This window comes from Dreissena polymorpha, chromosome 10 (genome assembly GCF_020536995.1).
Source record: "Dreissena polymorpha isolate Duluth1 chromosome 10, UMN_Dpol_1.0, whole genome shotgun sequence".
Taxonomy (NCBI): Eukaryota; Metazoa; Mollusca; class Bivalvia; order Myida; family Dreissenidae; genus Dreissena; species Dreissena polymorpha.
In genome coordinates, this window is record NC_068364.1 from 3,678,296 (window position 1) to 3,800,191 (window position 121,896).

Here is a 121,896-nt window from a genome sequence, read left to right on the forward strand (position 1 = left end):
CCTTTAATTGTCTACAATGGTGAGATTTAAAAAAAAAACATCAAAGAGGAAAATGCCATTGATTAACAATCTCTCATAATTGTATACAGTATTCACACAAACTCTATTTATGATTACAAAGATGAAAAAGTCAACGTATATCTAAGTTAGCGCCAAAGAAAAGTCAGTGAGTATAACAAAGAATGAATTACAACATAATTATTACAATAAATGTATCGGTATCAACGACCATTGTATTAAATTCTCAATCAAACTGCATTAAAAATATTTAATATTTTTCGCCTGAAATTAAATGCTTCATTTAACGTATTTTCATTTAATTGTTTATTCATTTTCATGTACTAACATTAACGTGTAGCTCCTCTACTCTCCCACCCATCACAAATATTTTTATGACCGTACCATCTACTGCAATGTTTAAGTTGTAAATCAACATATGTTTTCTATAGTTTAAATGGGTCAATACTTTCTCATTGTGTGCATTAATTTCGATTTACATTTTTCATCATAAAATACAACAAACTGAAATGCACGTCTATATTTAATTATAGCACCTGGTCTGTTGCATCACGCACGCTTTTCATGCGCGGAAGATGACAGACGATAGTAACAATGTCGCACTCTTATAAAAACACGGGATTTTTTAGATGCGTACGAAGGGACTTGACTCAGCAAATAACAATACATGACTATAGGAAATCGAAATATACATGTACTGACATTAAATTGCAACCACGTAGATTCTTTATTTTAAAGGTTGTACGTAGATTCTTCAAAGGTTGTTGTTTTCAAAACTTACTCGCCAAAAGGATTCAATTGCTCACCATTTGCTTTAAGCTATTCATAAGTAACTTCAGTTAAAACGTGTGAGGATGATGCCCGACAATATCTTAAATGTGCTGTGTTAATTACCTTTTTATATTACGTAAATGGTAAAACTGCAATTATTTGTTAAACAATCTCCTGTAAACGCTGATTTTAATGACCGTCAATCTATAATAATAGTCGCCAGATAACCCCGCCCTCATAAGCATTCTCGGAACCGATTGGACGGCGAAAATTATAGTTTTGCGACCAGAAAATAACCTGAGAACATCACAACAACGAACACCACCGACAACAGCAGCACAATCATCATAACCGTCACCAAACAAACTCCACCACGACCAACACAACCATCACCACCATCATCACGACTACCATCCCCACCACCATTACCACCAACATCATCATCACCATCATCACCGCCACCATCACAAGGACCATCACCACCAATGCCACAACCAACATAACCCATATCACCACAAACATCACAAATACCACCACCACCATCACCTTCAACACCATCACCACCACCATCTCCACAACACCATTATCACCACCTTCAACACCAACACCACCATCACCACCACCACGACTTCTATCACCTTCCCCACCACCATCAACACCACCCAAACATCACCAACATCATCATCACCACCTCCACAGCCACCATCACGACCACTATCACCACCACCGCTCCCATCAAAACGACCACAATTGGCACCACCACCATAACCACCATCTACGTCACCAATACCATCACCACCACCAAAACCGCCACCATCACCACCACCATCACTACAGCAACCACCATAACAATCACCATCATCACCACAAAAACAACCACCACCACCACTACCATCAAAACGACCACAATCATCACCAAGATCACCACGACCATCACCACCACCATCACCGCCACCATCACTATTACGATAACCATCATCAACATCACTATAACTAACACCACCATCATCAGCATCACAATCATCACAACCGTCACCAAATCATCAACATCACAATCACCACCACCGTCACCAATTAATCACCAGCACGACCACGACCACCACCATCAACACAAATATCACCATCATCATCGCCACTACAATCACCACCATCATATTCACCATCATCACCACCACCACCACCATCACAATGACCATCTCAACCAATACCACCACCACCATCACCAATACCACCATCACCATAACCATCATCACAACCATCAACAAACTCACTATCATCACCACCATCACCACCACTATTACCATCACCATCATCACCGCCACTATCACCACCACCATCAACAGCATAATCTCCATCAATCACAATCACCAACAACACCATCACAACCATCACTCTCATAACCATCCCCACCAACATCCCCACCAACACCGCCACCCCAACCATTTCCATCACCATTACCATCCACACCACCATCACCATCACAATTAACACCAACACCACCATAACAACCATCATTTATATCACCATCATCGTCGTCATCGCCCACAACACCACCATCACCACTCCAACCACCATCACCACCATCACAACCACCATCACCCCAAAAACTTCCATCACCATCAGCACCATCACCACCACCATCACCACTACCACCATCACAATCACCACCTATATCTCCATCAACACCACCATCACCACCACCAATTCCACCACAATCACCATTACCATCACCACCAGAGCCACACCAACAATCAGCAACAACATGACCGATTGCCTCCATCATCACCAGCATAACCATTTCTACCACCACCATCACCACCACCATCACAAGCACAACCACCACCAACATTACCTTCATCACTACCACTATCACCTCTCACCACTTCCATCACCATCACCACCATCACCACCACCATCGCCCCCTTCAACACCATCACCACCATTACCATCAATATCACGACTACAATCCCTTTAACAATCTCTACCATCATCAACACCATCATCATCACCACCATCATCATCATCTTCCCCATTATCATCACCATCACCACCACCACCACCACCATGACATTCACCACCGCCATCACCTTCACCACCAACAGCACCACCTCCATCACAATCACTACCAACACCACCACCGTCATCACAAACACCATCATAACCATCACCACTATCGCCTTCACCATCACCACCATCCTCACGAACATCACCACTACCACCATCAACACCATCACCAACACCACCACCATTACCACCACCGTAACCACTATCACAACTAACGTCACAACCATCACCACCACCGTCACAACTATTACCTTTACCATCACCACCACCACCACCACAAACACCATCAACAACAGCATCGCCACCACTATAACATTCACCACCATCATCACCGCCATCATCACCATCGCCAACACCATCATCACAACCATCACCACCACCACAATAACCACAATCACCAGCACTATCACCATTTCCACAACCACCATCACCATCATCATCATCTTGCAAATCATTATTATTTTCCTTGTTTATCTCATAGTCATTTGATAAAGTGGCTGGCAAAATGTATTTCTCATAAATAGCAATTATACATGGACAAATCAGGCATATGCATTTTACGGGTTTTTTACACATAAATATAAACAAGAAATATCTTTTAAACTAGAAATGGCGCGGCAGAGGCCGAACCGTATCACCACGCCGCATGTTTGACCCAGGGGCGCCCCAGGGTTGTTAATTGGGCCATGCATAATTGAGATTGACCGTATTGTCAAATTGTCATTATAGAAGTTCAGTATCAGTTAGAAGTGAGTCGGTGTAGAAAGGAAGAAATTATAGTAAAATGCAATTTTGGGTGGGTGTGGTCTACGCGGTATGTGGGCGGGGCGCCCCAGGGTTGGTAATGGGGCCATGCATAGTTGAGATTGACCGTAGTGTCATAAGAGAGGTTCAGTATCAATTTGAAGTAAATCGGTATAGAAATGAATAAGTTAATGTAAAATAACCTAAAAAAAATAGTGAAAATCTCTGACCCGGCCCCACCCCAACCCCCAAAACTTTTGACTCAGGGGTCAGATCAAATTTCCAAATAGTTCAGGGTCGCACATATGCTCATAGCTACCATGTGTGTAAGTTTCAAGGTTCTAGTGCTAATAGTGTAGGAGGAGATAGTGGCCAGGACGGACGGACGGACGGACAGACGGACAACCGGACAGACGGCGGAGATAACCACAATGTCCCCGAGCTTTTCAAAAAGCGTGGGGATAAAGATATACGGCGTTGATGTTGTAATGTTTGCGACCAGTGAAAGGAGATGGAATGAAGCAACCATATATTTTAATGAAGGTAGTGAGTGATAATAAGATAATATATTTTACTGTATTAACAAATAAGAAATGAAGAACAAGAGGTGAAATTGTATGTTTTATTGTCAATAAGTATTGTAATGACTAGGTTTTTATAATTGAACGAGTAATACATTAAATTCAATAGGAAAAGAAAACAAATTCGCCACTGAAGTACTATGAACACAATGTTGGAATGAAATAAAAGATAATGTGTTATAATGTGTAAAGATGTTAATAGAATGTAAACATAAAAGACTCAATATTGCAAGCATCATAGTGATATGAATATTTTGCAGAAACACAGAACTTTATATAAAAAATGAACAAAACTAAGTACAAAGAAACAAATTAACACTAATAAACGCACTAATATTGATTAGAATAAATCAAAGACAGACATATTTTTAGCACCTATATATTTCCTAAGTTTCGGGGGCTACCGCCCCGAAACCCCCGCTTTGTCAATAGTGGTAAACAACTGCGTACCCGTAAAGCGCAATCTAGCCTGTTTTTGCAGTGTTTAGTGTGACCGCTACGGCATATAAACAATAGCTACTTTTAATGTAATTTTACAATATATTCATATTTCAATTCAAATGATATGCATCCAATGTGTTTACGGTGATTTATGTATTATTAGCCAATGCACAATTCGGATTTATTCATTTGGGACCTATCATGAATGAAGGTCATCTAAGGTCAAAAGTGACGTTAAACAGCTACGCCGAAAAATATTATTCAGTCACTCCAATTTCTTTAATATGCAACGATGTTCAGCCTTCACGGAACGTCTAAATTGAGGAATCTTCATGGCATCCGTAAACGTTGCGCCATACTTCTTCAGCAGTGGAACCGGATCGTGTTTGTGTCCCATCTGACACGAACTGGAAACTGACCTAAAAATAAATTAAACGCTACTAAATTGAAAATCAACAATTAGCTCTTTTTCTCCTCCAGATCTTACCCCCCGCCGAATACACATTAAAAAGCAGATCAATGTATTTACACTGCATATAAATGCAAAAAAATAAGCATAAATCAAGTCGAATGGACAGTGTTGTCTGTCTGCATACCAACAGCAGAAATGCTTACCAACGGAAGTCAACAACAATCGCATAGTTGTATCACAATTATCTCTTTAAGCATACCTGTCTAACATCATTTTTTACCTTTAAAAATGATATCGCATATCTTTGTATTCACAGCAATGGCAGAGATGATGGTTTATACTTCAGTCTGGTATATGTGACATGCAGCTGTTGACCAGGGTGTATCGGAACCCATGTAGAGTTCCTGCCCTTATCTCAATGCAAGGACAGCTGTTGAACAAAAATATGTTTATACCACCACGACGTTTATTGGATACGGACAAAGAATACGTCGCCATTTTTTTTCGTCCAAATATATTGATTAAATTGTAAAGTGTTCCAAATTACCATTTGCTATATTTTAACCAAATTAGTTGCAGACAAATAACATAAACACGTATTAGCCAATATAGGTAAATTAGAATACGTCCATTTGTAACAAAAGGTCAGAGTTAGTTATACTGCAGCTCTGAAAAAAAGAGATGAGATGGTGTAAGACCTTGCTTACTGCCTTTGGTAAACAGTATTGCTGTTGGAAAACAGAACGAAAACGCTATCGATTAAACTTGATTTTCAGAGCTATTGCGTTTTAACAATGTTTACGCTGACTCGGACTCGCTTTCGCACCATCGACCCACGTCAGTGTGTTTACGCTTGCGGGCAAAAAAGTGTGTCCCTCGCTGTAAACTGAGGAGCATTGCCCGAGTTTGAGCTTCAACGATGTTAAAACGTCCTAGCTCTATAAATCAAGTCGAATGGAAAGAGTTGTATGTCTGCATACCAACAGCAGTAATGCTTACCAAAAGAAGTAAACAACAATCGCACATCACAATTATCACTTTAAGCATACCTGTCTAACGTCATCTTTGACATTTAAAAATGATATCACTTATCTTTTTATTCACAACTAGAAATGGCGCGGCAGAGGCCGAACCGTATCCCCACGCCGCATGTTTGACCCAGGGGGCGCCCCAGGGTTGGTAATGGGGCCCTGCATAGTTGAGATTGACCGAATTGTCATAAGAGATGTTCAGAATCAATTTGAAGTAAATCGGTGTAGAAATGAAGAAGTTGTGGTAAAAGGCAATTTGGGTGAGCGTGGTCTATGTGGGCGGGAATGCCCCAGGGTTGGTAATGGGACCATGCACAGTTGAGATTGACCGTATTGTCATAAGAGATGTTCAGTATCAATTTGAAGTAAATCGGTGAAGAAATGAAGAAGTTAATGTAAAATAACATTTAAAAAAATGAGTGAAAATCTCTGACGCGGCCCCACCCCAACCCCCATAACTTTTGACCCAGGGGTCAGATCAAAATTCCAAATAGTGCAGGGTCGCACATATGCTCATAGCTTCCATGTGTGTAAGTTTCAAGGTTCTAGTGCTTATAGTGTAGGAGGAGATAGTAGCCAGGACAGACGGACAGACAGACACATAGACGGCGGTGATAACCACAATATCCACACGCTTTTCAAAAAGCGTGGGGATATCAATGGCAGAGATGACGGTCCATACTTCAGTATGGTATAGGTGACCTTAAGCGGTTGGTCATGGTTTCTCGGAGCCCATGTAGAGTTCCTTCCCTTATCCCAATGCACGGACAGCTGTTGAACAAACATATGTAAGAGATACCACCACGACATATATTGGATATACAGACAAAGAATACATCGCCAATATTTTGTGTCCAAATATATTGATTAAATTGTAAAGTGTCCCAAATGACCATGTGCTTTTTTTCCAAATTAGTTGCAGATAAATAGCGTAAACACGTATTAGCATATATAGATAAATAAGAATACGTCCATATGCAACAAAATGTCAGAGTTTACGTTATATTGCAGCACTGAAAAAAGAGACAAGATGATGCAAAACCTTACTTTCTGCCTTTGGTAAGTAAACAGCACTGTTGTTGGAAAACAGAACGAACCCGCTATCGATTAAACTTGATTTTCAGAGCTTAGGCGTTTTAACACTGTTAACGCTAATTCGGACTCGCTTTCGCACCATCGACCCACGTCAGTGTGTTTACGCTTGCGGGCAAAAATGTGTGTCCCTCGCTGTAAACTGAGGAGCCTTGCCCAAGTTTTAGCGCCAACAATGTTTAAACGACTTAGCTCTATAAATCAAGTCGAATAGACAGTGTTATCTGTCTGCATGCTTACCAAAGGAAGTCAACAACAATCGCACATCACAATTATCTCTTTAAGCAAAACTGTCTTACGTCATCTTTGAGCTTTAAAAATGATACCTCTTATCTTTTTATTAACAGCAATGGCAGAGATGAGGATCCACAATTCAGACGGGTATATGTGACCTTCAGCGGTTGGCCATGGTGTATCAGCTGTTCAACAAAAATATGTTAAGAGATACCACCCACGACGTATATTGGATTCAGACAAAGAATTTGTCCCCGATATTTTTTGTCCAAATCTATTGATTTAAGTTTGAAAATGTTCCAACTTACAATGTGCTGTATTTATTCCAAATTAGTTGCAGCGTGAAAACTTTCCATTTACGATAATTGACAGTGTTGACAGTTCAAAACGATCCGTTAAAGTACACATACACATTTAGGCGCACGTGTGAATTGTTTAATACCTATATTTTTCATGGGGAATATAAAACACATATAAATTTGTTTTTAGGTTATGCTCCTTTTCATTAATATCAGCATGTTTTTTTAATACTTCGAGCGGTAAAAATAGTCACCTAAAACAATTTTGTTTTAATAAGTTTTACATCTCTATTATGAATTATTTTTAATTAACTAAACACGGACACAAAACGTATCTTTCTCACAAGCACCGTCTCAATTGCAAAGCACACACCGATACAGCATGCGAAACACAACTTCATATTTACCTAATCAGGTGAACTACACATCAATCCGATTCAATTTCCCGACAACCAATCGTCTAAACAATCAAGTTTCACACCTTACCATATCACCTGAACACATCTCAGAAAGGTGCAATACGCCATTAGAACAATTCAACAGATGAAGTGGTGGTACATATTTAACCCTTTAAATTTGATATTTCTGGGAAACGTTCTTTTGTTCTCAACAGATAGCAGCGATCTTTTGTATTTACGGGTGCTAACAACGGAATAGAAGAAGCTTGTTTATATTCACAGTTCTCAATTTATGAAACGTTTAACATGAGTTAACCAATTACTACAGGTATACTATAGACAACCTCAAAAAATGCTTTATAATCGCTAAAATCGAATATTAAAAAAAAACAAACTAAATATAACAAGAAATATCTTTTAATTAAAAAGGTAGTCGGCGTAAATGCTGACTTTGAAATAAAGTTTGCAATTTACGTATCTAAATAAATTTATTGAAACCAAAAGTTTAACTATTGTTGTTTTTTTCACTTGTAAGTCGCATATTCACCGCATGAAAAGTGTGTTACAATTGTCAAACCACCCATTAGTGTAAGTAGATAAAAAATATACAACGGGAGTGCACATCATATGTGTCCTCGCATGCCTTATAAAGAGTATATTTCTTCACTATCGAAATATATGGTATGTTAATATTTGATTTAAACGCAGTTTTCTTTCGATACATTTAAATCACACTTTCATAGCCGCGTCATGCGGAAATGGGTTTTATGCGTTTCGGCCAGCGTATATTAAACCCAACATGTGCATTTGCAAAGTCTGGTCAGAGCCTATGCTGTTCGCTATAAAATCACTCAATGTGTTATGGTCTCCTTATGTATATCCAGACCAGACTTAGAGATGCGCAGGCTTAGCGGGCTATATATATATGATGGGCGCATATGGATAAGACCTATTTTCGCATTACAAATCCAATTGCGAATTGTACAATTGTAAAATGGCACATTTTAGCACAATGCTTTCGATACAAAATTGAATTCAAAGTAGCAAACGTGTACATAAGGGCAGCCTATCCAAGCGTTCAGGAACGATTTCCAGACGTGCTAACCGAGTACGGCAAACATTGTGGTTGGATAATTGAACGAGTTTCCTCTTATCGTGACACTATACTATATCGGTAATGTTTGTTTTCTCATCTTGAAAGCAACACTGTGTTTATCGATAGTTAATTATATATTCCCCGGACGATTTAGTAAACGAGTACTGACCCTTAAATTCTGCGAGATGGATTTTAATGCGTAATTGTAACTGGGCCACAATTTGTGTCATTGGAACATACCGAGAGTAGTCTGGGATTCCTTACACCAAAGTTCAGAGGTTTTATCTCGAATCAGCCTCCGAAATATTCGAAAATATTCATGCGTGTCTGCAGGCGTTATGTAAAAGTCATTTAAGGGGAAAAGCTGGGTTCAACAGCTACGCCGAAAAAGCACATTATTGCTCTATACCTATGTTTAGGTCTGAGTTGTTGACACCGTGCGAACTGCTAGGATAACAAGTAATGAATAAGCAACAAAGTACGGGTCAATAGGGCTGTCTTTATGACTATATAATTCGTGATTAAAAAGTATTGCACGCACATTTGTTTTTTAATTTATTTTCATCAATTATCTTCTTGTATATTTTGAATTTGTATATGGTGTCAAAATTCAAGTTTTGCACAGGGAATTTTCATCATGAAATTATATTCTTATTGAGATGGGTATTCGATATTACAACAATATTAATTTAATATGAAGGTGACTGCAAATTGTCTTAATATTCAGTTCTCATTACAATCTTTATCATACTTTCTATGCTTTCACAACGTCCAAAAAGGGCGGTGTTGTTGTTATTTTGTCTAAGTTATCTCTTTATCTCTATGAAATAAATAGGATGCTAAAAAGTGCACACATATCTCAACCCGTGCGTGATGACACACTCTTTATAAATTTGAATGGCGTGTGTTCATTTCAAACTTGCGATTAATTTTGAAAAATTAGTTTCGTCTTATCGTGTAAGTACCTGTTATCGAACAGCACCAAATATCGGACGTTTTGTTTTGGTTCTGTATGCACATGCGCAAAAGTGCGCATGACGTCACATTGATAAACAAATGGTCACACATGAAGTCCATGACCTACTTGCCTACTTAGCTTGAAACAAATGCGCCAAAAACAGGTTAAAGGAATGCATTTATTGTTATTTACACCGTTTTGTGTGTTTTTTGCTATTACTTTTTTAATGCATTTATCAAAACGTGCATTTACACACCAAAAATCATATTTCCGTTTGCAATTTTTATTTCAGCAGACGCAGATTTGTTCGCCGAGTCCGGGTCACGTGATAGTCATGTGACTTTGTATATACTGGAGTAGTATTTATGAAGTGTCGGGTAATAGGTCATGTATACATCGGCCGCCATTTTGTTTTGTCTGCTAGAGGTGACAATAATCAGGGAATCATTGTTATGAATTCTTGAAGGTAGTTTGCTGGAAAACTTTACAGATAAATCATTCAATGATTGAACTGTTAGTCATTAGTTAAAACAAAATGTTTTTGTCATTTTAAGTGTTGCAATTTTAAGGTAATTGAACGTAATTTCTTAGGTGTTCGATAACTGGTTCGTCCACCATAAATTATGCAATAGAGAACAACTTTAATGGCTTTAGCGCTTTGATTCTGATCATGTCGCTGCGACGCTTGAACATTTCACAAGCGCTTGCAAGATATAGTCCGAATGCAAACGTGATACATCCATTGTGTCACACCGGTCTTACTAACGTAGTGACGTCACCATTTATGTATAGAATGTGATACATCGGCTATCTTGGATTCCTCCGTAAGATAGGATTTAGGTTACGCATGCGCAATTAATTTCCTTCTATATTACATATAAAATTGTTGATGTTCGATATCAATTTTTACCATGACCAAGCGTTTCAACACTATATCATCATACATCATTGGAAAGATAAATGCATAATCTTTTGAAAAAAATGCATGCCATCAAATTCTATGTGTTGTAACTCAAAATATTTACCTTAGAATAGGCACACCAGTTTTGACACATGTGGAGGCGACCATTTTTACTCAAATAGTATGACCTACATTCAAAGCCGGGAACCATCAACAGAAAAGGTAGAGCACAAAAATGGCTTTTTTTCTTATTGCTTACAAACATACCTTCAAATTAATACCAAAAACAACCATTTGCATTCTATTTTACAAATCCTAGGCAGCATTCCGTGAACAATGTGTGCTATATATCAAATTGACTGCATGTAACCCTGTAAACAGGAGTTCCGGTTTGGGGTTATGTGACCTTTATGAAATAAATCGTCTGCTGATCCAGAGTGGTCCGAATGTTGTCTGCATTCGGCTAACATCCATCCAAACAAGTACGCGCCAATCATCTTTGTTGGCATAATATGCCTAGATAACAGGTGTACAGATATACAGTTAATTTATGGGGGTCCATAATGTTGCGTGTCCCCTAATAATGGTCAATATCGATCTATTACAACATTACACGTTGCGTTATAACATTTAAACGTTTGCTAAATGTAGTTCTTTGTTTTATTTTAACTATTTCAGTGGTGTTTTACCAATACACAGTTACCGTGTTTGTTGAGGTAGTGGGATTTTGATTTTATATTTACAATTAAATGGCATAATGCGTCTCGTTTGATTGCTCCCTCCTTTTAACAAGATGGCCCTAGTTCGCTTACCTGAGAGGAGTCGGTTCATTCAATCTTTACCAAATGTCAAACTTGACCTAGATATTGTCAAGACAAACATCCTGGTCAAGTTTCATCATTATTTCATCTGCAAGTCATGATCAATGTACCTATGAAGTTTCTTGATCCTAGGCGTAAGCATTCTTGAGCTATCATCCGGAAACCATTTTTCTAAGTTGAGTCACCATGACCTTGACAGCCATTGTGTGAATACGTTTTTTGGCACTGTGACCTTGACCTAGTGACCTGAAATCAATAGGGGTCATCTGCGAGTTATGATCAATATACCTATGAAGTTTCATGATCCTAGGCATAAGCGTTCTTGAGTTATCATCCTGAAACCATTTTACTATTTCAGGTCACCTTGACCTTTGACCTAGTGACCTGAAAATCAATAGGGGTCATCTGCGAGTCATGATCATTGTACCTATGAAGTTTCATGATCCTAGGCATAAGCGTTCTTGAGTTATCATCCAGAAACCATTTTACTATTTCAGGTCACTGTGACCTTGACCTTTGACCTAGTGCCCTGAAAATCAATAGGGATCATCTTCCAGTCATGATCAATGTACCTATGAAGTTTCATGATCCTAGGCATAAGCGTTCTTGAGTTATCATCTGAAAACCATTTTACTATTTCGGGTCACCATGACCTTGACCTTTGACCTTGTGATCTGAATATCAATAGGGGTCATCTGCGAGTCATGATCAATGTACCTATGAACTTTCATGATCCTAGTCCTAAGTGTTCTTGGGTTATCACTCGGAAACCATTTTACTATTTCGGGTCATCGTGACCTTGACCTTTGACCTAGTGACCTGAAAATCAATAGGGGTTATCTGAGTGTCATGATCAATGTATCTATGAAGTTTCATGAACCTAGGCATAAGCGTTCTTGAGTTATTACCCGGAAACCATTTAACTGCTTTGGGTCACCGTGACCTTTGACCTAGTGACCTGAAAATCAATAGGGGTCATCTGAGTGTCATGATCAATGTATCTATGAAGTTTCATGATCCTAGGCATAAGTGTTCTTGAGTCATCATCCGGAAACTATTTTACTATTTCGGGCCAACATGACCTTGACCTTTGACCTAAAAATCAATAGGGGTCATCTGCGAGTCATGATCAATGAACCTATGAAGTTTAATTATCCTAGGCATAAGCGTTCTTGAGTTATCATCCTGAAACCATTTTACTATTTCAGGTCACCTTGACCTTTGACCTAGTGACCTGAAAATCAATAGGGGTCATCTGCGAGTCATGATCATTGTACCTATGAAGTTTCATGATCCTAGGCATAAGCGTTCTTGAGTTATCATCCAGAAACCACTTACTATTTCAGGTCACTGTGACCTTGACCTTTGACCTAGTGCCCTGAAAATCAATAGGGATCATCTTCCAGTCATGATCAATGTACCTATGAAGTTTCATGATCCTAGGCATAAGTGTTCTTGAGTTATCATCTGAAAACCATTTTACTATTTCGGGTCACCGTGACCTTGACCTTTGACCTTGTGATCTGAATATCAATAGGGGTCATCTGCAAGTCATGATCAATGTACCTATGAACTTTCATGATCCTAGGCCTAAGTGTTCTTGGGTTATCACTCGGAAACCATTTTACTATTTCGGGTCATTGTGACCTTGACCTTTGACCTAGTGACCTGAAAATCAATAGGGGTTATCTGAGTGTCATGATCAATGTATCTATGAAGTTTCATGAACCTAGGCATAAGCGTTCTTGAGTTATTACCCGGAAACCATTTAACTGCTTTGGGTCACCGTGACCTTTGACCTAGTGACCTGAAAATCAATAGGGGTCATCTGAGTGTCATGATCAATGTATCTATGAAGTTTCATGATCCTAGGCATAAGTGTTCTTGAGTCATCATCCGGAAACCATTTTACTATATCGGGCCAACATGACCTTGACCTTTGACCTAGTGACCTGAAAATCAATAGGGGTCATCTGTGAGTAATGATCAATGAACCTATGAAGTTTCATGATCCTAGGCATAAGCGTTCTTGAGTTATCATCTGGAAACCATTTTACTATTTCGAGTCATCGTGACCTTGACCTAGTGACCTGAAAATCAATAGGGGTCATCTGCGAGTCATGATCAATGTACCTATGAAATTTCATGATCCTTGGCATAAGCGCTCTTGAGTTATCATCCGGAAACCATCTGGTGGACGGATGGACCGACATGAGCAAAACAATATAACCCCTCTTCTTCGAAAGGGGGGGGGGGGGGGGGGGGGGAATAATGTGAAAACTGCCCCCCTCCCAGCAGCCATGTTATTCAACTGACGGGAACCATTTTTGAACTCAACTCTCGTATCAAGAAAACAAATTTTCTGAGCAAATTTCATGAAAATTGGGCCAAAAATGTGACTTCTACTGTGTTCACATGATTTCACTATAAACATATAGAGAAAAATGCCCCGCCCACTGGCATTCAAATGCCTACTGTTATTTTGCTTATTTAATTTTATTTGACTTGAATGAAATAAAGAAAGACAACATAAATAAGTGTAGATTTTGATGCAAAACGGGTCCTGCCCCCTTCCACACCAACCCCCTTTCGTGTTTTAATTGCTTTAAAGTAGTGTAGATTTTGATTAAGATCATTTACGATATATATAAAAATCGACATGCAAAATGGGTCCTGCCCCCTTTCACACCAACCCACTTTCGCGCTGTCTCGCCGCTGTTCCTGACCAAAATCCTTTGGAAATGCAGGATTTGTTATGCACTTTGACCTAGTAAAGTTAACTTGACCTTTCAATGAGGAGCATGTCACTTGTATGTGACACATTGTTTGGTACTGGGGAATACTTATCCATAATGTTATTCAAATATCAACAGTAATGTTTCAATTATAGAAATGAAATTGATTATCCAGCTATGAGCTTTAATTGTGACCTTCACCTTTGACAAAGGAGGATTGGAAATCATCAAAACCTTTCGCCTAGTCATGAGCATCTTAACCCTTTGCATGCTGGGAAATCTGTCGTCTGCTAAAATGTCGTCTGCTGAATTCTAAAATTAGCATTTTCTTCGATTTTTTTTCAAAGAATACTATCAGAATAGAAAACAGTTTGGATCCAGATGAGACGCCACGTTCTGTGGCTTCTCATCTGGATCCAAACTGTTTGCAAAGGCCTTCAAAATTCAGTTCACTGAAAGAGTTAAGCTCAGTTATTCCAATATTTAATGACATTGATGTTGAATCGAAATTTGATATAAAAAATATCAAACAGTCTGTCAGCAATATGTGTAATATTAATAAAACTATCTCACATAAACAATGTTATTACTCAAGCATTTATTAACCAATTATTGGGAAAAAATCACAAGTTTTATTATAACAGTGTCTTTAACACGGAATTGAAATATGTAATAAGCAAACATGATATATTACCATTGTAAAAAGTTTTGAAATACAGCTGTCTTTTGATAACCTTTATGTGACCTGCAAGAGCTATTGGAAGGCAAACACAATACAAGATAAATGGTAAATAATGGAGACCGCTAATGCTGCATACATTCCATCAAGAACTATTGCAGAAGTTTTTTTGTTTTGTTTTTTTAAATATTTTGTTAAATAGCCTGTGCTTAGTTTTGCTTGCAGGAACATTTTGAAAATAATAAGCTGACGCAAAAAAAACATTAATTAGATTATAAACCACTTCTGCATGTATTGACTGATGCAAGGCAGTGATCACAGCTATAGCTTCATGTTCAGTATTGCCTTGTTTATATTGATCTGAATTGATCACTTTCATCTTTATTCAAAGACTACAAGATGAAGACAAGAATTTCTCTCCTGATAAGATTTATGGAGTTTTATTATTCCTATATATCCCTATCACAACTGTTGATAAGTTGAGTTGTTTTGGTTTAAATACATAATCATTTATTATGGTGATTAACAAACAGAACATTAACAATATTCTAATTTCATATTAATAGAATCAACCACTGCTCTTTGATGTTCACTGTGTAAAAAATAATACCAACATTAAATTATATGAATACAGTATTACTTTAGAAATAGATATAAAAAAGTTGTTCACAAAGTTGCTGAAAAAATAACAAGTCCATGTAAAGCAAGAAAAGCATTTGTTCTTCACAGTTTAATGGAGACTATTTTAGTTATCAGAACATTATGTTATAATTTATTCAATTATTTTTTTACAAAGAAATAAAGCAGAGACATAGATAAAAAAGAAAAGATAGTATACTGTGTAAGAAAGAACATGCTGGGATAAAAAAGAATGTTGTTACAGCATAGTTTATAACATCAAGTCATTTGAAGAAAGGAAAACCAGCATAATATGTAACTGTATTAAAAAGTACTTAACTGTACTACAAAGTACATGTTTCAAATAGTATATAAAGAGTCACCTTTTTTAAAATTGTATAATAAACAACAAGTGCTACAAAATAGAGGCAATAAAATACACACGTTCATACATGTAGATATTAAAAGCAGATTTGGGTCCTACATGTAGATATGTATAAAACCATCTGGTTAACAAAAATTGACACGCTAACAAAACATAAAACAAGAGCACCGCCTTGCGGGTGCAGACCGCTCATCTATTTTCTTTTTAAAGGTGAAGGGACTCTCATTTTCAATCACAAAGGAGGGAGGGGTGGAGTGAAGAGCGGTGCATTGTGTGGGGGTGTGGACATTTATTACATTTTCTTCCAAAAATGCGAAAAAAAGGGAAAAAAAAATCGGGGGGGGGGGGGGGGGGTGGGGGGGGGTTGGGGGGGGGGGGGGGGGATTCTTGGGTGCGATGGTTGGACGGTATTTCAAACATAAATAATAAAAATAAATATTTGTGTTTTTTAACCGTTTCATAAAAAAAAATGGGGGGGGGGGGGGGGGGGTGAGGTGGGGGGGTATAGTGTGAGGGTGTGGTGGTAATTTGTGAGATGATCTTAAAAAAAAAAAAAAAAAAAAAAAATAGGGGGGGGGGGGGGATTCGGGTGGGGGGGATTCTTGGGTGCGATGGTTGGACGGTATTTCAAACATAAAATAATCAAAATAAATAGTTTTGTTTTTTAACCGTTTTAAAAAAAATTGGGGAGGGGGTGGGGTGGGGGGGGGGGTATAGTGTGAGGGTGTGGTGGTCATTTGTGAGATGATCTTAACAAAAAAAAAAAAAAAAAAAAAAAAAAAAAAAAAAAAAAATAGGGGGGGGGGGGGCACGGGCGATGGTTTGGGTGGAGTCTATTGTGGTATGTCAGGTAAGAGTAGTTTTGTCAAAGTATCAATCAAATCTAATCATAAATAAAGAAGTTATGGCAATTTTAGAGAAATTTAATAATTTGACCTTGAGAGTCAAGGTCATTCAAAGGTCAAGGTAAAATTCAACTCGCCAGGTACAGTAACCTCATTATAGCATGAAAGTTTTTGAAGTTTGAAAGCAATAGCCTTGATACTTAAGAAGTAAAGTGGATCGAAACACAAAATTTAACCATATATTCAAAGTTACTATGTCAAAAAAGGGCCATAATTCCGTAAAAATGACATCCAGAGTTATGCAACTTGTCCGTTTACTGTACCCTTATGATAGTTTGCGAGTGTTCCAAGTATGATAGCAATATCTATGATACTTTAGGGGTAAAGTGGACCAAAACACAAAACTTAACCAAACTTTCAATTTTCTAAGTATAAAGGGCCCATAATTCCGTCCAAATGCCAGTCAGAGTTACATAACTTTGCCTGCACAGTCCCCTTACGGTAGTTAGTAAGTGTTGCAAGTATGAAAGCAATAGCTTTGATACTTAAGGAATAAAATGGACCTTAACACAAAACTTAACCAAAATTTTCAATTTTCTAAGTATAAAAAGGGCACATAATTCTGTCAAAATGCACGCCAGAGTTATCTAACTTTGCGTGCCCAGTCCTCTCATGATAGTAAGTAAGTGTACCAAGTTTGAATGCAATAGCATTGATACTTTTTGAGAAAAGTGGACCTAAACGCAAAACTTAACCGGACGCCGACGCAGACGCCGACGCCAAGGTGATGACAATAGCTCATAATTTTTTTTCAAAAAATAGATGAGCTAATAAAAGAGTGTATGGGGCCATCTTCCAACAGATTAATTGACCGAAAAAAAAGTAACAATGATGTTAATAACTGTGAGCCTCTTGTATTAAACTTTATAACACAAACCATTACAATTAACTTTTATCTGAGGTTAAAAAAACACAAATAAGGCAAAACCAACAATCAACCATGTGCTGATCAATTAAAAAAAAAAAGCTTGCATTCTCTTTTATGTGCCTTCTTCCAAAATATTGCAAAGTCATTTTCATCTCTTTGTTCCTCAGAAATTGTATGAAAGATTATACATACATATGAATCACTCAAAAGGAACTACAGCTCTCATATAATCTGCCTTAATATAATACTGTATGCCTCATAATCATAATATATATATACATAGATTTTCTCACACCAACAGAACATTTATCAAAAATCACACACCAACAAAATATTTGTAAAAAAATCTATCAAATCTCACAAATAGCGCCCAGCCCCAAAGAAACACTGAGCATAAGGATACCAACAGTCTCAAGATGATTATGCTTTTCAATCAACTCGAAACACATTTCCCTCAACAGAGAAATCATTTATACAAATATTCTAATAAAGTTTCATAACAATTATGCCCAAAAAGTACAACTACTAGTGTGTTCTGAAGCTTTTTCTTTAATTTGACCTAGGGTTTGATCCTACCTGACGCAAGTTTCAAACTCAGCCGAGATATTATTGGGAAAAATGTTCTGACGAAGTTTCGTAAAGTTTGGGCAATCAAAATTTGGCCTAATCTGTTTTAAAGCTTTTTCTTCAATTTTACCTCATGACCTAAGCTTTGAACTATGCTTGACAATAACCCCAAAACGGCTCATTTCAAGCAGGTGCAAAACTGAAAAATTAATAATATCAGTCCCACAATTTGGTGCCTATTCCACTCTGAACACGCATAAAAACTAAACATTGATAAATTTACACAACATAACCACTTCCTGTCCCTATGTTGAGGCTTTGTACTATCCCAGATATGAACAAAAATCCCTACTCCACCCACCCCATAATGTTATTGTTAAATACAATAAATAACCTTAATTATAGCAGCTCCTTCCACCGAAAGCTTCTAACAAACCAACATCCCTCCCCTTAAAAAAACAACATTTTTTTGCTCCCTCTTTCTAGGGACACTTAAACTAAAATGTATATACAGGCAACAACGACGACAACAAAGTTATTTTCTCTGTTGTTGGTTTCTTTAATTTGCCGTCTAAAAGAACTTAATCCTATCGCCCATTCCTTGTGCCAGACTGTCAATGCTGGGATCGGAGCCCTCGCCCTCCTCGATGCGGCTGAAGCTGGGCACACTCGAGATGCCTGTGATTGGTGCCAGAAGGCCATGGGCATTGGGATTGACGGCATACACAACCCGCATCGTGTTGGTGGAACCGCTACCGGGCTTCCAGCCTGTCGGGTAAGAAAATTAGTCTTTAAAAGGGACTTGTTCACATATTGATTTATGAAATTCATATCAGGAAACCAATGCATGAATATTTTTAAATGTCATCAAATGCATTAACTATCGCAACTAATATTAACAGTATTCAAAATTAATTATAATGTAAAGAAAAACGTGGAAGGGGAAAGTTTGGCCTCTGCCTTGATTCAAGCCCAAACGATTTAGGAGCAAAACCTTATGAGTTACGACCAACCCATTCAGGTTTTCAAAAGAATATTTCAGAATTTCATGTACACAAACTTTCCAAATCATCACTATCTATTTCAATTGATGATCACCCATAAATGAAAGATTATTTTAAATAAATTTTTTGGTTTCTTTCTCCCTTAAAAAAAAGTGTACACTTTTGTTAATGCTTTATAATTTGGTAATGCACTTTTTGCTCTTTTATTAGTGAACTGTGTGATAGTTTGCAAGTGAATTTCTTGCTCTTTTGTTAGTTAATGTTTAGGGCCTAAAGTTTAAGGTCCATTGGTTCATGAGCCCCTCCTTAATACTACCTCTTGTTATTTTCTGGCTAATGAGGCAAAGACAACAAATCAATCGATACTTGCCCCTTTTCAGTCGCATTGGCACCTCACCTGATACAATTACAACTGGGTCTCCGACCTTAATGAAGCCTCTATCCATGCCAATCCCTATGCCCTTGTAGATACGCCTATCCACGTCCACTGTCCATTCGTTCATAACTCCGTCTGAAAACAGTAACAAATGGCGTAAAACTGCCGTTTCAGAGGAGATTTGTGTACAGTTTCACTCTACAGTTTATACTTTGTTAAGTAGCCAGTCAATGTAAGTGGCTAAAGTTCCCGCTTAAGGAAGGTGACCACTTTTTAGATGGTTGGTCAGCTGAACGTATCATCTTCATTCAAAGAGACTGTCGCCATCAGAAAAACACTTTCTCAAACATGCCATAAGTTTGTGACAAAAGTTTAAAGTCATTAGCTCCAGTTGCAAAACGCAGATCCTCACTTGTCCTTTTATTGCCTACTAATGAACACACTCACTAGCTAAGTGTGTGTGTAATGACACAAGTAAGGCATGGGTTACCTTTATTGCATGCTGATGTTAAGGCATACATATCTATATTCCCAGCAAATTTAATGCATTTATAAATATATTTCATGAAAATGTGGGACATGCATATTATATAATTATATTCTACATCACACAACATTAAAACAATCTAAACAATAGCTGTCTCCATAGGATGACATATGCCCCCAATAAACGCTTTGATAGAAGTTATGAGCATTTTTCGAAACCTAAACGCAGATTTCAAAACCTAAACGCGGACCCTAAGATCAAGGTCAAGGGGGTCAAAATTTGTGAGCTTATAGAAAGGCCTTGTCCATTCACATGCATACCAAATATGAAGGTTACATCTGAAGCAACATAGAACTTATTAGCATTTTTCAAAACCTAAACCCAAAGTGTGACAGACTGACAGATGGACCGACAGACAGTGCGATCACTATATGCCCTCCTTCGGCATAAGACCAATACATATCTTATATTGTTGATTGAAGACTTGCCTTTTATAGTACAACATTTATACATTCTCATAGCCTGCAATCAACATATCTAACTCTTTCAGTGCTGGAACCGAATTTTGAAGGCCTTTGCAAACAGTTTGGATCCAGATGAGACGCAACAGAACATGGCGTCTCATCTGGATCCAAACTGTTTGCTATTCTGATAGTATTCTTTGAAAATAATCGAAGAAAATGCTTATTTTAGAAATTCGGCAGATGACATTTTAGCAGACGACAAATTTCCCAGCATGTAAAGGGCTAATTTTCCTAACTTTTCACTAGCTGAAAATTAAAATTCCTTAAATGCCAATAGTCTACAAGTGACATATCCAATTTGGAAAATACTACACTTCATTGTTGTATAAAATCTATATATGCCTATACACTTAAAGATCTCACATGAATTCACAAACATAAAATATTGAAAACTTGACAAGTTGATATAGTTTTCACCTCCAACTCAGACCTAGACTCAAACATATCCTTCATATTGTAAAAATATTCATCCTGATGTATCATCAAGACTGAGTCGTTAATCTTGACCTCTAGAGTAGGAATAGGTCGTTTTAAGAATTGACCTGTTGACCTAGTTTTTGGACAGAACTGCAAACTCCTGAGATTCAAACGCAGCCTGACCAGGTTTCAAGCTTACACTATAACTGTTGCCCATTGAAAGGTAAGAATTGTTTAAATATTTGACCTAGGGACCAAGTTGCTTATCTAGAAGCATGTGACCCGGGTTTGAACTTTGTCTAGATATAAAGATAAACAGTCTGACCAAGTTTCATAAGATGGAGTAATAAATGTGGCCTCAAGAATGTTTTTATAAGATTTAAACTGGTGACCAGTTTTTTTGTTTCAACCAGATTTGAAAACCGCCCCAGAATATGTCAAGCTAAAAATTTCTGAAAACTTTCATCAAGATTGGAAGAAAAATGTGGCCTCTTTAGTGGCAACCAGATAAATTTGGTGATGCAACTAACACACTGCAAGCCACACGAAGACAAACATGGGGTGATCACAATAGCTCACCTGGACCAATCCATGTTTATGTGAGCTAAAATGCCTAATCTTTGAACAAGTCTCTTAAAGATGCTTGTACATAATGTAAGCATGATAACATTTAGACAAAGAGTCCAAAACCTTGAAGATTACATTTAAAAAGCATTAAGGCGTACAATTTGATGTTACTCATTTACTTAATAAGCAAGTGCAGAAAAATTTATATTTGGAATGATATACAATTTGCAAACTAAAAATTGAACAGTAAAATTGATAAAACACTGAACAGTATAAAAATTCAAACTTTAAATGTTAACGAAAAACAACAACAACAACAGCAAATTAATGTTAATCCTTGAATTAACAAAAATATAACTGGTATCAACTAGGGCTTGTCACAGTAGTAATGGATATCCCCAAAGGCAGCATGTCATTTTGTCTAGCAAGTTGGAATACTAAAGTAATAGACATTCTAAAGTTTGAATTGGGGCATAACCTCAGACATTTTTAATTAAGGATGAAAACTAGACACCTGTAGGCAACATGTTGAGCCTTAAAGTCCCCGTTCGCGGAGATATATATGGGCAGAATCATAAGAAAACGTGTTTTTATTGAAAATATCACTGTAAATTCGGTTGAAAACAAACAATATGGCAATTTTTATTTTGGGGTCGAGTACAGTAAATTTTGAAAACGACCTAATTAATATTCATAATTTGACACGTTTATTCAAACCTAAACAAACAAAATTGTGGATAGGGGCGAATTTAGCGGAGAGAAGGTAAGAACAAATGCATATACATCTGTTACAGACAGAAAATGAATTGTAACGCTAAGTTTTTCTAAATCTATGTATTTATCTTCCATATGCTAATAATGTTTAGCGAAAGCTAAATATAGATATAATTTGCATAACTCTCGACGCTGCAATGATTTTCGCCAATTGCATGTATTTATGATCATTTAAATATTATTGTATCAATTCAAAGCTGATTTTGACCAAGTTTTCGATGTCAACCTCATTAAAAAATTTATTTCAATGAATTTATGTACTTTATTTCTCGCTATACGATTTATATGCAAAACAACGATCTATTCCGTGAATGGGGACTTTAAGTCAATAATGTTTGCAATTATTTATTAAGCTGAACCATTCACATGTATGATCTTTGGCATTTAGTGTAACCTTGACCTTTTATAAACATGTGACACACCTTCTCTACATGGTTAACAGTTTTGGTAAAATTATTCGAAAATTACAGGATGAATGATATAGTTACAGCCTGAACAAGCTTTTTATTGCAAAATGTAACTTTTTACCATTATATGTGTCTAGACCTTTGAGGTAAGATGGTTGTTGTTACACATTACACACAGTCTCCACATGATAAATATTTGTGGTAGATAATTTTAAAATTGCATTATGAATGATGAAGTTTCAGTCTGGACAAGCTGTTTGTATGCAACATTCAATCTTTGATCTTTAAGATTGACCATGACCTTGACGGTAAGAATAATTTTTACATGCATGACACATTTTCTCATGGTGGACTTTTGTGGTTAATTATTTTGAATTGCATGATGATTGACACTATTTTTAGAGTCCCATTAAGCTCTTTTTTTACATTTGACAAATGTATAACCTCAAGTAAAAGACCGTGACCTATGAGATTGGGAGACAGGTTTACACATGACATCCTTCATTGTAGTCATTTGTGGTTAGTTATTAAACAAGAGCACTGCATAACAGGTGCCAACGCTCGGCTGCCGGTGCATTTTTTAATAAATAAAAGTTTGTCTAATTTTTTGTTTTTGTTAAGAGGTCACAGTGACCTTGACCTTTGACCTAGTGACCCACAAATGGTTGTGGCGTGTAGAACTCATCAAGGTGCATCTACATATCAAGTTTCTAAGTTGTAGGTAGAAGCACTTTGACTTTACAGCAAACTGTCAAAGTTTTAGCACGATGCAGGCGGACGTCAGGCGGCGAACTTCAGACAGCGGATGACACGACGAGCTGGCTATGACAATACCTCGAGTTTTCTCCGAAAACAGCCGAGCTAAAAATTGCATGATTCACCACAAAGGTACAGTCAGGATAAGCTTTATAATTGCCAAATTTGACCTTTGACCTCTATGTGGGATCTTTACCATTTAAGTAAGGCAATGGAAGTAACACTTGATTTATCGTCTCATGATGGTAAAAATTTGCAGAAAGTTTGTTTTTAAAAGTTTTTTTTTTAAATTGACCAATTAATTACAAAGTTACAGTCCCGTCAAGCTGGAAGGGACACACACACATGACTGCTATATCAAGCTTTCCACTAGCGTCTCCACATGCACAACTTCGGACACCATGCTCAATGTTTAAAACACACTAAGTGACCCTGTGACCTAGTTTTCAAACTTGGCCTAGACATCATCTAGATACAACTTCTGACCAAGTTTGGTGAAGCTGGGATGAAAACTACTTGAAATAGAGAGTGGACACCATGCTAAATGTTTAATATGCACCCGTGACCTTGTTTTTGACCAGGCATGACCCATATTCGAACCTGAACTACACATCATCTAGATACAACATCTGACCAAGTTTGGTGAAGATCGGATGAAAACAACTTGAATTAGAGAGTGGACACTTAATACGGACCGACCAACAGACAGACAAACAAGTTCACTCCTATAAACCTCCCAATACTTGTTTGTTGGGGTATAATGCAGCCAAGTCTATATGTTACATGGTTAGAAGTGAAGCAGTTGTACAAGGTTGAGGCTATAGACAGACAAACGGCCATGGTGAATCCAGTAAACCATCCTTTACTTCGTAGTGGAATCAAAGCAAATATACCACTGATTACCCCTAATAAACTTAAAAAATGTCAGACACTTTGTGGGGAATTAATAACATTTCAAACTTGTTATAAACTTGCAACAAATAGTTACATGTAACTATAGTAACAATCTATACTTACAACACTATACTGCCATACATTTATTGTAGAAAGACGCCAAGAGTTCATTGATGTCAGTGATTCTCGGGATATCAATCCATTTTTTCTTCTTTTTTTCAATCTCAATTTTCTAAGTAAGGTCTGAATATTTCCCCCAAAATGTGCACATTATTTTAACATGCAAATATACCCACCCCTAAATTGATTGATCAAAATTCCATCTAACTTGCAGTTTTTGGTTTTAGCATGATCACTCCATTTCATGTCCATTCATGCAGAAGAAAGGGGTGACTTGAAGAATAAGAAATTAATAAAGGGATCATATGAAAATAGTATTTGCTCTGGTATAGGTAGACATACGCCAAATATGATGTGAGTGGTATATAAGATTCATATGAATGGGCTAAACAGCTGGGAGAACAATTTGTTTCTAAACATTCTCAAGTATTGATAGTTCAAAAGATGAATAAAATGATGCGAGGATAATGATGAGTTGAATGTTTAAAAAGACTGCTACACTGTAATATGATATTTAAGAGTTGATGGTTAAAAAGACTGCTACACTGTTATATAAACATTGAAGAGTTGATGGTTAAAAAGACTGCTACATTGTTACATGAACAATGATGAGTTGATGGTAAAAAATACTGCTACATTTTTACATGAACATTGATGAGTTGATTGTCAAAAGGACTGCTAAATTGATGCACAAATATTGATGAGTTGATGGTTAAGACAATGTTACGTGTTAATTGATCAATTGATGATGGAATAGACTGCTAAACCAAAGAGTTGATATTGATATGTTGATTTTTAAAAAGACTGCTTCACTGATGATGAAAATGTGAAATTTACGAATGGAAGGGATTGATAATATTCTTATTTAAATTAATTTAGTTATTAAAGGGACGCGTTCACAGATTTTAGTTCTTTTGAAAACACTGTATTATGTTTATTTGGAATAAGACATTAATTGGGTACTTAACTGTTTTTCAACAATGCTTTATGTGCAGTTTTACTTGATGTTTTTTTATTTTGACAATTGTTTTAGTAATATGCTATAAGTTATTTAACCTAACTACTTAAATAATTGCATCATTTAAATTGATTTTAGCACAAACTGTATACCTGTTCGGATTTGTTCAAAATCCTCTAAAAATGAGTCTGTGGGAGCATTAACACAGTTTAATTACACGTGAAAAAGAAAGAACAATCACTTTTAATCAGAAAGTAAAGGAGCTAATTATACTACAAGCTTAGCCAAAATATTACAATTGCACGCACAGAACACAAAATGAACAGATTTGTGCAAAAAAATCACCAAAATTATTACCTTAATGTCTTACTCCAGAAACGAATAATACCGTTTTAAAATATATTATGTCTTGAATAGTCATATATATCTATAATACAAAGAGCTATCTCAATACAGTGCACTCCATGACTTGTCTTGTTCTGCCTCAAGTTTCAGGCATTTTTCTGAATTGAACTGTTTTGATAGTAGCTTAGATATATAAGCAATCGAAATATTAAGTATTTGTCTAATTAAAAAAACACTTAGCCTGAGCCTTGATTTTAAGAGGAAGTTATTCTTCTTTATCCTTTATGATCTTTATCCAATATGCAAACATGAAGTTGTTTACATATGCATTTATCATCATAGCTTATTTTAAAGCATTTTTCTATAATAAGTATCATATTCATTGACCTTGATAACACATCCCCCATTAAGTCCCTGGACATAATGATTGACCTTGATAACACATCCCCCATGAAGTCCCTGGACATAAAGATTGACCTTGATAACACATCCCCCATGAAGTCCCTGGACATAAAGATTGACCTTGATAACACATCCCCCATGAAGTCCCTGGACATAAAGAATGTATACATGTAACATGTTTCATTACCATTTCTCAATTTGTTATCAAATTAATAAGTATAAAGATTTTTTTTCCACTATCAGTGCCTTTTACCTTCATTCCACATACACTTTATGCAATCCCATGCTTGATATTTTATCATTTATGTATGAGGTTTCAATGTTATAGCTTAATTGTTAGTAAGTGACTAAGCAGAATCGATTTTTCTATGTTTAGTAACAGTGACCTTGATAGTGATGCATGCATGTCAAATGCAACACAAGAGATACAAAACTCAGCCAATGGGGTCATTTCAATATGGGGAATAAATGTTAAACGTTTGAGCGACATTCGTCTAGGTGTTCCTGAGAAACTAGCTCCCCCCCAAAAATATCTTCTTTTTTTGTCCATATGCAAAATACTTAGTATCTGTGACACTAGTTAAGTGAAAAACTTTTACCTGCTTAAGTGCACATGTAAACTTCTGTGCATATATTGGACCCATATTTTGATACATTTCAAACAAGAAACACCAAACTTGGCCTGTAGGCTTATTTTAAAATGGAGAATACATGCTTTACCTTTGAATGTAGTCCCTAAAGACATTTCTAAGAAACCAGCATAACAAACAAGAGCTGTCAAAAGACAGTACGCTCGACTTTTCGAGTGCTTGAAAGTATAAAGGGGAAATTGTTCATATTCAATAATGTCAAGGTAATATAGTCATATTATAACTGGAAGAGGACCATAATTGAAACATATTAATCGCTTATGTTTAAAGAAGTGGTACATTATAGACGATTCTGAGTTCAAGTATATTTTCCAAAATCTATTGAACATTTGTAAAGACATAAAACAAACTAATAAGATTATATTTTAAGTTTGATAGCAATAGCTTGGGTGTGATGGTTGGATGGTCTTTCAATAATAAAATCATAAAAATAAATATTTGCATTTTTTTACCATTTTTCAAAAAAAAAATTCTTTGTGTGTGTGTGTGTGGGGGGGGGGGGGGGATTGGAGAGGGGGAATCATGTGGGTGTGTGGTCATTTATTACATGATATTTCAAAAATAAGAAGAAACAAGAGATGTGTTTGTCAAAAACACTATGTCCCCTACTGCGCCGCTTTGAAGCCATATATTTGACCTTTGACCTTGAAGGATAATCTTGACCTTGACTTTTCACCACTGAAAATGTGCAGCTCCATGAGATACACATGCATGCCAAATATCTAGTTGCTGTCTTCAATATTGCAAAAGTTATGGCAAATGTTAAAGTTTGACACAAACAAACACACAAACCAACAGACAGGGCAAAAACAATATGTCCCACACTAAAGTGGTGGGGGACATAAAAAAAAGGATTTTTTATTTATTTTTTTTTGGAGGGGGGGGATTCTGGGTTGGGGGCTGGGGGATGGTTTGGGTGGAGTCCATTGTGGTATGTCAGGTAAGGGTTGTAGGAAAGTGTTGTAAGAGCTGTGTTCGTGACACACAATTCCCCCTACTGCACCGCTTTGAAGCCAAATCTTTGACCTTTGACCTTCAAGGATGACTTTGACCTTTCACCACTCAAAATGTGCAGCTCCATGAGATACGCATGCATGCCAAATATCGAGTTGCTATCTTCAATATTGCAAAATTTGACCTTTGACCTTGAAGGATGACTTTGACCTTTCACCACTCAAAATGTGCAGCTCCATGAGATACACATGCATGCCAAATATCGAGTTGCTATCTCCAATATCACAAAATTTGACCTTAAGGGATGACCTTGACCTTTCACCACTCAAAATGTGCAGCTACATGAGATATGCATGCATGCCAAATAACGAGTTGATATTTAATATTGCAAAATTTGACCTTGACCTTTGATCTTGAAGGATGACCTTGACTTTTCACTACTCAAAATGTGAAGCTCCAAGAGATATGCATGCATGCCAAATATTGAGTTGCTATCTTCAATATTGCAAATTAAGACCTTTGACCTTGCCCTTTGACCTTTCACCACTCAAAATTTGCAGCTCCATGAGATACGCATGCATGCCAAATATCAAGTTGCTATCTTAAATATTGAAAAATTGGACCTTTGACCTTGAAGGTTGACCTTGACCTTTCACCACTCAAAAAAGGCAGCTCCATGAGATACGCATGCATGCCAAATATTGAGTTGCTATCTTCAATAGCACAAAATTCGACCTTGAAGGATGACCTTGACCTTTCACCACTCAAAATGTGCAGCTACATGAGATATGCATGCTTGCCAAATATCGAGTTGATAATAAATATTGCAAAATTTAACCTTGACCTTGAAGGATGACCTTGACCTTTCACCACTCAAAATGTGCTGCTCCAAGAAATATGCATGCATGCCAAATATTGAGTTGCTATCTTCAAAATTGCAAATTTTGACCTTGATCTTTGACCTTGATGGATGACCTTGACCTATCACCACTCAAAATGTGCAGCTCCATGAGATACGCATGCATGCCAAATATCGAGTTGCTATCTTCAATATTGCAAAATTTAACCTTTGACCTGGACGGATGACCTTGACCTTTCACCACTCAAAATGTACAGCTCCACAAGATACACATGCATGCCAAATATCAAGTTGCTATCTTCAATATTGCAAAATTGATGACCAATGTTAAAGTTTTTGGACGGATGGACGGACGCCATATATTTGACCTTGAAGGACAACCTTGACCTTTCACCACTTAAAATGTGCAGCTCCATGAGATACACATGCATGCCAAATATCAAGTTGCTATCTTCAATATTGCAAAATTTGACCTTTGACCTTGACCTTTCCCCACTCAAAATGTGCAGCTCCATGAAATACACATGCATGCCAAATATCAAGTTGCTATCTTCAATATTGCAAAATTTATCCTTTGACCTTGAAGGTTGATCTTGACTTTTACCACTCAAAATGTGCAGCACCATGAGATCCGCATGCATGCCAAATATTGAGTTGCTATCTTCAATGTTAAAGTTTTTGGACGGATGGTAAGACGCCATATATTTGACCTTTGACCTTGAAGGACGACCTTGACCTTGACCTTCCACCACTCAAAATGTGCAGCTCCATGAGATACACGTCCATGCCAAATATCAAGTTGCTATCTTCAATATTGCAAAAGCGATGGCCAATGTTAAAGTTATCGAATGAATGCACAGATTGACTGACAGTTCAACTGCTACTGGGGGCATAAAAAAGGGGGAAAAAAATAAAAAATTTGGGGGGGGGGGGGTGGGGGGATTCTGGGGTGGAGCCTGGGGGAGCCATGGTTTGGGTGGGGTCAATTGTGGTATGTCAGGTAAGCCTTGTTTTGTCAAAGTATGAATCAAATCTGATCCTAAATAAAGTTATGGCAATTTAAGCAAAATTTATTTATTTGACCTTGAGATTCAAGGTCATTCAAAGGTCAAGGTCAAATTCAACTTGCCAGGTACAGTACCCTCATGAAAGTAATAAAGTATTTGAAGTTTGAAAGCAATAGCCTTGATACTTAAGAAGTAAAGTGCATCTAAACACAAATTTAACAAAATATTCAAAGTTACTAAGTCAAACAAGAAACTGTCAGAAACGGGTGATGCTCCCCAAAGTTTTTTTTGTCACAATATTGCACTATATATTCAGATAAAAGGAAACGTCTTTAGGGCACAGTAGTTGGGGGGACAATAATTTTTTGATAGAAAATGTCAAAGGGCCATAACTCTGTGAAAAATCATCCGACCAGAACCCGCTGATAATATGCACATCTCCTCTTGGTAGTGAAGCTTCACATAAAGTTTCATTGAATTCCTGTCATTAGTTGCTGAGAAATAGCCCGGACAAGAATTGCAACATATGTACAGTTAATGGAAAATTTCAAAGGGCCATAACTCTGTGAAAAATCATCCCACCAGAACCCGCTGATAATATGCACATCTCCTCTTAGTAGTGAAGCTTCCCATTAAGTTTCATTGAATTCCGGTCATTAGTTGCCGAGAAATAGCCCGGACAAGAATTGCACTATATGTACAGTTAATGGAAAAATTTTAAGGGCCATAACTATGTGAAAAATCATCCGACCAGAACCTGCTTATAATATGCATATCTCCTCTTGGTAGTGAAGCTTCCCATAAAGTTTCATGGAATTCCGGTCATTAGTTGCTGAGAAATAGCCCGGACAAGAATTGCACTATATGTATAGTTAATGGAAAATTTCAAAGGGCCGTAACTCTGTGAAAAATCATCCGACCAGAACCGGATGATAATATGCCCATCTCCTCTTGGTAGCGAAGCTTCCCAAAAAGTTTCATTAAATTCCGGTCATTAGTTGCTGAGAAATAGCCCGGACAAAAATTGTGCACGGACATACACACGGACGGACAGACGAAGCGGCGACTAAATGCTCCCCCCAAAATAAATTTTGGGGGAGCATAAAAAGGACCAAAATTCCACCAAATGCCAACCAGAGTTATGCAACTTTTCCTTTACAGTCTCCTTATGATAGTTAGCGAGTGTTCCAAGTCTGAAAGCAATAGCTATGATACTTTAAGAGAAAAATGGACCAAAACACAAAACTTAACCAAATGGTAAATTTTCTAAGTATAAAAGGGGCCATAATTCTGTCAAAATGCCAGTCAGAGTTACATAACTTTGCCTGCACAGTCCCCTTGTGATAGTTAGTTAGTGTTGCAAGTATAAAAGCAATAGCTTTGATACTTCAGGAATAAAGTGGACCTAAACACAAAACTTAACCAATTTTTTAATTTACTAAGTATAAAAAAGGGGGCATAACTCTCAAAAATAATGCTGACAGAGTTATGCAACTTGACATTATCAATTGTCTTGTTGCCATAAAGAAGTATTTTAAGTTTGAGTTAATTATCTTTGATAGTGTTAAAGTCATTTGACTTAATAACAAATTTCAACCAACGGTGATGCCGACGCCAGGGCGAGTAGTATAGCTCTCATTTTTATTCGAAAAGTCGAGCAAAAAACTTGAACTTTCTATGGTGCATATCTGCATTCCTAAATATAATCAAAGCGCTGACGGCACTGAATTTGTTCGCTGTTGTATAATCTTAGACGCAACTTAGTTTTCAAAATTATGTTATAGCTTTTTATATGGCAAGTTTGAAATGACCACAACCCATTCAAATTTATAAAGAGTGTCTTAAAACACAGGTTGAGATGTGTTGTTTTTTTCCAAATTATTGATACAGCTAAACAGTGTGCACAGGCTAATCTTATTTGACATGCATTAAGCCCCGTTTTCCCTGAAAGCAGCCAATATGTACAGATTTCAATGATAAACACTAGACTGGCCAACGTTGTCTTACAAGCTGTTAAATACACACTATGTAGTGTACCAGTGAGAACAGGCAGATGCGGTGGTTAGAGCAGATGCTTTAAGCATTCGTCATCTGCTTAATTCTACTGCAGTTATCCACACAGGCAGTCACAGATTACGGTTCCGAGCGTAGCTAAGCCCATACTGATTTGCAAACTTGAGTCTGCATTATTTGTGAGCTAACGCTCACAAATAAAAATGGTCCTGAATTTGACAATTTCCAAAACAGATTTACCAAATTTGACTTCAGGGTCAAAAAAAGATATGAGGATTACATGTTTAAAGTTTGAATGAAAGGGCTAAAGCTATTCCAGAAAAATTATCTCATAGAACAAGATGTGTTTGTGAAACACAATGTCCCCCTATATGACGTTTGACCTTGACGGATGACCTTGACCGTGACTCTTCACCACTCAAAATATGCAGCTCCATGAGATACACATGCATGTCAAATATAAAATTGCTAGCTTCAATATTGCAGAAGTTACATTACATGAGCAATTTTGACCCATATATTTGACCTAGAAGGATGACCTTGACCTTTCACCACTCAAAATGTGCAGCTCCATGAGATACACATGCATGCCAAATATCAAGTTGCTATCTTCAATATTGCAAAAGTATTCATAAAATAAGCGACTTGGGCCACATATATTTGACCTCTGACCTTGAAGGATGACCTTGACCTTGACCTTTCACCACTCAAAATGTGCAGCTCCATAAGTTACACATGCATGCCAAATATCAAGTTGCTATCTTCAATATTGCATAAGTATTCATAAAATAAGCGATTTGGGCCACATATATTTGACCTCTGACCTTGAAGGATGACCTTGACCTTGACCTTTCATCACTCAAAATGTGCAGCTCCATGAGATACACATGCATGCCAAATATCAAGTTGCTATCTTCAATATTGCAAAAGTATTCATAAAATGAGCGATTTTGGCCACATATATTTGACCTGTGACCTTGAAAGATGACCTTGACCTTTCACCACTCAAAATGTGCAGCTCCATGAGATACACATGCATGCCAAATATCAAGTTGCTATATTCAATATAGCAAAAGTTATTGCAAAATGTTAAAGTTGGTGCAAACCAACCAACCAACCAACCAACAGACCAACCAACCAACAGACCAACAGACAGGGCAAAAACAATATGTCCCCCACTTCTATAGTGGGGGACATAAAAACTTATACCTAGCTTGGACACCCATACTGTATACTGGGCTGAGAATAATGGCTTGCATTTTCTTTGAAGTTTATATTAACAACAAAAAGCAGGGGAAAAATGCCTGTCACTGGAATCTATTACACGCTCTCTGGAGGAAAAATCTTATGTGCTAAATCAGCCCCAAACATGCCTTTATATTTGTAAGCCAAGTAGAAAAATTTGTTTGTTTGTAATACAGTTACATGCATTTCCCAAATTACCATAGCATAACATACTCTTTATAATTTTAACGATTCAAAATGATAAATATCCATTAATGAATCAATTTTTTAAACATTTTTCTTAGTTCAATATTCATTAAGAATCAAAATTGTTAACATTGTTCTGATAGTTAGGAGTGTTATTTATACTATATTGAACACCATAAATTTTTGAAACTATGATAAAAATGATGTCATTTTGCCAAAGTGTGAACAATTCCCTTTAAGCAAACATAGAGTATAGAAAGAATACAATACATTAAAATTTTGACCTGAAACCCTGATTTAAAACTCGCTACTATGTGAAGCAAGAGGGTATAGCTTAAGCATTTTTTTAAATAGGATAATAACAATTACCAATGCAGAACTAAATATCATATGGAACAATGCATGTCAGTTTTGAGGGAAAAAGTAATTACATAATTGCAATATTCAATTATGCAAATATTACAAAAACTATGCCTTTAATATAAATTCCACTTATTTCAAACTTAATCTTATGTCTGTTCTTTGGTTTATTCTTTAGTTCTAACTTCACATGACAGCGTGTTTTGTATGTATGAAAATATTTAGTAGAATATAGTGGAGAGTTACCTAAGACATTACCTTCTTCAGAATCTGTCAGAATTCAAAAACATTCATAGTTCAGATAAAATATAATAAAAAAATTTGTGACAAATTATCTCATTGAAGACTGAATAATTTAAGTGCACACAATGAAAACCAACAATTAATGGAAACTGCTCTCGGGGTAGACACATTTCAGCAACTCTTAAATATATATGGTGACATTATGTGAAAAAACCAATATGTGAACCAAATATATGATTACATCGAAGCCAAATAGCCCTATTGGTAATAGAAAACATGTCTTAAAGTGTATTGATTGTAAAGCAGCTATGTGAACATAAGAACATCTATATAATGAGTAGCTACAAAGTGAGAAGAGTTTTAATAAATTTATTAGTTCTAAAGCTTAGCATGCAACAATAATGCTTTTGAAATAAACAAATGAAAATTAAAACAATTTCAATCAATAAAACACATCTCTACTCTAAAAACAGTATATCATTAGGTCAAAAATAACAAAGAATGAAAAAGACTTGATAGTTCGAAAAAAATGTTAGCTCATTTCAGTGTAATTTCCCCAATTTCAACCCAAATGGTCCGAATGCCAAAATGTTCTACTAATCATTGAACCCCTCAATCACAGGTGTCCCCAAGATTGGACCACTGTCATTTTCCGGGACATTAATCAGACGCATTGTGTTTGTGTAACCAGATCCGGTCTTCCATCCGGTTACAATGACAAGAGGGTCACCGTTTTTAATGAACTCTCGGCCCCGTCCCACGGAGATACACTTGTAGATCCTTCTATCCATGTCCTCCGCCCACGTATCTAATTTTGGTTCTATTTATGTACAAAAGCAAGTCCCATTAGTGTAATCCTTGTTTAGACAAGGAAAAGTTTATAGTGTCTTTATTATTCTAAAACTTAGGATTTTACTTTCTATTTTTTTATAGGCACAGGGAATTCCCAGCACAATCAGATTAGGAGACAGTTCTATTTATAGGCACAAGGAATTCCAAGCACAAACAGATTACGGGGACATGCACAAAATGAAATGATTCATGAAAAAAATCATTCAGATATTAACCATTATTTAAAATAATATATTTATGCTTTTTGGACATTTATTTAACTTATTCTCCCATATTTCATGTAATTGTAATTCTGATACAGGAGATAAATTGAAAACAAAAAACCAGGCTTTCAATGTTTAAAACTTTGATCAAAACATGGTCAAAAATCAAAATTCAGTAAAGCATTTAAGGACTCAGACAAAATTATTAAGAACTTAACATACATTATAACAATGTTTAGCTACTTTCTATAAAAGCATACAAAAAACATCAATCATTGGCCAAAAGTCACTGTAAAATAACCATCTATGTAGAAGTTACACACAAATCGCACAACAAATGCAAAACAATCAAACAAAGGTCTAAGAAAAATTACCATGTGCTGCTAATACAGTCTACTGATAATACTTTTCTATAAATTGACCCCAAAAATAATATTAAAACTGGTTAGGACATGCAAATAAATGCAACAGATATTTGTTGGATTGTGTAGATAATCGAATCTTTTCTCTTTTACCATCTGCTTACATATAAATTAGCTTAACTGCACGTGTTTCATTTTTGGAGAAATAATTACCTTATGAGAAATTGTGAGGCTGGCAGCTGGAGTAAAACATTAAATTTCTTATTTTTAATCAGTGATATTTTTCTATAAACAACAGTAAAGAATAACCAGGTGATGTTTGTGTATAGATAGCGTTCAATGATATAATCCATTAAAGTATAAAAGCTTTTTGGGAAGCATTTTTGACGTTATACAAAACATTTCATTTCAGATAAATCTTATATGGACGGAAGAAAGAACAAACAAAGGGAAAGGCTGATTGCTATATGTTTTCTCGCAACTAAAAATGCTCGGGGCATTGTGTAGTTTGATTGAATTTTCATTTAACTTGCAGTTATAGAAAAAGTGTGCCTTCACTTATGAGTACAATTTTATCATAACCCCAAATCAACAAATATCCTCCATATAATGTATAGGGATAATGGGTTCCAGATTACCTATATAATGTATATGATATATGAATTTTTAAGTCAGAAGATTTATATAGTGGACCACTTAACTATGTTATGGATAGGGACAGATGATAAACAATTCAGCTTGCCTATATAACAGACAACTTTTCTATAAAATGTATGGAAACTTTGGAATTCTGAATCAGATCACCAATCATGGACAACTTAACTATATAACCTTAGGGACTCTGGCTTTTAAAAATTGGCTCACCTATATAGTGGACACCTTACCTATATAATGTTAAGGTACTCGGGATTTAAGCCTACCAATATTATGTATCCGAACTGGGGATCTTTAAATCAGGTGACCAATAGAATGAACAACTTACATATTATACATTGAATCCGCACCTGTATAATGGGACCCTTTGCTACATAATCAACACCTAACCTATACAATATAATGGATACCTCATCTACATAATGAACATTTTTCTTATTTAATTGAGACCTGATATATATTGTGTATAGGGACGCTAAATTTTAATATTAGCTAACCGATAAAATGGAAACCTTACCGTTAAAATACATACCTTAACTACATAATGGACTTTCCTTATATAATTGACATCTTATCAATCTTTCGTACAAAGACTAATATCGGCAAACCAATATTATGGTAACCTCACCTATATAATGGATAGGGAAGACGCCTCTGTACAGGTGGGCCTGACGTGCTGTCTGTGCATTACGGGTGATCGCCATCACTGGACAGCGTGGGCGATATGCAGAGATGAGGAATGCAGACCTGAAACCAGATTGCCACTTGGTTACAACATTCACCTGTTTATGAGTCTGGATTACATTGAGAAAATTTGAAGTTTATAACAATCGAAATATTTGTGTTAATGAGAGGAGACCCTTAATGTTGCCTAATTTGTTCATAATGCAAGGGTTATAATTTAATTTAGAAAGCAGACAAGGTTCATTTGTCAGTTTTTAAACTAATTTTGCAGGTCATAATTGAGAAGCACTTCAGGCTGGGATTTGGGACTGATTTTCTGAGATAAAGACAGCTGGTCATCTGGACAGGCTTTGTTTTATATTGAAAGTCCAAAGAAAAATAGCCAGACTAATGTAACAAGTAAATATTTCATCTGTTGCCCAGACCAACAATTTTAGAATGTGAACATAATTTGACATAAAAGCCAACCTTCCAGTGGTGGTGATTACGATGATGGCAGTTGCCATGCTCTTAAACGAGGCTTCGACGGCAGCCACAGCAACGGTGTGGGTTGGGTCTGTGGGCACTGGTGTCTCCTTGCGAAGTTCCTCAAACAGTTGGTGGTGGAACATGGCTGACTCTGCCTCTCTGCAGATCTGAGGGAATGAAAACAAAAAAGGAATAATGGAAAGATTAACCCATTTATGCCTAGTGGACTGTCCCATCCTTCTAAATTGGATCAATTTATTTCCATAATTAGGGATGTCTATTATATTTATTTCTATATTTAGAACATTTCTCACAAAAATTCCTTTAAACAAACAGCACAGACCCTGATGAGACGCCTCATCATGCGGCATCTCATTTGGGTCTACGCTATTTACCAAGGCCTTTTTTCTAGACGCTAGGCATAAATGGGTTAATAGAGATATTAATTGGATGACAGTGTTTAAAAAGTGTGTTTGAAGAAGAGGGGGGGGGGGGGGGGGAAGCTAAGAAAATAAATAAACTGATCATGACCTTTTCTTTTAGAAAGTTTTTTTTTAGAAAGTTGAGAAATTTTTAGAAATGGAGCCCTTATTCACCAACCCTTTTTTTTTACTAAAGGATAGACTTCGAACCAAGAACAAATGGTTCAACATTTCATATAAGCAAACTGTAAAATATTTATACTAAACATAAATATTTCTGAATAAAGTATTGAGCAGATAGCAGAATTAAATTCCATGCCATATATTTAACTGCATATAACTTATTATCACATCAAGCATGTTCACATATCGCCTTTCCGGTTTCCGTCTCCAGTTTCCCACTAAGACAACAATTGCTCATTCAGAAAACACAGATGCAAAATACCTTCTTGAATAATTTGTTTAACCAAACCTTATATCATTAGGAAAATTGTAAAGAGATGTGTTTGTCAGAAACACAATGACCCCTAATGCGCCGCTTTGAAATTATTATTTTTTTACCTTTGACCTCGAAGGATGACCTTTACCTTTCACCACTCAAAATGTGCAGCTCCATGAAATACACATGCATGCCAAATATCAAGTTGCTATCATCAATATTGCAAAAGTTATGACCAAGGTTAAAGTTTTGTGACACATACAAGGACAGACACATACAATGACAGACAGACAGGCCAAAAACAATATACCCCTGATTATTTGATGCCGGGGCATAACAAGTTTCTTTTTTCAACTACATGGAATTTGGGGAAAAATAACTCCAAAATTGGATGGACCCAAAATAGCATTCAGTCAAACATCACAACTTTTTATTGAACAAAGAGAGGCAACTCACATTGTGCATGACCCTAAGACATTCCAGTGGGTAGTCTCCCTTGGCAGTTTCTCCAGACAGCATCACGCAATCTGCTCCATCCAGAACAGCGTTGGCAACGTCACTTGTCTCCGCACGAGTTGGGCGAGGCTTCGTGATCATGCTTTCCAGCATCTGTTGAAATTGTATTTAATTGTACTTTATCTTCTAGATACAAACCGTATAATTATTCTCTAAATAACGCCCCTCCCATTTTTGCAACAATAATTAAAAAAAAAAATCCATGAAACAATTAATGCTTTTGTTTGCTTAAACAGTCAATGCCAATACATGTTTACGGCATATTTTTGACTGATGTGTTTGAAAAATGATCTTCACAGTAAAGTTGTTAAAATGTTCTTATGGTGGTAAATATAGAATGAGGCCATTATTTTTACCTCTGATATACCCATCTCCTTTGGAAAAAGTATGGCCTTCGATAGCATTTAGAGAATTTACTGTATCAGTCATTGACATACCGGTAAGCAGTATTACCAAACAAGACCCCATTTTATATGTAATCCCATCTTCAAAACAGCATTAATGACAAAACACCCAATCTGATATATGTTAATGTTTTTTAACCTTGTTCTTAAGTTTATTTTCCAAGTGTAATTTTTTATCTTTTACTGCAGTGTAGACCTTGAACTAGACTCACCATGCCCCATATACAATCCAAAGTTAGGTGTCCATGCTTGCTTTATCCCAAGTAAGCAATCAACCAGAACCCACCTGTTTGACACGGCCTCACCCACACCTGCCCACCATACCACAATCTAGAAACTAGGAATTTTCAACTTCATTGAAAACCCGGTTTAAAATAAACTTGAATGTTTACAATGTGGATTTTGTTTTACCTGGGTAGCGCAAATAACTGCCTTTCCGGCACGGTTACATCGACCAATCATCATCTTCTGGGCCAGGAAGACTTTTTCCGCCGGAATTTCAATACCCAGGTCGCCACGGGCAACCATGATTCCATCAGCTACCGCAAGAATCTCGTCAAACCTGAAAATTGGACAGTTTGTTGGTTGGCAACTTTTAAAAATTGTATTAACAAATAAAATTTGTTAGGAAAGTTGGAAAAAAGACAAAGAAATTACTTATAAAGACATTGTATCTGGCAGTGCCCTTATGTTCATAAGACATTTTATTATTTGGTCTAATTTGTCCCACCTGACAGGTAATGCATTATATGAATTTAACCTATTTAAGCCTAGTGGACTCTCCCATCCTTCTTGATTGGATCTATTTATTTCCAAAATTAGGAATGTCTGGTATATTTATTTCTATATTTAGAATAATTCATACAGAAATTCCTTTAAGCAAACAGCACAGACCCTGATCTGGGTCTACGCTGTTTGCTTAGGCCTTTTATAAAGACGCTAGGCATAAATGGGTTAATGTCACACTACCTATTCAGCCCTTGTAACATTCTTGCAATAAAAGGTAAGACTTTTCATATTTTCAAGCATCAGAAAGGCCTTACAGTGAAAACCTGAGGAAACAAACAACACTTTAAGAAAACTTCAAACTGTAATAAAATACTTTGATTTACATGAACCTTAAAAGTTTGTTGTATACTTCTTAAGTTAACATTATGGAGCATCCTATATTCAAATATGTTGACTATATGGCAGTTATGTGTTAATATAAAACTATGTATTATAACAAAATAAACAATAGATTGCAAAGCAATATGGTTCCCTACCGGTGAAACTCCACCATTGCCAGTAGGGTTTTTTTAATGTTTTTTTTTACATTTGTTGCCATAGCAACCACAATTTTTGACGTAGAAACAAAATGAATTGACATGCATAATCTCCATATTGCCATCTGTCCATGTTTCAAGTTTCATGAAAAAATATGAAGAACTTTTTTAAGTTATCACAGGATCCAGAAAAGTGTGACGGACTGACAGACTGACACACAGAGCGCAATCCATAAATCCCCTCCTGTTTCACCAGTAGGGAACAATTACACTTGATTTTAGTAAATGCCAGCTTATTGGATGTTTTTTTTGCTTAAATACGTCATTATATAATTGAAACAAATTTTCTTAAAATAAAATTCATTTTAATTATTAAATACTTCTCTGCTATCCCTAGCTATACCTTTCTAGGTGGGTTAGCTTCTCCAGAAATCTTCAAGTAGATACCCTCGGTGCAGACAAAACAGCCGTTGTGGTGAGATTAACACCAGAATTTAAGGGCTGTGAAATCGGATCAGTCAATGCAACATGTGTTGACATCACACTGGGAACTGGTGCATAGGGTAATGAGACATTACAATCAGAAATAGGATAGTAATGTGACCGGTCATAAGTTGAAACGACAATGCTTCAGTGAAGCTTGTCTTCGACCTTTATTCCTGTGATGCCGAGATCTAGAACAACTACGACGCCTAGAGCTAGAAAGGCTATGAATAACGTATCCTCTAGCATCGTTTCCCTGATAATCGAGATGATCAATATTGATCATTACAATGACGGGAATGAGGACTGCTTGATAAATAAGAGCGTGTCCGACGTCTACCTCTATAATCAGAACTAGTCGAAGACGAATGTGCATTCGACGACGAAGAAGTGGAATAATCTGATGAAGAAAAACGTCTGTTTCTGATCGTTGACCGGTGACTAGCAACTGTTGACCGGTTAATGCTCGGTGCATGTTGACCGGTGTCCGGTGACCAGTTGGTAGTATTGACCGGTGACCAGTAGTACTGACCGGTGACCGGACCGGCCATCAGTAACAGATGACCGGTGACCAGTGAGTCGGATCGGTAATCAGTAACAGATGACCGATGACCGGTGGGTCGGACTGGTCATCAGAACCAGATGATCGGTGACCGGTCAGTCGGATCGGTGACCAGTCCGGTCCCCGTTGACCGGTGGGTCAGACCGGTGACGGGACCAGTCTCCGTTGACCGGACCAGTCTCGGTTGACCGGTGGGTCGCACCAGTGACCAGACGGGTCTCCGTTGACCGGTTGGTCGGACGGTGACCGGTCCCCAATGACCGGTTGTTGCCTGGACCGTTCCCCGATGACCGGTCCGGTACCCAAAACGTACTGGTCATGAAATGACCAGCGTTGTCACCGGATAATGACCGTAGGGCGGGTGCCAATTGGTCTGGCAGTGGTCGATGTCCTTGACCAATGCCATCAGGCAAAGACCGGCTGACGGTTGTCGCCATATGGTCTGATGTTGATCGACTTTCCGATGGTAAAGTACGATCGCCATCTTGCCTGATAACCGGTGACTGATGCTGCAATATGTCATCTGTGGTCTTCAAAGTCACCGGGTATTAATCCACTCTTGTATCAGCGACCATCATGTAGTCGATTATATGAAAGACAAGAGCAAAACATATTCAACAATAAACTGGTCACAGACTAGATTATCATACGGTACATAAAATCATTATTTGCCCATTATGAAAATTATTAACATTCTCTTATTATTATTATAAGAGAAAGTCATTAGTACCTATAACCTATAGCAGACTGCCGAAGATCGTAAATTAAGCAAAGTTTAGTTCAAAACAGATGAAAATTCAAATGACCATAATTTAGATTGTCATATGGAAAGTGAAATCATTATTGCACACAATGGCAAATGGTAAACATTCTATCAAAGTATTAGAAACACACCCTATGCACAATCTTGTAACACATGTGAAGAAAATTTACACAGTACAAATCTTCTCAATTACCTATTGATGAAGATCACGATATGTACGTGCTCATGAACATGAGCAGGTACAAAATACCCATCAAAGCTGAAAACAATTTAAGTTCTAAGCTATGACTGATGCTGCAATTGATCATCTCATGTCAGCTGTTAAGTCACCGGGAATTTCTCATGTGATGAAGGTTCATCTGCACGTTTTCTGCTTAGAAAACGTTCTGCGACGGATTGCTTTCTGCCATGTCGCATCGTCTCATGCACTAAAAACAGAGCATTTATGTTCAAAGGAACAATTAGTGCATGACAAACAAGTCTTGTGGGAATCCCACGAAGCCTTAATGTGCCCACAGGGATCGCTAGTTTGTAAACTCATTCTTATTCTGAATGTAGAACAAGAAGATAATCCGCGTAAGAAAACAATGTAAAAAGAACAAAATAACTGAAATAATCAGTTAAACAAAGTATTAACAATGTACAAAATTGTCAATAACTTGACAAAAATCACGAAATCCTCGTGCTCAAATCATGAGCACATGGAAAATCCCGGCAAAATGTGTCTTAAAAACAATGAATTATCAACAAAATAAAACAAGAAAAGATTTCTGAGTGAAGCAGAAACAATTAATTATACAATTCATCAATTTTAAACCCAATTCCACCACGCAGAATTGAACTAAAAGTCCAAATTAAAAGCCGATAGAAAATGGCGATCTGCACAGTGTGTCTCCAGAAAAGTAAGATGAGTTACATTGTACTATGTTTAACCTGAATCTGTTTTCAGTAGGAGAGGTGGCCGAATTCCGGCACTTGAAGATTTCTGGAGAAGCTAACCCACCTAGAAAGGTATAGCTAATGATAGCAGGTATGTATTTATGACATTAAAATCAACTGTCAACAAGATATGTGTTTGTCAGAAACACTATGTCCCCTTCAGCGCCGCTTTGAAGCTATATATTTGACCTTTGACCTTGAAGGATTACCTTGACCTTTCACCACTCAAAATGTGCAGCTCCATGAGATACACATGCATGCCAAATATGAAGTTGCTATCTTCAATATTGCAAAAGGTATGGCAAAATGTTAAAGTTTGAGCAATTAAACACACAAACCAACCAACCAACAGACAAGGCAAAAACAATATGTCCCCCACTATAGTGGTGGGAGACATAAAAATAGGACTAGGCAAGTAAAAAAGCTTGCCTTAAAATGTTAATTTTTTGCTAATAGCTACTGAAAACAACACCAATTAATGGAGAAACCCAACAAATGTAAAATTCCAAAATCGGAATGCATTAAGTGTTTCTTGTGCGTCTTGATGGCTTTCATATTGTTCAAATCTCCTGTTATGCAAATTCATAAGGTTTAATATGGTTTCATTGGGGTTTTCATGGGTCATGAGTAGATTTTTTAATGTTTCTGTTTGTTTTTGCAGACGAGCACTGTGTTAACTTTGGCCTTCAAAAGTTTTCATTTTTCAGAAGGTTTTCAAGTGTTTTGCAGGTTTTTGGTGTTAAGACATTGACCCAACTATATTTTACATGAATTTAAGAGAGATTAATGGTGTATCTGTGAGAGGGCAATTTAAAGGGGCATTCATTTAATTTGTTTGTATGTAATATCACATTGAAAAAATACTAGAATTAAGAGGTAACACAATCTGCCAAATTAAAACAAAATAATTTAAAAAAAAATTTTTTTACAAGGGCGAATTTTCAACAGTATTTGAGTCAAAATATACTACTTGGCTTGATTGATAGGTCCTATTACACTCAATCCCAGTACAGTCTCTGAAATAGGCAGTAAGGACTTATATTATTATTGAACTATTACCAGTGTAGATGAACGTCTCGAGGCCTAGGGTCCCATATTTACTAAGTCACAAAAAACATAAAGTGCATGGACCCCATCTTATCCCTAGAACAAATTCAAACTGTAATGTGTACATGTGTCTCATGAATATTATAGAACAACTTTTGCCTCAAAATGTTTTTTCAATTTTACAGACTTTGTTCATATTTTTTACTTATCAATTACCTAAAAATAATGATGATCCCCCACACACCCTAAAAAAAATAATCTGAGGGCATAGTGGCCGCATCATCCTCAAGTAGTGAACCAAGGCCCTAGAAAAGGCTTATTCTAATTGATAAATACTCACCTCTTCACCCCCTCATGGTTCTCAATCTTGGCAATGATCTTGATATGCTTTCCCTTCTCACCGAGTATCTGTCTTATCTCACGGACCCCTTCAGCAGATCGGATGAACGAAGCAAAAATCATGTCCACCTGTTAAGTACCGTAAATCCACAAATATAATACGCCCTCATGCATAATACGCATCCCCGAGTTTGGTCTTAATTTATCGGTAAAAATTGAAAATCTGAGTAAAATACGCACACAAAAAATCAGTGTCCGAAATCGGCCATTTCCAAAAAAATGTGTCAATATATTTTTGTGCTGTGAAAATAGAAAAACAATTTGGAGTTGTCAACTATCTGTTACCCCGGTATATTGATCGGGATGTGTTATAGTGCTGTTGTTATGACAGTTGCATAATAAATATCTCTGTCTATTGTTTATATTACCATTGATTGTTACCGATGCACAAAGGCCCCTTGCTGACATCCGGGTCAAGCAGTCATAATTACAAAAGGAAGAAGCAGATACGCTGTTTTTTGTTTTCACATTTAATTCAATTTGACAATATTCGGGACGATAATAATTATAATAATAATAAAGTAATAAGAAGACAAATTGGTTACTTCCGTTTTTATAGTTGTCTAGATGAATTACTTTTTCTTTTTTCGAGTTACAAACTCTATACTTTAATATAACTTAAAATACAATTAAACCACTCGTGTTTTTTCATGATCTAGTTAATTGAAATATGCTGCTGTCATTAAGGCTAGTTTGGGAGTAAAAAACAAATTAATTAATTATCACCTTTCAATTTAATGCGGCAATCGGCAGACAGGTGTAATAGACTCTATTAGCATCATAAAACTAATTATTTAATTACCACTCTTTACTTCAGATATGGTAAATATGTGATAGAAAGATAAATAGTGGTCAGCTAAGAAATATTTATTTACGGGTATTGTCAGTTGTTTTTTTTCATTTGCTAATCTCTTTCTACGACTTAGCGTCCAGTTGCTATTTTGTAGGCAGACGACAATATTAACTGTGTATTCAAAGTATACAGTGTCTGCGCATGGATGACCCAATATTATCCGATAGCTCCTCCCATTCTCACGTTTCATTCAACAACGTCATTTCATGTGTAAGCGAGCTCAATGTTGATTGGCCAGCTACCATGCGCACTTCAATAACAATAAGGTCAAGCGATGTCTCATAATCGGGTACAGACCGGGTTTTCGTTTACTGTTCGAATTGCAAACACTTTCATTAAAACAAAGAGACAAATATAGAATACCAGTCCGATATAAATGGCAGATGTTTTCAATAAAATTTTACTAGATTTTCGCATTTTAACAAATAAGATTTTTATTGAGCCAAATTCTCAATATTTTCGCAAATGACTCAAATGGCGAACGACAGCGCTAGCCCTGTTGCACCCCTTTGATGTAATGGTGTAGTTCAAAATGGCTGCCGCGAAGCGAATAACAGCGATTAAGTTGAAAATTTGCACAGGAAAAATTTTGTTCTGCTCTAAACTCGTATATTATACGCACCCCCTACTTGAAGAAAAAATCGGCAGGTAAAAAAGTGCGTATTATATTCTTAGAATTACGGTACAACCTTCTAAGAAACCTGGGCTTAATACATGTGCCTTAAGTGTCATCCCAGATTAGCCTGTGAAGGCTACACAAACTAATCAGGTACGACACTTTCCCCCTAGACTGCCTGTGAAGGCTACACAAACTAATCAGGTACGACACTTTCCCCCTAGACTGCCTGTGAAGGCTACACAAACTAATCAGGTACGACACTTTCCCCCTAGACTGCCTGTGAAGGCTACACAAACTAATCAGGTACGACACTTTCCCCCTAGACTGCCTGTGAAGGCTACACAAACTAATCAGGTACGACACTTTCCCCCTAGACTGCCTGTGAAGGCTACACAAACTAATCAGGTACGACACTTTCCCCCTAGACTGCCTGTGAAGGCTACACAAACTAATCAGGTACGACACTTTCCCCCTAGACTGCCTGTGAAGGCTACACAAACTAATCAGGTACGACACTTTCCCCCTAGACTGCCTGTGAAGGCTACACAAACTAATCAGGTACGACACTTTCCCCCTAGACTGCCTGTGAAGGCTACACAAACTAATCAGGTACGACACTTTCCCCCTAGACTGCCTGTGAAGGCTACACAAACTAATCAGGTACGACACTTTCCCCCTAGACTGCCTGTGAAGGCTACACAAACTAATCAGGTACGACACTTTCCCCCTAGACTGCCTGTGAAGGCTACACAAACTAATCAGGTACGACACTTTCCCCCTAGACTGCCTGTGAAGGCTACACAAACTAATCAGGTACGACACTTTCCCCCTAGACTGCCTGTGAAGGCTACACAAACTAATCAGGTACGACACTTTCCCCCTAGACTGCCTGTGAAGGCTACACAAACTAATCAGGTACGACACTTTCCCCTAGACTGCCTGTGAAGGCTACACAAACTAATCAGGTACGACACTTTCCCCCTAGACTGCCTGTGAAGGCTACACAAACTAATCAGGTACGACACTTTCCCCCTAGACTGCCTGTGAAGGCTACACAAACTAATCAGGTACGACACTTTCCCCCTAGACTGCCTGTGAAGGCTACACAAACTAATCAGGTACGACACTTTCCCCCTAGACTGCCTGTGAAGGCTACACAAACTAATCAGGTACGACACTTTCCCCTAGACTGCCTGTGAAGGCTACACAAACTAATCAGGTACGACACTTTCCCCCCTAGACTGCCTGTGAAGGCTACACAAACTAATCAGGTACGACACTTTCCCCCTAGACTGCCTGTGAAGGCTACACAAACTAATCAGGTACGACACTTTCCCCCTAGACTGCCTGTGAAGGCTACACAAACTAATCAGGTACGACACTTTCCCCCTAGACTGCCTGTGAAGGCTACACAAACTAATCAGGTACGACACTTTCCCCCTAGACTGCCTGTGAAGGCTACACAAACTAATCAGGTACGACACTTTCCCCCTAGACTGCCTGTGAAGGCTACACAAACTAATCAGGTACGACACTTTCCCCCTAGACTGCCTGTGAAGGCTACACAAACTAATCAGGTACGACACTTTCCCCCTAGACTGCCTGTGAAGGCTACACAAACTAATCAGGTACGACACTTTCCCCCTAGACTGCCTGTGAAGGCTACACAAACTAATCAGGTACGACACTTTCCCCCTAGACTGCCTGTGAAGGCTACACAAACTAATCAGGTACGACACTTTCCCCCTAGACTGCCTGTGAAGGCTACACAAACTAATCAGGTACGACACTTTCCCCCTAGACTGCCTGTGAAGGCTACACAAACTAATCAGGTACGACACTTTCCCCCTAGACTGCCTGTGAAGGCTACACAAACTAATCAGGTACGACACTTTCCCCCTAGACTGCCTGTGAAGGCTACACAAACTAATCAGGTACGACACTTTCCCCCTAGACTGCCTGTGAAGGCTACACAAACTAATCAGGTACGACACTTTCCCCCTAGACTGCCTGTGAAGGCTACACAAACTAATCAGGTACGGACACTTTCCCCCTAGACTGCCTGTGAAGGCTACACAAACTAATCAGGTACGACACTTTCCCCCTAGACTGCCTGTGAAGGCTACACAAACTAATCAGGTACGACACTTTCCCCCTAGACTGCCTGTGAAGGCTACACAAACTAATCAGGTACGACACTTTCCCCCTAGACTGCCTGTGAAGGCTACACAAACTAATCAGGTACGACACTTTCCCCCTAGACTGCCTGTGAAGGCTACACAAACTAATCAGGTACGACACTTTCCCCCTAGACTGCCTGTGAAGGCTACACAAACTAATCAGGTACGACACTTTCCCCCTAGACTGCCTGTGAAGGCTACACAAACTAATCAGGTACGACACTTTCCCCCTAGACTGGCTGTGAAGGCTACACAAACTAATCAGGTACGACACTTTCCCCCTAGACTGCCTGTGAAGGCTACACAAACTAATCAGGTACGACACTTTCCCCCTAGACTGCCTGTGAAGGCTACACAAACTAATCAGGTACGACACTTTCCCCCTAGACTGCCTGTGAAGGCTACACAAACTAATCAGGTACGACACTTTCCCCCTAGACTGGCCTGTGAAGGCTACACAAACTAATCAGGTACGACACTTTCCCCCTAGACTGCCTGTGAAGGCTACACAAACTAATCAGGTACGACACTTTCCCCCTAGACTGCCTGTGAAGGCTACACAAACTAATCAGGTACGACACTTTTCCCCCTAGACTGCCTGTGAAGGCTACACAAACTAATCAGGTACGACACTTTCCCCCTAGACTGCCTGTGAAGGCTACACAAACTAATCAGGTACGACACTTTCCCCCTAGACTGCCTGTGAAGGCTACACAAACTAATCAGGTACGACACTTTCCCCCTAGACTGCCTGTGAAGGCTACACAACTAATCAGGTACGACACTTTCCCCCCTAGACTGCCTGTGAAGGCTACACAAACTAATCAGGTACGACACTTTCCCCCTAGACTGCCTGTGAAGGCTACACAAACTAATCAGGTACGACACTTTCCCCCTAGACTGCCTGTGAAGGCTACACAAACTAATCAGGTACGACACTTTCCCCCTAGACTGCCTGTGAAGGCTACACAAACTAATCAGGTACGACACTTTCCCCCTAGACTGCCTGTGAAGGCTACACAAACTAATCAGGTACGACACTTTCCCCCTAGACTGCCTGTGAAGGCTACACAAACTAATCAGGTACGACACTTTCCCCCTAGACTGCCTGTGAAGGCTACACAAACTAATCAGGTACGACACTTTCCCCCTAGACTGCCTGTGAAGGCTACACAAACTAATCAGGTACGACACTTTCCCCCTAGACTGCCTGTGAAGGCTACACAAACTAATCAGGTACGACACTTTCCCCCTAGACTGCCTGTGAAGGCTACACAAACTAATCAGGTACGACACTTTCCCCCTAGACTGCCTGTGAAGGCTACACAAACTAATCAGGTACGACACTTTCCCCCTAGACTGCCTGTGAAGGCTACACAAACTAATCAGGTACGACACTTTCCCCTAGACTGCCTGTGAAGGCTACACAAACTAATCAGGTACGACACTTTCCCCCTAGACTGCCTGTGAAGGCTACACAAACTAATCAGGTACGACACTTTCCCCCTAGACTGCCTGTGAAGGCTACACAAACTAATCAGGTACGACACTTTCCCCCTAGACTGCCTGTGAAGGCTACACAAACTAATCAGGTACGACACTTTCCCCCTAGACTGCCTGTGAAGGCTACACAAACTAATCAGGTACGACACTTTCCCCCTAGACTGCCTGTGAAGGCTACACAAACTAATCAGGTACGACACTTTCCCCCCTAGACTGCCTGTGAAGGCTACACAAACTAATCAGGTACGACACTTTCCCCCTAGACTGCCTGTGAAGGCTACACAAACTAATCAGGTACGACACTTTCCCCCTAGACTGCCTGTGAAGGCTACACAAACTAATCAGGTACGACACTTTCCCCCTAGACTGCCTGTGAAGGCTACACAAACTAATCAGGTACGACACTTTCCCCCTAGACTGCCTGTGAAGGCTACACAAACTAATCAGGTACGACACTTTCCCCCTAGACTGCCTGTGAAGGCTACACAAACTAATCAGGTACGACACTTTCCCCCTAGACTGCCTGTGAAGGCTACACAAACTAATCAGGTACGACACTTTCCCCCTAGACTGCCTGTGAAGGCTACACAAACTAATCAGGTACGACACTTTCCCCCTAGACTGCCTGTGAAGGCTACACAAACTAATCAGGTACGACACTTTCCCCCTAGACTGCCTGTGAAGGCTACACAAACTAATCAGGTACGACACTTTCCCCCTAGACTGCCTGTGAAGGCTACACAAACTAATCAGGTACGACACTTTCCCCCTAGACTGCCTGTGAAGGCTACACAAACTAATCAGGTACGACACTTTCCCCCCTAGACTGCCTGTGAAGGCTACACAAACTAATCAGGTACGACACTTTCCCCCTAGACTGCCTGTGAAGGCTACACAAACTAATCAGGTACGACACTTTCCCCCTAGACTGCCTGTGAAGGCTACACAAACTAATCAGGGACGACACTTTCCCCCTAGACTGCCTGTGAAGGCTACACAAACTAATCAGGTACGACACTTTCCCCCTAGACTGGATTTTTGTTTAGAAGAGACCTCTTTAAACAGAAAAATTCCATAAAAGCGGACAAAATGTAGTCTCCGATTGAAAGGTGCAGACTGCAAAGTCTAATCTGGGATTGTACTTAATACACAGGAATTCAGTGTAGTTTTACCAGAACACAGCTAAATTGGTAATGGTTTACTCGTCCACAAATCATGCCCGATTGGTCAGTTTTTTTTAAGGATAACTGTCAAGTGTCTTGTTTTATCGTTCACTACTGCAATTTTTAAATAAGACTTTATGAATTGATGTCGATTGGGGCCACATGAACAAGGAATATCGAGTACACCTTAAACAAACATTTTAACAGGTGAAGAAACAGGTGACAAAAATTCTGATCTGTTAACATATTGCTAAATTAAGCAATTAATCAATTAGATAAATATTTGTTTAATCAGTCATGTTGCACAAACATGTACTCCCTTCAAAAAATAAAATAATTCATAACAACTAACAATAGTAACATAAGCTGCCATCTCATATTAGTAACACTAAACTTATAATATATATATATTTCAATGTTCATTTGTATTCTCTTATTCATAGTATACTGATAAGCAATAAACAACATAAAAATGTTCAAGCATCATTGGGTCATTTCATTTTTTTGCAGGGACGCAAAGGGAAAAGATGTGTTGACATACAACCATATTGAGAATTATTGTTTCATTGTTCATTCGCTTTTTTTTGCATAATTGTACAGGGATGTGTGTCACCTTACCCCATTTTCAACACCGAACCTCAAATCTCTCTTATCAATATCAGACACTGCTGGCAAGTCCACTTTAATTCCAGGGAGGTTACATCCTTTCTTGCTGCCCAGCTCTCCTCCGTTCTCAATCTGGCACAAGAGGAAATTCTCCCCTGAAGTTGAAATGGTCTCATCCAATTGTATTATATTTTTCATCTCACCCCACCATCATATATTTATGTTCTGAGTAAGTTCCATTGTGATTGGGCAAGAAATCTGACATTTAGAGTGTTCACATGGTTTCACTATACCCAAAATGTAACTGCCCAAGCCCATGGTGACCAACTGGCCATGATTATCAACAGACTGATACCATTCAAGAAATGGCTGAGGTATTTTAAGAACAAATGTTTGAGCTAATTTTATGATGATGAGCAACAAAATGACTTCAAGAGTGTTCACGAGCTTTTACTTTAATTTTCCCTAGAAAAGTAGTTTGTGACCACACCTGTTTTGAACTCAGCTGAGATATCATTGGAACAAATGTTCTTACCAAGTTTCATATTAACTGAACAATAAAAGTGGCCACTAGTGTTTAAAAGATAATATTTCACAAATGACTACTCAAGATGGACAAAAAGTGATCACAAAAGCTGAGGGTTTTTACAACATAGTTTCCTTGACAACACCTACCAATTTCCTTGACAATGACAGAAATCAGTCCATCATCGATGTAGCATTTATCGCCAACTTTGAGTACTTTCACGATGTTCTTGTAGTCAATCCAGATGCAGTCTTTGGTTCCCTTCTCGTACCATGCATCATCGATGGTCAGCTTGATCATCTTGCCCGTCTCCAGGATAACCACCGCCGAGCCTCCCTAAAGAACAAGCAAATTCGTTAAATTAATATCCCCTGCCAATATGCTTCTGGACACAAGTGTTATATTTGACTCTAAAAACCATTTTTTCAAGATACAAAGGGCCATAACTCCGTTATTTACAGCTGGTGTACAATGCCATTTGGCGTGCATCATCCTAGTATCCATATATATACTCATACAAAGTTTCAATGAAATCCATCAAAGCACTTCCAAGATATGGCTCCAGATGGACGGACGGGCAAAGCCAAAACAATATCCCTCCGCCAATGGCGGGGGAAAACAAGAGCTTTGTTACAGACACTACTGCAGTCCCTTAGTGGGTTAATGTTGTCGCTGTAAGAGCAGGGCAAATATTCACAAAACCATTCAGTCTAAGAATAAATACAATTCTGAAAATTGAAAAATTCAAGAATTGCTTTTGAGTCAAACTTGTCATTTTCTGCCTCTATCTACACCATTCTTCATGTAGACCATTCTTATTCCCCAAGTGAACCATTTGTCACTCATGTGTTTGTAGTGCCTTAGAAAATCAAATTCACTAAATGACCTTTTTGATTCTGAGGGATAAAGGGTAAGGTAGTTTTCACTCATGACAATTTTAGTCTACAATTTTTTTTGGTATTTATAACTGACTTTCATCAACCTAACTTGGGTATTTTTTTATCTGCTGCAGGATACAGATTTTAGTTTTCGCTTATTTATGTAACCATAGCAACCACAACTGTGCATTCCAAACAAAATGCACCAACATGCATATCCCTGACTTACCCCTTCTAGAAAACACAGTTTTTATAACTGGCCCCTTTATGTTCCCCTGACTTACCCCTTCTAGCAGCCCAGTTCGAATTTCCGGTCCCTTGGTGTCCAATGCGATGGCTACAGGCCGTGGGTGACTGAACTGGCTGACTGCCTCTCGGATGTTCTTGACCGTTCCCAGGTGGTACTGAAATGACATATCAAGGCTGCTTTTAAGTCAGTTCTGAAAGACGCATCATCATCACCTTCAACATCTTCTAGAAACATCATCATCAATGGCCTTTTTCTACTAATCTAATGAATATCAAAATTAGGAATATGATTATTCCCCTCCTCCCCACAAACTAAAATTATTTTTTTTAATCACAAACATAATACAATAGGCATGAAAATACTTTGAATTGATCAACTAAATAATTTTTCTGTATTAAGTTAAAAAAAGTTGCTTTAAATTCAAATACATAAATACCTTGGTAGATTGAAATTCATATCAACTGTGAACAATTTGAGAACAAAACATTCCCATTTGAAGTTAGGTACCTTTTCTCAAATTGATCAGCAAAAAGGCATGAATATCATTACCATCATGAAGGAAAATCCTCCTTATCCCCTCCATCATACGCACAACACTGTTACATTCAAATCAATTGGGGTAGTTCAATATTCATGACATCAATATCATATTCATCAATATCATGATATTTGTTCAGAATTATCTCCTTCTTCTTCCCTCATCATAATCCAATTTACAAGTGTCATCATCATCATCATCATCATCATGGCCTACACCACTGCCGCCCCTACTACCGTCCTCAACACCCTAGACAACCCATGGTAATTTCACTTACCTCATGCGTCCCATGAGAGAAATTCAGCCTTGCAATGTTCATGCCATCAATAATCATCTTCTGAAGCATCTTCACATCCCTGCAAGATGGGCCTGTAATTGAAATACATCCATGGTAAATTGGCCTTTTGCCAGATTTGTCCCTTTTTCCAGATTTTTCCCTTTTCCAAATTTGTTTGTATTGTCAGATTTGACCTTTTAAAACATTTGTTTCTTCGGCCAAATTTGTTTCACGTAGTCTTGTTTGTCCCTCTTGCCCTTACATTCCCTTTGTCAGATTTGTATCTTTTGCTGAATCTGTTCCTTATTGCCCACTTTGTCCTAAGGATTGATTAATTTCCTATTGCCATCATTGCCTCGATTGCTACATTTGTGCCTTTTTCCAGATTTGTTTCTATTACAATATACATAACCTTTCAACCTGTTTGACTCTGTTGCCCCATACATCCCTATAGCCATTATATCTAATGGCCCATTTGTTCCTTATTACCCAAAAAGTCCCCCTTGCTCAATATATTTTTTATTGCCCCATTTGTTCAAATTGCTTAAAAAAAAGAGATGTCCAAATAGCCTAGTTTGTGCACCAGGACATCAGTGATTTTTTTTGCCCAAAATTACCCCCCATATTCGGCTGCTTCCCAATTGCAAACAAGATGTGATTGTGAAACACAATGTCCCCCTATATGATGTTTGACCTTGAAGGATGACCTTGACCTTGTGAAGGATGACCTTGACCTTGACCTTTCACCACTCAAAATGTGCAGCTCCATGAGGTACACATGCATGTCAAATATCAAGTTGCTATCTTCAATATTGAAAAAGTATTCATAAAATAAGCGATTTGGGCCACATATATTTGACCTCTGACCTTGAAGGATGACCTTTACCTTTCACTACTCAAAATGTGCAGCTCCATGAGATGCACATGCATGCAAAATATCAAGTTGCTATCTTCAATATTGCAAAAGTATTTATAAAATAAGCGATTTGGGCCACATATATTTGACTTCTGACCTTGAAGGATGACCTTGACCTTGACCTTTCACCACTCAAAATGTGCAGCTCCATGAGATACACATGCATGCCAAATATCAAGTTGCTATCTTCAATATTGCAAAAGTATTCATAAAATAAGCGATTTGGGCCACATGTATTTGACCTCTGACCATGAAGGATGACCTTGACCTTGACCTTTCACCACTCAAAATGTGCAGCTTCATGAGATACACATGCATGCCAAATATGAAGTTGCTATCTTCAATATAGCAAAAGTTATTGCAAAATGTTAAAGTTGGCGCAAACAAACCAACAGACCAACAGACAGGGCAAAAACAATATGTCCCCCACTACTATAGTGGGGGACATAAAAATGACGTTTTTTCCCCAAAATCTGACCAAAATTTCCCAAAAAATGAACAAATTTTCCCAATTAAGCCAATAAGATTACAATGTCATTAAGCGTTAATTTCGTAGAATGAGTGCCGATCGAGCTTGTCGAGTCTTCGCCGAATGACAACTGACTTACGAATGTTCGCGAATGTAGCCGAATACGATTTTACGTTGCTATCCACACATCTCTCTCTATATTGCGGAGGATACCGACGATAGTTGATGTATCCCGATTGTTTACGCCTGTTTTTACACACATCCAAGATGGCGGCAAGCAGACGAGAAGTTTGCGATAAGCAGCGAAAATGATAAATAACACTAAAATTAACAGCGGATATCACATGGTTATCAGGAGATAATTTAATGTGTGTGTCAATTAACGCAAAATACTATGTTTGAGATGAACAGCAACAAATATTTATTAGAAATGTTCACAGTGAATGTGCGTCACGGAAATCTGTGTTGGGAAATTGGAGTTCACAAAGTTAAAGCAAATTAAGACGAGAACCGTTTGAAAATGGAAAGAGACAAACATGATTTGATTTATATGTTAGTGGATCTGTGTTTATTCAGATTCATATGCATATTCTGCTTTATTATGTTTGTCACGCTGTATAGTTTGGTGAAATAGCATTGAACTGAGGATGTCAATTGTGCAAGATATTAAAAAGGTAAACAAATGAAATGTATTATTTTAGCTCCATTTAATACAACATTCACACAGCAAGAACACAAAAGCGTGTTTGTTATATTTGTAAATGTTTTCACCATATCATATTTTATTTTAAAAAACATCCTGAATTCAATTCATACTCTTAAAGAGATTATGATTAAATCATAATGGTACATGTATATTGAAGAATCTATAGATTATTGCAAGTTTAATATGCATGTGGAAGGATATTAACTAAACGTTGTAAGAAGACATGAAAGCAGCACTTTATAATATAAAAATGCTGTCAAACATGAACTTAGCAATTGTTATTCTGTTCTTATAATCATATTTATAATGTTTCCCAATTTCATGGTTTATCGCGCTATTTTTCCCAATTTCATGGTTTATCGCGCTAATTTTCCCAATCCAAATGCCACAGGCTGTAACAAAAAAAAGCAAAAAAAATCACTGGACATAAATACCTAAGTGTTGTTCTTTGGTAAATGAACCATTATAAATCGAAAATTACTCAGCAAGGAAACAGAAATACCCACCAATGGTACAAATGATGCCAGTCATCCGCGCGCTGTGTGGGTCAGAGTCGATATCCAGCATACATTTATGCTCCAACGCCGTGCGGGCGTACATGGCATGGAGCTGCTGTCGCTGTACATAGTATGCGCCCTCATGTTCCTGCTTCGCAAGGTCAAACTGAAATAGAAATATTGGCCAAATTGAGATTTCAGCATTAAAATGGATATTTAAGCTTTGAAATAGTGATTTCAGTCAAATAGAAATTGTAGAGAAACATATGTTTATGGTGAAATAGTATATTTTGTTGAAATGTGAGATTTCTGTGGAAAAAAACAGAGCCCATGGAGATGATTATTTCATTGAAATTGAGATTTCTTCCCAATTAATATAGATTTTCATTTAACAGAGATTCAAGAGAAAAATGAGATGCCATTTTGGGTAGATGACAGTACAAAATCAAGGACAAGGAACAAAATTGTCACAAAACCAGGTTTTCAGTTGAAAAAAGTCTGATAAAGAAAGACAATTCAAAATGTGTATTGTTAACCCCCTTGTGTAAAATTGACCATGATTTCAATTAGAAAACAAGGGCTGTTTGTAAAACATGCATGCCCCCATATGGGCTGTCAGTTGAAGTGGAATCCATTGTTTGAATACGTTTTTTGTACTGTGACCTTGACCTTTGACCTAGTGGCCTGAAAATCAATAGGGGTCATCTGCCAGTCATGATCAAATTACCTATGAAGTTTCATGATCCTATGCCTAATTATTCTTTAGTTATCATCTGGAAACCATTTTACTGTTTCTAGTCACTGTGACCTTGACCTTTGACCTAGTGACCTGAATATTGATACAGGTCATCTGCCAGTCATGATCAATGTACCTATGAAGTTTCATGATCCTAGGCGTAAGCATTCTTGAGTTATCATCCGGAAACAATTTTACTGTTTCGAGTCACTGTGACCTTGACCTTTGACCTAGTGACCTGAAAATCAATAGGGGTTATCTGCCAGTCATGGTCAAAGTTCCTATGAAGTTTCATGATCCTAGACGTAAGCATTCTTGAGTTATCATCCGGAAACCATTTTACTGTTTCGAGTCACTGTGACCTTGACATTTGACCTAGTGACCTGAAAATCAATAAGGGTCATCTGCCAGTCATGATTAATGTACCTATGAAGTTTCATGATCCTAGGCGTATTATCATTCTTGAGTTATTATTCGGAAACCATTTTACTATTTCAAGTCACTGTGACCTTGACCTTTGATCAGTGACCTGAAAATCAATAGGGGTCATCTGCCAGTCATGATCAATGTACCTATTTAGTTTCAAGATCCTAGGCCTAAGCATTCTTGAGTTATCATCCGGAAACCATCTGGTGGACAGACCGACCGACGGACCGACCGACATGTGCAAAACAATATACCCCCTCTTCTTCGAAGGGGGGCATAAAAAAGTCTGATAAAGAGAGACAACTCAAAATCAAAATGTGCATTGTTACTGATTGTACATAGTTATATAGTTGTTTCAAAATCAATCTATTTTTAGTTGTGGCGACCTTGACCTTGGAGATATTGACGTAATTATTCGTGCGACACACCGTCCAATAATGGTGAACAAATGTGCCAAATGATTTTAAAATCTCACAATAAATCACAAAGTAATGGCCTGGACAAGCTCATTTATGGCCATTTTTGACCTTCAAACTCAAATTGTGACCTTGACCTTGGAGATATCGATGTAAGTCTTTGGCGAGACACACTGTCTAATGATGGGGAACAAATGTGCAAAATGATTTTAAAATCTGACAATGAACGACAAAGTTATGGCCCGAACTAGCTCATTTATGGCCATTTTTTACCTTCAAACTCAAATTGTGACCTTGAACTTGGAGATATCAACGAAATTATTTCTTGTGACACACCGTCTAATGATGGTGAACAAATGTGCCAAATGATTTTAAAATCTGACAATGAACGACAGAGTTATGGCCCGGAAAAGCTTGTTCCGCCTGCCTGCCCGCCAGCCCGCCCGCTGACATTCTCAGATCTAATAACCAGTTTTTTTCTTCGAAAAACCTGGTTAAAAATGTCACAGTAGTAGTGTCTGATTGTTAGATTCTCTACAGGAACAACTTATTCAGGGAAAATGAGACCAAATTGTTTTCCTCTGGGAAAACCTTACTTATTAAGTTCTTCCTGTGAGGACACATTTTCCGTCTTTGAAAATAATGACCCCACCTCCAATTATGTTTCTACTCTACAAAGCTACAATGAAACAGCACATCCTGCAGACTATATATGTGATTGTTTTTTTTTAACAAGATTGTTGATGTTTAAAACCAACAACAAGGAATTCATGTAAATAAAGTTTTTGAAGATATTATTTTTCTTTGGATTTGTTGTAACCCACATGGTTCTATGAAAATAAAGCTAAATATTAAACACAAACAATTAAACAAATGATATAGGGGTTATTTTAATGATCCATATTGCTTCAAAATTCATATTGTACAAGTCATGATCTAAATATCAAAAGTATAAAGCAAGTCATACCACCTCAGTTGAACAACAGGATTATTAATCATTGGTATTTGGGTCATCATTTGAAACATAATATTGTACGATTTTTGCAGTTCAGCTTAATCTACTCATATTTCAGCAGTTCAATGATTTATCAAAAAAAATATGGCACAACCATAGGATTGTTTTCACACAACTTAAACAGATTTAGGACAGTGTTATCTCAAGGTTATTTTAAATCATTTTTGAAATATGGGTTATTGTGTACAACTTTGACATGCTGGAAAAAAGTAACCTACCTTTTGTATTGAAGCCTTTTTATCTAAAGTATTGCAAAAGTATCTGATGACACAAAATGTACAAATGATAGCGAGTAAAAAAGTGACATTTTTTGGGCGCATCTAGGTAAACATAAGATTTAAGAGCAAAATTAGAGTGAGACTGGAGAACTCTTAAAAAGTTAAAGGTGGTTTTTAACCTGACATTTTGTGAGGCGACATAATGAGAATTTAGTTGAAAGGAAATGTGCAAAATATCAGTGCAACAATTTATGAGATCAGCAAGACATTATACAATGAACAAATGCACTTAATGAATTGAAGACAAACAGGTTAAGCATGTAAACATATTTCCACTATTTGTGAAAAGGTGGTGGGCCTTTCATATGGGGACAGGGCCCTCAATCTATCTAATCAACCGCAGAATTTCGGCGGCAGTCCCCCACCTGAAAAGTATACTTTTTTCCCCCTAAAAAAAAAAAAAAAAAAATTATTATTTTTTTAAATAGAAAGATGTGTCTCATGATTATTATATCTCAATTCTATTTCAATTTAATCTTTTCAAACATACTAAATTATGAAAAATGCAATGAATATAGTGCAAACGTGTACAAATGAAATAATGAGAGAGTAAGTAAAAAAATCCCCCAAAAAGGAAAACGCCGCGAAAAATTCCCCCTCCTAAGTGCTGCGGACCCCTTCCCCCAAAGTAGTGTGAGGACCGTGGGGGAATTCAATAAATGGAAATGTTTGTCAGTCAATAAACAAAACTCTTGATTCCTGATGAACATGAAAACAACCATGAGAGCATAAGCAATGTTGTTTAAATGCCATAACTAAAAAAACAGTACAGAATGTTTATTTACCAATAACTAAAAGAATTTTTTAAATTAACCAATTAATAACTATAATACTTGTGATCATAGAAAAAATATTTTTTCACTCATGGCTGCGCGCCTCTTGAAAATATTTTCTATGATTGCTTGTGAATTACAATCAAATCCAACAAATATCCCCTATCAGGGGTGTGATTGAGGCAAAGTCAGAGGTGAGGAAAATTCTGTCGACTGATTTTGACTACGCGAATCGCGCGAATAACGCAATGACAAACCTTAAAACAGACATTAAAATACAACATACATTAAAATAAACAATTTCTTGAACTTCATAACACTATTTCTTTATGAAAACCTGTTTAACTTCACATTTCACATACTGGGGATGCAAAGTAAACAATATTTACTGTGATCAAAAACAGCAGTTGTTCAATGTATTCACAGTAAATGGACTTATTTAATTCAATATCAAATGGGGAAAACATTAATAAATATAAACAAACACACTTGAGTGTTCTTGTTGAGTTAATGATGTATTAAACTGAGTAAAGTTAATATATTTTAATGTGTTTACCTTTAAAATCTTGCATTTCACATCTACAGTTCAATGCTATTTCAGTTAACTGAACAGTGTGACAAACATAATAAAGCAGAATATGCATATGAATCTGATTACACACAGATCCACTAACATATAAATCAAATCATCAAAAATCCAGTTTTGAAGTAAAATCAATTTAAATGGTGCTATTATATATGCAAGTATATGTTTTAATCATAATTTGTAAAACTAGATAAATGCAACATATAAAACTGCATATTATGCACTTATGATAAAACACAATTTATTCCCAAATTGATGTCTTATTCCCAATTCACATAATACAGTGTAATAGACACATTTTTTAATGAAACCGGTCATTTGTGCAAATAAAATGAAAACTATTAATATGCTATTGAGAATTTTGTGTTTGTTAGTTGTTGGAAGTTAAATCAGTATGTAGAATATAAGATAAGAACATTGTCAACAGGTAAATGATTACAAAGTAAATAGAAATCATCACTTGAGATATAAACATGCGCATGATAAACATCAGTAAAACATAGGCATGGATTCCATATAACAACAAACAATATGTACAAACTTAAGTAATTGACCCCGCGAGGTGCTTCAATCTTGTAATTAATACAGTAGATTTCGCTTAATTGAATAGTCCATTTGTCACGTCCGAATATTCAATTATCCGGAGTATTCAGTTATGCGGAATCAGTTATATTGCCAATGTAATCAATAACCGGGTGTAATCATCCTGGAAATTGTGATTTTCATGCATAATTAAAACGTTAATTACATTCGACATGTAATGCTTTTAAAAAAAGTTAATATTGGAATTTAATATTGAATCCATTATAAATATAATATAAATGTTTTGTTGAATTCCCAAATGAGAATACAAATTTTGTAATCCAAAACACACTTTCTATCTTTCAATAAAACGTCCACATGTATATTTCCTTTGCCCCCAACAAAAAGCTAGTGAAAACTATGCAGCAATGTTCAATGTCACGCCATACGGTGCGTGTAATGATTTTTCCCATTTTCATTTTATTGCTTACCCAACGCTTACGCTAGCAACATCTATTGCTCATGTATTGTCCTGGTAAAAAGCGCGCGAAAATTAGCGTGGGTGTATATACACTGTCAAAGGAAAACTTTGTAGCGTGGAGAATGCAGTATCTTTGACGTTACGCTCTTTAAGATAGTTTAGTATTGAAACAGATAATGTACTGTGTATTGATTTACCGGAAAATCTGGTCAATACTGGATTTAATTTTGGTTATTGTGAAAACATGATCAGCAGTGTTAAGACTGCAATGTTTTGACAAATGTGCGCGTTTTCGATTGTTCGACATCATGTTTAGATATGATTTACTGTGAGGCATTTGTGTAGGTTTATATACACGAACTGAGAATATATATTAGTGTAACATTCCATCACCTATTGCAAACTGTCTAGAAAGACATGTCAACAGTTTGTTTCTAATCTGCAACACACTCTTTAATAGTTTCTAAGCAACAACAAACTGTGGAAGTGTGTTACTCGACAGTTTGCATTCGAAAGTTTGCACCTGACTGCACACCGGATCCTCCAGTGTTTGCATTGTACTTGCTCGCATACTACACCTGTTAGTCACGTGAAGCTTGACAGACGCTGCATACATGCATGGTGTGAAATGAAAACAAAGGCAGTCAATTGAGCGTGTCTGTCAAAATTGTCATTACTATGCGTATCCTTGGAGATTTATGACATTCTTTGCTGGATTATAGTGTGGATTATAGTGTGCAATAGAAAATTGGTTATTCAATTAACCGAAATACGCCATATTTCCTTTGCTGGATTATAGTGTGGATTATAGTGTGCAATAGAAAATTGGTTATTCAATTAACCGAAATACGCCATATTTCCTATCAGAATATGTGGAGTTTTTACAAGGGGAAGAGATGCAAATGGTTTGGTGTTTTCAATTTCTATTCAATTAACCGAAATATACGATTAACCGATATTCAATTAAGTGGAATATACTGTATTTCTCAAAAAAGATGTCATGGCTGATTTTTCAGTTTTTTGTTTCATTCAAAAGTTTAAAGTTAAAACTATCAATCATGTTAAAGTCAAAATTGTCAACAACATGTCAGTCAAACAAGTCAATGAAGTTTCATTCAAAAGTGGAAATAACAAGCTGAAATCAAAGTTTCAGTCACACATTCTAACCAATCATAATTTTCAGTAATTACCCTGATCAATAAGAGACATAATTCTCACTTTGTTTTTATCCATTATATCAAATGTTTCGAGTCTGAAACACTCCTCGAATCAAACAGATTAGTGCCTTTTATAAATAAATGCAAGTATTTAAATTATCAAATTATTATTTATAATATTCTAAAACATCTAAAAAGCATTTCATCACAAAACTTAAGATTACATTATGGCTTATTTCATAAAGCAATACATTGCAGCAAACAACCATACTTGGTTAATGGAAGTCATGACCACAATTTGTAATTCACAACGGAATTGCACCAGAAATGAACTACATGTATAGCAAAATCACTATACAATATTGACAAGATAGCAAATCAATATGATCTAATATTCACTTGTATAATGTCACACTGAACCAGCCTCACAGAAGATGTTTCTATATTTTCTGCAAGTGAATATAAGATCATTACAGGAAAATTAGATTTTTAAGGTATCTTTTAGGGTCTCAATGGAGGAAAATATGGAGGAAAATATTGTTTAATGGAACACCATGGAAAACGAAATTCTATAAACATTTGACAAGAAACACGACAACATCACTTTACAAGGTTTTTGCAGTTTTACATACTTATTTGAATAACTGTGCAATCCCACACAAAATCTACATGTAAGCATGTAAGCTTCATTCACACAAAATTTCCGCGTAATACCTCCATTAAAACTCGTGTTATTAAACACTTTTTTTTCAGTAACAGTGACCTTGACCTTGATCCAACAGGGCCAAAATGCAAACCAAGCTACCTCAACATGTAACCATCCCACAAAATTGCGCTGATATTCCTCAATCTGAACATAATTTATTGAGAGTAAGATATTTTTTTCTATTTTTAGTAACAGTGCCCTTGACCTTTACCTGACACTTCCCAAAAGAAATACAAAGCTAGGTCTCCATGCAAGATTGTTGTATAAAAAGTTTCATTAACCCTTTGCACGCTGGGAAATTTGTCGCTGCAAAAATGTCGTCTGCTGAATTTCTAAAATTAGCATTTTCTTCGATTTTTTTTTCAAAGAATACTATCTGAATAGCAAACAGTTTGAATCCTGATGAGACGCCACGTTCTGTGGCGTCTCATCTGGATCCAAACTGTTTGCAAAGGCCTTTAAAATTCGGTTCCCGCACTGAAAGGGTTAAGATTGTTCCATGCAAACTAAATGTACTGCCTGAAAACCACGTGTGTACTGTTTTTCTATGTTTAGTCACTGAGTGACCTTGACTTCGAAAAACCCAAAATTCCAAGCTAGGCCATGATGCTACCAACAAACATAATTTTATATCTCCATCCAAACTCCAGCTTATGAGCAGAAACTGTTTTGTTATTTTTAGCTGTTTCTAGAAGCTGTCTAGACATCTAGACATGTCTATTTCTTGTCATTATTCATTACAGTAAAGGTACAATTATGTGCAAAGAAGCGATATGCAACTACAGCTTACAAGTAACAGTATTAAGTAAAACCCAGTTGAAAAAGAGGAAATTTCTTAAGACATTTTTTATGTACAGTAAATATATTTCAACTACTAAACTTTACTTAATATCATTGTGAACAATCTATACAGGCATGTTATGTTTGAATGTTCTAAATTGAAGAGCGATTACTTAGCCCGAAAGTTTGTATCTACAGACCAGTGTACAGAGAAAATGTCATAAATGAATCCGTTTAATACCCCTCTCTTCTTTCTTGCAAGGGTATAAAAACTGACTTTTTCTGTTCTGCTAAGAGAAACATAAATCTTCAGATTAAACAGGGCAAATACTAGGACATAAATGGCCCAGTCAGAGAAAATCAGTATTTTATTGTAAAACCTCAAAATATAACAAATCTGTGCCAGCAAAAGATTTGTAGTCCACCCACAACATAGAAGAAACCAGTAGTCTGCAAGGTAATGTTTGAAATTTTTATGGTCGTTAACTCAGTGGTGAGCAAAAGCTTTATGGTCAACCCTTAAAATATATTATCATTCTCTGGACAGAAATAGCTTTAGAATTAACTATCAAAATATTAGAAACCAGGTCCACAAAAAATTCATGTTCTGAGCTCGAATTATCAGAAACCAGTATGCTGCAAAAGCTTAATGGTTGACCCTCAAAATACACATGTAACAAAGCGCTGCATAGCGGATGCCAACGCTCAGCTGCGGGTGCAGTTTTGAACAAATGAAAGCTTGTCAGAAGAATGTTGTTGTTTTTTATATTAAAGGTCACAGTGACCTTGACCTTTGACCTAGTGACCCAAAAATTGGTGTGGCATGCAGAACTCATCAAGGTGCAGCTACACATGAAGTTTCAAAGTTGTAGGTGGAAGCACTTTGATTATAGAGCCAATGTTAAGGTTTTAGCACAACGCAGCAAGCTGGCTATGACAATACCTCTGGTTTTCTCCGTCTGCAAGCTGGCTATGACAATACCTCTGGTTTTCTCTGAAAACAGCCTAGCTAATAAATCAGTAGTCCTCAGAAGCCTAATGGTCTGACCTTAAAATGCCTGGATACCACATTCTCCTGGCAGTGCATTAGCAATAACTAATGTAATGGTCAACTGTAGATTGTTTACAGATCTGGTCAAGATAGTCAACATACTTGGTGCAAAATTGCAGTAACGCATAGCCAAAACCTTTGCAACATAATACAGTTATCTGTGATGCTTAATATCATAGGCCTAATGAATTACCAACTAGTAATTGCTAGATGGACATGGGGTCAAAGTCTGAATACAAGAACTTATTCAGTTACAATACCTGGATTGGATTTCACCACAATTAGCTTATAAGCCCAAGTTTCCATATTGTAATAACATGTGCAAAAATTTCACTGTAACAAGCATAAAAAGCTTATGCCAGGTGACCGCTTAAGTCAGGTGACCGCTAAGTTGGACTGCATAAACATTATAAATTTATAATTTTCATTAAGCAGAAAATCTTCCTTTGTTTTCAAGAACTACATTTAAAAACTCTCTAAAAACTCTCTAAAAGTATTAAGGACTGGATCAGTTCTTGAACTGGACTTTGGAACCATTTGAAGAAGTCGAAGTCCAAAAGTATGTTAATTGCATGGTCAACATGAAATCAGGTGATGTGGGTGTTTTGAAAGTGTTCTTAACCTTTTACAACTAAGAAACGTATTTTAACCCTTTGCATGCTGGAAAATTTGTCCTCTGCTAAAATGTTGTCTGCTAAATTTCTAAAATTAGCATTTTCTTCCATTTTTTTCAAAGAATACTATCAGAATAGCAAACATTTTGGATCCTGATGAGATGCCACATTTTGTGGCGCTCATCTAAATCCAAACTGTTTGCACAGGCCTTCAAAATTCGGTTCCCGCACTGAAAGGGTTAACGCATTTGTAGTACCTTACAAAGTTTAATTTAATTCAAGACCTTTCTTACTAGATTCAAGTTTTAAAGGCTTCATTTCCAACCCTTAGATACTGATGAACAGCAAACAGCATAAAACCTGAACAGACTGTGAGTTACGCGCAGGCTGTTGTGGTATTATGCTGTTTGCACATAGCCCTTTTCACTTTGCTTCAGAGTGGGAAAGGGATATGATAACAACCATATAAGTATTAAAGCCTTGTAACACACAGGTTTATGTCAGATGAAACAAATCCATTTGGGTGAACCAATTTGGGTGAACCGAGAATTTTGAACCTTCTGACTGAGTCTTAAACCAAAAGTAGTTCAATCCCAAGGTCAAAATGAGGGCAGGTGGATGTGTTCGAAGTGTTCATAGATAACAAATATTCAATATCAAAATTCAGTAACAAGAGGTATTTATATAAAGACCAATTGCATCATTTTGGTTTAACAAAAATTTGGAAATGACTTTAAAGGCTAAAATCATTACTGAATTTCCCACTGTATTACCTGTATAACTGAACTACTAAAATCATTATTTGTCAAGGGAAACAGCTATTTTCAAACCATTAAGCTACCAAATACCCCTAAAACATTACCTTTGAACGCGAGGGAATTCTCGTACCCAAATGCCCCTCTACGTATCCATCGCTATCTTGAGAACTAAGCCCAGGAATTCTTGTCCCCAAATGTCCCTCTATGTATCCATCGCTATCTTGAGAACTAAGCCCTCCTTGGTTCCCTTCTCTTATTTTGCCACGACTGTTCCAAATCTTATTGTCATCCAGTTCTTCATTGGAGCTTTCCGAGTCGCAGTTAAATTTTATCGTCGGAATAGAATCCTGAGACATTTTTTGCTTTAATTGTTGACTTTTTTCTTGATTATGATTGCAACTATAGTGACATCCTTTTTAAACTAGCGCTTTTTGCGTTGTTTTTTTTCTGTTTTCTTTGAAATTGTCACTCATGTTGTTTGCTTTTGTACTTCTGTTCAAACATGTATCTTTATTAAACTTTCTGTTAAAATCATCACTTCACTTGAGAGGTATAAACTTCTTTTTTATTTGTGTTAAAAACAGTCTTTCTTCACCAAAAATAATCTGAAAATTTGCAAAATTAAAATGCACGAGCAACATGCCTACATTTTTAAACTGGAACACCAAAACTTAACACGAGCACCGCCTTGCGGATGCAGACCCCTCATCTATTTTTATTTTTAAAGGTGAAGGGACCTATCTCAATTTCAATCACAAATGAGGGAGGGTTGGAGCGGAGTGGAGAGGGTGTATAGTGTGTGGGTGTGGTCATTTATTACATTATCTTCCAAAAATGAAAAAAAATGCTAAAAAAAACAATTTTTTTTTTTTAGGGGGGTAATCTTGACGGTATTTCAAAAATAAAATAATAAAAATAAATATTTGTGTATTTGAACCGTTTTTTTGGGGGGAGGGGGGAATTTGGGGGGGGGGGGGGGGGGGGGGGCATGGTTTGGGTGGAGTCTATTGTGGTATGTCAGGTAAGAGTTGTTTCGTCAAAGTATCAATCAAATCTAATCATAAATAAAGAAGTTATGGCAATGTTAGCAAAATTTAATAATTTGACCTTGAGAGTCAAGGTCATTCAAAGGTCAAGGTAAAATTCAACTTGCCAGGTACAGTACCCTCATGATAGCATGAAAGTGGAAGCAATAGCCTTGATACTTTAGAAGTAAAGTGGATCTAAACACAAAATTTAACCATATATTCAAAGTTACTAAGTCAAAAAGGGCCATAATTCTGTAAAAACTAGAGCTTTGTCACAGACGTGACGAATACCCCCACATGCCGCATTGACACATAATATTTTGCATGTTGTCTTCACAAAAAACAGAGGACACCATGCTCAATTTTTAAAACGCACTTAGTGACCCCTTGACCTAGTTTTTGACCCAGAAAGGCCCATGTTCTAACTTGGCCTTAAGATCATCTCCATAAAACTTGTGACCAAGTTTGGTGAAGATCGGATGTAAACTACTTGAATTAGAGAGCGGACACCATGCTGAATGTTAAAAAACGCACTAAGTGACCCCGTGATCTAGTTTTAGACCCGGAATGGCCCATGTTCAAACTTGTCCTAGAGATCATTTAGATAAAACTTGTGACCAAGTTTGGTGAGGATTGGATGAAAACTACTTGAATTAGAGAGCAGACAACATGGTGAGGTATAAAACGCACTAAGATACCCCGTGACCTAGTTTTTGACCCAGCATGACCCATATTCAAACTTGACCTAGAAAATATCTAGATACAACTTCTGACCAAGTTTGGTGAAGATTGGATAAAAACTACTTGAATTAGAGAGCGGACAACATTGTGATGTTTAAAACGCACTAAGTGACCCCGTGACCTTGTTTTAGACCCAGCATGACCCATATTCAAACTTGCCCTAGACATTATCAAGATACAACTTCTGACCAATTTTGGTGAAGATTGGATAAAAACTACTTGAATTAGAGGGCGGACAACATGGGGAGGTTTAAAACACACTAAGTGACCCCGTGACCTAGTTTTTGACCTGGCATGGCCCATGTTCGAACTTGACCTACACATCATCTAGTTACATAAAAAACATCCTGACTTAAATTCATACTCTTAAAGAGATTATGATTTAAATCATAATGGTACATGTATATTGAAGAATCTATAGATTATTGCAAGTTTAATATGCATTACACAAAACTTAACTAAAATTTTCAATTTTCTTAGTATAAAAAGGGCACATAATTCTGTCAAAATGCATGCCAGAGTTATCTTACTTTGCCTGCCCAGTCCCCTGATGATAGTTAGTAAGTGTACCAAGTATGAATGCAATAGCATTGATATTTTCTGAGAAAAGTGGACCTAAATGTTAAACTTTACCGGACGCCGACGCCAAGGTGATGACAATAGCTCATAATTTTTTTTCAAAAAATAGATGAGCTAAAAAGGATTCAGACTGAAACACTACAACTTGAATCAGAATTTAGACTTGAACACTACAACTAGAGACAGACTTAAAACAGGAACACTATTACTTTAATTGAGACTGGAATACTGTAACTTGAGACAGAATTGAGACTGGAATGCTGTAACTTGAGACAGAATTGAGACTGGAATGCTGTAACTTGAGACAGAATAATTATTGAGACTGGAATACTGTAACTTGAGACAGAATTGAGACTGGAATGCTGTAACTTGAGACAGAATTGAGACTGGAATGCTGAAACTTGAGACAGAATTGAGACTGGAATACTTTAACTTGAGACAGAATTGAGACTGGAATGCTGTAACTTGAGACAGAATTGAGACCGGAATACTGTAACTTGAGACAGAATTGAGACTGGAATACTGTAACTTCAGACAGAATTGAGACTGGAATACTGTAACTTGAGACAGAATTGAGACTGGAATACTGTAACTTCAGACAGAATTGAGACTGGAATAATGTAACTTGAGACAGAATTGAGACTGGAATACTGTAACTTGAGACAGCATTAGGACTAGAATACTGTAACTTGAGACAGCATTAGGACTGGAATACTGTAACTTGAGCCAGCATTAGGACTGGAATACTGTAACTTGAGACAGCATTAGGACTAGAATACTGTAACTTGAGACAGCATTAGGACTGGAATACTGTAACTTGAGACAGCATTAGGACTGGAATACTGTAACTTGAGACAGCATTAGGACTGGAATACTGTAACTTGAGACAGCATTAGGACTGGGATACTATAACTTGAAGACAGAATTTAGACTGGAATACTGTAACTTGAGACAGCATTAGGACTGGGATACTATAACTTGAAGACAGAATTTAGACTGGAACACTAGAAATTGACACAAGATTGAACTAAAGAACCTATACATGTTACCTTACACTGGATTCAGACAATTGAAGACTTCAGTCTATGACTTGACACAGGATTCAGACTTGACACAGGATTCAAACAAAAAGACTTACGTCTAAACGTAAAGAGAATTTACAATTGATACAGGCTCCAGACTATGACATCAAAGTCTATTCAGACTTGACATTTTTTTCAGACTAGAAGACTTCACAAAAAATTCAGTGTTACAAAACTAGCCATAAAAGGAAAAATGCCCAACTTCCTGGTGGCGATGTTTTTCAAACAAACAGAACCATTTTCAAACTCTTTCAAGATATCATTGGGACAAATTGTCTGACCAAGTTTCATGAAAATTGGATAATTTATGTGGCTTCTAAAGGGTTAACATGGCAAATATGACGACGCACAACAGACAAAGCATGACAGACAAAATGTGATCTAAAAAGCTAAAATTTAATACAATGAAAAGCCGTGAAATAAAAAAATCAGAACAGTATAAATGACACATTTTAAGTCTTTCTACAAAATGGCACATTTGGGAAAATATTTTCTGTAGTAGAACATTTATATTTAAAACCAAGAGTTTCAGTTATTTTGAGCAAAATATGGTAATTTACCTTCTTTATGAAATAATAGTGAGAAAGCATTAGCATCTAAAATTCGAACCTTTTATGGTAATGGAATTTGCTCAGCAAATGAATTTGCAACATCAGATTGTAAAGCTGATACAAATTGAATAAAATACATAATTCCAAACATGAACAAGGAATATTTCAAAGTAGGGAGTATTTTTTTACATGTACTTTCGATAAATCTAAAATCAAAATTATTTATGTTGAAGTTGTTTATATGACTTGAATTGCAAACAGCAAGGAGGAAAAAAAAAATATCTCATACATTTAGCCAACATGCACCAATTAAAAAAGAACCATTATTTTCCTTGAACACAGTGTGGAAGTTTAAAGACTTTATTTCAGAATTAAGAGTGTGACAGTTGTATCAGTTTGTTATTTCATATACTATAGTTTAACCTTTGACCCTTGAACTACCTATCAACTTGACATAATACATGGAAATAAAACTTTGGCAATGTGTATTTTCAACACGTCTTGAACTGACAACATATTAGTGTTCTGCAAAAATCTACAGGCCCATGGCAATCATTAGGGACCAAAATATAGTGACCCACTACAATCTGTAGGCACCAAAATCAAAATGCCCACTTCAAACTGTAGGCTTCCAAAGTCTAAGGGCCCACTATTATTTTAGGCGTCCAAAATCTAAGGGCCCACTACAATCTTTAGATGGTCAAAATCTACTGGCCCACAACATTTGTTAGGAGTCAAAACGTAGTGGTCCCCACAATCTTCAGAGGTCTTAAATATAGTGGTCCCCACAATCTTTAGAGATCTTAAATATAGTTGCCCACCACAATCTTTAAGGCCAAAGTCTTGTGCCCACCCCCCCCCCCCCTCCCAAAATAGTTAAGGCAAAAATCTCTTGGCCTACAACAAGCTTCAGGGGCCAAAATCTCGTGCCCCCACCCCACAATCTTAAGGGGGCAAAATCTAGTGGCCTACCACTAGAGCTGTAACGATTCACCCATCATTTGATTCGATTCGATTTCGAAACCAAATGGTTCGATTTGATTATTTTCGATTCGATTTAAATTAAACTATTTGCTGCTTATTTTGCAAACTATTTCATGTTTTGTGTGTCCAAAGCATGAATTAATATGTTTGGTATTTGTTAATAACTTATTATGTTGTACATTTAAAGTGTTTATTTTTTTTAAATAAAATTTAAAAACGTAACATTGTTTTATAAGTAACACATTTATTTAACAAAACTTCCTGTTGAGTTATTCTTAAATAACATAAAATGCACAATGTATCCCATGTGTTGAACAGAAAAAAACAAAATGTAGGTATATAAACAACTTCCAGTTGACTTCTTAACAGAATACACACAGTTTAGTAAACAAACCATATGGGTAACTTACGTCAACAAAACACGTTTTGCAAGTTGCCTTTGCATCAGAACCTTCGCGAAACCCGAAATGTTCCCATACTTTTTATTTTAGTTTTGACGGTGCGTCTTTCGGCGTGATTGAAGAAGCCATTTTACCGACTGATGTAATGCTCAGCATGTTATTCATTCAATCATTGGATGCCATATTTGCTATTGACCAATCAAAAGACGTATTACAAATGACAAGAACGTTTAGACTACGGATTTGGAAAGTATGGTTTAAAATAGGGATCAATCGGGATTGCAGTGAATTGAATCGAAATTTGCAGTATTGGTATCGAAATCGAATTGGCTGCATTGAACCGGTTTTTCGATGCATCGAACCGAATCGTTACAGCTCTACCTACCACAATCTTTAGGGGCAAAATCCAGTGGCCCCAAACAATCTTTAAGAACCAACATCTAAAGGTCCTCACAATCTTTAGAGACCAAAATCTAGTGCCCCCCCCCCCTAACAATCATTAAAGCAAAAATCCAGTGGCCCACCACAATCTTTAGGGGCAAAAATCTAGTGGCCCACCACAATCTTTAGTGGCCAAAATCTAGCTGCCCACACAATCTTCAGGGGAAATAATAAGTGGCCCACCATAATCTTAACGGGCCAAAGGCTAGTTGCCCACATCTGCTAATGTCCATCCATATAAATTTGTACACATGCCATGTTTAAAAATCCTAAAAATCAAAGGATTTTTGTTAAATAAAAAGCATTTTCAATACTTCTATTAATTAACTAACCAAAACCCTCACGTATCCTTAAGTAAAGGCGTTTCTCCAGCACCAACAACAACAAACTATAATGAGATATAGCAAATTACTTCAGAGATCGGAAGTACACACTTCAAAGCAAATGTGCATGAGCAGGATCACGGAAACTTAATCAGATAGTATCATCAACAATATGTGACTACTATTCACTTATTATAACTCAACAATAAAATATACTTCAACATGTAAGAACAACCATTATGTCAAAACCAAGACTTATATGATTATAAACAAAACAGGAAAAAGGCACATACAATCATGAGAGTTCCTTAAATCCTGTTCTGGACTTATTGAAAAATAAATGGCATATTTTATGAAGACTTAGAACTCACAACCCCGAAATCACAACGGATCACAAGTACTCCAATTAACAGTTAAATTTTCCATACCCTCATTGTAACCTTTCAGAGGCACAGAACATTAAAACCTATTAAACTCCCAATATTTCATCATAAGGTACTCACACCACCTTTTGTTTGACCAATGATTAAAACCCCTTATCTAGACAATGACTTCATGGACAAGAAATTCGCCTACGGCATGTTTCTTTACTCCCAATTTTACCTTCTTACAGTACAGCCAAAGCGGCACAAACATAATCCGCGGCTACGCCACGGCCAGATTATTAGTCCGCGGCGGCCTAATCGTGTGTTCACACGGCGTATCGCCGTGGCACTCGGCATCGATCCGCGCAACGACGCCGAGTATGTATTAACCTCGCGTACTTTCGCGGAGTAAATCCGCCGCATACGTACGCGGCGGATCGAGTGAAAAGATATCCACCTACATGTACATACATGTATGTGTAGCGTAGAATTAATTACGCGCAACTGTTTATGTTTCGTTCGATTATCATTATTAAATTTGCAATCCGAAACACACTTCCGAATTTTAATGCTAACACCTCCTTTGGCAAATTCTAGCGTCAAATAAACAGTATTCAAATATCCTTTGTTTCATAAAAAGCGCGCGAAAATTATGCAGACATGTAGAACGTTGTTTGGAAAGTTTGGGTGTATTTTGTGTTGTATAAATACATGAACATCACGTCAGGCGTAAATCGCGTGTTCAGTGGAGAAAAAAAACGCCCCGATTAGACGTTATTTCATCATCTCTATAAATAGTAACAAATGCCAAAATGTATTTGATACTTAAGGAAATATCGAGAATGTTTGTGTATCGTAAATATTTACCAGCATTTGCTTTAAAACTGGAATATACGGGATTATCGGGTAATTAGTAGCGATATTAACTGTATAATATGAACAAAATAAAACGTGTTTATATACGCATATTCAAACAATAGTTATAATAAGCTGATAATTAACAAAACTACAAATACGTCGTCACCGTCTTGATTATTGATGTGGCTTCAAACTGCTAATTTTCTCAGCTAAAATATAATAGCGGAATCAACATGCAATTGATTTATAAATCCACCATATGCTGGAGCCTTGACCACTTGTATGTGCGAAAACATATTTACGTGACCTTGTTTATGTGTGAAATGCATACGCTACGGGCGGGAAACAAACTTAATAATTGGCCAGACACATTAACTATGCTTACATGTATATGCTAATACAATCCGCGCACAATAAATTTATTACGATTTCAATTATTATTATAATTGTTCTTTCAAAATTTGTTAACTACATGTAACTAATAATTTTTAAGAAGATTTTTTATTTCATGATGCGCATCGACTCGGCATCATGTCGCGGATCGCGGCATGCCTCGGCGGACAGATGCGAAGTTTCGCGGCGAAATGCGACTTGCTGCCGCATACTGACGCGGCTTCAACGACTGACGCGGCATCGACTCGTTTCGTCTTGCCGCCGCGGATCGCGAAATACGTTTGTTCCGCTTTGGCTGTACTGTACATCAAATTGAGCCTTGCTGCCCATCCTTAAAATTGTCAATTCAAACAACAGGAGGCACTTCAAGCCCTTCAACTCTTTACCACTTAGATACCTATTTTGAAGCATTTGTAGTCCCTAAGAAAGTAAAATTTAATATAAATAAATTTCTGATGAGATGCAAACAGCTCCTGTGTTATGCTGGGGGGGGGGGGGGGGGGGGGGGGGGTTATTGTTTTGCATAAAGAAAACTCACTCAATAGTGCAAGTTCACAAACACCAATCTGCAAGTCCTTTAACCTTAAAATTTTGAATGCACATCTATATATCTTGTAAAGGATTTTCTCGTTGTTAATAAGGTGTTGTTTAATGCTTGATCTTTGTTATTTATTTCCTTTGGTGTGGTGAAAGACAAATAGCCTATTAAATAGTGTTCTTTTTAACTCTAAATCTTAAATAGGTTAATGGAATATCTTTGTCATATTTGTTGTATCCCAATATAATCATTTAAATCATTTATGAGAAATTTGTTTTCATTAAATGAAATCAAAAATGCAATAGTTAACCCTTTCCCACTTAGAAGCAAAGTGGAAATGGCCATGTGCAAACAGCATAAAACCAGAACAGCCTGTGAGTAACTCGCAGTCTGTTAAGGTTTTATGCTGTTTGCTGCTCATAGGTTTCTAAGGGTTGGAACTGAAACTTTTAAAACTTGGATCTAGTATTTGGATTAATATTTGTGTTTGCTTACCAGTTTTCAACAAATGGAAACTGATTGACTCAAATACAAATGGTCCAGTGTGAGCCCTAAAAATGCAGGAAAAAAGATACATGACGGTTGAAAACATAAAATCACTGAGAATCTTTTATTGTTTGCTAAATATTTCGTAAACTTTAATTTACAACGCAGAATACCACATCAATAAGAACAAGGGCTGTTTGTAAAACATGCATGCCCCCCATATGTACTGACAGCCATTTTGTAAATATGTTTTTGTCACTGTGACCTTGACCTTTGACCTAGTGATCTGAAAATCAATAGGGGTCATCTGCGAGTCATGATCAATGTACCTATTAAGTTTCATGATCATAGCCATAAGCTTTCTTGAGTTATCATCGGGAAACCATTTTACTATTTCGGGTCACTGTGACCTTGACCTCTGACTTTGTGACCTGAAAATCAATAGAGGTCATCTGCCAGTCATGATCAATGAACCTATCAAGTTTCATGATCCTAGGCATAAGCGTTCTTGAGTTATCATCCGGAAACCATTTTACCATTTCGGGTCACCGTGACTTTGACCTTTGACCGAGTGACCTCAAAATCAATAGGGGTCATCTGCGAGTCATGATCAATCATGATCAATCTACCTATCAAGTTTCATGATCCTAGGCATAAGCATTTTTGAGTTATCATCCAGAAACCATTTTACTATTTCTGGTAACCGTGACCTTGACCTTTGACCTGAAAATCAACAGGGGTCATCTGCCAGTCATGATCAATGTACCTATGAAGTTTCATGATCCTAGGCATAAGCGTTCTTGAGTTATCATCGGGAAACCATTTTACTATTTCGGGTCACCTTGACCTTGAACTTTGACCTAGTGACCTGAAAATCAATAGGGGTCATCTGCCAGTCATGATCAAACTACCTATCAAGTTTCATGATCCTAGGCATAAGCGTTCTTGAGTTATCATCCGGAAACCATTTTACTATTTCGGGTCACTGTGACCTTGACCTAGTGACCTGAAAATCAATAGGGGTCATCTGCGAGTCATGGTCAATCTACCTATCTAGTTTCATGATCCTAGGCCAAAGCGTTCTTGAGTTATCATCCGGAAACCATTTTACTATTTCGGGTCACCATGACCTTGACATTTGACCTAGTGACCTGAAAATCAATAGGGGCCATCTGCGAGTCATGATCAATCTACCTATCAAGTTTCATGATCCTAGGCATAAGCGTTCTTGAGTTATCATCCGGAAACCATTTTACTATTTCGGGTCACCGTGACCTTGACCTTTGACCGAGTGACCTCAAAATCAATAGGGGTCATCTTTGAGTCATGATCAATGTACCTATCAAGTTTCATGATCCTAGGCATAAGCATTCTTGAGTTATCATCCGGAAACCATTTTACTATTTCGGGTCACCATGACCTTGACCTTTGACCTAGTGACCTGAAAATCAATAGGGGTCATCTGCGAGTCATGATCAATCTACCTATCAAGTTTCATGATCCTAGGCATAAGCGTTCTTGAATTATCATCCGGAAACCATTTTACTATTTCGGGTGACAGTGACCTTGACTTTTGATCTAGTGACCTCAAAATCAATAGGGGTCATCTGCGAGTCATGATCAATGTACCTATGAAGTTTCCTTATAACAGTTCTCATATATTCAATATTCAGTTGCAATTACACAGATTTCCCCCATTTTGGATTGTAACATCACATCAATTACTGCTGCTATTATTATTATTACATGGTTTCATATGGTAAAAAAGATGCTACAGACTTTACATTTATAATTTCCTCATACGACCAATTTGAAGTAGCAATTTTAAAATGTATGATAGTTCTGTTTGTGTAAATAAACTACCTTAATTGGACATAATCCAGAACAAATATCAAATAAAATTGATCATTACCAAAATCAATCAAATCAAATTGCTAATTTTGCTTTAAAAAAATTTCCATGGAGTTCAATAAAACATTTGCATTAATGTCCCAGTTGGGAACCTAAAAATACCAAAATTGAAATTAGATAAGTAATCTTTAATTTCCTTTAGCATCAGAAATAACTTTCAAAATACAGAAACTCTATAGTTTGTAACTTTAAAGTGGTGGCTTGGAGCCAAATTTATACAGTCATCAATGTATCTGGCCTTAAGTCCCTGCAATATAATTTCCATGGAAAAAAACATGTTCTCAATTCACAACAATCAAAAACAGTTACTATCAAAGTTAAAATGTGAAATTGTATATCTTTTTAGTTGTGCAGAGACGTTAACACAGAATTAAAATAGAAACTAGTCTCTTTGCTTAAAGAAAATACCATCATCTTTTAAGTGTCCATCCATTGCAAAAGCAAATAACATACAACATGTATATATGTTTAAAAACTTAGTTACTGCAAAACCCAGGTTTAAACCAGGAAATTTTCGATCCTTGTGTCAGTGTGGGAGACAACTATATAAATGCATCAACCCGGAACACTTGTAAACAAAAACTGCATACCACATGATTATGCAGGCCAATAGCACTTTACAATACATGTAGCACTTTTAAGCACTTTTTAACTACAGATAAAGTTTGAGTAGATTTTCATTTTGAAGTGTTTATCTTTTATAGAACAAAAACAAGAATGATTTTTATCCAGCGAAAATATCTTAACCATTTGTGTATCAGTCACAATCAGTAAAGTCAACATGCAATAAAAATATAAGCATAGTTGCTTGAAACATTCAATAATTAATATTATAGTATAATTTAAGACATATAAAACATCAAAAATAATACTCGTGTAAGCACTCATAAATCCATAAACCATGATCATATTTATATAACCACACTTTTAAACATCCCAGAAAATTTATGATTGTAATATAATGCTGTCAAAGTAACCTAGTATTTCATGCCACAACTTTCACATGTTTTTGCAATTATTGCAAAAGACAAAAACACGACAAAATAATCACAAATATCATGCTATTTATATAATCCAAACTTCATTCATTGGAGAGTTCAAGGTGGTTTCTTTATCAATGCCCAGACAAATATTCCAATACTTTTGGTCTGAATCAAGCATGGTGTTCTTCCATATTGTAAACCCTGAGCTAAATTTCTTGATGAAAAGACAGCAAGCTGCTTTGTTGGCAAATACCCTGAGCTACATTTGTTGATAAAAACGCTGGGACATTTTTGCTGAGACTGTATGCCTACTTTTGTTATAGTGAAAGAGATTTGTATAAAACCGGCAGATGCGCTGATTTGTGTTTTGGTCACAATTGACATTTAATTTAAACTAAACAATCTTGAGTGAACATACCTGATTATTAAGTTGATGAACAACTACATGGTAGCAGTATTTATTATTCAGTATCAAAATATAGAAAAATACACCAAGAAATGGTCTAATAAATCAATATTTAAGCTTATTTTAAGTGATGATGAGAAGGAAGATGATGATGTTCTTGATGTTGATGATTAAAGATGATGCTGCTGCTGTTATTTTGTTCTTGTTGAAGATGATGATGACGATGATACAGAAGATGATGATTATGAAAAAGATGGTTGAGCAGTTGATTATGATAATGGTTGTCTTGATAATGATAAGTTATGTAATAATAATGTACTAAAAAGAAGAAATATCTTTAAAAAGATATTCGGAACATATCTGACTTTGGCATTTTCCAATAGGTTTTCATTGGTTTCTTTTGCTAAAATTTATGCTATTTGATATCTTGAAAGGAATACTCTATTATTAACATAAGGAATTTATTGATAGTACATTCCATCTTCGCCTGACGATTTACTGACCCAGCACAGACCCTAAAAGTCTTAAGGATTTGGGAATGGAACTTACCGGTAATGCGTAATGGTAACTGGGCCAAAATGTGTTCGTAAATGTTTCACAAGAACAAAAGAGAGAAGTTTGCATTTCCCTACACAGCGCAGTGTATCATCCTATACTCCAAAGACGCGGTGATGTTGCTAATGTTTCGGGGGATTATGCTCAAATCAGCCAATGATGTGTTTTATTTCCGGTCTGCTTGCATTTTATAAAGATCATCTGAGGTGGAGAGCTGTGTTAAACAGCTACATGTACTTCAAAGAACAGGACACTGCATTTATATATAAGGGAAACAACTCCTTCAAGTCCCATTTCCCATAGCACAATAGTTAACTCCCTTTGTACAAAGAGCACAATGTCTTTCGCAAAGATTTACATTCCTATCACCTCTAGTTTACTCTATTACCATCTCATTTTTACAAGGTGTAAGTCACAGGCAAATGCTCATTGCAATGCCAAAGTCGTTCATTGACTGATAATGATTACAAAGTACAATGCTAGCCACTGCACATGGACAGACCACAATAGCTTACCATCAGCACTTCCAGATCAAGTGAGCCAAAAACACAAAACAGAAAATAATCTTAACATCAAAAACTTTCAAAGAATTGTTTAACAAAAACCAAATCAAAAGGTCGCACTAGCAAGCTCAGTTGATTGAGCTTCGGACTTCAAACAAAAGAATTGCTTGTTCGCTCCAACAAAAGCAAATTTACTTGTGTAAGAATTGGTCATTATACATGTATCAATTCTGATAGGAAGAATATATAGGATCACACGCAGTACAGGGTGCTTCTAATAAGGGGACAGCCAGACCAGTCTTGCAATATTTTATAATAATTTGTCATATACAGTGAATTTCTTAGTCTGAAACTTAGTATAAATGTTTTCAAGCTTAAACTTCTCTTTTGCCATTAAATATTTGAACAAGAGATGTGTTTGTCAGAAACACATTGCCCCCTACTGCGCCGCTTTGATGCCATAAATTTGACCTTTGACCTTAATGGATGACCTTGGCCTTTCACCACTCAAAATGTGCAGCTCCATGAGAAGCACATGCATTCCAAATATCAAGTTGCTATCTTCAATATTGCAAAAGTTATGACCAAGGTTAACAGTGACAGACACACAGACTGACAGACACACAGACAGACAGGCCAAAAACAATATACCCCCGATTATTTGATCCGGGGGCATACAAATATATAGTTTTCAAATCTTGTGTTGACAAGTCATCAGAGGGCTGGGGGGGGGGGGGGGGAAGAAGCATGAAGCTATTCCACTCTTGATCTTTCCCTCGTTCCTACAGACTTTTCCTGTACCCCTACTTCAAATAGGAGACTTGTCTGTTCTGGAATATGTGCTGGTGAAACCAGTCTCTGCGAAAAGTCTCAAAACCATAACTGGCAACAAGATGTGGTAATCTTCACAGAGACTGAAACTAAGAAAAGGGTGACGTTACATTAAACTACCCTTTGTTAAATGACTGACATACTGTTATTCTGTTAAGCTCTGTGAATAATTCAACTAAACAAACAAACAGTAAAAGGAACAAGAAATTAAGGACAACAAAACTTTGTACCTGCTTCTGTTTAGGCTTTTCCTAAAAAAACATTTTTTCCTTTATTGACACACAATAAAATGGCAACAAATAACAAAACTATAGTTTTTATTACTTTAAGATTTTATTCTAAAGAAGCTTTTATTGTTAAATTTTTCATCTTTTGAATATTTATTTTGCTATTTTTCAGCAATACGATCGATTGATCTTTTATAACCGCCTTTTGGACAGCTAAACATTTCATTGACATAACTATTTGTTTCTCTGTATATGCAAATTCATTATGCAAAAGGCGACTCTATCAAAAGCAGTAAAACCTCTTTATTTAAACAACAGTCCAACCACCTTATTTTGAAGTCGCCGTGACTTCTAACAGGAAAACTTCTAAATAATGAGCATGTAGTACAATCATTTCCATATGGCCCTAGATGGCTCCCCTGTGCAATGGGGAAAAGTTTCAAACCCCGGCACAGGATTTGAAGAATTGTTATATATAAAACACCACAATCGGATGACATATACTAAATATCAATGCTCTGTGTGCTTTAAAGTGTTTTGGAAAAAATATGTCTAACTTAGTGAAGGACTACTACATGATGTTACATGCTGACTAAATTACACGACTTTGCCTTGCTGCAGGGAACAACTTATTTAACAACAAGAGCACCGCATAATGGTCGCCACGCTCGGCTGTGGGTGCAGTTTTGAATAGATGAAAGCTTGTCAGATTTTTTTTTTTTTAGAGGTCACAGTGACCTTGACCTTTGACCTAGTGACCCTAAAATGGGTGTGGCATGTAGAACTCATCAAGGTGCAGCTACATATAAAGTTTCAAAGTTGCAGGTTGAAGCACTTTGATTTTAGAGCCAATGTTCAAAACCTTGACAAAATAAAAAGTAAAAGTAAGTTACTAAACCATCTACAAAGATTCTGTGAAAACTGGGGCTTGGTCGCATTTCACTGCAAGACATGATTCAAACAAACTTAGCAGAGGATCACTAAATGGTGTGACACACTAAATTTTAAACCCATGATCCTTGCATATAGTGATTTACTAAATAAGTGTATATATTAAATCATGTGACCCTTTGGGCATGGCCATATTTTATCCCTGGGGCAAGATTTGAATGAACATAGTAGAGAACAAATATAAAATGTTACACTCCAAATATTAAACCTCTTACCCTTTACATTTCAGATAAAAATGTATCCACTATATAAGTCTTAATAATCATGTGGCCCCAGACATGCGCTTTTAAAAAACTTACAAGAAGCGAAATGTAAAATAATGTTGTACAACAAATATTTAACCTATAACCTAAGCAAATGTTAGAGATGCTTAAAGTTTTCATCTTAAAAGTATTGTTTTAGCTTTCTTGTGACCCACATATGCAGAAGACCAAAATGATATCAAACAAGAGCTGTCACCATAGGATGACATATGCCCCCCATAAACGCTTTGATAGAAATTATGAGCATTTTTCGAAACCTAAACGCAGATTTCGAAACCTTAACCCAGACCCTAAGTTCAAGGTCAAGGTCACAGGGGTAAAAAATGTTGTGCGTATGGAAAGGCCTTGTCCATATACACATGCATACCAAATATGAAGGTTATATCTCAAGGGACATAGAAGTTATGAGCATCTTTTGCAAACCTAAATGCAGATTTCAAAACCTAAACGCGGACCCTAAGTTCAAGGTCAAGGTCACAGGGGTAAACATTTGTGTGCGTATGGAAAGGCCTTGTCCATATACACATGCATACCAAATATGAAGGTTATATCTCAAGGGACATAGAAGATATGAGCATTTTTCGAAACCTAAACACAGATTTTGAAACCTAAACGCGGACCCTAAGTTCAAGGTCAAGGTCACAGGGGTAAAAAAAATTGTGCCTATGGAAAGGCCTTGTCCATATACACATGCATACCAAATATCAAGGTTTTATCTCAAGGGACATAAAAGTTATGGCCTTTTTCAAAACCTAAACGCAAAGTGTGACGGAAAGACAGACAGACGGACGGACAGTCCAATCACTATATGCCCTCCTTTGGGAGCATAAAAATTAGAAAGAGAGGTTACCCTAGAATAACATCTGTGAAGTTTCATTTAAATCTGCCACGAGGTTTAGGACATGACTGAGTTTGAATAAAAAGATTTTGCACAACAGACAATGCAAAACCGAAAAAAGGCAAATCTCAAAAGATAAACACAATCTTGTGAGAACAAGGGGCAAAAACAATTATTGTTAGTATTATGAACCATGAAAACAGACTTTAAACTATCGCATAATGAATATTAAACACAGAGGCAACTTACAACATATAAGTTGTCTGTTGGTGTTGCAAACTGCTCAATGATAGCCAGGTTAAAAGATACGCTTGCAATTTGGTGACAATCAACTATGTAGATACGTTACGAAGCATGTAAGCATATACTACAGAACATAATTATGTTAAAACCCAATGAGTGCATAATACAACGTGCATAATTTATACATTAAACAACTATTCCATATAAAAAATCAATAGAAAACTGAGTCCATGCCATGCATTTGAATCATATTGTATTGTAAACCAGATTATTTCACTGAACAAAGCATTTCCAAAACTAATGTCTAATTCCAATTTTACATAATACACTGTTATTAGTAAATATTAATCATAACAACGCAAGATAGGACCCAATAAGCATGTTTCAAATAGCCATAATAAAAAAGCAAAAAAAGTCTGAGATTATTATCCCCACGCTTTTTGAAAAGCGTGGGGATATTGTGGTTATCTCCGCCGTCTGTCTGTCTGTCTGTCTGTCCGTCCTGGCCACTATCTCCTCCTACACTATAAGCACTAGAACCTTGAAACTTACACACATTGAAGCTATGAGCATATGTGCGACCCTGCACTATTTGGAATTTTGATCTGACCCCTGGGTCAAAAGTTATGGGGGTTGGGGCGGGGCCGGGTCAGAGATTTTCACTCATTTTTTTATGTTATTTTACATTAACTTCTTCATTTCTGCACCGATAGAATTACTTCAAATTGATACTGAAACTCTCTTATGACAATACGGTCAAACTCAACTATGCATGGCCCCATAACCAACCCTTGGGCGCCCCGCCCACATAGACCACACCCACCCAAAATTGCCTTTTACTATAATTTCTTCATTTCTACACCGATTCACTCTGGGTGTTTTTTTCCACTTTTTGGGAAGATAGCCTATGGCTTTGGAATTGGGAATTTTATCGGCATTTTCATGAAATTGGGAAAATAAATTCATTAGCCTTTTTTTTCACACAAAAAGTCCACTGATTAGGGAAATACTAAATTTGATATAACTCTTTATTATCATTCAATTTAAAAGAACAAAATCATATAATACTTTGTTTGATGTAATTGAATTAAAATTGAGATAAAATACGCATTAGACACTTCTTTCAAAAAAAAAAAAAAAAAATTGTTTTTGGAAATTAAGAATTTTTTGCCACATTTTGGGAAAAAAGTATACTTTCTGGGATTGGGAACATAGCCAAATTTAGGCTATAAAATCGGGCCAAAAAAAGCCCTGTCACTTCAAATTGATACTGAAATTGATACGGTCAATCTCAACTATGCATGACAATACGGTTAATCTCAACTTTGCATGGCCCTATTACCAACCCTGAGGCGCCCCACCCACATAGGCCATACCCACCCAAAATTGCCTTTTACTTAAACTTCTTCATTTCTACACCGATTCACTCCTAATTGATACTGAACTTCTCTTATGACAATATGGTCAATCTCAACTATGCATGGCCCAGTTACCAACCCTGGTTTCTAGTTTTCATTATTGTATCACACTTTAGTTTGTTTTTATCAACATGAAAATATTTTTTTCATTTTTCAGAAATCAGAAAAACAGCAAAACAATAACAATTCCACTCACTATTGACGACCCCCTTGTAGTCAATGACTGCCCGGAACCTGACGACTGCGCAAGTTGCTGGGCCATCTGAAATAAAAACCAGATTGACCCAGACCAGATTGACCCAGACAAGTAACTTTTAATCTAGTTACCCAGGAGAAGAGACTCGTTGGTGTCATGCGAACATACAGTTTTAATCTGGTTTTAACCCTTTACAACTTAGATAAGTATTTTGACGCATTTGTAGTTCCTTTATAGAAAGTTAAATTCAACAAGGGCTGTTTGTAAAACATGCATGCCCCCCATATTGGCTGTCTGTTGTAGTGGCAGCCATTGTGTGAATACGATTTTTGTCACTGTGACCTTGGCCTTTGACCTAGTGACCTGAAAATCAATAGGGGTCATCTGCGAGTCACGATCAATCTACCTATAAAGTGTCATGATCCTAGGCAAAAGCATTCTTGAGTTATCATCCGAAAATCATTTTACTATTTCGGGTCACCGTGACCTAGACCTTTGACCTTAAAATCAATAGGGGTCATCTGCGAGTCATGATCAATCTACCTATTAAGTTTCATGATCCTAGGCGTATGCGTTCTTGAGTTATCATCCGAAAACCATTTTACTATTTCGGGTCACCGTGACCTTGACCTTTGACCTAGTGACCTCAAAATCCATAGGGGTCATCTGCGAGTCATGATAAATCAACCCATGAAGTTTCATGAACCTAGGCGTATGGGTTCTTGAGTTATCATCCGGAAACCATTTTACTATTTCGGGTCACCGTGACCTTGAACTTTGACCTAGTGACCTCAAAATCAATAGGGGTCATCTGCAAGTCATGATCAATCTACCCATGAAGTTTCATGATCCTAGGCGTATGCGTTCTTGAGTTATCATCCGGAAACCATTTTACTATTTCGGGTCACCGTGACCTTGACCTTTGACCTAGTGACCTCAAAATCAATAGGGGTCATCTGCAAGTCATGATCAATGTACCTATGAAGTTTCATGATCCTAGCCCCAAGCGTTGTTGAGTTTTCATCCGGAAACCACCTGGTGGACGGACCGACAGACCGACAGACCGACCGACCGACCGACATGTGCAAAGCAATATACCCCCTCTTCTTCGAAGGGGGGCATAATTAAAGACTTTTCTTACCAGAATTTCAGTTTTAAAGGCTTCATTTCACAACCTCAGATACTGATGAGCAGCAAACAGCATAAAACCTGAACAGACTGCGAGTTACTCGCAGGCTGTTCTGGTTTTATGCTGGTTGCACATAGCCATTTTCACTATGCTTCTGAGTAAGAAAATGTTAAATAACACAAAAAAGTGGGTATGATCCCAAATCAACAAAGCTTTTTATTCCAGATAAAAGTGAACACAAAATATTGGGTATGATTCCAGACAAAGATGTACTCATCTGGTTTCAAGGAACAGAAACTAATAATAATAATTGTATATTATGTATTATAACATTAATGCATACTTACCATTTAATTTTTAATCAATCATGAGAATGCATTAGAAATCAGTTGATAATTATTTATTCATGCACATAGAGCATGCTTATAATTTATTACATTATAGATAAATTATTCCTTTTAAATCTTACTTCATAAAAGTTGATTCACATAGATTATGCTAATAATACATTACATTAAAGAGTATTCCTTTTAAATCGTTATACATTGGATTGGTTTTTCATTGAAAAGGTATGATTTACAGTATTCAAAAATGAATTTGTTAGTAAGGCATAGATCGGTTTTTTCAAAATTATTTTAAGATGCTCTGTAACAATTTTTGTGATGGTCCATCAAATTGAAATCTATAATTTAGTTTACAAGGTGAAGTGCAAAGTAAAAGAACCATATCCCCCTAGTGACGGCATTTACAGATAGACTTAAAAACACAAAATTAAAATCAGAGAAAAATCTAGTGTGTTGGTTTAGTGAATATACAATTTATACATATTGTTAGAAAGCTTTCGTCATGAAATTCTACTACGCATAATTAATTGTAACTTTATTTGCTAAACAACCTGCATTTCCGGGAGACCTCGATCTAAATATAGTACTAATTCCTAGAGCTGCAACGATTCGATCCGATGCATCGAAAATCGGTTCGAAATGCGTCGATTCGATTACGATACCAAACCTACCAAATTCGATTCGATTCTTTAACATATAGACATATATATACATAGATATGTAAAGTTCGCTGTATTCTGACTATTTGATTCTGGAAGGTATAGGTTTTATCTTTACCTGTAATTACGACGCGCGCGATTGGCTGCTTATTACTTTAGTCATCCAATCAGTAAGCGCGTTACGGTCTACTTTCAGAAAAAGCGTCAAAATGGCTAAACAAGTTGTTGCCGACAAATTGAAATTATCAGATGCGCTTAAGAAGCTTAAATCAAAAGTGTGGCTGTATTTTGGTTTCGGGATGATTGCCCTCCCGATAAAGCAAAGTGTAAACTGTGCTTCACGGATGCAAACATAACGTTGATTTAGCAAGACTAAGAGGTAGCACAAGTGCAACTACTCAAGTCGCAAGCCAGAAAGTAGTTCTGTTTCTGTTGGGAATTTGTTAAGTTTATAAGAGAATGTGCTTTGTCCTACAGGTAACAGGTGATGCTGTCACGGCACAATGGTAGACGTGCTTGTAGCGGTTGTGGATATAAGTATAAAAGTGATAGTACTATCACTCCACTGATTCTAGATGTTCTTATGATTATTTATTGTATTATATATTATTGTGTATTCAACACAATCTTCTAGTCAGAAGTTTTTTATATTAAAATTGAGTCCTAATTTGCTTTTTTTTTAATGTGTTTTATTTAAATATTGACATAGTTTGAAAGACAATTGGCAGTTTCTTGCAAAATATTTCTTACAAATGTTAATTTAACACACTTTCAACAGTTTTTAAAACACTGTTGAACCAACCAAACTATATCAAACAAACACACAATTTGAAAAATGCCCAAGATATCTAGGTATGCGACACTTTTGAACAGAAATGTTAATTTTGAGGCAGAAGAGTGAATATATGATAAAACTAGGTTTGAATATGAATCGAATCGAAATAATCGGTATCGGAGTGTCTGAAATCGAAATCGAATCAAATCGAGCTGTTGGTGAATCGTTGCAGCTCTACTAATTCCGAGACGAATCGAATTGTCGTCATGGGCATTCCCTCAATCTTTTGCAGTATAATGGATGCTAAATTATATTCTACTGTTTTCACTCTAACTAGCAAGATGTCTGAGTTTATGTTGGTTTACTATAGTTATTAAGAATATATTATCCTTAAATATACATGTTGACTTCAAACTATACGCTTCGGCATGTTCCGTGCGCTACGAACATCGCCGAAACGTTGCTCGGTTATGACCGTAAATTCTTATTCTACAGAGCTCCGTTCACGTTAAAGCTGCAACGATTCGATCCGATGCATCGAAAATCGGTTCGAAATGCATCGATTCGATTACGATACCAAACCTACCAAATTTGATTTGATTCTTTAAAATATAGACATATATATACATAGATATGTAAAGTTCGCTGTATTCTGACTATTTGATTCTGGAAGGTATAGGTTTTATCTTTACCTGTAATTACGACGCGCGCGATTGGCTGCTTATTACTTTAGTCATCCAATCAATAAGCGCGTTACGGTCTACTTTCGGAAAAAGCGTCAAAATGGCTGAACAAGTTGTTGCCGACAAATTGAAATTATCAGATGCGCTTAAGAAGCTTAAATCAAAAGTGTGGCTGTATTTTGGTTTCGGGATGATTGCCCTCCCGATAAAGCAAAGTGTAAACTGTGCTTCATGGATGCAAACATAACGTTGATTTAGCAAGACTAAGAGGTAGCACAAGTGCAACTACTCAAGTCGCAAGCCAGAAAGTAGTTCTGTTTCTGTTGGGAATTTGTTATCCCCACGCTTTTTGAAAAAAAGGTGGGGATATTGTGGTTATCTCCGCCGTCCGTCCGTCTGTCCGTCCGTCCTGGCCACTATCTCCTCCTACACTAAAAGCACTAGAACCTTGAAACTTACACACATGGTAGCTATGAGCATATGTGCGACCCTGCACTATTTGGAATTTTGATCTGACCCCTGGGTCAAAAGTTATAGCGGTTGGGGTGGGGCCGCGTCAGAAATTATCACTCATTTTTTTAGGTTATTTTACATTTACTTCTTTATTTCTACACCGATTCACTTCAAATTGATACTGGACCTCTCTTATGACAATACGGTCAATCTCAACCATGCATGGCCCCATTCCCAACCCTGGGGCGCCCCGCCCACATAGGCCACACCCACCAAAAATTTCCATTTACTATAATTTTTTCATTTCTACACGGATTCACTTCAAATTGATACTGAACTTTTGTTATGACATTAGGGTCAATCTCAACTATGCATGGCCCCAATCCCAACCCTGGGGTGCCCGCCCACATAGGCCACACCCACCAAAAAATTCCATTTACTATATTTTTTTCATTTCTACACGGATTCACTTCAAATTGATACTGAACTTCTCTTATGACATTAGGGTCAATCTCAACTATGCATGGCCCCATAACCAACCCTGGGGCCCCGCCCACATAGACCACACCCACCCAAAATTGCCTTTACTATAATTTCTTCATTTCTACACCGATTCACTTCAAATTGATATTGAACTTCTCTTATGACAATACAGTCAATCTCAACTATGCATGGCCCCATTACCAACCCTGGGGCGCCCCGCCCACATAGACCACACCCACCCAAAATTGCCTTTTACTATAATTTCTTCATTTCTACACCGATTCACTTCAAATTGATACTGAACCTCTCTTATGACAATACGGTCAATCTCAACTATGCATTGGCTCCATTACCAACCCTGGGGCCCCGCCCACATAGACCACACCCACCCAAAATTGCCTTTTACTATAACTTCTTCATTTCTACACCAATTCACTTCTAATTGATACTGAACTTCTCTTATGACAATACGGTCAATCTCAGCTATGCATGGCCCCATTACCAACCCTGGGGCACACCTAGGTCAAACATTCGGCGTGGGGATACGCGTCGGCCTCTGCCGCGCCATTTCTAGTTAAGTTTATAAGAGAATGTGCTTTGTCCTACAGGTAACAGGTGATGCTGTCACGGCACAATGGTAGACGTGCTTGTAGCGGTTGTGGATATAAGTATAAAAGTGATAATACTATCACTCCACTGATTCTAGATGTTCTTATGATTATTTATTTTATTATATATTATTGTGTATTCAACACAATCTTCTAGTCAGAAGTTTTTTTATATTAAAATTGAGTCCTAATTTGCTTTTTTTTTAATGTGTTTTATTTAAATATTGACATAGTTTGAAAGACAATTGGCAGTTTCTTGCAAAATATTTCTTACAAATGTTAATTTAACACACTTTCAACAGTTTTTAAAACACTGTTGAACCAACCAAACTATATCAAACAAACACACAATTTGAAAAATGCCCTAGATATCTAGGTATGCGACACTTTTGAACAGAAATGTTAATTTTGAGGCAGAAGAGTGAATATATGATAAAACTAGGTTTGAATATGAATCGAATCGAAAAAATCGGTATCGGAGTGTCTGAAATCGAAATTGAATCAAATCGAGCTGTTGGTGAATCGTTGCAGCTCTACTAATTCCGAGACGAATCGAATTGTCGTCATGGGCATTCCCTCAATCTTTTGCAGTATAATGGATGCTAAATTATATTCTATTGTTTTCACTCTAACTAGCAAGATGTCTGAGTTTATGTTGGTTTACTATAGTTATTAAGAATATATTATCCTTAAATATACATGTTGACTTCAAACTATACGCTTCGGCATGTTCCGTGCGCTACGAACATCGCCGAAACGTTGCTTGGTTATGACCGTAAATTCTTATTCTACAGAGCTCCGTTCACGTTAGAGCTGCAACGATTCGATCCGATGCATCGAAAATCGGTTCGAAATGCGTCGATTCGATTACGATACCAAACCTACCAAATTCGATTCGATTCTTTAACATATAGACATATATATACATAGATATGTAAAGTTCGCTGTATTCTGACTATTTGATTCTGGAAGGTATAGGTTTTATCTTTACCTGTAATTACGACGCGCGCGATTGGCTGCTTATTACTTTAGTCATCCAATCAATAAGCGCGTTACGGTCTACTTTCGGAAAAAGCATCAAAATGGCTGAACAAGTTGTTGCCGACAAATTGAAATTATCAGATGCGCTTAAGAAGCTTAAATCAAAAGTGTGGCTGTATTTTGGTTTCGGGATGATTGCCCTCCCGATAAAGCAAAGTGTAAACTGTGCTTCACGGATGCAAACATAACGTTGATTTAGCAAGACTAAGAGGTAGCACAAGTGCAACTACTCAAGTCGCAAGCCAGAAAGTAGTTCTGTTTCTGTTGGGAATTTGTTAAGTTTATAAGAGAATGTGCTTTGTCCTACAGGTAACAGGTGATGCTGTCACGGCACAATGGTAGACGTGCTTGTAGCGGTTGTGGATATAAGTATAAAAGTGATAATACTATCACTCCACTGATTCTAGATGCTCTTATGATTATTTATTTTATTATATATTATTGTGTATTCAACACAATCTTCTAGTCAGAAGTTTTTTTATATTAAAATTGAGTCCTAATTTGCTTTTCTTTTTTATGTGTTTTATTTAAATATTGACATAGTTTGAAAGACAATTGGCAGTTTCTTGCAAAATATTTCTTACAAATGTTAATTTAACACACTTTCAACAGTTTTTAAAACACTGTTGAACCAACCAAACTATATCAAACAAACACACAATTTGAAAAATGCCCAAGATATCTAGGTATGCGACACTTTTGAACAGAAATGTTAATTTTGAGGCAGAAGAGTGAATATATGATAAAACTAGGTTTAAATATGAATCGAATCGAAAAAATCAGTATCTGAAATCGAAATCGAATCGAGCTGTTCGTGAATCGTTGCAGCTCTAGTACACGTCATCATTTTTATGACGTCATCCGGAGTGATTCATAGGGTATATAAACCCAGACTCTTCCGGAGCATTTGCCAATCTTTCCTAACACTTTTCCGACGGAACCTCCTTTGTAATTTAAATATCAACCACTCCGGATGACAGAAAGCGAGGTATATAACAAAGTAAACATTCCTGTATTTTCAGAACAGTTCCACCCGGAGCTGCTCCGTATATGTTACAATAAATAACCAGTTACTTTCCTGATGTCCAACAATAATAATAAACAGCGGCCATGTTTGTCCATTGTTATGATGGGTACGGAGCTCAGAGACAGTTATGCCTAGATATGACAATATTATAATTCATCAATGTACCAGATTTTGCATGTGTATAACCCTATGTACTTGTATTATGTAATTACCAATGCCATTATATGAATACCATGCGAACCCAATAGAAAAATAAATCAATGTCTTAACCGTAACTTGGACTTCGCCATCCTTCCATACAAATATTAAATATCGGTGTTGTGCAACAACGGACCTGCCTGCATATGCCTGGAACCTTGTCCCGTTACCATACCACCAAGGCAGGGGTGGCCGGCGGCGGAACAATATCATTAATATTTATCAGTAAAAGACAATAAATAAATTATGTCTAATTATGTTTATTTTCCTATTTTAACATTTTATATTCTTTACAAATCTTAAACTTTAACAAGCTAATTATTATTTTTCTATTTTAGTCAAACACAATGATATTTAGCTAGTTGAGGAAGGTGAAATGTACAACTGTCCTGTACATTATCCTCTTCATATTACAGCCTAGCCTGTAAATAGTTTAACATGGTTTTTGCCATGTGTGACATTTTGTATACATGTATTTTACAAAGTATATTAGTGTATGAGTACAGTATGGATTTAGTAAATTGTTAAAATTATGTTTACACTACATATAACACTGAATACACTGAATACATAATAATTTTGTATATTCTAATTTAATGCCAGTTACCCCAGGTTTGTTTTTCCGTGGCACTTTCGGACTGGCATTGGGGCTCCGAACTGGGCTTAATTTTTGACCACTCCACATTGTGACAAAACTTTACCAGAACTCCTGTGTAAGCATAACATCGGGGATATAAATGAGCTTGAGCCTAAAGCCCTAATATTTGTATCGACTAGTCGATTTTTAGAGTAAAAAAACTTTATCCTTAAAACAAAACACACAAACTTCAAAACTACAAAAAGATCATCGATTTAAAAAAAGATACAAATCTTTTTAAATAACAAGTGACTGGGCTAATAAGGTAAAAGTGTAATTTTATAACCCTGGTATAAAGCCCAAGGCCATCAGGTGACCCAGTGTTAAACTCGACCCAAATATAATTTGGCAATAAATCTGGCCTCATGACACCCAACTGACAAAACGTGATCACAAAAGCTCACTATAAGTTAGGTTGACATTTAATAGTTGGTATTCACATTTCAGTAAACACATTCATTTTTTCTGTTTATTTACATATGGTACAAATAAAATTGACCTAAATCCACAATATTATGTTTTGTTATTCAAATTATCTTGATCGCAAATCTTTCATTAAATATTCATGCAGGTTTTTTTTTCCACTTTTTGGGAAGATAGCCCATGGCTTTGGAATTGGGAATTTTATCGGCATTTTCATGAAATTGGGAAAATAATTTCATTAGCCTTTTTTTTTCACACGAAAAGTCCACTGATTAGGGAAATAATAAATTTGACATAACTCTTTATAATTATTCAAATTAAATCATATAATACTTTGTTAGATGTAATTGAATTAAAATTGAGATAAAATATGCATTAGACACTTCTTTCTAAAAAAATTTCGGCTATAAAATCGGGCCAAAAAAAACCCTGATTCATGTGACACAAGTCAATAATTTAACACTAAAATGTTGTTTGTTCCTAGTTCTAAGAGTTGTTTGGCTAAAAGATGTATTCTTAATTGTTTTCTTTGTATTTTTAAATTGCATCATAGTTATATTGGCAGATAAACAAATTAGAAGACTACCCATAAAGCATAATATCAGGCATGACACAGTACTTTTGATAATATTCTGCTAGTAACTTCAGTACTGCAGTAAAAGATGACACATTTAATATACATATTACGCAGATATCCTGTATCAAGACAATGCATTAAGTAAAAATCCTGTTTAAACATAGCACAATACTTTAAGCAAAAATCTCATGCAACCATAGCACTATACATACTACAAACAAGACCTGCGTTTGTGAAACACAAATGCCCCTATACATGCCTTGAAGCCACACAACAGCTATATTCCAACTGAAAATATCGTGACAAAGTTATTGTCTATTGATATTTGACAAACCTGCCTTGGACAGAATCTGAAAGCAATTTTGAAAAAAATCATAACGTGTTATTTTTAAAGTCCAAGGCCCATAACTTCTTCAAAAATCAATGGACGGGAACGAATCTCAAACTTGATCCGTAATTCATGTAGGTGGACTCACAAACCAAAAAGCACCTAAATATCTGAAAGTTTTTATAAACAAGAGCTCAGCAGTGCCTTCCCCAGGAATTTTTTCAGGCGCCCCGGGGCCGAGCGGGGGTGGGTTCGGGAGGGCCCTCCCGATGTTGATTTTTTTTAATTTAACGTGTCAATTCACGTTCTGTGGTGCGTTATAACTCAAAGAAAAACAGCGTCAAAAGACGTCATTTGGTGCGCTATGACTCTTCAAAAAAAATCCCCCAGTCATTTAAAAATATTTTTTTTTTATTGTTTAATTGTTTTAAAACTTTTCCGCACAGATAGTAAAATCCCGACTCGAACGATTCCCCAATACATCCGTTTCAACTCGACTCTATTACTGTATACTTACTTTTTTCAAGTTTCTATTTATTACCCGATAATCCCGTTTACTCCGTTTTTATCAATCTCTTTCTTGTAAATATTTACGATAAAAGCTTTCAGTTATTTCTTTAACACAAACCTTGCCATTTTTTAAGTGACTATTTATAGATTTGATGAAATATTGCCTCTGAATATGCGTCAATCCCCTGACCTGTTGTGCGCTTGTTAAAACGCTCAATACACGCCATTTGTATGCAATAGACGCGACGTTGTACATGCTGCATAATTTTTGCGCTCTTTTTTATCGAGAAAAAGATTCGACACAAAATAAATTTGGAGCAAAAATATTTAATGTTGCAGTAACATTTACATTCGGAAGTGTGTTTCGGATTAAAAACGCGCTAACATCGACTTACGGGAATGGGTTTCGGATTACAAATTTAATTATTCCCATTTGAGATATCAACAAATATTAACCGTTGCGTTATAAATTCAACGATAATTTGTTTAAACACTTTACGAGTCGAATAAATGTTTTGACGGAATTATGCATGAAATTCACGTTGTCCACGAGGATCACGGCCGGTTGCCATCATCAGTCTTCTAACTATCGATTATCGGACGAAACATTTACAAGTGTGCGTAATTAATTCAATGAAAATTTGTTAAAGCGCATAACGTGTCGAATAAATGTCAGAAAAACGGGGTGAATAAGTTCTATAAATGGACATTTTGAAATATACATGTACTGGAATTAAATAAATTGTTATCACATAATTGTAACCGGGAGTCATTTGCACAACTTACTCGCTATAATAATTAATTGTTTACCACTTGCAATTAAGTTCTCGTATTAATTATGAGTCATAGGTAACACTTGTTTACAGTAAAAAGGTGTGATGATGATGCCCGAAACCGTCTTTAATGTTCTGTACTGTACTAATTACCGGTTTTATATTACTCAAATGGTACAACTTCTTGCTAATTAAGCTGCGATAAACTCTTAACGGTACTTCATGCCCGATGTCAATCAAAAATAATGGTCGATAGTTAACCCCGCCCTCATAAGCATTCGCGTAACCGATTGGAAGATGAACTTCACAGTTTGACGACTGGAAAGTTACCAGATACATCCTTTTCAGCATTTAAATGACCGTGTAATGTGGCTAGAATAATCGATACGCGCGTCATGCTATTCTCTTATCAGTGAATTATCCATTACCCCATGTGGTGTTTATGGCGATTACTTGTGAAAGTAGGTACCGAGTGCTCTTTTAAAACAGGGAATATTGATACACTGATAGGGAAACCTTGATTGTTTTGGACAATCTCCACTTTCTTTTACTGAAGAATACACTGATCGAAAAATTTCAAGCGCCCCGGGGACTCTGATTTCGAAATTCAAGCGCCCCGGCAAGGGGCGCTTAAATGGCCTGGGGAAGACCCTGCAGCTGTCACCATAGGATGACTTATGCCCCTTATAAACGCTTGATAGAAGTTATGAGCTTTTTTCAAAAACCTAAACGCGGACCCTAAGTTCAAGGTCAAGGTCACAGGGGTCAAAGTTTATGTGCGTATGGAAAGGCCTTGTCCATATACACATGCATACCAAATATGAAGGTTATATCTCAAGGGATATAGAAGTTATGAGCATTTTTCAAAACCTAAATGCAGATTTTGAAACCTAAACGCGGACCCTAAGTTCAAGGTCAAGGTCACAGGGATAAAAAAATTGTGCGAATGGAATTCGTCCATATACACATGCACACCAAATATGAAGGTTATATCTCAAGGGACATAGAAGTTATGAGCATTTTTCGAAACTTAAACGCAGATTTCGAAACCTAAACGCGGACCCTAAGTTCAAGGTCAAGGTCACAGGGGTGAAAATTTTTGTGCATATGGAAAGGCCTCGTCCATATACACATGCATACCAAATATGAAGGTTCTATCTCAAGGGACATAGAAGTTATGAGCATTTTTCGAAACCTAAATGCAAAGTGTTACGGAAAGACAGACAGACGGACAGACAGACAGACGGACAGTCCGATCACTATATGCCCCCTTTTCTTCGAAAGGGGGCATAAAAAAGCTCAAGTAAACAGTCATTATAGAGACAAGTTCACAACCTGTAGACTCGCCAGGTCAACTGTCCGAAAAACTTAACATCACTCTAGAGACCATAAGTTTAACTTAATCTTGAAGAAAATTGGTCATATTCACAATTGTCATGGATGATTTCAACTGATTTGACAAAGTTCAGAATTTGTACATTTTAACTATTATAAATTCACAAAGAAACAAATGTTTGTTACCAAATTTAACAAAAATGTGTTAAAAGGGGCATAAATTAAACAAATACTCCATGTTTGGGTTACTGCAGATACATCATCTTGATGAATGCATGTATTTCACCTTAATTTGTCAAGGTTTTGGCACATAATGTATACAGAAAAATTGAATAGATAAATGACTTCAAAAGTGCCCCCCAGATAACTGCCCCCTTATTTTAAAGGGGGCGGAGAGGTGCCCTCCCATTAAATCTGTATGGGCAGAGAACTGCTCCCCTGTAAGAATTAAGTAGGCGGAGATCTGCCCCCTCACAATAGTTCAAGAGGCGGAGAACTGCCCCCTGTGTCAACTTCAATTACCATGAAACGTCAGGCATCATCATTTCACCTTTTTCTCGCAAACAGTTTCTCAAACAACAATGGTTTCTAATGTGAAGTTTCGATGCAAATGGTGAGCAATCAATTGCTTATGGCGAGTACGTAGTGAAAACAATACATACGGGTAATTTTACGTTATACCCGTACCCATTTTATCCGGTAACAATTTAATTTCAGTACAAGTATATTTCCATTAATTGAACTGAATAACACAAATTTTCAACATCCACGTGATAATATTATTTAAGTCCCTGTGTATACGCATTTGCACCAATCACTATACACGAATGCCATGTAAAAGTCGTATTTTCATAAGAGCGCGAAACATAGTCAAGTCCACTCAGGAAAAGCGTGTGTGTTAAAACAGACAATGTGTCGTAACTAAATATAGACGTGCAACTAAGTACATGTAGTGCATGTAGTACTTATGCAAGAAAATTACATTGGAATTAATGTACACAAAAATATAGTATTGACCAAAAATAAAATAGCGAAACAATACGTAAATTTTCTAATAATAAATTTAATTCAATAGGCAAAATGGATGCTTATATATAGTATCTTGTGATATTTGACAGTCCATGTCGTATTTTATACATTTGATGGAAACAGTTTGCATTTTGAGAAAAGCGTGTCATGCATTTTCAAAAAAAAAAATCGTTTTCAGTTTGCTTTAATTTGAAGTTAACTAGGCTGGCTGAGAATGTGTTACCTTTAAAGATAAGCACTGCAATCTTTTAATTGGTAAACCGGGCCGACTTTAATTGTTGAGCACTTGTTACCTTTGAAGAAAGCCGCATACTGGTTTATTATATTGAACCGTCGAAATCCGTAATTGGTGAAAACAAACAAATAAATTATTGTGTTCAGCTTGCATAAGGATGTTATAAATTACATACTAATTGTTTATTTTAATTACGGGGAAAATATCAAATACTTCAACCGCGAAAACTTTTAATTAGCAAAAAAGGATTTCTTTCTTAGGGGAAAATCACATGATTATCAATATACCGAAGTCCATGCCGAGGCAGGTATTTTTTACCATTTTATACCTTTTATTACTTGTATATTATTTTGGAAATTTCGCTCACTTTCCAGCCATATTAGCAAGAAATTTACTGGCATTTTTGTCATGGTCATACTCGCTCTATATATTGACTTTACTCGCTGCAAAATTTCTTTATTTAGGGGGCACTTCTCGGGTCATCAATTCTGACAAGGGGGCACTTCTCCGCCTCCTATTTTTCAGCAGGAGGGCAGTTCTCCGCCCAATAAAAAACAGTAAGGGGGCAGTTCTCCGCCCAGTTAAAAATCTTTGAGGGGGCACTTCTCCGGGTCACCTTTTTCACTTCCCCTACAAATACCAGATTTTATTACAATTAAATAATTGTTTCAAGCTGTTTGAATATTTTGCCGCAAATAAACACTGCAATATTGCAAAATAAACACAGCAATATTGCAAAATAAACACTGCCATATTGCAAAATAAACACTGCAGTATTGCAAAATAACGTAACGTTTTTTACCATTTTGGAAATGGGGCCAGGTCCTTTTGATTTGGAAAAATTTGTGGTGTTTTGACTTAAATTGGGAAATCTGTGTTGTTGCTGTTTTGCTAGCAAATGTTTTAAATTGAGAATAGGAGTGTTTTCAGTATTATATTGAACTTTTATGGCTGGTTAGGATATGATAAAAATGTTGAAATCTATAAAAAAAAATTGTTGTTGTTGAAAACTTTGGAAACATTCACTTGGGAATTTTTAAGTCCCAGTTGGGAAAAATATATACTTTTTCCATTGGGAACAGGGAAAAATACCAGACCAGCTTTTTAACAAAGAAAAACACTGAAAAAACATTGCAAACAGCTTCTGTGTGATACAGTGAAAATATATTGGGCTAGAGCGTAGCTTATTAAGTGGTCAGTAAGAAGCCATTAAACTAATTTATCTTACAGTTACATTATTGTTCTTTCTCCAGAATCAACCTAATATCAGGAGAAAAGGTACACACTGTATTCAATGAAATTGTCTATTTAAGAAATAATCAATGGGTAACTGTTGGTTATTTCGGTAATAACCAACGGTATGAAGTTCCGATGCTTAGGAATTAGGATCGGAATGACATACCGTTTGTTATTACCGCAATAACCAGCGGTTACCCTCCGATTATTTTTAAATTCTAACACGATTTCATTCATAACTTATCCGCGATTTTAAGGTTATAAATGAGAATTATATTAACCAAACGTCCTCCACTTTTCCGCGAAAACGTGACGTCACCACAGCAATGAAAATCAAATGACGTCGTCTTCATTCATAAACAGTGCGCGGACAATCAAAGTGATGTCACTTTAAACAACCGTTGGTATATCAGGGTAATAACCCACGATAAGCTCCCTTCTCATTCTAATGTGCATGCGTGTGCCAATGTGGTAGAATTACTTACATTCCTTAACTAATATGAAAAGCTACTGACCGAATATGGAAAAAATACATCGACAGCATTCGACATGTCTTAGCATATCAAAAACCAGTATTTTGTAAGATAAATGTCAAAAAATGACACCTAATTCTACACATTAAACCATGATCAGAACATAAGCCTCACAGAATTACTGATTTTGGAGTTAAGGCATGGTGGTAGTGCCAAGGTAAAACAGTAAAATCATCTGGTGAAAATTTAACCCTGGAGAAGGTTATGCAGGTGGCTGGATGACAGCATGGCATGCATGGCTTACCATTTGGGTCAAAAGTCAACATGACCTACTAGGTAAAATGAGAAATACACTTCGAAGAATACATTTGTACGTCGAAGTACAATTTGTACTTCCACATACATGTTTGTACTTTAACATACAAATTTTCAGAACAGCCAATCAAAACACTCGTCTCTTGAGCCGCTTTTCCTTCAGATTTATTCATAATAAATGTTTAAAATCTCTTTTTTAATTGAGGACAAAATTCATAAAAATAGCAAAATTGAAAAAAAAAAAGTTTCAAGTATTTAATGCATTGAAATAGATTAACAAAAAAAAATTATACCAATTTGAAGAAGATTCAAGGTCACCTTTTTTAAAATTAAAATTATCAAGCATATTGTGAGTATTTATTGACCATGCAGGGCGGAGTATCACGGTCCAGCGCATTACTGTGTAGGAAATTCCCAACGGTAACCAAACAATTACCAAACGATTACGGGATTAAAAATGTATAATAACCATCCTGGTTTGGTCGTATTTTGTGATAACCATAATTTGCATTTAAGTCAGAGGTTAATTCCGCCAGGTCCATAAATACGCATAATATCTATGAGCTAGCGGTCGATAGTCGCATAATTTGGTATAAATAATAATAATAATAATAATGTTCAATGTCAAATATCTCTTAAAGTAACAGATGTAAGGCGTCTTCTGATTGGCTAACACTCAAGGGTCGGTAAAAACTGTACGTCGAAGTACAATTTTGTACGTTCAAGTACAAAAAAATGTAGAAGTTCATTTTTCTTTTTACCTAGTAGGTCTTGTTGACTTTCGACCCAAATGGTACGCCATAGGTATGAATACAACCAGGGCATATTCTCACTCCCTATTCCCTTGAACCATGGGGCCAGGGCCCTTCCAGAAAGAATTTTTAAGCAAAATATCTTGAAGGGGAAAACTGAACATTATTTTTATTTACTTTTTTATTAAAATCTTTATTATAAATTAACAGAAGCAATCATTTTCTTTTTTCAAAAGGAAAATTTGTTTTTTGGGGAAAAAAATCCTTTTGCATGAGCTGAATGGCGAAAAGAGGATGAAAATATACCCTGCATAACAAAAGGGATTTTTATAGATGTGACCTTTTAAGGAAGTTTACAAAATATTGCTGTCTTTTGGGTTAGAGAACCAGAGCTCCAGATAAGAGGCGTATCTGCGTATTTAAGCATTGAAAAAATAAAAACAAGAGGGCCTGAAAGGCCCAAAGTCGCTCACCTGAGATAACAAGATATTATTGGGACAAATCTTCTGACCAAGTTTCACGAAGATTGGAAAATAAATGTGGCCTCTAGAGTGTTAACAAGGTTTTACTATAGCTATATAAGGAAAATAGCCCCGGCCCCGTGGTGGCCATGTTTTTAAACCAACAGGCATCATTTTCGAACTCGTCCAAGATATTATTGGGATGAATCTTTTGAACAAGTTTCATGAAGATTGGACAATAAATGTGGCCTCTAGAGTGTTAAGAAGATTTTACTATAGCCATATATAGCCATATAAGGAAAAATGCCCCGCCCCTTGGCAGCCATGTTTTTCAAGCAAACGTAACCATTTTCGAACTCATCCAAGATATAATTGAAATCAATCTTCTGACCAAATTTCATGAAGATTGGAAATAAATGTGGCCTCTAGAGAGTTAACAAGGCAAATGTTGACGCCGCACAACACACAACGGACAAAAAGCGATCATAAAAGCTCACCATGAGCACGCTGTGCTCAGGTGAGCTAAAAACACATTAAAAATCGGCCCAGTACCTAACAAAACGCAATACAAATCTTGGTACATATTTAAAATTGATTAAAATGCGTAACTGGTTTAAACAATAAACCAGTTGAGTTTTTAGTGTAAGTTTACATTTGAATCAAAAGTAAGTCAATCAAAATTAGCTTGTTATAAAATGGCGGCCCATCATGTTTGTGGATCAAAAAGGGACTTTGAAAGCGACCAGCAGCTCCTGCAGGAATATTTTTAAAGAAAGTCTGTTCATATCGTCATTTTAAATTCATTATCCCCACGCTTTTTGAAAAAAAGGTGGGGATATTGTGGTGATCTCCGCCGTCCGTCCGTCCGTCTGTCCGTCCGTCTGTCCGTCCGTCTTGGCCACTATCTCCTCCTACACTAAAAGCACTAGAACCTTGAAATTTACACACATGGTAGCTATGAGCATATGTGCGACCCTGCACTATTTGGAATTTTGATCTGACCCCTGGGTCAAAAGTTATAGGGGTTGGGGTGGGGCTGCGTCAGAAATTATCACTCATTTTTTTAGGTTATTTTACATTTACTTCTTTATTTCTACACCGATTCACTTCAAATTGATACTGGACCTCACCTATGACAATACGGTCAATCTCAACCATGCATGGCCCCATTCCCAACCCTGGGGCGCCCCGCCCACATAGGCCACACCCACCAAAAATTTCCATTTACTATAATTTTTTCATTTCTACACGGATTCACTTCAAATTGATACTGAACTATTGTTATGACATTAGGGTCAATCTCAACTATGCATGGCCCCAATCCCAACCCTGGGGCGCCCGCCCACATAGGCCACACCCAACAAAAAAATTCCATTTACTATAATTTTTTCATTTCTACACGGATTCACTTCAAATTGATACTGAACTTCTCTTATGACATTAGGGTCAATCTCAACTATGCATGGCCCCATAACCAACCCTGGGGCCCCGCCCACATAGACCACACCCACCCAAAATTGCCTTTACTATAATTTCTTCATTTCTACACCGATTCACTTCAAATTGATATTGAACTTCTCTTAAGACAATACAGTCAATCTCAACTATGCATGGCCCCATTACCAACCCTGGGGCGCCCCGCCCACATAGACCACACCCACCCAAAATTGCCTTTTACTATAATTTCTTCATTTCTACACCGATTCACTTCAAATTGATACTGAACCTCTCTTATGACAATACGGTCAATCTCAACTATGCATGGCACAATTACCAACCCTGGGGCGCCCTGCCCACATATGTCACACCCACCCAAAATTGCCTTTTACTATAACTTCTTCATTTCTACACCAATTCACTTCTAATTGATGATGAACTTCTCTTATGACAATACGGTCAATCTCAGCTATGCATGGCCCCATTACCAACCCTGGGGCACACCTAGGTCAAACATTCGGCGTGGGGATACGCGTCGGCCTCTGCCGCGCCATTTCTAGTTCTGTTTGCATTTAATAATATAAATAACAAATACCGGTAATAATATTTCTAGATTAAACACGCTATTTACTTTGTCAGTTTTCTATGGAAATGGAAAATACCCCTAAATATTCCTAAATACCCTTTATGGCTGAAACAAAGGAGTAAAATACGCTTTAACAATAATATCAGGGGACGGTGAAATACCCTTTAGACTAAATCCTTACCTGGAGCTCTGCAGAGAACACTGCAACATCAGACATTCCCAAAAGTATTGAAGTCGATAAGACTACTGGGATCGATAGTACCGAAACATCAAGTTCGTGACTCAAATTAATTGACAATGATAATTGGTCATTGATCTCGTACATTGGAAAATGAAAATAAACAATACAAAACTGACCACTGACAAATCACAACACTGATACAAAGGTCTATATTGAAACCACAAAATAATTACAATCATTTGAAAATTTAAGAAATGTGGTCAAGTGTGGCATTGACTTCTTAATATCAATCAATATTGACAAGAAACATACATTAGTGCTGGTTAGGAATCAATGAGGAACCTTACAACACCATGATGTACTCACGTAAAATATCAATTACATAATGCAAAAGACACAGTTTTAAAAGCACAAAGCAAATATCAGAATTTAGAAAGTTCGTATTAAGGCATTAAAATATTTTGTGTACTTAAAGAAAAATATAAACTTAAAATGAATTTTTTTCCAGAGGCCTGAGGGGATATTATTTTGGTGGAAATATACTTTTGGCTTGGCAGGTTGGGTCCGAAATTTGGTGAAATAAATGGAGAAAAATATTCCCCATGAATCAGGAGTTTTCACTAAGGTGCAAGGGTTTTCTTAAGTAACATGTAATTGTTTGGCTAGAAAAGCAAAGAATATAAATAGGACCAGATTTGAAATACATTCTACGAACGCTTCAGTGTTTTTTTTCATTAAAGGGGGGAAGTGGGCACCTTTAGATTAGAAGAGTTAGATTAGAATACATTTATCTACTCGTTTGTTACAAATTATGCTTAAGTACATTATGCTCAAAATTGGCTTGATGTACCTGGCAGGCCTCATTTACAAACATTCCTTTACAAACTTTTTTCGAATTGGAGTCTTTTTTTTTTTAAATAAAGCTTAAATTGACAGGTGATATTAAATAAAGTATAGGGTTTGTTCCCAAAAGTCCTTAAACATTACTGCATATAAAGACATTTTTGTGAAATGCCCTTGAAAAATCTCTTCCTCCTTAATAAATTCATTCTAGAAAAATCCCTTCTTTCATTCAATCAATCAAACAAATCATGCCTCTAAGAGAGGGAGGATCAAACCACGCTAATTTACGCCTGTAAAAATGGGTTGCGACACAATTTTCACGATGTGGGACTGACTATGGCGTAACGACCAGCCTTTGGTGCGAGAACATACAGCGTGTGTTGTGGTTCGACGAAGATGATTCATTCAAATCCAAAGTCTGTAATAATGACATGTATATAAGATCATGTGACCTGCATTTTAACAGATCTTTAAAACTGCGAGGCACTGATGAATTAAAGTTTGATATTATGTTGAGTCATAAAATACTGATGTAATACTGCTATATTTGGTGGTAAATTGTATGTGTAAATGTAGTTAAAGCAAGGTTAACATTTCATTATATCAAGGGTAGTGAAATTAAGTCACTTCCAACATCTACATCTACATGGTTTCATCAAACTGTCATGGCTTGACATTTCTTTGACGGTGCGCAAGACAAGAATATAAAGTGAAGCGTAAAGCTACAATAGTAAAGGTAGAAAAAAATAAAGTAAAAGCAAGAAATAGTAGTAGAGGCCCCAGTTTCTTTTCACACCCATCAGGTCAAGACCAATTTAGCTTCCGTGACGGTACCAGGGCACAAGGCCCTGCCAACATAGCTCAAGTCCGTCATTTGAATGCTTAATTTGTAACTGGGAGGGTGTCCCTTTAATTAGCAGGTTAGGCTTGATAGCCCTCTCTTGAATGATGCCAGAGAGGGGGCCTCAGCAACGGATGCTGGAAGATTGATCCAAAGTGGTATACGGCGTGGGAAAAAGCTGTACTTGAGGGTATCAGATGTTGGAGTGATTAGTAAGAAGCCTGATCTGTTCGGGTGTCTACAGCCTTTTGACAACAGCCTTGCTGTTCGGCTAGCTATTTAGCTACACGGAAGGGTGTCTTACTACCACTCTGGAGGTCGCGGGTTCAATCCCCCGTTGGAGCTCAGGATTTTTCACTTTATTATGCAGATCTGATTATCTTTAGAAATGCACATAATGACATTTGTTAACCCATTGTCCGAAATAACCAGGATTTACCCAAATGCCACCCACTATGTGATAGCATAAAACAGTCAATTTTCGATTTACAAAAAATACTTAAAAAATTTACTCACATTGACACAGATCTATCATGATTGAATATCTCAGTGGGTGGGGAAAAGTTAAATGCTTAAAAAATGCGGCGAGCATGTCAATTAACTTGAAATGCGAAAATCGTGATTTTACCTTCGAATTCCTTTTATTTGTCTACGTCCTTTATATTTGGAAATCCTTAAAAATATATTCCGACAACTGTAAATTTTAATTGTAATATTATATCGGCGACCTCAAAAACTAGCTATGCCAGGTTCAGTACCTTTAAAAGGAATACGCAAAAATATCCTTATACTGGGGCCAAGCGTTCTTAACCGGACACATCCGATTCATTCGGTTATGCCCTGAATAGAGCGTATTAAAAAGCCTAGCAACAATCGCGCACGCTGAACTATTCCAAGGTCGTTTTGTCAACAGTTTCGTCCCTTGTCACGATTTCCCGCCATGTGTCAATCGCATGATCATAACGATTGATATAATGTATTTGTTGCAGATATATACAGCTAAAATATATTAGTGGAAAAATAGGTTTGTTTGGAGATACACTTAAACGTTCTGATGTGTAAACAATTATATGACAATAATTTGTACAGATTAAAAGAACAACACCAGGGGCGTAGCTAGCAATTTTTGAGCTGTATGCCCGGATATGATACATAAAAATGGGGCGTCCGGGGGTCATCCCATGGAAATTTTCTAAATCCTGTAACGCCTGTGGTAAGATTGTAAGCATATCATGACAAATAATAAGATAAGAAAATATAAGTGTTTGGCCTGTTTTTCTTTGATATTTTAATGTTTTATCTCAATATCAAAGAACTAAATTTTACGTTATTATCTTTATACCAGAGAACTAAATTTTAAAACAATTGAACAGAGAAACATTTAAAAGTGTAACACATTCACAAGTCAAAGCATGGGAATTCTTTCCAATAATACTGTCTTCATGCCTATAACGGTACCGTAACGTTTTGAGAGTAAAACTTCCTTATAGTCGATCTATTACACTAATTGTACTAACAAGTGCATAAATTACATGAACTCAATATTTCTACACTTAACCGAATCTTTGCACATAGAAAGAAGTAGAGTTGATAATTGGAAGATATTTCCTTTGAACACGACCGGAATCCATTGTCTGAGGATTATGTCAATATGAAATGCATATTCCTTACACCTCACCCCCCCCCCCCCCCCTCAGGATGAACATTTTAATGCGTTTTTTTCGAAGTTGAAGCATTTTTATTTTTATATTAAAAAAAGTGTAGGCCCCGGCTCGTTGTGCCTAATAGCAGCTACGCCTCTGAACACCAAAAACTACAACGCTGTCGGACTGTCAAGAGGTAACAAATCCAGATTGAATGAGCAGCATGAAAAACTATATTCCCTTACCCAGGGGGGGGGGGGGGGGGGCGGGGGAGTGAGAAAGTTGGAACAAAACTTCCAAGAAGGCGTCGTTTTGGTGTTTTTCGTGAAGGAGTAGCGGATATTTTCAACCGGTAAGCAAGTTTATATTTATATTTCTTTTAAACGAATAAGCCCGTTCGGCTCTACGGTGTTTGTGCTCCCCTCGGTTTTTGGTTTCAATACCGTAGACGTCGAAATAAAAAAGTTATTGAAGCAAAACCGTCGACAAATTTGTTGTTTAATTTCTTGACTTTCGAGATGTTGGATGTTCGAATATCATTTTCTCTCACAATAAACAGTTTTTGTACATGTTTACAGTAAAATATAACATAAATCACGATTATTTTATTACCTCGAAGCGTGTTTATGTCTATTAATTCATTTAATTCCGAATTATAACGGTTTAACCCCCCTTTTTGGAACTAAACTTCTTTTTAAGCTCATTTTGGGACCTGACTTCCAAACGATAAACAGCGATTTCCTATGTTAGAAGGTTTTATGCGAAATAATTTTCGTGAATGAATTCCGCATTGGTGCGAATGTTTTGAAAACATTTTCACTTGACGAAATCAAGAGTTATCTTTTTATTAATTGTTATATTATTAATTTTTATTATTATATGTTTTATCGCGTACTTAACGCTAACATTTATTGTGTGTAATATAAGACATTCGACGGTATTATTAACACGGTGTAATTCTTACCTGTTTATTTTAACACATATGGAAATACTTATGTTTGAATATGCATCAAACGGAATACTATGCCTACTAAACGGAATACTATGCTTACTATTTTCAGATATCAAGACGCCAGTTATATATGTCGAGGATGCCAAGATTTAAAAAGACGGCGTAACAAAGTATGTACCGTTCTAGAAAGCGAAAGGCACATGAAAACCCACCAATCAAACAAAAAAGATTACGTCGAAGTACCACGCCAAACAATCACATGTACGTGCAATATAAGTGTTATGAAAAACAGAAAAGAGTAAAGCCGCTTTGATACTAGTATAAGGTTGCTGTTAGCTAAAGAAACTTCAGCGTACAGTTTATATAGTATTGACAGACCTATAAAGTCGCGCCAGTCAAAAATCATATAAAGCGACATTTAAAGTTATGGAAGCCAGAACTAGGTTGCTGTAACCAAATACTGCCATTTTTGCGATTCGGAATACATGAAGCAATTTGGAATACCTGACACCTGCTTAGAAGATGCATATCGGTGGATGTTTTTTATGAAAACTTAAATATTATTTGTTTATTTAATACAATGACATTTGACACGTTTTACCATAACTGATGCATATATGTGACTTTGATGTGACACATTTTAGACGACCTTCTTTTAAACCAGTTCTGAGTTGGTCACTATATTATAATCGCAAAAAGTGAATTTGTAGTGGATAGAAAGATTTGTGCAAATGCAATACACGATATGATTTCAGTAGAAGTGATCAATATATACATGTATTTTTTTCTCATTTATACGCATGTGAATACATATAATTGAACACGCCGGGGAACACGGTTGTATTGGTTCACTTAGAAAGATTATTTCGTTTGTTCTTTACATTGCTTTATTATAAGTAATGTTAATATGTCAAATGCATAACGAATTCATTCCGACCCAAATCTTTTTTCATCATGTATGTAAATGCTGAATACAATATATAAATATTACATGGCTGACAGGGTGACAGTAAATTAGTCAACTTGAGGAAATACTGTCAACCGAGGCGAAGCCAAGGTTGACAGTATTTTTCCGAAAGTTGACAAATTTACTGTCACCCTGTCAAACATGTAATATTTATTTTATTATACCGAACAAAGTATTCAAACATGAAAAATTTATATGTCAGAACCATGAACGATAATTGTATGTTATTTCAGCAACGAACAACCATTAACATGTTCAGTGGTTCAGATTTTTGGGCCGAGGAAAATGAACTTCGCTTTATTCGGCACCGACCTAGTAATCGATTTATCCCATCAATTTTCTTAGTCGTCAATTATCTCTTTAAAAATATATTACCGAACCAGCTTTCCGTATTTAATTATCATCACTTGATTACGCAATTTATGACGTACACGTGTGACGTCATTTCGGTGAAAAAAAACATTTTGGGACAACAATATGGACCATTCGGTACCCCTCGCAGATTATCATAATCGGACTCGGGAGAAATACGGGTTGAAAGTAGTCCGCCCACGTGATACCATTCTAAGAATGTTACAACAACAAAAACAATAACAACGATGGCGTCCATAATTCCTGTAGAGTTTGTACTTGCTCTGGCTTCAGAGCATAGAAAATCCCCATTTTCATCTTTGCAAAATGTAAACAACTCGCAAAACCGGCCATGTTTGTTTTTACTATGTAATTTTGATTCGCGTAGGCCCGCGTAGGTAGACCGCAATACCGCTTCCGAAATGTGTATTCATACTATCTCCTTCGAGGTACTTATCCGATGTTTGACGGAAAGGGCCGAGAATGTGCGATTGCAATATGGACTTGGTGTTTTTTAAGGTAGCGCACCTCTAATGATTTCCCGCGATTTCTTCGAAGGTTGAAGAGCCTACTATTAGGTGCCGTAGCCTAGTGGTTAAGGCGATATACTAGAAATCTTTTGGGATATTCCCGCGCAGGTTCGAATCCTGCCGACGACGTATACTTTTTTGCGACGCGTTGTATTTATTTTCTTACGTAATTTGATTCAATATGGCTTATAAGCTAAATTTATTGTTAAATATGTTGCAATTTTAATGAACATTCTTCAATTATTAAAATTAAAACAACGTTATGGCGAAATTGGGTGATTCACTGTTGAAAATACGAACCATGCATGTTGCATTTTTATTTTTATTTCAAAAAGTAAACGGTAAATCTGTCTAGTTCTTGGTATTTTTGCTGTATATAGTGTTTCTATAAAAACTAAGTTTAAAATATGACTTAAATGATACTATTTTGAATTTTATGACACTTTGTTTTTAACCGACCCAATTTTTACTTGGCTGAAATCACTTACATTTCATGGCGCTCTTCCATAGATAAAAAATAAATGTCTGTAAAAGAATACTTATTTCATCTTGTTTAAACTTTAAACACCTTTACAGCATCTGTACACACCAACTGCAAGCCCATATTTGGAAATTTGAATGAATTATGGAACTTTTATATACCCCAGGGGTGAAAATAAACTGGACAAAAGCCGAGCGTGGGGGTGGTTTTGAAAAAATCGGTATATTTTTTTAAAAAGCATGGAAAGCCTACCTACAAATTTGCATGTATATCAGTGAAATGATGCTCATTAAGAAAATAATTAATTAGATTATATTTGGATATGTGCCCATTAGAGGTGCGCTACCTTAACAGTAAAATATTTGTTAAAAGCATTGAACGAATCCAAAATGTATTTCGGATTGTGTGTTTGCCATGTATAACACCAGCAGACACGGGATGTGTATATCGTTGTAACTTTACTGTTATAAGCATTGTATTAAAGTTGCCATTGAGGTTACCGTGTCGTTTATACTAAATTGATTTTTTTATGATTCCTGTCAAACTTAAATAATGGCATTAATCCATTCTACAGCACAGTTTTAGCTGCAATTGATATTTTAATTATCCAAATACAACGGAATTGCAAAACTGCGTACTGCGCTTGCGCGAAAGGGACAGTAAACTTTTTTACCATTCCGCACGTGATTGCTAAGGTAGCGGGCGACAGTATTTTTTGGACAGTATTTTTTCCCGCTGGTGGCACGTGATTGCTAAGGTAGCGGGCGACAGTATTTTTTGGACAGTAAATGTTTTCCCGCTGGGTCTGACAGTATTTCTATGTCACGATGGCCTATGGGAGTTTAGCATTTGAATAAAAGTGAGGTATAATAATTGAAAATGTATGCAGAGACATCGTTGAAAGAAATGACGTAACACAGATAATGGTTTATTTTCATAAAAAGGTGAGAAACTAGCATCATGATATATACGGAACAAAACGTGTAATTACGTAGCACTCATAGCAATTATATGTCACACATGTCTATGTAGAAATAATAAAATAAAACAAACAAACAAAAACACATAATACATCAGCTGTACATTTTTTTTGGGTTCGTTTGGTTTATTTGCTGTTTTAGTCCGGCTCTGTTGAAGGACTCTTTCTTGCATATTCTACATTTAAACTCATGAAAAGACAGTAAAAGAATGGTTAAAGAAAATTTCATATCACAATAAGGTCGACACGTCATAAATTAAAATGTATTTAATTAATTAAAATATTACTGAAAGGGCTGATAAACATTCTATTATCTCGTACATAAGCCACACCACAACCCATCTTCTTTAAAATCGGTGAATTGATTAAGTTGGTCGGCGGGTTTTGTGTACAGCATTTTTATAATTCTACAGTAAAAGGATTAAGAAAACACTTATATTGCACCTCATAAAATGCTATAAAACTATCATATTGAAGTGCACATATAAACTTTATTATAGATGGGTAGGTATTTCGTGTCAATCTCTTTCACATATGAAAGAGCTGTTGGTCATTTGGAAGTCATGTTATGCTGTTTAAAGTTTAAAGTACATATGGGTGCATAACTTAATTTAGATTAAGCAAAATAAAACATTAGGTATTTGCCATGATTCATAAGAGTCAAATATATACGAGAAGTAAGAGCGTAATCGTGCGCAGCGAGACTTGCTCATATAGAATTGAACATCTTATTGCTTTCTTTCGAAATAATTTCATGTCTCCGAACTAAAATGCAATACGCCCGGCCGGTGTTTTTTTTTTACTATGCGGATTAATGCTCCGTTTTAGATCCACAATTAATGAACGCCTCAATATTTTCAAAAATTAACACCGGATTAATGTTAACCGACATTTTTTCATACAGATTTGATATATATACTATAGAGCTGAACAAAAAAATACATTAAGCCCTGTTTTCCCGGCACACGCGCTGGACATACACCTTTAAAAAACGCATATACCAATTCCAGTACTTGTGCACTTAATAGATTGTGAACAATGACGGTTGAAATCCGTACGTGGGAATTTTTCTGGTAACCAAGAGCGACGCCAACGTTCATGAAGCCTTTCATTCATAAATGTATATATGCGTCGGGTGTCAAAACCAGAATCACCGGATGTAAAATCTAGTTTTGACCTGCATATTATTCGCTTCCGTGTGCACCCGCCAATTAGTTTAAAATGGACTCCGAACCGGTAAGTCGATTACATAACATCAGAAAATAATATCCCTTCCAAAAAGGGCGCTATGCTGCTTAATAGTACATGTATATTGCAAAAAAGTGAAGCTCCCCACGTATAATGTCGCAGTTTATAACAATACAATTTATGTTTCATCTTTTGTAATGTAGCTTGAGGTTTCGTATCTTTGAAAAGTATGAAAGAGGTATACATTTAAACAGAGGAAACGTTCTTTAAAACATTAATATCAATGTTAAATTAATTCACGATAGTTTGTGTATTACCTTCTTACATGGGTATGAGCTGTATTGGTCATTTGGAAGTCATGTCCCAAAATGTGCTTAACAGGACGTCAGTTCCAAAAAGAGGGGTTAAACCAATAGTTTTTGGCAATGAATTACTTAGTAGTTATAAGAGATAAAACGCCGTCGGAAAAAAGAAATAATCATGGTTTTAGTTATATTTGACCGTACACGTGCATCAATACTGTGTATTATAAGAGAAAATGATATTTGTACATCAAATTTCTCGAACGTCACGGAAGGAGACACAAGATTTGTGGACGGTTTTCCTTCAATAACTTTTTTATCCCGACGTCTCCGATCTTGAAACAAAAAACCGAGGGAAGCACAAACACCGGAGAGCCGAAAGGGCGTATTCATTTAAAATAATTATAAATACAAAGGGGATTACCGGGTGAAAATATCCTCTGTTCCTTCAAGAAAACCCAACAAACGACGCCATCTTTGAAGTTTTGTTCCAACTTTCTCACTTAAACGCGGTAAGCTCTCGAATACGCATGCCCCCCTGCTTACCACGACAAATACTTGTCAAATTATAAGAAGATATAATGGCATTACCGGTATTTTCTCAAGATTTGGGAGCATTTAAAGCACTTGCATTTACAGTACATATACATACTGTTCGATTTTTCTGGAATTCTTTATACCTAAACTATATTGCCGAAAAACTCCGTTAAGTGTGTACCTTCTTTGTGCAAAGAGGCAAGGGTTTACTGGATTGAGGGGGGAGAGGGGGGGAGAAGAATACGGAATTGAAAATGGGGTTGCTAATTTATCGCATGTATTAAAATGAATGGTTGGTGCATAGTATATAAGGTTAGTCTAAACCTATTTATTTTAAATCGATTGCATCGATAACCTTAGGAATATTTGCAACACTATTGAGTCCGTTTCCTGGGACTAGAACCAGTACTTGGTGTCTAATGAACGCTCCCCCAGTGGGGATCGAACCCTTGACCTCCCAGGTTAAGATTCATTTTGGGTCTTGAGTTCATAGCATAAACTGATGCTGAGCACACACCGTTATGGGGTTAGCATGCTGACAAATGAATTTAAATTGAGTTAACTTTTTGTTTGATAAATTGCTTGAAATAACATAGTATGATAACTTTTAACAAACTATAAAATGCACTAATGTGCATGCTGAAGGATAAATGAGTTAAAAATCATTTTATGGTTGTATTTTTGCGTGAACAAAAAAAACAACAACACTTTTGTCTCCTCAGAAATTCAGACTTACCGTCTGTTTTAAATATAATTCACACAATACAGTTAAATTAAGTATGAATATACATATTTAAAACAAGATATGTAACAGACTAAATAAAACATGCAAACAATACTCAAACACGTAAATAGAACTTCAAACTCATGACATAAAATTCAAGCAGTGTACACGTACATGTAACTATAAGATTATTCACTGAATATGTGTTTTAAACTTGAATGATGCATGTATAATATTTTGTGCATTTATTATAAAAAAAAATGAGTGACCAACTATGATAAGATACGCCCGTTTGAAGGTTTTGGACAACTTGATAACTTTACCATGACCCATATTTGAACTTGACCTACATATCATCTAGACACAACTTCTGACCAAATTTGGCGAAGATCAGATGAAAAATACTTCAATTAGAGAGCGGACACCATGTTAAATGCTTAAAATGTACTAAGTGACCTCGTGGCCTAGTTTTTAACCCGGCATTACCCATATTTGAACTTGACCTAGATATCATTTAGACACAACAACTGACAACATTTGGTGAAAATCAGATGAAAACTACTTCAATTAGAGAGCGGACACCATGCTAAATCCTTAAAATACACTAAGTGACCCCGTGACCTAGTTTTTGACCCGGCATGACCCATATTCGAACTTGACCTAGATATTGTCTAGATACAACTTCTGACCTAGTTTGGTGAAGATCGGGTGAAAACTACTTCAATTGGAGAGCGGACACCATGCTTAATCCTTGAAATGCACTAAGTGACCCCATTCCTAGTTTTCTACCCGGCAGTACCTATATTCGAACTATACCTAGATATTGTCTAGATACAACTTCTGACCAAGTTTAGTGAAGATCGGATGAAAACTACTTCAATTAGAGAGCAGACACCATGCTAAATCCTTGAAATGCACCAAGTGACCCTGTGACCTAGTTTTTGACCCGGCATGACCCATATTCCAACTTGACCTAAATATTGTCTAGATACAACTTCTGACAAAGTTTGGTGAAGATCGGATGAAAACTATTTGAATTAACGAGCGGACACTGCTGTGGACACCGCCCGCCCGCCCGCCGCCAAGGGGGGAAACTATAAATGAAACAATGTATATAGAACCATCCCAATAATTCGATATAAGTAATCACCATTTACCTGTATCAAATGCCTGTGTGCGGCAATAACCTGTTTTACTAAACATGTTTTCCGAAGAACGAATACAAATCAAAGCGCTGAAGGCACTGAAGTTGTTCTCTATTGCATAATCTTAGACGCAACTCATTTTTTAAAATTATGCCATAGTTTTTTAAATCGCAAATTTGAAATGAACACAACCCATTCAAATTTATAAAGAAGTTGTCTTAACGCACAGATCGATCACTGTTGATCCTCATAATTATGTTATAGAAATAACTTAGACAAAATAACAACAACATGTCTCTTTTTGACGTTCTGAAAGCATTAAATGTATGATGAAAATGGTTAAATGAGAACCAGTTCATATAAAATAAAATTTGACATCACCATCATATTAAATAAATAGTGTTGGAATATCGAATACCTATCACACTAACAATATAATGTTTTGATGGAAATTCCCTGTAAAAAACTTTGTTATGACACCATTTACAATTCAAAATATATAATAAGATAATTGATGAAAATAAATATAAATAAATATGCGGGCATTAGCTTTTACTAACGAATTAGGTAGTCATAAAGACATGGCTGTTTTTCCTTACTTTGTTGTTTATGCATTACTTGTAACCCTAGTAGTTCACACTGTGTCAACCAATCTCTTACCTTAACATCGGTATAAAACACTCGTGCGTTTTTTGGCTTAGCTGTTTTACCCAGCTTTTCGCCTTAAATGACCTCTACATAACGCCAGCAGGCACGAATTAATACTTTCGAATATTTTATAGGCTGATTCGAGAGAATTACACTGAAAATTGGGTGCATCACTGTGTCTGTGCGCAGCGTTAAGGATATAACACTGTTCAATGTACGGAATTCGAGACTACTCTCTGCATTTTAAAACGACACATAGACACAAATTGTGGCCCAGTAACAATTAAAATCCATCTCGCAGAATTTCAGCCTTTTCAGGGTCTGTACTAGGTCACTATATCGTCAGGGAAAGACATAATTGTCTATCGATTAACACAGTTTTTTTTTCAAGATGAGAAAAAAAACACTACCGAAATAGTATAGTGTCACGTTAAGAGAAAATCGTTTAATTATCTAACCACAAATAATTGCCGTATTCTCTCAGCACGCCTGGACATAGTTCCCAAACGCCTGAATATGCTACCCTTATCTGCCAGTTTGCTGTATTTGTTTTGTTTTTTAATCAATTTAAATCGAAATGCTAAAATATGCTATGTACAACACGCAATTAAATTTAAAAAGACTAGCGTCATGCGAAAATGGGTTTTATGCCATATGCGCCGATCATAGCCATAGCCCACTCAGTCTGCGCATCTCTCAGTCTGGGCAGGAGATACATAATGAGACCATAAAAACCTTGAGTTATTTTATAGCGAACAGCATCGCCTCTGACCAGACAACGCAAATGCACAAACTGGGCTTCGCTGGCCGAAACTCCATAAGACTCATTTTCGCATGACGCGGCTATGAAAGTGTGATTTTAATGTTTCGAAAGGAAACTGCGTGTTAAATATTAACATACGATTGATTGATTTCGATGGTGGAGAAATAAACTCATAATAAGCCATGTGAGGACACATATGATGTGAACTCTCGTAGTATAATTTGTATCTACTAACACTTATATGTGGTTTGATGATAATAACACACATTTCATGCGGTGAATATTAGTGAAATCACACACACACAATAGTTTAACATTTGTTTTCAATTTAATTATTTAGAAACGGTAATTTTCAAATTTTATTTCAAAGTCAGCATATTCGCAACTTATTCTAAACGTGTTAAAGATTGACAACTGTGAATATGTACAAGCTTAACCTAACGTTGTTAGCAACCGTGCAATTGAGAATACATGAGATTTTGCCGCTACCTGTTGAGAACAAAAGAACGTTTCCCATACATATCAAATTTTACCCCGCTGTAGTAACAAGCACTATCAACGAGGTTGCGCAACAGACGTGTGATAGTGTATTGGACTCTCGATATAACACTATACTTGTTGATCAGCAGTAGTTTTATTTTCCCGCATCTTTTAATAGCCTCAAATTATGAATGACGCTGAGCAAAAATACCACGTGATTAAGACGCAGCAGATAGTTTGCTATTTTAATCATTCATAAACATTCTCCTCCGCAACACGTATATTTCTAACATTGTGTATTCATTATTTTCTATATACTCTCAGTTAAAAAATATTCCATTTAACACGATTGTCACATTATGTTTCCACTTGTGAATGAATATAATTGAAGAACTCAAACCTCTGGCATAAATTACACAACTCTTTCTCGGCGCGGATGCGGCAGATGCGGCAGTTATCAGGTTTATCGTAGTTAAGAAAACTGGCTTGAAACGCGTTTATTAAGCCAGATATTATCCTTTCAAAATCACACACCGTTATTATATTATGTCGGGGAATAAAATGAATCAGAGTTGATAGTACCGATATATGAGTGTTACGGTAGCTATATATAGCGCATTCCGGGATCAATCAATTATCAAACATAGCTTAAAAAACGTTTATCTGGACCGAGATGTACGTGGATTGGCCCATGAAACCCGTTAAAAAGGGGAAAAAACGAAATATTTAATTTTGCGCTTAAAGTATTAAAATTATAAAATTGATTCAGGAATTCCACACATGACTTAATGAGCATTGGTAATTGGAAACGAAATAACTCACATCGTTTGGTCCGATTGTCTTGTCAGAGTCGATCGTTGGCTTACTAGAGCATTCTTTAAAACAGGCGAACATCCCTTCAAAGCAATTCCTATGAAACCGATTGCCAGCAAACAAACTCTTAGGCCTATAATATGGACAACGGATCATACACTGCGATATCATGATAAAGCCAGATTAATGTAATATTGTGACGTCATGACAATATGATGACGTCACGCTGAAATATATCCATAATAATGTATTTGGCGTTAACATAACATACATCTACGTTATTGTGGGCTTAAATGTGTTGATAGCTATGACAAATCATAACTTTGGGGTCAAATTTTCCCCGTCTTAGGGGTGGCTAGTTTTTATTATAGTTTTATTGAGAAAAAATATCTTACACCACCAAGTCCAGAGGTTTGTTATCTAAAATGTAACATTTATTTCTTATACTGGTCCTCTGCTAAATTTTGTTAAAATCATGTCCCATGTCATGCCCCTGAAGTCAAGTAATTTATATAGACCTATATAGTAAATAACTTAAAAATCGTGGTCTCAAGAGACCGTAAGGGTCAATCGTTTAATATTTGGTGTGAACCATTGAAAGTAATGGCCATGGTGTCAAATCTAACCACACCCCATGTGTGACATGACTTACATAGGCTTACTGTACAGTATATCACTTTACAAATGTCATTTTCTGAAACCGTAAGGGTTATGTGTTTTCTACTTGTTGTGCGAAATCAAATGGTGGTCCTCTACTTATTTTATTTTTTTATAAATGTCATTGGGGTAAAAAAATTGGTTAACCCTAGAGGTAACTTTTATCTTAAATTAATATTTTGTCGTAAACACTTAAATATTTTTAATACTATCATAGACCATATTTAAGCTGTGTCATGTGGAGTAAAATATCTAGTTAAAAGCCACAGTAATAAGTTATAACGCAAAGATCTCAAATATGCTATCTCAGGCGAGCGACATAGGCCATCTTGTTATAACCATACATTCACGTTATGTGGTCGATTTGTGTGAGAGGGGATCGAAAAGAATAAACGGAGGACACCTCACCTGTCCAAGACGGTGACCATGCACCAGCCAAATACAGAGTGCGCTAGGAGTGGGACTTGAAACCGTGTCGCCTAGGTGAGAAGCGCGTGTACCATCCGCTGCACTGAGGGGGCAGACTTTTAAGTTTAAGCCTATTTATTTAAGCTCGCTAAGTTTTGCACTGAAAAAAACATTATAAGACATTCTCGAATTATTCCTGTGTAGAACCAGTACAAAGAACATTTAGAGGAGGCTTCCCGCGAAGGGATCGAAAATGGACATTTCTCTAGTTCGCGGAGGCTAGGCGGCGATGATATACACCACAGTTACTTATAAAAACTTACAAAAAGCTGTTTTGTATTCGGAGGCACTATAAAGAAGCTAAATTTCAAAATGTGCGCAAACTAATGTTTCCGTTTTAATTAAGTGAAATCAACGATTATATAAAACGAATAGTGATAAAAACATTGTAAAACAGTTAATAATTCAACGTATGGTATTACGTTAAATAATTTCCTCAACGGATGGGGTATTTTCACGAAATAATCAAGCAACTCCACGGCGATTGTTAATGGATATTTTCACAACCATTATCACGTTCGCTTTGGAAAGTCTTTAACAAAATAAACAGTTATTTTGTATATAAATTTGATTGACATAAAGGAACGTCTATAGATATTTCGCCGCTCAAGTTAAAGTCCAAAATATTAAATTTCTTTAGCGCACAATTAGATGTTAAGAATCCCGACAAAAACGTGTATACATGTAATTCCATTCAAATAAAATTAAGCTTAAAAAAAAGAAATAAGAATTGCTAGTGAAAAACATTTCTGAATGTATGTAAAATTCGCGGCCAAAATTATCGGCGTTCAGACGCGCCTGTTTTGACTTGCATAGCGGAAGTTGAACGCTAAGGTAATAATTTAACTTTGTTATATGGCTATAACGATTGATAATTATCCATAAACGAAAGGAATATGTCAAAAATTTGTTTCGTCTGGGCGTTATTTTGCTGGAAGGAATATCATGCATACATTATTTTTTGAATCGTTTAGATGTTTTTAAATCTTCATTCTGCATCAATCCCGTTAAGAAAAGTTTTCTAATCGAGAGCCAAGCAGAGGCGTATTTAGGTGGGGGGCTAGGGGGCTAAAGCCCCCCCAGCTGGCTGGCTAGACACGATTTTTAATAAAAATGAGCCCCTTACAGTTACAATCCACTTGTGTATTTCCTGTCACATGTCCCTATTTAGCCATAAACAGCTGTCGATTTGTGTGATTAGCCCCCAGGCATGTGTGCAGACGATCTAACATTCGTCAGCTAAAGTGCACGCTTCATTGACCGTAAGTAATAAACTGCGCTATTTGATTGGCTGAAGAAGATACATTCAACTAATGAAATTCATCCATACATTTAGCTATAGAAAAATGTTTTCAAATGGCTGCCGCATGAGACTTGTGAAAAACAATATTTCAATTTGTAGCAATTAAAGAGTTTAGACGAACACAATGGACAATCATTATTATTTTTTCGGTAATTTCTTTGATGAATTTAGTTGGTATTAGCTCTTTAGAGTGATAATCCTTTTGAGTAACAAGTTATTGCCAGTGAAATTCAACTGCACACTTAAAGCGGGTTAGACGATTTTGTCAAATATTTATGAATTTATATATAATTATATATATATATAATTTATAATGTGTAAAAAACGTATTATATATAATTTCAATATAAATTAAAATAAAAGTTAAGAAGAACATGTGTCGAAAATGCGAAATAAGCCAGATATTTAATTATGAAATTGAAAACGGCTGTACAGCCGAATTCGCCAGCATGTATACCATACATGTACGATGTGAATCTAAACTTAGTTTAACGGTTTGAGTTCCTGCAACAATATCTATTCATACGACACACGAACACTAACTCCAATCCTAATACAAAGACGAATGCTTCGGTTATTGTAGGAAAATATGTACGTCACAATCGGCTCGGGGCGCTAATTTGTCTTTGCTGCATTTTATGAAATTCGGCTTTAATGTATATTTTTTCTTATCTATTTTGTGTTATTGTAACATTTTTTTATAAATATATTACAATTAAACACATATAAAAAATCGTATATACCCGCTTTAATGAATGGCAATTATTTTTTTTTGTTTTGATTTGGTTATTTTACAAATAGGGCTAACTGCTTTGATGTTCATTCATATTTTTTTAAATTAAAAAAGACTCAAAAATGAAGAATTACTTTGCTATATGAAACTAAATCATTTTCTTAAAGCGTGACAACATCGAGGCAGCAACACCCGAATTAAATTACACAAGAAACCTAACGACTCCCTTTGTTGACACTTTTGTGAACGAAATGGACACCCAATTCAGTGATTTGCAGACTAAGGCAGCCATGGGATTGAAGTTTATACCTGAACAAATGTGCTCCTCTCCTGTCAGTGCTTGTGACCTTGAATGGTTCAATGATGATCTCCCTTCCCCTCAGTCCCTCCCTGCCGAGTTGACACCCCTCCCGCACCCTCCCCTGTTTAGCTCCCCCTCTGAACATTTTCTGCGTACGCCTCTGCCAAGTGATTTGATCTTGGTGAACAGGAGAAATTGACATACTACCCAACGTTATGAATACAATTTCTTTTCTTATTAATAATCGGCTCGTTTGTAAACGGCGCAGTGGAGTCCAGAATACCGGTGGTAACACCTGACTCCGTGTCACTGGTGGTAATCGTTTCGCTCCGTCTCCTTTACAGGGACCATTACACAGATTTTTGCATGTACTGAAGTTTGATATTAAATGCTTTATATTGATAAATGTTAAACATTGGATCTAAAACGCTCCAGTAAAAAACACGAATAAAATTAAAGAAAGAAAAAAGTAACCCTCAACTGGGTTCGAAGCACTGACCCCTGGAGTAAAAGTCTAACGCCTATACCACTCGGCCATCTGTGCTAATACAATAAG

The 121,896-nt window shown here is 36.6% G+C and overlaps 1 protein-coding gene and 2 long non-coding RNA genes across 10 annotated transcripts; all 3 read right to left on the reverse strand.

The window, feature by feature from the left end:
- Positions 1-4,268: 4,268 nt before the first annotated feature.
- Positions 4,269-8,229, reverse strand: LOC127848847 (uncharacterized). Its single transcript, XR_008034787.1, has 5 exons — positions 8,095-8,229; positions 7,481-7,573; positions 6,745-6,833; positions 5,312-5,461; positions 4,269-5,038 (listed from the first exon to the last, which is right to left on the reverse strand). It is a non-coding gene; the product is annotated as an uncharacterized LOC127848847 (long non-coding RNA).
- Positions 8,230-17,080: 8,851 nt separating this feature from the next.
- On the reverse strand, positions 17,081-118,050 carry LOC127848826 (pyruvate kinase PKM-like). Of its 8 annotated transcripts, XM_052381469.1 has the most exons (16): positions 117,888-118,050; positions 85,004-85,069; positions 81,098-81,118; positions 67,013-67,513; positions 56,619-56,775; positions 54,022-54,113; positions 53,241-53,360; positions 52,228-52,414; positions 51,565-51,707; positions 44,570-44,697; positions 39,582-39,732; positions 38,707-38,859; positions 37,390-37,556; positions 36,866-36,984; positions 20,020-20,133; positions 17,081-19,386 (listed from the first exon to the last, which is right to left on the reverse strand). In XM_052381469.1, the coding sequence occupies exons 4-16, from the start codon at positions 67,262-67,264 to the stop codon at positions 19,190-19,192; spliced, it is 1,980 nt and encodes a 659-aa protein (XP_052237429.1). In that variant the 5' UTR covers positions 67,265-67,513; positions 81,098-81,118; positions 85,004-85,069; positions 117,888-118,050; the 3' UTR covers positions 17,081-19,189. The 8 variants fall into 8 exon arrangements, with proteins under 8 accessions (XP_052237429.1, XP_052237431.1, XP_052237434.1 ...); XM_052381471.1 differs by lacking the exon at positions 67,013-67,513 and having other exon boundaries at positions 117,888-118,049; XM_052381474.1 differs by lacking the exons at positions 67,013-67,513; positions 117,888-118,050 and adding an exon at positions 106,004-106,169.
- On the reverse strand, positions 26,551-29,995 carry LOC127848848 (uncharacterized). The gene is made up of 3 exons (XR_008034788.1): positions 29,593-29,995; positions 29,203-29,493; positions 26,551-26,634 (listed from the first exon to the last, which is right to left on the reverse strand). It is a non-coding gene; the product is annotated as an uncharacterized LOC127848848 (long non-coding RNA).
- Positions 118,051-121,896: the final 3,846 nt, after the last annotated feature.

Excerpts from the sequence above, each read along its gene's own strand:
- LOC127848826 (XM_052381469.1), bottom strand. The coding sequence starts at position 67,264 with ATGTCTCAGGATTCTATTCCGACGATAAAATTTAACTGCGACTCGGAA. Across the intron at positions 52,415-53,240 it reads GAACTGGGCTGCTAGAAGGG|GGAGGCTCGGCGGTGGTTAT; the intron begins GTAAGTCAGGGG and ends CTTGTTCTTTAG. Across the intron at positions 38,860-39,581 it reads CAGTTATTTGCGCTACCCAG|ATGCTGGAAAGCATGATCAC; the intron begins GTAAAACAAAAT and ends CAATTTCAACAG.